Here is a 135,115-nt window from a genome sequence, read left to right as displayed (position 1 = left end):
AGCTAATTTGTAACTACATAGTGTAAACATTGATTTCCGAAGTTTTTTTAATAGATCCCCATGCTACTTAATTATCACTAACTGACCCTTGTTTTCTAATGGTGATTAGTTTAGTTTCCTCAAACTTTGTAAGAGATGAGTCTCAAATGGCAGTAGGATGGACAACTTATTTTATATCTAACAAGATAGGAAGGTCTCCGAGGTGTTACTATGCCTTCCCAGGGGTAGGATCTCCTGTTCACAGCAATGCCCCTCATAGTTGGACATCTAGAATGTTCTGTCTGGTTCATACAAAGCTGGGTTAAAGTCAGGGAGAAGCAAATTGGAGTCCGAATTTCTTTGGGGTTTTAAAAAAAAATCTGTCATCTCACTGAGCCCTTTGGTTGTGGTAGGCATCTTTTTGGGTCTGGCACACCTTTTTGTCTGTGAACCAGCTGGATTCTTCAGTACCCATGTCTACATGAGTAGAGGGGAAAGCAACCTGCTTTCTGAAAACAACTTGCTGTGAGGAAACTCTAGGCTGACTTAATCCAGTTAATGCAGTTCCATTGCATTAAACAGTTATCAGAGAGGAATTCCTCTTCTAGAGATCAAGTCTTCCACTGCAGCTTTGCATCCCGTTACGCTATTCAAATGGTTGTAAGACCAGAGCATCGCATCTTATGACGTTCTTTTAAAACAGATGATTAGAGAGCAGTTCAGGGACTTGACCAGCTTGGATGAGCTGCCACCAAGAGAAAGGGAGGTGGGTTTAGAAAAAGTTGTATCTGCATGTGGAAAAATAAAATGTGAGATGTGGAGGGGAGACTGGGAAAGGATATGAATTTTTAGAAGGTCATCAAACACCAGAGATCCCAGAAGCTTTTAAGGCTGTTTGCAGACCATAAGCTATATTTGTTATTGTTTTTGTTCTGCTGTAGATTAATCACCAGTTTGTAGTGGGCAATAAGTTATACTTTGAACGCACGTCATCAGAGTACCCCTACACTGCCTGTGCTACAAAAATAATAGTTGTACTTCACCTGTCAGGAAAACCCTACAATTTATAAAGGGTAAAAAATGGCCAGCTCTGGAAAATCTGAGGAACAAGAGAGATACGCATCCAGAAGAGATGTGAAGCAGTTGGCACAGAGTTTGCCAGATGGCCTGGGCTCCTCTGCAGAAGCTGGGACGGCATCTTGTAACAGGACCAGGAGGGATCTCCTTGGGCTGGGAATCCAGGCCCTTGAACGATGTGCTGTGAGCAGCTGTGTTGTGCAGGGCAGCCACAAGACTATAAAAGCACTCGTCTCATTCTGTTCTCCCGCAAGATGAATCCCGAGGCTGACAGCATTGTTGGTTGCTGAAGTATTTTGAGACTGGGGAAGTTGGAAGCATGAGGGGAAAGTGCTAATTAAAGTAAAAGGCTTAAAACAGAAAAGTTAAAAACTGAGCTTGAGTATATTTAGGGGGAAAATTTGAGAGAGGCTTTTAATGATCAGAGATTCTGGAAGAGACTTCCAAAAGCTTTTGGTTATCTTCTTACCTCCTGTCATCACAGAGCTTCAAGGGATGTGGAGATGGTCTATCAGTGATGGTAGGACATGGTTTGCATGCCCACCATTCCAAACAAGCAGTGAAACTTCTCGTCAAATACAGTGTCACTGAAAGCTCAGAAAATAGGGCTGAAGGATCCACTGGGATGCCTTCTTGTCCATCCTGCTCTCCAATAGCATGGTTAGCTGTATTTGTCATTCCTGACCAACACTTGCCCTGTTCTTGAAGACATGCGGTGGTAGTAGAGGCTACACAGTAAGCACGTCCTGTATACCAGTGCTGGCATTATAGCTCGTGTGTAGCTAGTCCTACCCCAACTACATTTGAATAGCTGACTTTTCCTAAGCAACTGTAGAATTTTGCTTGTCTTTTTTTTTTTTTTAATAACATTTTTTTTCCAGACTTTCTCAGATAATCAAAGCTGTTTTGAATACTAATTCTGTTTTCCAGCATATTTGCAGCCCCTCCCAGCAAGGTGCCACCTAAAAGTTTAATAAGCTCAGTCTCTGTTCCTTCATTCTAGTCGTTAATGAAAATATTCAATAATATAAATTCTGGGAGAGCTCTCTACAAAAATCTAGCTTGATGCACCTCTGTAGCGTGATAGAGAGCTAGCAGTAACTACCAGTTGGTTATGAAATTTTCCCCTTCCCCAACTAACTTGATCAAGAACAATTTGCTTTCAGAGTTTGAAATGTCCCAAGTTTAAAGTTTGTTATGAAGAAAAGTATCCAAAGACTGGGGGAAGCGTAGAGTAGTCCTAACAGCAAAACGTACTCCTAGATTGTAGAAGATCAGTGTTCTAGCTGCAAAATCCATAACCACTAGGAGGAAGATGACTTGCTCAAGAAAATTCTTTATTTTTGTCACCCTGCTGGAAAACGACCAGGCAAAGACACCTTCTGGCCTTGAAGCTGGAATTTTACAAAAATAGTCTTGGTAGGTTGTTGAAAAAACCCTGTTAATTCCTGCCTTTTGGAACTCTACAGAAAGCTTGGCAATTCTGTAAAGGCTTTGTTTCAAAAAAAACAACAAAAAACAACAACAACAACAACAAAAAAAAACCTCTCATGATTATTCCTTTTTCCTCTGGAGTCATACAGTGATCTCATACTGATGGTATGGTGATCTTGTAGCTAAGAGCTTCTCAGACATACTTCTAAAGCTGCTTAGACCTTCAAATGGCCAAGAGGAGTACTTGAAGTTTTCAAGGTAATGATGCCTTGTACCTTCAAGATTTAAGCCAACCTCTGACTTCTTGGTATCAGGAAGAGCTGTCTGCAGAAGGCAGATTATTCAAATGGTTGTGCTGCTGTTCAAAGGGACCACAGCTGGCTGGAAAATGGGCCAACAGGAGTTAACAGGAGTGAAGTTCAACAAAGCTTGAAACACCAAGCTCTGTCCCTGGGCAGAAATAACCCCAAGCCACTAGTATGGGTAGGGTGCCAGGAGGCTGGAAAACAGCTTAGCAGAGAAGGATCTGAAGGTCTTTTTGGACACCATGTTAAACATGAGCTGGCATCACACACCCATAGAATGATTTGGGTTGGAATGGACCTAGAAGATCACCTAGTGTCCTATTTTTCTGGCAGCAAAGAAGGCCAACTAGGAAGAGCATCACCAGCAGGTCAAGGGAGGTGACCCTATCTAGTCAGTGCTGGTGAGACATCTGGAGTGGTGTGTCTAGCTCTGAGCTCCCCAGTACAAGACAGACATAGGTGTGCTGGGAAGAGTTCAGCAAAGGGCCACAAAGTTGGTTAAGTGCTTATATGAGGAAAGGCTAAGAGAGCTGGGACTGTGTGGCCTGGAGAAAAGGAGACTTGGGGATCTCATGAATGTGTGTAAATACCTCATGAAGGGAGTAAAGACAGGCAGACACTTCCATGTGGCATGCAGTGAAAGGGTGAAAGGCAAGAGGAGACTCCATCTGAACATAAGGAAATGCTTTTTATACTGTATGTGTTGAACACTGGAACAGGGATGGAGCCTCCATCCACAAAAATTCAAAATCTGGCTGGGTACAGCCCTGTGAGACCTGCTTTAAGTTGACCCTTCTTTGGGCAGGGTTGGACTACACAATTTGGAGTGGTCACTTCCCACCTCACTGGTTTGGTGATTCTTGGGAAAATTCTTACACATTCTTCTGATGCATCCACGTGTGGCATTATTAGAAGCAGGGCACTGACTTGATTCCCAATTTATATGAGGTACAGAGGAAGAATTTGTTTCGATGTAAGTGAATGAGAGGAAGGTGTCTGTTCCCTGTGTCCCTGTCACTTAGCAGAGGCACCTCTACGTGTGCCAGCTGACAACAAATTAGCATTTTACGCACAACTGACTCTGGAAAGCCAAAGGCAAGTGTTAAAGAAAGCCCTGTGTGCTGTAAGTGTAGACCTATGTGTACAGGTCTAGATACATTATTAAGAATGCTCTCGCTCAGATATGGACTTTATCCTGTCTATGCTATTATTGTTAATGTTTTCCTATTATCATCATTATCTCTTTTTAATTACAGGCATAGATGGAAATGTAAATCATCTCTACTCTGACCTAATGAAGGAGCAATTGCATTTTCTTTCCTGTTCTGGGAGAGGATACAGATGAAGCAGACTCCCCAAGCCACAGGCCTGAGCACAAGGTAAGCCATTTGTTTCAAATGATCTGTTTGAAGAACAGTGGACAGGGAGCTGGTGAGCTGCGGCCAGCAAGGGCAGTGGGAAAAGGTTGGGAGCGTGGCCTTGGCAGAGAAAAGAGGGCTTGCTCCAAAGGCAGACTCAGATGTCTGTACTGGGAAACCGCCTGTCTGTGTTCCCACAGTGTGTAGTGAAACAGGACTTAAACTAAAGACTGTGTCAAGAAACACTTTGCTGATACTGATTTTCTTTTCCACATGGAAATAAGCTGGCGGAGTCTCAACAGCTAGACAATGAGCAAACAGCATATTAGATTTTTCTGTAGAGTTATATTAATAGCATCTATTTTTCTCAGCTTCTCAGGTAGACCTTTTCCTATTCAACATCCTTTTTTCTTAGTTGTAGAATCTTTGTATGTACTGCAGAGATGTTTGGGAATATAGCATGTCCTATAGGCCCCTGTTACATAGTTAAATGCTGCTTTCTGAAGGCTTCTATAGGGTCTTGAGGAAAAAAAAATAACTCTGTAGCATATGAGTAGGTCAGAGAACATTACCTATTGCTCAAGCATATAGGATTCCTCTTCCAGTACATGATCTGAAGCTCTGGTCATGCTCAGACTTCAGATTGTTTTGTGACAGAGCTGCTTGAGTTGCGATAGAACAAATAGCATGTACAAGGCTAGCAAAGGTAAGGCAAACAATGTAAGTGATGCTTTTTTTTTTTTTTTGCGTACATGAAGTGTAATCAGTGTTTCTGTAATGCTCCTCTATATCCCGAAGCATTGGTGGTTCAGTCTTTCTACACCAATGACCAATAATTTTTGGACTGATTTTGAGGGCTGGGCAGTTATTTGGTTGTAATAGATGCTGTGTGAGGGAGAGAGGCAGAAGATGGCACTATGTTACTGCATCTGGATCCCATATAAAGTCACCGAGTGACCTGTGGTCAGCAGCGGGCATGTGTAACCAGGTGGTTTGAACTGCAAGGTTCTGTCACAGTGCTGGTATCAGCAAGTTCTGACCGGGGTGGTGTCAGTCTCAAGTGCCACGGCTTGTGGAGATTAACTGATTGGTCACAAGGGCTTTTTCAACAGAATCCGAGATGCTGTGGCAGGTTGTCTGGCCCCGTGGCACCCAGACAACGTAGCATACTCTCTGGTGGAGTTAGCTCCTGAGCTCTCTGCAACCCAGCACTGCCATCCTCGCAGGACCTCTGTAGTAAAACAAAATGGCCTGCAGGTCTGGGGTGAGGCTTCTGGAGCTGCTTCTGTCATCCCGGATCTGAGACTCCAGGAAGAAGGAAGAAAGTCTCCCGAGAACAGTGTTTCTCATTAGCACTAGTTTCAGGCAAACAGTTTTCAGATGAGCTGGTGTCCTTCAGCAAGGCGCTATTGTAAATGTGCTCCTTCGGGGACTGTGGGCCTCGTCCTTTAGTCCCTTCTGCCTTGACAGGCGAGGTGTGTGTATTTACAGGTTTATCTAGAGAGTGGTATCATATCCATGTGGAGTAGCATACACTGAAACTTTAAAATGTGCCAGACTCCCTGCCTTTTTTCTTCAAGCCTTAGGGTGTTTCTAATTTGCTCTTCACTGCACCCTCCTTGAACGGAGGAGTATTGTGTTGCTTAAGAGGCAGCCTTGGGCGAGATGTGGTATATGATTTCTCACCAGCTCTGGGGTTAAGTGCCAGCATCAGGGTACTTTGCCTTCCTCTCCTCTCCTGTCTTGCTTTTGCTCTTCAGAAGCAGGAAGAAAACGCTGCCCCTCTTGTTAACCCACATCCATTCAGGACAATTGGGGCTTTTGCCTCTGTCTCCAGGAGAAGTGGAAGCAATCTCTGCTGCTGGAGTGTCTTCATCTGCAGCCCCGCTGAGGTGCCCCTCCTGCTGCTGAAGTGTAAATCCCCAGTAGCTCTTTTAACCAGCCTTCTCATACTACTTGAAAAATAACTTTCTGTTGTCATTAACGCTGATCTATAGCCGCATTAATGTGTGAAATCACTGGGTGTGAAAATAGTGTACTAACCGCTACTTAATGTAATATTACCACAGTAATGTCTCTAAAAATATCTTGTCCACTTGATTGCTTTCATTGTGAACTAGAGATAATGTACCACTTACAGCTGATGATTAAAATTCATAAAGCTTTGGTTCTTAATTACAGCAACTTGCAATCAAAGTGAAATGTCAGATCCTGAATGTTGTTTATCTGTATACAAATTCACAAAAACAAGAAAATATAGGGACCGTCTACACAACAAAGCTGAGCTGCCTTGGTTTAAGGTTAAGTAAAATAAATACTCATGTGGGTATTTATTGAGACAGGTTGGTGAGCGTGAGATCTTTGACATGGCAGAGCTCGTCTCTTGTGAAGCGTACATCTTTGGAATATTCAAATGGTGAAATAAGGGAAGAAATTTGGAAAACATTGATACAGATGGAAATGTAGACTTGATAGAAAAATGTTGTGGATGGATGGAAGTGACTAATTTATGTGCTAGGAATGGAAATTTTGCAATTCAGGCTCAAGGTTAAACCGAAGAGGCATCCAAAGATGGAGGTATCTGAAATTGCAGAGGTGGATTCCCACTGCCTTGGGGAACTACCATGGGCACTGGCAGGAGAGGGTAGAATCCTTGCCTTAAACATAAACTGTAATCACATGCTTGGTCACGAGTTACATGGTAGAACAAAATTACATTCTTCTAGGTGCCCTTAGCTGTACATTTCCAGAGCTGTTGTATTTCAGATTTTTTTTTCAACTTAATGCTAAGCTCTGAGGGTTTACAGTGCTCTGGGATGTGTCTTACCCTAGATTTACTAACATACTCTCAGCCCTAACTCCTTGTTAACACAGCATTCTCCCCCCCTTTCCTTTTTTTTTTTTTGTTCTGGTATGTAAGAATGTAAGATACATGCATAACTAAGTGTGGAAACTACAGTTCTATTCCATTTATAGTCCTACTGGCTTTCTTTATTTGTCATATCTACCCTGTGCCAGTCTTTAAATATCCAAACCCGAGGGAGCCAATTTCTCATAACATCAGTGAAACAAAATAACATCAGAACAATAGGATCCCTTCCTTACTAAATCTGAGTAGTTCCATTTATTTCTTCTGATTAAATGTCACTTTGAACGAGATCTGGCCCATAGTTTGGAAACTTCTTTTGAGAAGTGCTTTTTTTTTTTTTTTTTTTTTTCCACAGGGTGTTCCCAGTGTCTGCAAACTGATTATTTTTTTGTCCTTTTTGCTAGTAGATTAAACAAATAATTATTGCGTAAATGGGAATTCAGATCTTGACAATGGTATTCACTTTCCTAGGCTTTTCACGCCACCTGCCCTTCCATGTTACTCCTCTTGGTGTTTTCCTCATCAGTGTCACTGAAAGATGACTGAAGGTGCTTGGTTTTAGAGCTGATCCACTACACCCAGCGTTACTCCCCTGGCAGTTTGTCTCATAGATGTTTGCTATTTGTCTACCTCTGTTCCATCTACACTGGTGAACTTTTTCGAAACAGGAAAACTATTTCCTCTGCTGGATGCATCATGCAACTCTGTCTCACCGAGTTATCCTGGCATGGAGTCTGCCCTGCTGGCTGTCAAGGCTTATGCTGATTTTGTAGCTCTCTGCTGGTGTTTATGCTACTTATGCATCACGAACAACAGGATGGCTAGTTTGCAGTGGAAACAATTCCTATGGCTGGTTGGTGTGGTGAATTCCTTGGTACGTACTCTCCTCATGTGCTCAGACCTTACCTATGCTTAGTACCTGATCCCTGTTTCAGCATACAGGGTGTATGTGGCGCAGTCCAGGCCATAGAGGAAGATTCTTGCACTAAAAAATTCCATCACGTTCTTCCCCCAACATCCCAACCAGAAAACTAGTAGGAAATTTGGTGCAAATGTCCTGTTCATCTCTGTGTTGCAGGTAAGTTGGTCCCTTGCACCTTAAGCAATGTTTCTGCAATATATTGCTTCCTGCAAAATCTGTAAGAACCATTCTTCTCAGAGTCAAATGAATTAAGTTTTATGCGAAGTAGCTTGCAGCTGTCTTGCGGCGTTTGTGTGTGCCTGCTAGCCTGCTTCCAGAATGTGAACATCTTTGTTTACAGGTAACTCAAGGTATCCGTCCCCTCCACGCAGTGTGTGCTGTGGACATATCCCTCTCTGCTTACTTCCCAGTCCCTCTCTAGGGGCTGTTTGCAATCTTTGAGAGGTTTAAGTGCTTCTCTTGGGAGTGTGCGGCTGTGGTGAGGGTGTGAAGAGATGCATTTAGCTAAGCTGTGTCTACGTTGAGCGCGGAGCTACAGATAAATGCCCACATTTTCCTGGTGCAGTTGCAGCAGGCAACTGTGGTGCAGAGAGAAGCAACTGGGAGCTGCCTGGCTTGGGAGACATCCGGGATTTTCTGAGCAGCGTGAGCTCACTGAGGAACGTGTCCTCAGAGGCAATGTCTGACAGCTATCCCACTCGCATGAGGCGCCACATGTCGAGGAATCTAGTGTGAGTACAGCGGGCCAGGTTTGCATTTCGCCTGTTGCCTCTTCACACTTCCAGAATGCTGCAAAAAGGCCCAAGTGTAAAAGGGAAGGCAGCCCCTTGCAGTCGTGCTTTATGCCACTGGAAATCCTGCAGGCTCTTGCTGCCATATGCTGCAGGTTGTTTGGGGAGGGAAGGCGCCCTCGTGCCTCTCCCGTTAGCCTTTTATTCTGCGTAACGGGTTCGGGGTTGGCGATGACAGCTCTGCACCTAGGGGTAAGATGGTTCGTTCAGATTGGGCACCTGTTGTTCCCTCGTCCTCTCGGGCTGAGGATACAGCTCCTTTGAATGCTGTATTTATTACCTACTCCCTGAGCAAGAAATCAGACTGCAAAGGAGGCGAGGAGGTACAACATGTAAAAAACATGTCCTCCCACTCTCCCTCTTCCGCAGGATAGGCTATGTTTGACTTCACACTTGAGGAAGCAGCTGAGAAATCCTTCAGATGTTTAAACATTTCAAACAGTTTGGATGTGTAAATGTCCTAGATTTTTAAAAAATTCTGCAGAAGTGCTTGAGTTACAAAGTGGACCACAAAATGTTTGTGGAAGTGTTCCTACCCTTCTGTTACCCTGTTATTCATTCCGGTGTTACTGGGGGAGGTGCAATTTTAGGGCAACAGGGAGGGAGATGGGTGTTTCAAAGCGAATTTCTTATCCTTAGAAAGGACATAGTACACTTGCTGTTTTCAGTTTCCCTTGTTTCGGAGAGAATACTTCATTTCTGTGAAAATTTGCCATCTCTGTTTAATCGCATTTATGTTTCGAGTGATGCTTTCTGTCCGAGGGCTGTGTTTCTGGTGACCCTGCGCTGAGGCTTGGGCTAATCGAAGGTCACTGGCAAATCCGAAAAGGAGAGTTTCCGATGCTGGTAAAATCATGATTTAGTAATCCAGAATGCATAACGCTGCTTCTCAGTGATTCTCAGCTTCAGTTTCACATTCAGCAGCGTGGATGCGAGTGATTTTTCCTTCACTGCGTAGTAAATATGGTGTTTGTGAGAGGTCCTGCTCTGACAGCCCTGGAAAATGAGCCCTGTGTAAGCCCTCGGCGGAGAGGCAAAAGATGCAAGCTACAGGCTGTTCTTCTCATCCGGTTTCAATGATGGAAGAGGAAATAGAGTTTATACAAAACCTAGCCCAACCCCCAGAAACATCTTGCTTTGTTTATGTTCCGAGCTGTTTGGAAGAGCTATTCAGGCATTTCTCCATCTGACTGACTTTACATCTATTCCTTGATCTCATCGAGAAATCTGGCTTTTAGCTCCTGCTCGCAACGCTCCGATTTTCTCTCTCTCTCTCTCTCTCTCTCCTCTCTCTTTGCTCTCCTGTGTTTGAAAGATCCATGTATAACATGATTATGCAACCATGCAAATGGACACAGCTCTCTCCATTTGCTGCGAACCGCCCTTCAGGTCTCCCTTTATGAAAATAAAATTGCCAGTGAGACAGACGCCGTAGAGTGTAGCAGGAAGGGAGTTTCGTGTGGCTGGGCTCGAGCGTCTGAAGGCGACATTAGGGATGGGAGCAGACGATTTGCAGCAAACCAGCGCGCCAGTCTCTATCCACAGGAACCAGCATCAGTTAATAGGCTCAGACAGTTCAACTCCGAATCCTTTCCCCCTAGGAAATTGCAGATACTCGCCTTCCTGGCTGCTTCCCCAGCTGGAGGTCTTTCCCCCCACCCCAGAGCTGCAGGGAAATCAGCAGAGCAGCTCTCCCAGAAGGGCAATTTGCACCCTCCCGCTGCGAACACGCCGTCCTTTCTCTGCTTTGCACCCAGGTGGGAAGGGCCTGGGATGCAGTGAGCTTCTGCGCCTGGGTTTGGCACGAGTACTCCCAGCCCTGGGCCCAGGGTGATTTTTTGCCCTGTGGGGATGGACCTGCCTCTCAAATTGCTCGCGTTGCCTGGAGGAGGAGTGAGGAAGTCCCTCGTGGACAGGAGATCATTTTGGGGGCTGGCTTTGCCCAAACTAATCTTCCTGCTTTATCACAGGGATAATATGTCTTATGCTAATGTGCTATAAACCCGCTGAGTTGGGGGGTGATGGTGGAATATAACTGTTAGCCATGGTTTTGCTTCTCTTCTATTTGATCTAGTTTCTCCTACCTCCAGGTTTCAGGAAAAAAAATTGGTGTGAAGCTCGCACTGCTTGCCTGATGGTTCAGGGTGCCGTGGCCACCTCTCCTTGTCCCTGTGAGAGAAGATGCCCCTCTCCCCTGCAGTAAGAGCCAGACCTGTTCGGTTCTTGTGGCCTTTCCCATCGCAGTGCCCTGGTCCCTTATCCCAGGGGATGCTTCCATGAGTTGTCCTCGTCTTACCCCCGCCGAGAGCGGAGGCGCGGTGCGGGTGATGTCCGCAACCCCATATCTGCCTTGCACGGGCACCCCTTCTTCGCTCTCCGGTGGCGGTGCCGCATTGCTGCCTGCCCGGGGCCAGGGCTGTGGCACCTCTTCTCCTCCAGCAGAGCTCCCTTTCCATGTCCCTCGCCTCCAGGTCCCGTCCTCCCGGCGGGGCGCCCCACAGCAGGGCCGGGGCCGCCAGGGGGCAGGCGCGGCTCGGCCCCGCTCTCAGCCCGGGGGTGCCCGGCCCGGGGCTTGTGCCCACCGCGGGGGCGGCCAGGGGCTGGAGGAGGGCGCCTGCCGTTCGCCTGTCTTTTTCCCTTCCTAATTTCTTCATTTTTCTTTTAGGAGGGGGGACGCTGTTGCATCCCCTCCTCCCCGCGTGCCCCCGAGGCTCGCCTTTTGCCTGCGCCCCCCGCTCGCTGCCCTCCGCGCTGCCCCTGTCAGACCTGTGTAGCCCGGCGTGTTTCTCTGTTTCTCTCCCCGCCACGCAGCCCTCCCTCTGTGCAGCTCTCTCCATGAAATGGAGCTGAACAATTGCACCGGAGCAGCTCTTTCTGTTCCTGCCATATGTCCGTGCGCCGAGGCACCATTTCTCTTGTGGTGTTTTTGAACGCGGTCGTGCTGGAGACGCCAGGGCGATAACAAAACTGGGGATTTCTGCCTCTGCCTTTCTGGATTGTGATGAGATTTAAAGGAGAACGTGAATGAGACGTGATGGATGGTTGTACTGATATTCTGAGCTGATTTAATTCAGAGTTATCTCAGATGCCCGGCCCTGCTACTGACGGGAGGACCTCTCAGGAGGAGAGGAGAGCACGCCCCGAATGTTACCCATCATCTGAGCACCACGGCGACATACCAAGTCACTGAAGTGGTATCATCCTCCTTTCCCCCTTCCTCCTCACCCCCCTTTCCTTTTCTTTTGGAAACAAATATGGTTCTTCAATAAAAGCACCTCTAATAACGCTCAGTTCCTCAAACATGAACAGTTGCTGCCTGCCAGGGCAGCTGAAAAGACAGTGGCCGTGATCAGTGTAAGCTGCCCTGTTCAGCTAAATATGGTGTTAACCGAGGCTGCCTCTGCAGCACGGGACTCGGCTCTGCCCCCCTGAAATCCCTGTTGGAGTGCCCGGTAGGTCCGTCCCCCCTCCTGCACGGGGATGCGCAGCCCTGCGCCTTCCTCATAAAAAGCAGCTTTGAGGCTGGGAGCTGTGCTGCCCTGTAATTAATGTGCGCTTAGCCTCAAACGCTCAGTGACAACAACTTAAATGTCAACATTCCTAGTTAATCCCTTGCTAACAAAATATGCCTGGAAAGAGAAGCCTCTGCATAATCTCCAGCGAACAAGATCTTATTTTAGCAGTGCGAGTACTTGGGAGATTTCCCCTGCCTGACCAATGAAACCGAAAGATTGGCTTTGTTAATCAGGGCTGTAAATGATGCGTTTGATCCCCTTAGCGAAGCAACCCGCTGCCTGTGGCGGAGCATGCAAACTCTCCTCTCCGTCCAAGCCCTCCTCCGGAGCAGCAGTAGGCTGGTCTTCCTGGGTGTTGGCTGCGTGACAAGGGAAGTGATTTCTATCCTCTGATGTTTTGCTGCTCTCCTCTCTGTTCAGCAAGATGTCCCCAGATTCTTCCCAAGTTACGTTTTCCAGCCAAAACAGCTAGCAGCGTTAAAAGGAGAATCGTGTGGGGAAATTGTTTTCAGCATCTTCTCAGGCGTATGGGAGCAGGGACCTTGGACATGTTTGGATTTCTTTCTTTATCTGGCTGTGCCAGCCTGGTGTTTATCCTGAGGACTCCAGGCAGCCCGTGGGTGGTGTTTGTGTCGTCTCCCTGCAGCTGTTTCGAGCACTCAGGTGGAAGGCCGAGCAGCTGAGGTGAGGAGATGAAGGCCCTCACTGCCCGAAGCAGTCCCATGTTTTCAGTGCCCTGGCTCTTGGCTGGCAGGACACCTGCATGTCTAAGGCCCAAGGTCCACAAGCTCAGGGCAGCAGCAGCAGCCCCCCAGCAGGTGCAAACACGGGACTGCTCCACTGGGCCTCTGAGCCCTGCTGGGATGGAAGCAACGAGGGCCTTCTTCAGCTCAAGTAACACGGGACAATGTGACTTGTGGGGTAGGACAGGCTCCTAATTGCCGGGGAATGACTCTAAGGTGCTTGAATCCAAATAACTGCTGGAGCTGTCTTTGTGTAGCCCTGAGCCACCCTCTTATCGTCTTGCTGTGCCAAAACAAGTGCGGTATATGCATGCTCTGGAGATAATTGGGCATTTTTTAAGCATCCATTCTTCCGCAGAGCCATCTTTCCCTGCCCTCGCTCTGTTCCTGACTCTCTTCCCATTTACTGTGACTGTTTTCTATTTTTGCTCTCGACAAAGGGCTGTGGGCTTAGAGGCTGCTCTTGTAGCTGTGGATGTAAAATGCCTGCTGCGTGGTGCTTGTAATGGAAGAACCGTTCCTGGAAATTAACTAATTCTCAGACCTAACTAATTAACTTTGCAGCCGCACGGAGCGATGGAGGAGTGTCAGGCTGGTTTTATTGCTGGGAGAGGGAGAAGGGAGGTGGGCAGACCTGTGCTGGCATCCCAGCTCTTCCTCTGGCCCCTGTGACCATAAGTCAAGTTGTGTCACATCCCTGCTCCTCTTCCCCGTGTCCTCACTCTTTTCTTTAGTCGAGTTCTCAGGGCAGGACCTGCTGCTTGTTATGCCTATTTAGCGTCTTGTATGGGGAGGCCTTGACCTTGGCGGGGGCACTGATGGTTACTGTTACACAAACAGACACTAGAAGGACAAAATTATGGAGCCAGGTAGTTACAGATGTCAGTTTGTTCCATTCTGGTTTTTCTTTCCTTTATCTCTGTTTCCAGAAGAACGGATTTGTTGCAGGGAACTTGCTTCCTCTGTAGCAGCGCCACATCTCTGCTTTTCTCCTCATCCCAGTCCTCCCTGAAGCCAGTGAAAAGATTCCTGCTGAAATACCCTGGAAATGGACCGGGCTCTTCCAAGGCAAGAAGCACAGCTTTGACATCAGGACCGTCAGTGTTTAGAGAACAGAGGGAGCCAGGCAAGGCCGCCCATGCCGTTTCAAGGCTAGATGCTTGATAGGAAAGGCTTCCTGCGGCGCGTGTTCCCATGGAGGCCCGGTGTGTCCACGCTGACCGCTCTGCTTTGTGTGGGCTTGTTTTCCTCCTCCCTTGCTTGCAGCTGGGGCTCCCCAGGGAGCTCTGCTGGGCACCTGTGCCACGGCTGCCGGCAGAGCATGGAAGAGTTGAGCCTGCTCCCCAGAGGACTGCGGTGAGGCTGCCAGGAGCTCCCCCGGCCCTCGGGAGGGCTGCTGCTTCCTTGCTGCTGCCGAGCAGTGCCTGCAGCTTGTCCTCACTGGGTTGCCAATTAGCACTGGGGCTTGCTGAGCAAACATGACCCGGCTGGCTGTGAGCGCTCCAGTGGGGAAGGGGCAGCCAGAAAACGCACAGCAGGAAAACTCTGTTTCGCTGCGTCCCAGTGGATGGAGGTGGTGACAGCTGGTGCTGTTTGGGATCAGGGATCATGCCTCCTGGTGTCACGGCTGCACGTGCTCCCAGTGTTGCTGGGCCCATATCCAGTGCGTGCAGAGGCAGTCAGGCTGGGGACCTAGAAGGAGAAGGGGAAGCAGAATAGTTGCTGGGTGAGGAGGAAATATATTCAGCTCCTTTACTGAGGCTTGCCTTCCTGCAGGACTGCTAGGCTGTGAGCGCTGAATGCGAGTTCTGGCCACCAGGGACAACGGCGTGGGAGCTTTTCTGACAGTTGATGGAAACTTGAGGAGAAGGCTCGGAGTCAGTCAGCGCTCAGGGAAGGGACACACCACGGCAACTGCCAGGCTGGGAGCATGTCAGTGTGTGTGCTGAGGCATGCCCCGCTCTGGGACAGGTGGCAAAGTGTACCTGAGACCATTTCAGGGTGAGCCCTCCGGATTCCCCCCTCAGAAACAAAACTCCCGATGGCACTCATTCCTCCTCCTGCTCCCTCTGCGTATTGGAAGCATCTTGGCACCGTGACACAAAGGGTGAATGGATGTGCCAGTGAAGATCTCAGCTTCTATACCCATGCAACACCATGAAGCCCTGCAGAACCCCTAGCTCAGGTCTTGATCCCGTGGGATTCATACTTACTTTTTGAAGCTGTGCACGAAGTAGTAAGGATAAGGCTCGCTACATAAATCATGCTGCCTGATTGAGGAAGCAGGACTAGGACCTAAAATGACTCACGTCCCACCAGCCCTGCTATGCCTGTGTGCTCTGGTGCAGAGTTGGCAGCAGCGGAGCTAACTGTCACATAGGTGTCAGCGTCACTGGGGTAGCAAACCCTGCAGGGCCATGCAGACAGGTTCCTCAGGGCACCAGCTGACCTGCCATCTGGGCGACGTGCAGTTTTGATAAGGACTGTCTTAGTTCGTGAACCCTGCTGTGCTTCCTGAGGATCGCTCCAGTATTGCTGTGGTCGGTGAGTGAGGGGAACCTGCAGAGAATCTGAAGACAAGCGGAGGTAACTGCAGCGTTGAGAATCCTGTCTTTGTAGCTCCATCCTGCAAGACAAAGCAGAGCAAGTGGTCAGAGGTAAACTGTGAGGGCAGAGCCAAAGCGGAAGCAATGTAGGAATTAGCCTGGCAAACCACTGCTTGTGGTTCAAGACCGAGGAGCTGCCCTTGTACCTTCAAGTTCTGCCAGGCTACCAAGGCAGGTGGTGATGGCAGCCTCACCTGCACGGCTCGTACAGGACCAGCTCATGATGAGTTTGGAACACGTAAACTAGAGCAGAGAGCCAGAACTGTGGCACAGCTTTTTCTGCCACAAAAATAATGATTTCTTTTTTTTTATTATTGTTAAAAAGAGGGTAGATTTAGGTCAGGTACAGGGAAGAAATTCTTTGCTCTGAGGGTGGTGAGGCCCTGTCCCAGGCTGCCCAGAGCAGCTGTGGATGCCCCATCCCTGGAGGTGCTCAAGGCCAGGCTGGATGGGGCTTTGGGCAGCCTGGGCTGGTGGGAGGTGTCCCTGCCCATGGCAGGGGGGTGGAACTGGGGGGGCTTTAAGGCCCCTTCCAGCCCAACCCGTTCTGTGATTACTGGAGCTGCTTTTGCAAGGAGTGGTGCGGGCAGTGGTGCTGGTGCCCCGCTGCGAGTGCTGGCTGCTCCCTGGGAAAGGCGGCTGCTGTCCCGGCCGAGGACTGCCAGCTCCAGCCCCTGCCCCGGGGAGGAGAGCTGTGTGTGCAGCTGCAGCCTTGGGCAAGGGATGTTAATAGGAAACAGAAACAGTTCAAGCCCAATGTGGTGGGGGAAACGCTAACAATGTTACGAGCTGGGAGCTTGTAACAGTCTTGCTAGTGAAATAACTGCTAGTGAAATCGCTTTGAGGTTTTTTTTCTCTTCTTGGTTTGGACACAGAAGTTCTCCAGCTTGTTCTACTGGGGCCAACAATATTCTTCAATGTCAACAGGGTCTGGGGCGAGCCAACATTTTTTCTGCTAAGCGCTACCAGGGAAAGGGAAGCAGCAGCACGCTGCATCCCCTTCCCACGCGGCACGGCAGCAGTGGCACTCACCAGGAGCAGCTCCTGCCTGCCTCCCCAGTCAGCGGGTAGGCAGAGGGTGCGAGGGTGTCCCGGGCAGGGCAGCAGTGGCACTTGGGGGTGTGCTGTCCCCCTTTCCCAGCAGAAGTCCTCAGGACAAGCGCACTGTTAAATGGCATCATTTGGGGAGGGAGGCGGGGAGGGCTGGAACAAGTCTCTTTTCCCCTGGGAGGTGGCAGAGCACATTCTGGATAATTATTTCACGCTGCTTGGGAGCCGTACATAGTTTGGTTTCTCTTTGGTAGCCTTAATTGTGTCTTAAGGTGCCTAGAGCCTTATATTGGCATCTTTATTTATTTAAATACAAATGAAGGCATTAAATCAATTGTTCCTTTTTCTTTGCTCCCTCTTATCGTTGTTTCTATCAAGTGCTCTTAACTGTACCAGGCTTCTGCTTTTTCAGCTGAATCAGGTACACCAAGCAAGAGTCCCACGCTGAATTTCCTGCAGACTAAGGAAGGCTGCACTGAGGGAGCACACCTAGAAAACCTTGCTGTTCTTCTCCTCTTGCTGTTTCACTTGTATTTTGGGGCATTTCCTAATGTTTGCTGAGTGAGGCTTCCTTCTGTGGCCCCCTGCACACCTAACCCTCCTGCAGTGCAAACAGAAAGAAAAGGCTGTGCTCTATCACATCATTTGAGACCAGGAAAGGCAGCGTAGCTGAAGGGATAAGGAAACTTTTGTCTGGGTGTGCCCAATCTGTGACTTGGTTGGCCCCTCTCTTATTTTAATCTCTAGGTCCTGAAGTTAAAAGTGGAGCTTGGGATCCCTGAGTTTTATCATTTTCCTGTAGCGCAGATACTTTGCCATTTGGTTACAAACTATGAGTCGAGGCCCTCTCTCCTCGCCAAGCTCCATAAAAGATAATTACTCCTGGAGTTCAAGTGGTGGCATGTCTTGCAAGAGATCTGGAAGCCTAGTATGCAACCTCTCAGATAGACATTGTAATTGTGCCTCTGATTACCCTCCTCCTTTTTTGTTCCCAGCAATTTAAGACGTTCACACATTGAAAACTTGCTGGAAAAAATAAAATCTCTTTCAAAAATGTGCTCATTGAGACCACACTACCTGTATTCTGATTGCGGGTCTGGTGGAATCAGGGGCGTGGGGTCCTGAACACGGAGAAGTCTGCTTACATTGTGATGGTAGCTTGACAAAGGCAGGCTTGCTGGTTTCCAGAGGTGTGGCTGTATGTCTGCACCGCACAGAGGTCGGAACAAGGGACACTTCTTGTTGGGGAATTATGTTTCCCTTGTTTAGAGCCCATACGTTTTCTTTTAAACATTGATTCTGCTTTGTCTCTGGTAATATCTCCCGCAGATAGATGTTGGCCTCTGTGCTTGGCCTAAATTCTCTTGTACTTACCTCATTACTCCCCTAATGACGAGCTGACAAATGCTCTTGCTTGATTTACTGGCGATGTTACAGGTGTTTGGAACACTTGTCAGTGCTGTGCTACTACATGCCTAATTTTTCAAACGGCGAGGTGTGCTAGCTTCTTTTGTGGAGTGAGTGTCCACATGAATTTAGCTGCCGTAGGCTTTATCGCATGCTCGCACCCCAAAATTCTGGAGCTCTGCCCTTGGATACCCCTTCCAAAAAAAAATCTTACTGTATGTGCAAGTGTTGATGTAACTGGCCTTTGGAGGCAGCAGAGCAGTGGGTGGCCCCGATCTTCCTCTCCCTTGCATCTCGTTCCCGGCTGCTACGGCCCCGTGGCACAGGTTTGCCCTCTGCCTTCTGCCTCTCATAGAACTGTTTTTCTAAAGCTGACAAGGATGTTGGCTAATCAACCCCCAGAAAACAGTTTTGGCCAAAACCTGCGTGAGCACGTGGCTGAGATCAAACAGCTTTTTGACAGGGTGAGTGGGGCAGGCGAGGTCTCCAGGCGCCTCACAGCAATGGGAGAGGAGCTGCTCGGAAGGGGAGGAATATCAACATTTTGTGCACATTTCTTCACCAGTTGGGCAGAGCTCTTCCCTTCTTCTGGTTGTGTTGCTAGGAGAGGAGTGCTCTGCCCTCCTTATGGCTATGAATAGCTCGCTCTTGTTTATTCAGCTCAGCTCCGCCTGCTGGTTACAACCACAACCGGCACCATCTCGTTGCATGACACCACCAGAAAACAATGCAACTGCAACAGGAACAATCCCCCCTCCGGCTGTGAAGACTTCGGGTACCTTTGTAACGCACCGCTTCAGAGCTCTGCTCCTCCTCTCACCGCCCTTCACAGCGCAGGCCCTCTGCTTCCAGCCAAAGGTCTCTAAGCCCAGCCGAACGGAGCACTGTCACCCCCAGAGCGCAAAGGCGAGAGGCAGGACCTGCAAATCGAGGCATTATCTCAGAAATCTGGCTCGAGGATAAGTGCACGATCACTTCAGAGCCCTCCTCTGGTATTCCAGTGTTGGAGTCTTTCAGGAGCAAGAAAAGTTACTTTTCCTTTTTTAGTGAAAGCTGAGATTCTTGCGTAAGCCCATGAATCCAACATCAGGGACTTTAAGAAAAGGAACAGATGGCTTGAAAATTGGCAATAATGGGATTTCTGAGATTTTCTTAAGAATATTTTATCTGAGGTCTGACCGGGAACGAAGCAGCCATGGCAATGGAATTAAGTTGCGCTGACAGTGGGTAAAGCTAACGGGGGTGAGCAAAAGAGACCAAAAGTGGTGCAAAATGGGACGGGGCACAGCATTGCAAAACATCCACCATGAGGGATGGAGGGACGGACAGTGATCACAACCAGCGTTAGGAGGAGAGATGTGCATGTACGGGCAGACAGAGCCACGCCAGTTTGGAGGAGCATATTTTACTCAAACCTCCCGGCTTTCTGGACTGGGAAGAACAGCATGAAGCAAAGAAAAGCAGCATAGATCGGAAGAGATGTGAACAGTTGCTGCACAGGTACGGAGGAACCACCCATTGTGAGCTGCCATGTGTGCCTATTCCCCGGGACATCTCATCTTTCTCCACCTGGAAGTCTTCTGGGGACGAAATCTGACCACCACATGCATTTATCCAGAGTTTCCACATGCCCACCAGGCCTTTCAGATAGCCGGGCTGCTGAACATCCAGAAATTCAGGATAGGTCGACAGCACGCTGGGGAGGTGACCTGTACAGCATGCATGCGCTGTATCTAATGAGTCCAGAAATTGTCAGACCTGCTGTGCAGATGATCTGCTTGTGCACAGCGTGCCCAGTGTGTTTTAGAGGTGTCTGGTCTGCCTGGCACGCACAGAAGGTCTAAACAGTGCAGGTTGTGTATTCCTGACTGGAAACGGGACAAGGACAAGGTTGTGGGTTTTTACACATTCTTGTTACATTTGTAGAGGAGGTGACAGCTGAATGCTTCAGTGGACAAAAGAAACTTAGGAATATTCAGTCATACGTATGGAAGCGAGCCTCCCCTACTTGTTTTACAGGAGCCACCTGATCTCTTGAACTGGAGTTGGGGTCCTGTCACAAAGGACAGTGTACAGGCACACAGCGAAAAGGTGTGGTTTCTCCCTGCCCCCTCCCAAATCCCAAACATCACATAATTTGAATTAATGGGAGTGCAGGAAAGGAGCAATTCCTACTTGGCAGACATGGAAATGAGCCCCAGAGATGAGTCAAATAAAGCTCTTAGTCTCCTAAAGCAGGACTCGGGCAAGTTTTAGACACCTGAGTGCAACCTGTGACGCTGTGAGCCCTTGCTCAGCTGATGCCTAGTCCTGGGGACGCCCATCAGCCTTGACAGCGAGGCCCCTGGCTTCAGCAGCTCTGCTCTGCACCTGTCTGGGAAAGCCTCCTGCTTGACAGGGCTCAGCATGACAGCAGCAGGAGGAGGAGGATCCAGAAACAAAATGCTGCTTTGCCTGCAGGAGCGTGCCTGCAGGATGGGCGCTGTGCAGAACCCCAGGGAGGCTGATGCTGCCTTTTAAGCTGCAGCATCCAGAGGGGTTAAAGCACTTGTGGAGGATACAGAAGACCCAGCCTGCGCTGCCTCCTCTGCCCCAGGGATTTCCTGTCTGCATCTCCCATGGAAGCGCTCCAGCTCCCGAGCTGCGGCTGTTTCAGGAGAGAGGGCATGCTCACCTCTTCTGCCAGGGGCGTTGTGCTTTTCTTAAAAGAGTTGTGGCTTCCCTGGGCACACATATGCACCGGAGAGGAAGCATCTGCAGGAATCACCAGCCTGGCTGTTCTGGATTTCACCCGAGGAGAGGGGGAAGCCCATGTTGCAGTCCACTCTCAAGTGACCACTTCTGAATTTTACCTGATGCCTCTTTAATGTAAAATTTGGAGAGAGGTGCTGGGCAGAGGGACCCGTGTTTTCCTTCGTACCATGAGATCAATGAGATTAAACGTGTGCTTACATGCTGTCCTGAATTGGGGCCATGAGGAGAGCAATGGGAAAGTAAACAGAAGAGAAACGTTATGGAAATGAAGGAAGAGGGAAAATCCGCCCTGCCGAGTGCAGCAGCTCTCATCAGTTGGAAGAAGACATGGCCTCACCCAGAGCTGGTTAGGCACTAGGAAGTCCAGGGACAGGGAGAGGAGACTGTCATCTTCATCGGGGTACAAAGGCAACCTGGAAAGCTGAGGCTTGGAGCAGTGGAGAGAGGCTGTTTGTTAGGCACAGCCTTTCCCAGACAAGGTGAGTTTAGCCGTGGGTTGTTTTTCACCTTTAGCAGAATGTGGGTACTGGAAACGATCAGGCTTCAACCTGTGTCAGCCCGGAGAGGTTTTGTTCTTCCTTGAAAGACTATCAAAAGACTCCGAAATCCTGAGCTTTTCAGGGGGAGCTTGGACTGATCCTGGCCTTTAGGGCACCCTGACGAGTGCCAAAATGAGCTTACTGAGGTCTCTTCTTAAGAGACAAATTCTAGGCTTCGGCTTCTGTCAGACATAAATCCAGGACTCCAGAGCGGCTTTGGTGTACGGAGGCTCGGTGCCCCTGTGCACAGTGTTAGGCACGTCTGCTGCTGTGCATCCCCTTGCAGAGGCTGTGGGAGGTGGTGCTGGGTGTGATGACCACTCTGCATGTAATCTGGCTTTGCTTTCGGCAGGGCAAGCGGGGTGCTCATCCTCTTCCGAGGACCTGCAGTGCCATGCTCCCAGCGTTCGCCAGCGTTGAAGAGAGTGCTTGGGCAGCGGGTACCTCTGGGCCTGCCCTCGCTGCTTCCTGCAGCCACTCAGAGGGTCTGACCAGTGCCTGTGCCCAAGGCTTTGGTGAAACCATGCTCCGCCACCTCCCAGACCGCAAACGCTGTGATTTTGTTTTCCTGCCATTCAAATTCTAGGGCTTATGTTCTTCCACCTCTTTGTGTTTTCCATGTCACCTCGAGTCCTTTCACCCAGACTCCTTGGCACTGCCCTGCGCTTCCAGCTGGGTCCTTTGTAGGATTGGCTTGGATTTTCCAGCCTGGTTGTGCTTCTCCTTCTGTGTCTCCAGGCCTTCTGGGTTGCGGTCCTTCTCCCCAGCTTGGCCTCTGTGTCTCTTTCCTGGGAGGCACCTCAGTGGTGTCTGTCCCAGTCTCCAAACTGCAAATTAGACCTGCTTAAAATTCTCCTCGCAGTGACACGTGGGCTCCTATGAACTTTCTGAGTTTTGGGGGACTGTGGGAGCTCCGTTTTTGGGAGGTGGCTTCTCTGTTGAGCCCTTGGGCTCAGGAATCTGCGTTCTCCCTTCTGCTGCAGCTTCGGGAGACGACCTTGGGCAGGTCACCTCATCTGCCTCAATCTGTTCTGGTGCTCATGAAATTTAGATAAAACCACCCGCCTGGGTTAGCGGGGTGTCTGGGCGATCACTGGCCAGAACCGCTACCCGAGTGGCAAGGACTGTGATGATTTCCACGAACCGAGACCAGCTGCAGCTCGCACAGCGCTCCTCAGGGCTCCGCGGGGGCTCGCGGACACCCTCCTGGCACCGCCGGGACGGGCCCTGGGGCCCCTCACGGACCGCGTGGCGGCCGGGCGGGGGATCCCTCGTGGCGGGGACGAAGCCCCCCAGGGTCGCAGCCGCAGCCTGGGCTGCGCGGGGCCATTTTGGCTGCGCGGGGCGGCGGCGGAGCGAGGGGCTCGAGCGCGGGGCGCTCAACGCCTCCCCGCGGGGCCGGGGCCCGGGGAGCCCCCTCGGCCTCGTGCCGGGGGCCGCGGGGCCGGGGCGGGGCCGGGGCGGGGCGGGGGAGGGCAGGGGAGGGGGCCGGGGCCGCCCGCCCGCCTTGCGGCTCGCCAGCAGTGGCGGGAGGCGAGGCGCCGTGCGCCACAGCCGCTTGGCATGAATGCCTGGGCCGTACCAAGCGCCGCGGCGCCCGCGGGGGGAGGCCGCCCCGCCGCCCCGCCGCCCCGCGCAGACAATAGGCCCCGCCGGCCGGCCCCGTAAGTTGCCTCCGCGCCGACACAGCGCCCGCGGCCAGCGCCGCCCGGGCCGCCTCCCGCTGCCGCTGCCGCCCGCCCGCCATGCCGCGCCGCGCGCCCGCCGCCTGAGGCAGGTAAGCAACGGCCGCAACGGCCGCGCCAACGGCCCCCGCTGTGGGGACGGCCCGGCTCGGCTCTCCTCGGCTCTCCTCGGCTCTCCTCCTCTGCTCGGCTCTGCTCGGCTCGGCGCGGCGCGGCGGGGGGCGCAAAGTTTTCCGGCGGGCGCCCTGCCTCAGTTTCCCCCGCGTCCCACCTGTTGGCCGCCCCCCTGCCCGCCGCTGACGGGGCGGCGGCACCCCCGGGGCTGCTCGCCGGGAGGGGGGCTCCCGCGGCTGGGTTGCGCTTCCCCTTTTTGTTTGTATTGTTATTTTTTATTTTTATTTGTTGCTTTTTTTTTTTTTTTTTTTTTTTTGACGCCGTGTGCTCGGGAAGGCGGAGGCTGCTCGCTGCTGGCGTGGAGCAGCCGGTGGATACCTGGCTGGGCGGGAGAGTAACAATGTGCAGCCGCCGCTCCGCTCGCCGGAGGGCTTGTGGCTGAGGTGGCGGCGTGAGGGAGCTCAAAAAATACAGGCAGAGGGGGATAAAAGCAGAGAAACCCCCCTCCTCGTGCCCAGCCCTGCACCAGATTTCGTTAAAAAATCTGTGGAGGCTTAAATATATATATACACATTGTTTTTTCCCTGGAAAGCCATTCAGTACGTTAGGTGCCTCCTCATGAGGTCTTTTAAGTTCGTCATCTGCCGCCGTTCGGGTTTCATTGATTCGAGTTGTTTTGCGAAAAAACAGAGCCTACGAGCATCCGAGCCGCACCAGCCTTCATCATCCCAGCGTCCTGACACAGCCCGAGCGAGGCAGGGGCTGGAGGGGGGGAGAGCAGGGTTTGTTCTCTCCCAGGCAGGGCTGGGAGGAGAGCATCGTGTGCTGAGGAACATGAGCAGGAACGGGAGATGGGGGAGGGAGTCTAAATTGTCCTGAGACCCTATTCAATCCGGCAAGGAAGATGGAGGATCTTGCTGCTGTGAAAAAAAAAAATGTATACGGCAGAAATCTCAGCCGGCTTCTCTCAGACTTGTTACCTCCCTCCCCAAAATAAATAAATAAGCAGCAGGAGAATCAAAGCAGCGAACCATTGCTGGGTGGAACGTTTGCCGTAATGCCTTCATCCCGCGCGCTTTGCAGGCGGAGAGTCCAGTGATGGAGGCGTGCGAGAAGCAGGGAGGAAGGCTCGGAGGTTTTCAGTCACAGGAGGGGGAGAAGTCTCAGCTCGTGGTTGAAACGAGACTTGTCAGGCACTGAGGTGGGGATAAAAAATGCCTGTGCCAGGCAGCCGGACCTGTGGAGGAGGCAGCTCCGGCTCCTGCAGTTTCGATGCCAGGTGGAAAACCAATGGAGGGAGGACGTAGACAGGTGGGGGAGCAGGGAGGAAGGAGGTCTGAAGAAGATCTTGGACAGGCTTCTCACAGGGCTCTGAAAAGAGGGGGAATTTTGAACGCAGTCAGGACACGAGCAAAAATTGAGTATAGACGAGTTGGATGTGGTGTAGAGGGACTTTGGGCATGGAAGAAAGCGGAGGTCTGGTGTCCTGACAATGGAGTTTGGGGCAGGGGAAAGGAGAGGTTTGTATAGCCAGCATGAGGGCTGATAGCACGTAGGGCCAGTATCGCAGCTGAGGGGTGAGGAGAGCGTGTGGCTTGCCTTTTTGGTAGGTGGTTTGTCTGGTGGGGCATCTTCTGTTGAAATGACTTTGTGAATTGCTGTCAATTTTGTTGGAATGCAGCAACAGCAAGGACAAAACATGCGACTTTTCCCCAGCCTTTGTGAATATAGGTGTAGGGCTGAAATCAAGCCTCTTGATGACTGCTGCCATGCACCTCTGCGTGCATGGAAGCAGCAAATCTGTGCAAACGCACCTGTGCGTGTGGCACGTTCTTCCTCCCGAGGGGCAAGGTGCACACGTTGTAAGCATGGTTCCTGTGTGGACGCAGCCCAGTTCTCTTGTTTTCCTCAGTTTACATAAGAGCTTATTCTGTCAGCATGGCACCGGTAGTACTTTGCAGCCAACTTTGCATGAATTGTGATGCGAGGTGCAGGGCAGGCGAGACTTGAAACCAGTACGTGCAACGCTTCAGCCTTTCTGTTCATGACGGCATTCCTGTGACAGAGCGGAAGACATCATGCACGCAAACAATGCCATAAAAATTTTATGCACATTTACATGCGGAGAGCTGATCTCGGGTCAAACGTGCTCCAAGGTGCAACTCCTGAAGAAGAGGAGAGAAGAAAGGCAGTGCCTGCGCGTTGCAGACGGGGCTGGCACGCTGCTCCCGTGCATGTGGATGGATCGCACACTTGCACACTCCACCTTCCCTCGCCAGGATCGCCTGCCTGAAGTCCAGCTGGGCTGGTGGTGCGGAGAAGTTTTGCCCCTCGGATACTGATTTGATGCCCTTTCTGCTCCTGCTTTGTGCTGGACAAGCTGGAGCCACAAAAGCTTAACAAGGGAAACCACTAATGAGCCCCTGCTTGGCATGCTGAGAGGAGAGGCCAAGGGCTGAGCGGGCACGAAAACAGCGGTGAGGAGCCCCCGGGCAGAGGCTGAGCCTCGGCAGGGATGCCGGAGTGGGAGCAGAGCCCCTGGAGCCAGCAGCGAGCAGCAGCACTGCAGCGAAGGCACGCGAGGAGACCATGTTGGGGGGAGGAGAGCAGGCTGCTGTTTCCACATCATCTGAAAACTCAACCTGCTGTCAGGACAGAAGGAAGGCTTGTGCATATTTTATGTCACTTTTCTCCTTCTAGGACAAGCTGCTGATCCGATCAGCGATGCACTTTAAAATCCTAGCCGCGCCGAGCAGCGAGGATGACTCGAGGCCAGTAACGAGCCTTGGCCTCCTGCCTCGGCTCCTTTGTGGACAGTCGGCTCCATCCCATGCCGCCCTTCCCCGGAGAGCGCCCACACAATTAAACCACGCACGCCGCTCCTCAACTACAGCATGGGATGTGCCTGGCTGCATGGAGACGGGGCCAGAAAATGGCAACGTGTCAGGGCCGGGGGGGCGGGGAGGGGAGCTGGCCATTTCTTGTGCTGCCTGCTGATGGCTAAAAGGAGGCTAAAAGGGTAAATTTGTTTTCCTACAAACTGGTCGCGCGTTGCTCCAGTCAGCTGCACTCACCTCTGAGATCTTCAGTGGTAGCTCAGGACTCGGTGGGGTTGGCAGTAAACAAAACATATTTCACTCCTTCAGCCTGGCTTTTGCGCTCTGCCTGGCTGTCAGGCGTGAGGATTTTTCCTCATTGGTTCTTCGGTGCCGCTCCAGCATGGTGGAGCCGCTCAAGCCTCGGATGCTGCTCCTACCCACTGAAGGTATGAGCAGCACAAACACTCCCTGCCTGGCACCTAAGGGTGTAGGCATCTTGGGCATGGTATTTTTGGTGACAGCCTCACACATGTAACCACACACATTATTCCCATGTCCTGGAAGCAAGCCCATTGTCCTCAACACCATTTGGGGACCCTTGGGAGAACGAATGCTTTTGCACCGTGGTGTAGACTTGTGTATGGTGGTATTGGAGTCACTGTTGTCCCTGCTTTATCCTTTGCTTGTCCTGTTGGAGAAGGAACGATCTCATACGTGGAGGTCTTGCAGGACTTGAGGTCTTGACATTGACTTGATGGGCAGCCGTAGAACCTGGGCAATGGGATCACGGCTGCAGGCTGTAAAATGGGAGCCGCCCTCACCTGCCTCCCGTGGTGCGGCGTGCCCGGCTGCTGGCCTGCGCTGGTGCGGGGCCGTGCGCTCCTTTGCGGACAGCGTGGCGGGGTCGCAGAGCATCGCAGGAACAAAGCACGCATTTTTGCACCGACCGTGACTCATGCTACGATAAATTCTGCTCGAGCTCTGCCTAGGCTCGGTGCTCTGTTGGACAATGAATTCCGCTCTGTCCTTCCAGCACAAAACAGCACAACTTGCCAGTGACATGGACTGTACATGTATTCCCATAACAACAATATTATAAACATATGGGGGACCTGGTGGAACAACTGCTGTCCATGTCTCCGCACAAAACAAGGAGCCGAGTAACAAAAACTGGAGTGTCTGAGGCTCTATCTCCCCAGACTGTGATCTCATCAGATTTCCCAAGCTAACCACAACCTGGTCACTGCTTGGATTGCAAACTTGGGGGCGGGGGGGAGAGCAGTTTGCAGGAATTGCTGTTTGTGATTCAGTCCGCTTCCCTCTGACTCAGTCCTGAACCATTCCTCGGTAGGGTATTTGGGGATAGTATGCTTAGGACATTGCGCATCAGTTTAGTTCTTGGAATAAATTCTGCAGTGCCCAGGCTCGCTTACAACCGAGTTTGCCCCGGCATCTTTCAGGCGAAACGTAAAAAACAAACCTCTGAAAGCAGCTTTTGCCTGCTGAGGGCCGCATGGTAATTTTTGCAAACGAAGCGGATGGGGGTGGTCGTAGCCCTGGGCGCTTTGCCAGGTTCGAGCTCAGGAAATTGCAGTCTATCTAGGTAAAACTTCCCCTATAGTTTCAATGAAAAAAAGTATTCTTCTCTTACTGTCTTGAACTGTGAGCGCTGTGTTTCTCTGGAGCCTCGAACAGATAGTACATTCTAACTGGAGAGCTGGTTACAGTTGCTTGCCGGGAGATTAATTTTTTTATGCAAAACCCGGGGCTTTTTTGCATTTTTGGGACGCTTCTCATTGCAAAAGGCTGTGTATATTTTAGGTTATTAAAAGGCTTGACTGGCAATGTGGTGCAAGTGCAAGGAAACACAGCGGTGTGCTGCTTGCACAAGGGGCAGGCAGTTAGCGAAGGCACATCTTCTCCTACAGCAGAAAAATAAGGACCAGTTTTTTAGCCTGCATCTGCGAGCTGGATTTTGTATGTTTAGCAGCAATTGCTTTTGTAAGCTGCTGCTAAGGCACGTAACTGGCCGTGTGCAATTGCAGTAATGGAATGTGAAAATGCAACTACAGACAGACCTGTAATCTTGCATGCAAAATACGGCTGCTCTCGTTCTCCAGGTACAAAAAATGGCCCAAGATTGTGCTCGCCTTTCCGTTTAGCTGCCTTCACCTGCGTGTTTTAGGCGGCAGCTGCGTGTACGGAGTGTTGAGTGATTATCCTTGCTATTTTTGCTCCAAGAAGGAGGAGGAAATTAAATCATTACTAGTGGTCTGGGTAGTACGCATGGTAAGGAGAGGGCGAAGCTCTGGGGGGTGACAATGATAATTTCATAACTCTGAAATCCTGCGGAAATGCTTGGAAGCGGGTGAAGAAGAAGAGCCAAGCGGTGACCTCCCCTTCCCGCTGCAGCCCCGGTGTATTTAACCACCCAGTCGGTTAACGACGCCAGGAGCTGGCCTCGCCTTCTGCCAAGCCCAGGGCTCTCAGGGCTGGCTAAGAGAGACGTGTGCTCCAGCACGGATGGCTGCGGGGCCAAATATTGACAGCAACAAGGTGCTGGTGGCCAGTGGGGACGTGCGGCAGTAGCTCACTTGCTCTGCCCCTTGGCTCTGGGGCTTCTCTGGTGACACTGGTAACAAAGGGCTGCTCGGCAGAGGTGATACAGATCCCTGGCAGCCGAATGGAGCCTGCTAAACCCGAGTCACCCGCACTTCTTGCCAGCCCTGGAGCTTGGGTGTCACTGTCTGTTTGCTGTTTTGGCCTCCCAAAACAGGAGGCTGCACCTTTTCTACGGGGCTGGGAAGCGGGGATTCCTTCCTGCCAAAAAACGTGCTTATATTTCGGGGTTATTTCTTGCCACCCTGGGTCCTTGACTGCAGTCATTTCCATTGTGCATGATGCTCGTTGTAATTGAATCTACCGATGTATATTTAATAGAGTTGGCACCGCAGCCCGTAACTAGGCGCTGCTTCCCAGCCTTCTGCCGCTTGTTGTCACCAGGACCTCTTCGGAGTTGCAGTGGGTGCCTGCCGCCGTGCAGCTCTTTGTCCCGTGGCCACACGTCCCGCAGGACCCGCACAGCCCCAGTCCCCGGGCCTGGATGTCAGCCAGGTGCTTGGGGCTCGGGCCAGAGGAGCGACGCCTACCGGGTTGTCTTCTTCCTCTCTGCCACGGATTTGCTATGTGTGATCACGGGCGAGTCCTTTAACCTCAGCTGGCCTCGGCTGACTTATCTACTCCAGAAAGGTGTTGTAAGGCTTAATTATTGCCAGCTCTTCGGAGACCCTGGGGGGAAAAAAGTGCGTTTTATTCAGAAATCTCTCTGACCTTGCTGGCCTCTCTAAGCCGGTTCGGTGGTGCTAGGAGATATTCTCTGTGCTCCCTTAATAATGTTTCTTCAATTTTTCATCTGTACATTCACCCACTCTCTCAGCTGCATGTAAAATGCCAAGCTGTCTGAAGTCATGGAAATATTTTTATACTCTTGACAGCCACGACAAACATTCCTCCTCGGCAATAAACAAACAAGGTACACAACCTGCCATTAACATCAGTTTATAGCTGAGAGACCTTCGTCACTCATCGAGGAGGGAATCCAGACAGCTCCCGTGCTGGCAAGCCAGGCAGGAGCGCCCGCTGAGGTTAGGAGAGTACCGGATCCTGCGGGCTCGTGTGCGTGTGCAGCGAGCGACTGGGAAGCTCTGTTTGCCCGTGTGCGTACGGGAGTGCAAACAGGCACCAGGTATCTGGTTTATTCAGGGTTCTTGCAAACTATATTTGGCTCAGGCGTGCGTGGCTGTAGGGGTTTGATGTTTATTTGCGTGCACAAAAAGCCTGTTTTCTGCAGCAGCAGCTGAAACATAAAGGCGGTGCAAATTAAGCTGGATAAATATTAGACATCTAAAAAAAAAAAAAGGCTCTGCAAATGGAAGGTGTCAGCGAGCACTGCGGGAGCAGAACCCCTGCCACACACCGCTCCTCTCCGCTTCCCTCGGGGCAGCGGGCTGTAAGCTGCTGGGGTAGGCAGGTACCTGGACCCACACCATGGTGTCTTCTCCCCACAGGTGATTCTCCATGTAGGCAGTCAGCTGTTGCTTGTTTTGCTGCATCCTAGGTTAATTCCCTCTGAATGCTTCTAAATCAGGGTCTCCAGAGATGGGGTGTTGGTGAAAAGGAGCAGCAGGTGCGAGTCTTTGAGCTATGTTACTTTGGTTTCTCTCTCATTCTCCCTGCAGGTCCTCCTCCTGCTGTCTTTGGGCAGTGCTCTCTGGTGTGCTCAGGGGGAGAAAGTCAGGACTATTCTTCACCTGTGTCTTTGACGGGAGGCTCTAAGTAGGGAGCTAAGCTCTTTCCTGCCATCTCATTCATTCACTGCATCCCTCAGTATCAGTACCTTAGCCCCTCCACTCTTAAAATGAGGGTGGCAAGTCTCCTTCACAAGGCCTTCTGAGAGCTAGGGAGAAAAAAGTGCAGGGTTTTCTCCTTCCTTCTCAGGGAGACCATTAAGTCTTCCTCTTCCCCTTCATGTCCCTCTTTTCTCTCTCCCATTTTCCTCTCATTTTAAGAGTTCTTATTATATTCCGTCCCTTTAGGTCTCCTCTACTTCCACCGCTCTGGCAATCTGTTTCTCTCTGCTGTTTCCACATCCCCTTCTATTTGCAGCTCCCTTCCTTCTGTTCATGTCATTTTCTTCTCTCACCCTGTATCTCCTTACCATCCCCCATTATTCATGTGCTGCACACTCTTCATCTCTTCTCTCCCTGGTTTATTCCCCTGGATCCTTCCCTCCCGTCTCTCTCCACCTTGGACCCCTTTTTTGTCTTCCTCTGATGCCTGTTCCTGCAGCCTGGCCGCATGGGAGCCGCTGGCTGTGCCTGTGGGCCAAGGGAGAAGGGCAGCGTGTGGGGTCAGCCCAGCAGCCCTGTGCTGTGGGTGCAGGCACACAGGTGGTGCCTGCCCTCTGACCAAGCGAGGTGAGGCTCCCTCTGCCTGTCCCTCACCGGTGTTGGGTTGGGCTGTGTCGGCTCTCGGTCTGAGCGATGGTGTGGGGTTGGCGCCTTGGTGCCAGCACGCTTGATTTCTTTCTCTCCAGAGGTCTGGGGAGGTCTCTGCTTCTTGTTGGAGAGCTGCGTTGAGCCAGCAAGGTGGGTCAGGACATCTGTGCCCTGTTCCTGGGAGACCTGTGCGTAGCAGGGAGGAGAGCCGCTCTTTGGGTGTCCCTTCTGAGTCCTCTTTCCCTCCCCAGGACGTGTTTCCTCCCACAGTGGGGCTGCACAGCCTGGGGGAGCCCTTTCCCAGGGCAGGCTGAGGTGGTGCGGGTGGCCGGTGGGAGCGCTGGCCAGATGCGGGCTCATCGGGCGCTCCTGGCGGCGAAGCACGAAGAGGTCACGCAGATGGCCAAGTAGATCCAAGTCCAGCCTGCGTCCTGCAGGACGGGGCACGGTGACTTTCTGGCCTCCTGTGGAGCTGAGCTCCGTTTCTGGGTAACACCACGCTTGCCCCTGCCAGGCATGACTCAGTCCTAGGCTCGTAAAAGTCACGAGCTTGAGCTCTCCTATCCAAACAGTTCCTGATTTCCCCCTTCTGTCTCCGCAGCGGGCTGACCTCGTATCCCTCATGCTCCGTGCAAGGTGCCGCACGCCTTTTTCCACTTTTCCCACAGCCGTTTCTCCCCTTCTCTGTACCTGCTTCACCAGTTTTACCTGCTCCTTCCCTCCTGCTCTGGCGCTGGGCTGGGTCTCTCCCCAGACTCTCTCCATCAGTGTTCCTCTGCCTCGTTTGTCGTCCCGTCTGGCTTCCTTGTCTCCCTGGTCGTGCCACAACGCGGAGCTGGGGGAGAAGTGGCACTGAGATGGCAGGGCTGGAGGGCAGAGTGTTACCGGGTGAGGGTCCATGGCTTGCTGGTGGCTTTGGTCTTGCCCCAGGACGTGCCATTAGCAACATGGCAGAAGTCCCCTTCCCCCAGAACTGTGATTTTCCCCATTGCTTCTACCTACTTGCACTACTGGCAAGCTCCTGAAAGGTTAATGAAGTCGTTTGCTGCAAAGAGAAAAAGCGTGTCTTCCCATGTCTGGCATGAATTAATCCTGGAGGTGATGGAGCAGCCCCTGTTCAGGGCAGGGAACGTGCAGCCGTGTCCTTGAGTCTTGTCGCCCCAAATGCAGCCCCCGGAGTGCCGTGTAGGTGACCTGCCCACCCCAGTCCTTGCCATCAGCTTTGGTTAAACTTTGGGGAGAAAGCCGTGGCCTCCACACCCATCCTGGTGCCTGTTCCCTTGTGTCCTGCAGGACTGGGGAGGGGAACCCAGGAATGCCCCCAGGCCTCTCCTTGTCCCATTGCGGTGGATCCTCGCTGCCCGCTGCTCCTCGTTAGAAAATGCCCCATATCAAACTTCGTTCCCACGGGAGTTTTTCTGTCTGAGAAACGGGAAAAAAATCATTCAGTTGGGTTTGAATCACATGAGTGGGAGCGGGAACCAACCCCAGAAGATAAGTGTTCTGGCCTTTACCGCACTCAGATAGCTGAGAACAATAACACGTACGTCTTGTTTCGAAACCCTGGGCTCAGGGATGTGTTCCTGCCCGGTGCTGCGAGAGCCTGAGCCAGGGCTCCTGCGAGGGCTGAGGACACAAAGCAGCAACTGTGTGCTTCGGTAAGCAGCAGCCCCTTTGCTTTCCTTTTGGAGATGCTGCCAGTACCAACCAGATATTTGGGATGGCAGGGGACAGGGCCAGTGTCCCCTCTCTCCTGCCATCCTGCTGCTGGACCCTGGATGTTTTTTCCTCGGGGAAAGCAAGAGTTTACTTCTTCTGACCTGTCTCAGTTTCCTTGTACTTTCTGCCTGCTCTTTGCAGGCACAGGGTGAGCCATATAGAGCCACGTGGGGCTGGCCACCAACAGGACCTCTGCACGTGGTAGGACGCTAAATGAGAGTACGGATTTTCTCTGAAAACAATGCCTTACAACGTTCCCCGTGGGGTGTTCCTTCCCTTCCTTCCTCTGGTACGTGGGGAGCTTGCTTGCTTGGTTTCTGCCATCCAAGCCGCCGGTGGCTGAGAAGAGTCCTGTGTGTGTGGAGTCTGGGGAGGGTGTTAGGAGGTTTCTGGCGCTCTGTCAGTGTAAAGTGCCGTATTTATTCGAGTCTCGTGCCCAGTTGGGATGCACTTCTGATCTCAAGCTCCCAAGTTCCTCGCCTTAATGCCAAAGATGTCATTCAGGGCGGTCCTCCTGGCCCAACTTGTGCTTCTGCTGAGCACTGCTGTGCTCAGGCTTCGGGGTCAATGCCTGTGCTTCCACTGGAAGGCCTCCAACCCACCCCTTCCTGCAAAGGGTCCAGCAGGCACCCAAACAAGCGTGGTTCAGCGCGTGGAAGCGCTTGCCTTTGCAGCGTGCACTCCCATACATATATGAGTGCTTGCGGTGTGCCTGCCGGCCTGTTTGGGCCTGAGGAGGGAGCAGCGAGGGCCGGGGCAGCTGGGAAGCAAGGAATGACAGGCTTGGCAGGGGAGGGAGGAGAGAGTTTGGAAGCTGAGCTGGGGATTGGGTAACAACTGGAGGGGGAGATCAGATTTAGGAGTCGCGTTGCTCGCTAAAGAAAATGGCAGAAGTAGCAGCGCGTTGTCACCAGGGGTTGTGTTAGTCCCGGGTGTTACTTATTAATCTTCTGCTAATGGTGCTGCACAGAGAAGTGGCACTTCTGCGGGAATGCCTGGGACAGCGGGAGGATCAGCTGCGGGAGGTGCTGTCACCAGGTGGGGCCGGGGTAAGGAATCCTGCTGGGCTCCCTTCTGACAGACTTTGGAAAAGAGAAGATTGCTCAGGAGGCCTTTGGAGGGGAAGGAGGGGGAGTCTGTGACTCACCGGGGAACAATGATCTGCGAGGACAAAGGGGCAGGCTGGAAGAAGACCTGACAACAGTGGTGGATTCCTGGTCCCAGCCAGAAACAGGAGAAAGCCTGAAAGGATGAAGTGTTCAGGAGGAAGCTTTAGGAGTTATAAAGAGAGCTGGGAAGGGAAAGCCAAAAGTAAAGAGAAAGCAGGGTTTACTACAGGCAGGGTTGTTCTGTGCCTTGAATCACTTCAAGAGGTGGGACTGGTGTTTCGGTACATGGTGTTTTGGTAAGCGGTATTATTAAGACTGCCTCTTTGAGTCAGTCTGATAGTGAAATCAGCGAATACTTAAGAGAAAATCATGCTGCTGGTGCAAACTGCCTTTTGGGTGAGAAGCAACAGTTGAAGTCCCAGCCAACTTACAGTCCCCTGAACTACCCAGACAAAAAACAAAGGTTTTGTTTTACTCACAACCTTGTCAGCACTAGGCAGGGAACACCCCGCTGCCTGTCTGCTGCTGTTTCCATCAGCCAAAGGCAGGTCTAAATGCCAGCTTGATAGCATCTGCTTTGACTTGGTGTCTCTTCTACCTGTGAGTCTCGGTGCTGAGCCAGTGCAGAAATTTAGAGGCACGGGGAGAGGAGGAGAAGCTGCAACATAAGCACAGCCTCGTGGTTGTCCTTTCTTTTCCTGACTGCAGTGGAAAGCCGTCTCTGTTGAATGCTGGCAGGCTGTGAGCATGGTGAGTCTGGGAGCAGCAGTGCTGCGAGGAGCTCAGTTAGCCAGAGCTGGCCTCCGCCCTCAGCTGTGGTGTGGCCGAGCTGCCGTTACTGAACGCTGTTGGGATGTTGTTCCTAACTGTACACAGCACTCATGCAAATCATGCAACAGTGCATATAGAGTGTGTTTAAGAAGCGTTTGTTGTGTCTTGTTTAGTTACTCTGAGGTTAGTGCTGCACTAGGCCCTGCAGCACGCCTCCGTACCCTACTCAGTAGAGGTGTGCTGCGCAGGCGGCCAGGACCCGGGGCGAGCAGTCTGTAGGTTTTCAACGAACTGGACCACGATGGCACACGGCTCTGTTCATACTCAGTGTCTGTGAGAGCAGAACATGACTTGGGCCTGCACACTGAAACACCTTCAGAGAGCGTTTCTCTGCCTTGGGAAGGGTCTGAGGTCACCGGAGCGCTGGGACCTGTGTTTCGGCAGGGCTTTCCACTGGGGAGGGACAGTCCGTCTCAAAAGCAAGGTGCTGGGGAGTCCAGGAATGATAAAATCACCCTTGGATGTTGTGTGTGTGTGCGAACTCCTCGAAGTCATCTATGTTGGTATAAATGAGATCATTTGGCCTAATTAGTTCCAAGCTTAATTAGCAGTAATTATCCCAACATGGGAGTAATACCCGAGTAGGAAATACTGAGTCCTCGATTAGATAGATCTCTAATTGGTGTTACAATATTGTAATTAAAGCATGCTCATACGCCTCTGCCTCTACAAGTGATTTGTTTTATGTCTGATTAAACAGGGAGTCCAGCAGCCTCAAGGAGGCCAGGACATCACCGCTGATTGAAGCAGCGTATTATTCTTTGTTATAGGGAAGAAATGATGAATCACATATACTAGAAAACACTGTGGGCCAAATTAATCCTTTGAGTAATTGCTGCTGGAGTTGGGGATATTACAACAGGGGTGAATTTGGCCTCCAGTGCATACGCTCTATCTGTATATCACCCAGTAAAACAAATACTCATTTGAATGTGCAGCCTGGCAATTACACAATCAGACAAATGCAAGGAACTTAATCTGCAGTTGGGATCGCTGGCTCGCGCGGGTGAGTTTATTCGGCTGCTGCGCCGTGCCGACGAGGCCGCGCACTCTGCTCGGGTGCTCGGCCCGGAGCAGAAAGGCACTAGCAGGGAGCACCTCGCTGGGGAGGGGGCCAGAGGCAAGGCGCCCCCTTTTCTCCAGCAGGAGCACTTTTAGTCCAGCCAGCCTGGCCCTCCCTCGCGGGAAGAGCTTCAGAGGAGCAGATCTGCGCACTTCTTGCAGAAGTTGAAGAACAAGAGAGCGAAACGGGAACTTTCTGAAATTAGTCAGCTTCGAGGCATGAAAGCTTCCCGTGTCTTTTTAAGAAACCACCTCCTTAGAACTTGGCAAGTGCACTGCTTTATTACTTATCTCCTCGCTGCCTGAGTGGGCGACTGTACTTCCTGAGTCGGCTCTTCACTAGCGAGAGATCAGCGGCACAGGTCTGCAGAGGACAGTGGCTCCTCGCCTACGGAAAGTAACAAGCAAGAACGGTGATGCGTGCATCTTCTGGCTGTCACAAAGGAGCTCGAAGCATATTAGAGTCGGAGCCAAACGCAGACCTGCGAGCAGCTCTTTGCCAGCGACTTCCATCTCCCGGCTGCAGAAACTGAGGCACAAATCGGTTCCTTGGCCGGCTGGAGCTTGCCGAGCTGGGAGCGCGATGCGGGCATCATCCCCTTCTGCTTCACCCGCAGAGACGTCTCCCTTCCCGAAGGGGAGAGGTGACTTGGGCGAGGAAATCGAGTACACCAAATGCCATGAAATTGATATTAGGGATACGAACCGAGACACCCCATATACGAGAATTCAAAAGGCAGGGTTTCCATAGCAGCGTTGCTTGGCCGCGTTGTATATGTGCTGTTTTGCATTGCTCTCATGATGTCAAAGGCATAGCCTAATATCTGCGTGTGCAATATGTCTGAATCAGAGTTGCTATGAAACTTCAGGCTGAATTACACCGTGGAGGCATATTCTTGCGCAGTGCTGGGAGGAAATAACAGGACTAGGTTTTGTTAAGATTTTTCTCTAGTGATACATTTTTTCTTAGAAAATTGCTGATTTGCCAAAAGTGTTGCTATTTTCGGGAAAAGTTGATTCCAGTCTAGTGTCCCATCTTGGGGGGGGGGGGAGAGAGAGAAAAAAAGAGGGGGGAAAAAGTTGTGAAATGGTCAAAATTCCCGGATGTTTGAAAGGTCAAAATCCTACCCTTCTGTCCTTCTGAGTGGTCATTTGCTTCTATATAAGTAAATTACTACAAACAGTATCAAAATGTGAATTACAGTGTTTCAAGATGATGAAGTAAAATCTTGCCTTCATTCATTTGATCATAGTTTCTGGGTATAGGCTGGGAAGCTATTTTTCCCCTCCCTGCTTAGGTCTGGGACAATGATTTGAAGTTTCCTTGCTGCCAGCTATGCCAAATGTCGGTGTAGCCTGCGTGCCAGTGTCTCCTCTCCCCCCTCTCCCTGGTGTTGGAATTGGTGAGCTTTGCGCTCGTGCCTGAAGAGCTGAAGGTCTAGACTTGCTTTGCCGAGCGTCGAAGCCATTCTTGTTTCGGAAGGAGACTGCAGAAGGGGTGTGGGACAGAGGAAAGAAGATGAGAGCTTCTTTTTCCTATGTGGCAGCGACAGATGCTGGGCGTTAGGCAGAGGCAAGCTGACAAACATCTGAATGAGTGGAGGAGACTCCTAACCCAAAGGGAGGAGTTGTGGTTTAGGTTAAAGCCACAAAGGAAGTGAAGGAGGTTACCACTTTCCTGTCTGTGGGCAGGAGGTTCTCCTAGTGCTCATTTGAAGGCTTCGCTCTAGCTCGTCCTTCCCTAGGAACACGCGCGTCTGTGTACTTCTTGAAAAGCATTCGATCCGGCCTCTGATCTTGGGAGTGCCGAACATCTCCTTCATCCACAGAAATCAGCGGGAGCCGAGGGTTAAAGAGCTGGGAATTGCAGGCTAATTTATGGAGCCAGATATTTTCAAGTGCGTTGTGAAGCCACATGTTTCGCTCGGCGCTGGAGTGTTTGGTACGTTTCTCCTCGCCTCTTCCCCTGGCCGATTCCACTCGGGCTTTGTTGTTGCTCGTATCAGTACCTCTGGGGCTGCCGGCTCGCTGCCGGCTTCAGCTCTCTCTCGTCCCCGAGTGACTGGCAAATTGTGCAGCACGGATCTAGCAGTCCCGCCTGCTGGTACAGGGCAGGCTCTGAACGCCATCGGGTACCTACCAGCGTGGCCTGTGATCAGTATTTTCCTTGATTCTCACGGCATGCTTTTCTTTTAATGGCTCGGAGGCTCTGGCTATACGTGGCCGAGAAGTTTGTTGTCTCAGTTCAATGGCTTCGCTCCTCGCCTGTGAGGCGAGAGCGGCTGGTTAACCCTGGCATGCTGCAGGAGGCATGCCAGGAGGGAGATGAAAGAATCCGGGACTGCTCTTACAAGAGAGCAGACTTACCCCGAGCCCGAGCGCTGGCGTGTAAGCCGGCTGTCTTAACCCAAGCTATCAGCTGGCTACTGCACAGCGAGACCCACTGTCAGTGACAATGACTTCAGTGTGTGCCGCCAGTGCCTTCTGATCGCCGCGCGCTGCCGTACATGAAAAGAGCATCTGAAAGGTGCTCCCTGAAGAGCCATTATGTGTTATGTGGGCTCTAACCTTCCATTAACAGCTCACCTTAGCCCCTAACCCTGGCCTTGGGACGCAGCCGAGTCATTTCATTTACCAGGTGTGAAAATCATATTTTGCCATGTGAGGATGATTGCTCTATCAGGTGCATTACAGTCCCTCTTTTTTTTTTTTTTATTTGCCTTTTTTTAAGGCTTTTTTAAAACTACAAGATAGCATTAAAGATTTATATGTGGCAAATGCATGCTTTTTTTTTTTTTTTCCACAGTGTTTCCTTTTAGAGACCGTCACAGTATTGATTTCAAGTAGATTTTCCTCCTCTGTTTTAAAACATTTCCTTTGCCGATGGGTTTTCAACATTACCCACTGGATCTGTGTGCAGTGCTTTCCCCAGACTATACTATTGAGCCGAGGCTCCTAGCTGCCAGCCTCGAGGGACCACTTCTGAAGCTGAAGGACCATTTGCTGCGCTCCTCTCCTCAGTCCCGAGCTACCAAGCAGCACTGCAGCCTTCTCAGTCCAGGAGGTACTCCAAGCTGTGGGCTGCTTTTGGGGTGTGCCAATGGATCCCCAAACGGGTCCAGCAGTCGCCTCGAGCTCAGAGCGAGGTGCATGTCGGGGCGTTTCAGATAGACAGGGAGAACAAGCCGTGCGCCGGGATAGTGAAGAAACCGGAGTGGCAAGCAGCTGGAGCTGTAAGGTCATTAGGCTCTGGTGCCTGCATTTTATTGCTGCAGCTCGTCCTTATGGCCCTCAGAGCGGGGTGCGGGGCTGGAGAGGGCAGGGGGCTCTGCGGGAAGGAGATCTGTTGTAGGCAGCCTGCGACGCGGGTTCAGCCATCTTCTGGTGGATCGGCCGTCTTACCACAACACTGTTTGGCTTTGTTACTGTGGTGCTAGAGCCTTAGGGCCCCAGAAAGAGCAGCCTTATTGCAGTCATCGGAGTTATGCTTGTTTATGGCAGTAGGCAACTGGGAATGTTTTTTTTTTTTTTTTTTTTTTGGACATGTTGCCACGAACATAAACGCTTTTCTTTGGGAGATGCTTTGCAAGGGTGGCTCAGGCGAGTGTCTGGGAAGCATTGTCCCGATGGAAACAAGATGCAGAAATGATCAGGTCTCAGAACAGCTCTTACTTCTTCCCACATCTGTGACATGCAGAGCCCACCTTCCAAAGGCTCTGTCCTTTTCTCCTTCCTCATCACCAGCAATTCTTAGTTTTGAGCTTTGAATACATCACCAAGAGCTCGGCTGCCGTGGGGGGAAATAGTGACCTGGGCAAGGAAGCCAGTTGACTTGCATGGGACCTGGGCAGGCTGTGTTTGTGCTCACTGCACACAGCAGCAGCAGGAGCAGTCTTTGTTGTGTCTTTCTTAAGCTGAAGGTACCCGTGCTTCAGCATTTAAATGTTCACAGGAGACTCATGCTGGATGCTCAGGAACAGCAATTGCCAAAAATGCAAGGGGTTCTTTACGACAGCATAGCCAGAGTATCACGATACCGCCTTCATTGCCTGTTGCTGGCTGGACTTCTGGCATTCGTTTTGCTGTTGCCTGACAGAAAGGACAGGTGGGAGGTATGGGCTGTGTGTAGGTACAGCCCGTGCTGCAATCACGCCGAGGCACAGCAGGTCCCGTAAGAGCTGCGTTACCTAGGCAGGTCCCCGTGCAGCACCAGCTCACACGCTAAATGGACGCTCAGAGACGTCAGGATATAGATGGAAAAGAAACACGCTGTGCTAGGTGTCTCTCAGGATCTGCAAGGCAGGTATCGTAAGCAGATGCATTCTTACCAGCGAATAAACAGATAAAATTTAAAATAAGCTGGCAGATTTTGTGCTCAGATGGACTAGGAACATTCACACAGTCTGTTCTTGCAGTTCAGCTGTGAGAGGCCAACACCTTCCGCAGAGAGGGACTAGCAAAATGCTTGGACAGAATTATGTCCAGCCATGACATCTGTTGCTAAAGTTTGCACCATAAAAGTCCACAAGTAGAAATGCAGAGCGAGAATGAGGCGTGTATGTAGCTGAGCCAAAAGTCTTGAGTGCCCTCTCGTAAAGAAGGCACCTGTGTGTGTCGGTGTAGTCCTCTGCCATCGAGGGTCTTGCAGGTCCGAAAAGCCTCCGGTGATTGCTGCAGAGGAAAGCCAGCACCACGCTCTGATAATAAACCAATGTCTAAAGAGCAAGGGGGAAATCTGATTGTTTTCTTTGGAGGCATCTCACTGTTTTATGTAATCTTTGTACAGCACCTGTAAATCAGTGACTAGCGCTTTTGAAATGTATTTCCTTCATCACAAGCTGTTTGAAACAACAGGTAGCACCTATCCATTCAGTCAGAGCTCCCTTGACATTTTTAAGTGACAGATAATGAAAACTGTCTTCATTATAACTCGAGCTATTTCATCAGACTGTCACCAGCAAACAATGGCAAATTAGAGACTGAACAACCCTCAGCTCCGCTCTCCCAGGTACCTGTACAAATTTACGCGTCTCCAGGGTGCTAGGATGGGATGCAAAAGGGTGGTCAAACGCCCGGGGAGGTGATTCTTTAAACTCGAGGCAGAATAGCCAGTGCCTTTGCTGCTGCTTCTGAGAAATGTAAGAGGTGATTTCTCAGGTGGGAAGGCTCCTGGTACGCAAGGCACTAGAGGTCGTCAGGAACATGTTAAAATCCCTCTGGAAAGCAGCGGTCAGCTGGCGTAAAAATGGAGCACAAATGTGAGAAGGACCGTGGGTGAGAGACACGGCTTATCTCGCAGCGCTGAATTCGGCACTGCCTTCAGTTTATGAATGGGTTTAAAGCATGGTGCCAAGTAGAGCATATTGCAGTTGTCTAATCCTTAGGTGACAGAGGCAGGCATGATAGTAGACAGAGCTGCATCCAAGAGGACTCGTCGGGACAGCCTAGGCAGCCTGGCAGTATCGCTACCTGGTCTGCGGGAACCAGTCCCGGCCCCAGAATCTGAAGTGCCGAAGGGAAACCTGCTGGAGGAGCAGCTGCTCCTGTGCGGCGCCACTTATCTCACCTGGCGATGCTTCGGGCATGCTTGGGCTGAAGCTGGCTCGCTCAGGGCCTTCTCACCTCGCTCCCCCCTTTACCAAGCTGCCCCCGCGGTTGGCCCAGAGGGGGGCAGGGAGCAGAAGGAGCTTTTCACTGTTAAACAAGGTTTGTGTGAGAGGCCCGTGGCGTGGAAGAAGCTAGCACCAGGGGGTGAATTATAGGGGCCCAGGGAAGAAAGAGGCTGTGGCAGAGAGAGGGTTGTTATTGGAGCACGCAGGGAGCAAAATGACTGAGATAGAGGGTGTAGATAAACAGTTAGAAATAGCCGCGACAGTGTGATTTGGAAGGAAAATCAGGCACTACCTCAGGCCCCGGTGGCGTTCAGTTTAGGGAGCTGAGTGGTAAATTACAGGTAGGTTAGGACGCCGACAACATCGATGACCCCGTGAAGTGCTGGGGAGAGAAAAGTTGCAGTAACGGGGAGTAAGATTCAGATCTCATCTACCCGACTGTGAGTATCTCAAGGTGAAATAACAGAAGGAGAGGAGGCGGGAATATTGATTTCTGCCTCACAAAACAGACAACAACGCCTACTTTTTCAGAGCAAGAATTTAACCGTTCGCTCTAATGGGCCAGTCTGCAGTACAGTGGGGGCTTGGTTTCTTCTTCATGTGCAATCGAGAGGGGAAATCATGCTGAAGTTATTTTTATCTTCGTGTAGCCTTGCAGGGAGAGTCGTGAGCCGAATGTTACCCCCAAACATCTGTGCTGCCACCCCATGGTACAGCAGGCGGGCACCCTGAGCAGCCCCAGATGCACGGGGAGGCACGAGGAGCCTCTCATGCCAAAAGCGCCGGCGTTGTGCCTGCTGGTCACCCGTGGCTTCTGTCTGCCTGAGGGCAGACTCAGCCTTCTTCCATTCCTCCTGTGAGAAGGATGCTTCTGAGAGGTGCTTTCTTCAGCTGCTCGTGGCTTTCTCAAAAATACTCCTCTGGGGATAACGGTTTGTTTGGTGGGGTTTACACCACAGAAGCGCAGTGTGTGTCCCCGTGCAGCAGAGCTGTGGCTGAGCAAGGGTGTGCTCTCTTGGACTAGGCTCGCCAGGTGGCTGAATGGGAGCAGGAGGTGATTTGGGCAATTTCCTGGGCTGCTGCCGTGCCTTTTCTCATTGCAGTCAAAGACAGTTGTGCACATACAAAGGGAGCGTAATGTTTCTGCTGAGAGTCTTGAAATGCTCAAGGGTCAGGCAGGTCCACAGCCAAATTCTCCTGGCTGGGCCACAACAACTTGGTATGTGTTAGCAGCTCCCTGTAAAACACTGGAACAGTGTAATAGGACCAGTGTTCCTGTGCAAACATTGGTTTTGGGATCTCCTGTGTGCCAAAATTTGCCACCTCTGTTTTGTATGATTTTGTATTTTTCATGTGTTGCATGAGCATATGTTTCCCCAGATTCTGTTTACCTGATTCCCCTTCTGATTCAATCTCCTCTCTCCTTTTTTTTTTTTTATTTTTTTTTTAATCACAGGAGGTAAAACTGAGCATTTATCCGTATTGCTGCCTAGCATTTGCCTCACACCTGCTTATTGACTTTGGAGATGACTCTAAACAGGGCGAGAGCTTCCTGCAATTGGACTGTTATAATGCGTGGGATTTGTGCACTGCATTACGGTTCTGATGTGGGATAATGTCTCGAAGGGGGGCAGATCCTCCAGAAGTCTGTCTGGAAATCCTGAGGTTCTTCTGGCACATATTTTAACCGCAGTCCCAGTTCCACGCTCCAGCCCAAACCTGATTAAGGCTCAGGTCATTTGGAGATTGATGAGTGAATAGGAAAACCTGAGATTAAACGTTTCTCCCTTCGCAGTGTGGCTAGGACAAGCGCCCTGATTGCCACGCTGCACGTGCCTGTTGCTGGAGGGTGATGCTGTGCAGCCAGCCTCCCTCCTAGCAGCGCTCTGTGCCCTCTGTGGCCATCAAGGCCATCATGAGCCACGACGGGGAGCTACAGGTGTGGCCTTATGCCAGCACTGGGGGGTGTGTGTGTGTGCATATATATATATATATGGAGATCGTTACGGGTATGTACGCTTTTCCCTTCTGTCTGAGCTTGTGCAGTCCCATGCAGGAGCAGAGGGATCGCTCGCCCCAACCCAGCGAAGCTGCTGCTTTGGCGTTTGCAAGTCTGAGGTTCAGCAAAACTGGCTAGGCTCGGGGCTAGCCAGACTAGGCTCTAGTCTGATGGCAAAAGAAACGGAACTAGAAACAAAGCTGCAACAATCTCTCCCCCTCCTCCTAATCCTGATTTCCTCATCTTTTAGGAATGATTTATAATAGATAAATGCTTTCAGAAAGGAGAGGCTTTTCCAAGTTAACAGCGGATGTTAAGCTGCCCTTCCCTGTGGTCTGTTGCCATCTCTTTCACACCGTCCAGCATCAGGCTTTGTCCTGCAGCGGGATTCATGAAGGCAGCTCCCCTGAGCCCATGCAGAGAGATCGTGGCAGTAGGAGAACTGCCATCACCTGGGCTCCTCGCAGAGCGGGTTGTTTCCTTTCGAGAAGGCTCATTAGAGCACGCAGCCATGTAAAACTCAAAGCTCGTAAGAAAAAGATTTCACAGAGCCTGATCTTTCTGTGGTCCTGCGGCTCCTCTGATCATTTACACCAGAGCAAAAGGAAGGAAAAAAAAATAAACCTAAAGCAAACAAACAAAGCAACACATCCTCCTAATGATGTGTGTTCTTCACTTCCAGCCGTGCGAGCGTTTTACACCCACTTTGCACAGGTGTACGTGAACACAGAAGTCGAGGGCAGAATAGAGAGCAAAGCTCTGAAGGAGTTGGTGGAGCTTCCCTGCTGGAAGGTTATGATCACGCTGAAAGAGGGAAATCTTGCCTCAGCAGACAGGAAATATGTGATGCAATTTCAACCCGGAGTTGCTGGAGATAAAATAGCCCATAAACTGAAAAAAATGTAGGGAATACTTCGCTTGGCCCAAATGTGCAGTGTCAAAGCTAATAGCGAGGGATCCTCTGACTGCAGAAGCAGCGGCGTGCTGGCTACGGATGCACATGGAAACCGCGTCCCTTATTTGTAAGGAGGAGTGAGTGTACGTTCCTGATCCTGGAAACAATAACTGTCGGCAGATCCTTCGTAATGGTGGCAGACTTTCTTGAGGGAATGTTTTTAAGCACCAGTGACTGAAAAGGTGCGATCTGCTGTTTCACTGGAGGTGAAACTTCTGTCACGTGGAACAACTGTGCGGTTAGAGAACAGGCTCGGCTGCAGAGCGCGGGTGGTCAGGGGCAGGGTCTAACTTCAGAAGAGTCATGCCTGCAGCCTTCGCACGCTAGGGCTCCGTGTCGCCATTTCGCCTGCCTTCAGTCCCGTCTTCAAAAGCTCCTCTTCCTCAGATGTTTCCACCTCCTCCAGTTGCGCCTGTTCAGCCACTCGCGGGGATGAGATCTGCATCAGAGCTGGTCTGGTGTTCAGGGGTTGTTCTCGTTAGTATGCATGGCTTTTAAAGGAAAGTTGGGTCGTTTAAACAGCTCACCTGTGGCTGTGGCTCCATAAATAGTTTATCCGGCACAAGCGAGTGGCGGTAACTGTGAGAGAGAGCAGCAGGATCCTCCAAGTCTGCCGCAGATGGAGTGGTGAAATGGAGCCACAGCCCTACACTCGTAATGTTATTTGCATGAGTAGCTCCATTGTGTTTCAGTGGGACTCTACTTACACATGTAAAAATCGGTGTTTGCAGGGCCGGGCCCTTACAGAGCATAAAAGCAGCGACTGGGGTGTGCCATGCTCTGAACCCTCTACAGCAAGTGTAATGCAAATGCGTTTTGCTGGCTGGCCTATCTCGTCTGATGGGTTCTGTGCAAGTGGAGCTCCTGTAGCCGCTTTCTTTAGGCTCGCTTCGCCCTGGCGCAAGAGGACCCCGCTTCTGAGTCACAAGGCTGGCCTTCTGTCCCCGCTGCCGCCAGGGAGCTGCGAGGGGCGCGCAGGCAGCGCGGTGAGAGCCGTAATGGGTCCAAGATGTTGTTGGAGCACTGCGGAGAGCCGGGCCAGCTGCCTGGCCGGGGCTGCTCTTACAAGTGTGCCCGAGGGAGGGCAAGGCCCCGCGGCAGGGGATGCTCTCCCAGTAGGCCGGGGCTCCACGTACCTGCCTCACCGCCTGTCACCGCAGCTGGGGTCACTCGGGAGCCTCGTGTTGGCAGTTCCCATGGTGAGGCCCCGGGAGGGCAGCGCCAGGGCTCTCAGGGCTGCGCCCGATCCCCCCGGGCAGCCCGGCTCCTGCGGGGGCAGCACCGCACCTCGCCGCGCTACCCGCAGCCCTGAGGGGAGGGAGGGAGGAAGGAAGAGCCGTGAAGCCGTTTGGGGGGGAGCGGCTGGCCGCGGTTATTTGAGCCCGCTGCCTGCCGAGTTGCACAGTCATTTATAACTGCTGCGAGCGCAGGGGGATGGGGATGGGGCTGGGGCTGGGGGAGGGGAGGGGAGGGGAGGGGAGCGGCAGCAACCGCAGCGCGGGGGAGCCGGGGGCCGCGCGGGCTCCCTGCGCCTCGCCGGGGCGAGAGGCGGCCGGGGGGGGAGGGAGGGAGGGAGGGGGGCGAGGGCGGCAGCCGCTGACGCCTCACGGCTCACGGCGCCTCGCTGCGGGTGCTCCGCGGCTCCTCGGGGCTGGGGCGCGGGCCGGGGCTTCCAGAGGCGCCTCGAGGAGCGGGGGGGCGGGTGCCCGGCTCCTGCGGGCCCCGGGAGGGTTCCCGGGCGGGCAGCGGGGGCTGGCGGCTGAGGGGAGCCGCTGAGGGGAGCCCCGAACAGCAGCGCCCTGTCAGGGGGCTCGCGCCCCGGCCGTTGGGGCCGTTACGGGGCGGGCCCGCGCGCCGCCGGCAGGGGGCGTGGCCTCCTCACAGAAGGCGTGGCCTACACCGTGGGGCGTGGCCTCGAGGAGGGGGCGTGGCCTCGGCGGAGGGGCGTGGCTTGCCCAGCACCTCCCCTGCGGCTGCGGGGGGCGCCGGCGGAGGCGGGCCTGTCTCTTTAAGAGCCCGGCCGCTACCACTGCGTAGGCGGCGGGGGGGGAAGGAGGGAGCTGAGGGGAGGGGGGGGGGGTCGGGTACGGCAGCGCCCGCCCCCTGTGTGGGGAGGGGCGGGGCGCGGGGCCGGGCGAGCCCACTGCCCGGCGCGGGGAGCGAGAGGCGGTCCCGCCGGCGGAGCGAGCCGGGGCCGGTACCACTGCCGGGGCGGGGCGCGGCGGGAGCGGGCCGGGAGCCGGGGGGGGGGGGGGAGGGAGCGAGCGAGGCGGGGGGGGGGGAACGGGCAGGGAGAGAGGGAGGGAGAGGGGGGGCGGGGGGGGGGGCTGCGGGGGGCGGTACCACGCGCGCGGCGGGCAGGGGGGGAGGCGCCGGCGGACAATGGAGCCTGTGTGCGTCTGCGGGCGGGGGAAGGACCCGGCGGCGGGGGCACCCGGCGCGCCGCCCCCGCCCGCCCGCCGCTGAGCCCGCCCGCGGCCCCCGGTGAGTGAGGGGAGGTGGCGCGCGGCCGCCCCCCCCGCCCCCCCCCCCCCCCCCCAACCAACCGACCGCCCAACGGTCGCCCCCCCCCCCCCCCCCCCAACCGTCCCCTCCTCAACCGCCGCCCGCCGAAAGTTTGAGCTGAGGGGGGCTGAGGGGGGCTGAGGGGGGCCGGGGGGCGCGGGGAGCGCCTGGCCTCGGCTGCCCCGAGGGGCTGCGCCGGGACAGGTGGGCGCCGGGCGCCGCCGGGCTCTCCCCGAAGCCCCCGTGTGGACGCCAGGGCGAGGCCGCCGCCGGCCGGGATTCGGGGTGCAGGGGGGCGGCGGGGGCAGACAAAGCCCGGCGCGGGACGCGGCGCGCTCGGGGGGCGTCGGGGCGTGAGGCGCCGCGGGGGGATGGCGGCGTGCGCGGTGGCTTCGTAGTAAACACACCGGGGAGAGGGATCGGGCAGGGAGCTGGCACGCAGCGAGGGAACAAAGTGTGGGATAAGCAGCAGCGCTGGGGAGCTGGCTGGGGGGCACGGTGAGAGGTGCTAGAGCTCGCCTCGGTCCCAAACTGGCCGAGGAGGAACCCAGAGCCTCGTCTTGGAGAGGAGCGTCAGCACTGGCCATGGAGAGCAGCGGCTTCCCCCGGGCTGGGGCAGCTCCTCACCTCAGCGGCTCGGGGCAGAGGAGAACAGGAGGCTGTGCCGAGCCAGGCTCGTCTCGCTCAGCCCTGCTGCGGGTGACTGTCGCTCTCCTGTCAAAACAGAGTTGGAGGAAGCGGGGGAGACAGCTCTTCCAGTTCTGAGGGGTTCCAGGAACGGTTTTGTTTTCCTCGTAAGTATTTCGTCCTGGATTTCTCCATGAAAAGCCCACACAGGCAGCATAGGAGCCGTGCGTGAAGCATCCTTAAATGTATCGAGCTTAAAAAGGGGAAAAAAAAAAAAAAAAAAAAAAAAGCGAAGCATAGTTTTTTCCCTGTTTTGTTGGAGGTTAATATTCAGTCAGTGATTGCTCAATGCATTACAAAAACAAGTATCGGGAAGCTAGGCAATGCACTACATGGAATCAAATAAAAAAATCCCAGGGAACGGAGGGAGAGAATTAACATACCTAAAGAGCTTTAGCCCTGTCTTTTGGTTTACCTCTCTCCCGCTTCCCGCTAGGGCCATAAGGCCTGGTTGCTGCCCGTGGGGGTGCCACGGTGTGGGACTGGTGGAGCTGAGCAGGGCTGAGGGGCAGCAAGGGCTGGCAGGCAGTCGTGCCTTCACCCTGCGTGTTCCCATGTCCCACTGCAGGCCCATCGGCCAGCTGCTGGAAAGCACGGGGGTAGCTTTGGTGTGATTCTGTAGCCATTTCGGACCGGTTGGGTGCTGGCTCTGGGGTTGGGTTGGGTTTGGTTTTTAACAGTGATCTCCAAACAGATTATTTTCAATGAATGTGGCCTTTTTTTCTTACTCGGAGCATAAAAATGGCTCAGGGGCTCATATTCTTTCCTTGTCTCCCTTGCTGGCTCCTCCTCAAACAACAAAAGAAAGGCAGCTTTCTTTTTTAAGTTGGAGTTAGCAGCGATGACAGTTTTGGGATTTGGGAATTTTCCCAGTAAGGTGGGGTTTTTGGTGTTTGTTTTTTTTTCCTTGGGGGGGGGGGGGGGGGCGGATTTTGTGGAGAAGGGGGTCTTGGGGTCTGCGGTCTCACTGCACTGTTGTGAACTCTTAACACCTTAATTGAAGGGGTGGAGATGCTGAAGCACTAACAAAGACCTCCTTTATCCAAAATGTTAATCAATCATTGACGTTAAATAAGTGTGAACAAAACCAACTAAAAAAAAAAAAAAAACGAAACAAGTTTTTGTCTAAGTCCCCCTCCCATTCAGTTGCTCGTCTTTGGTCAGGTTAACGTTGGGAATTCCTCTGGGGATGTATTTTGTGTGTACGTAGACGGACTTGGTTTTGGCAGCGTTTGGTAAAAGTTCTGTCGCTGACTTCCCAGGATACATTTTTTTTTTTTTCCCCAGGGCAGATTGTTCAGTTCATAGACGCAATAAAGATGTTTTGAGAGAAACCGTGATCTGCTGCGGAGCGAGGGAAGTAGGGAGAATATGACAATACTGTTGCAACCATCTTCGTGTGGGGCAGGGGTGTGTGTAGAGGGGTTTTGTGGCTTTTATTTTATTTTATTTTTTTGTGTTTTCTGGGGAGGCGTCTTGCTTTCGGCTCTTGTGATCAGTTAATTTGTTTATCGGTCAACACAGTCTTCTAAGCTAGGCAAGACCTGAATTTCAATGTAGAAGAAAATAAATAGGTGTCTGTGCGTACAACCAGAAACTTTGTGGATGTCTTCTGTATATTATGGATACAAAGAGCGCGAGCTCTTTCTTCCCCATCCTTCCCTCGCTCTCTCCCTCCTTCCCCATCTTGCGTTTTCATCTTTGCAGTTTGTGCACTTGGATTGTTTTCAGTTAGGGTTAGGCCACAGCCAAAGAAACTGCATTTGTCACTGAACACCCAAATATAGAAAGTAAGGCGACTATAAGCCACACGGCTAAAATCTTCATATGCAGCAGCTTTTGTGAACAGTTGATGTGTTCGAGGGGGATAAGAATGGACTAACCTTTGATCCGCATTTCCTGGCGATTCAAAGACTCGCTGCTCTGTCATATGTTGAATTTCCATTCCTATTTCTATAGGATTTTTTCTAGAGTTTTTTTTTTTTTTTTGCCTCTCGAGTTCCTGACACACCGTGTTGCCTTGCTAACTGTGCGTGCGTCTTAGGAGTTTTGTTGGTCTTTAAAAATTCAGTGGAAGAAAAGAAAAACAAAACCTGACCCCCTTATCTCAGGGAGCAATTGACACTCAAGTGAGTATCGAAACTAATCCACATCCTAAATGTCAGCTGTGTTACCTAGCAGGGTTTGATCTCTCCCACTTTCTAGAAGTTTACCAGCATTTCTTCAGAGCAAGGCAGGCAGCCTTCGTAAAATCCTACTATCTGGTTTGCACGGCCTTGGACTTCACAGAAATCTCCGTGTCTCAGTGAGGTCTGTGGTCTGTTTGCATAGATATCAAGTCCTTTAACCCAGCGAGATTTGCTGTGGGCTAGGATTTCCTGCTTACAAGCTCTGCTGGAGTCCCTCTGGTCTTCCTGCTGGCAAAACGAAGGTGTTAACTTGGGTTTTGAGAGCATTTTGTGAATGGAAGGAGATCTTACTGCTGATCTGTTGTCTGAGCACTGCTGTGCCTACCCCATGTGAAATGGCTTTCCCCATACCTTTACTCCTCTGTCAGGTTTTTATGTCCCTGCTTTAATTCTCTTGGGGCTGGATCTCAGCTGTGGTAGGGGCTGTGCAAGCACCGAACAGGCAGGGACTGTGCCTGTGATCAGGGCTTGCAGGTGATCTTGACAAATTTGGGCAAAAAAGCCATTCTGTAAGGAAATTTTGGAAGAGTTGCCTCTAAGACCGCACCATCTTACAAGCCCTGGTTAACTGTCACAACAGCAAAACAGAAGGTGATGTTTTACTGCCTGCTCAACCCCAATCTGCTGCTCCGATGTTGACTTCAAAATGAGCGTTGCTGGTGTTTTTGAAGAAACAGGGTTGCATCTGGTGGCTGTATCCTTAGCTGTAGGAGCTGCGATGCCCGCGAGCCTTTCTCTGATAGAGCTGGTTTTCGGGCGGTCCTCAGTGCGTCGTCCCCTCTTGGGCTCTGCAGCAGCCCTCCCTTTGTGCCGGTGCTGCTGCTCGAGCAGCTGTGTGCTGCAATGGATGTAGGGGCTGAGCTGGGTTATAAGTAGCCTGGCAAAAGAAAAGGTTATATTTAGCCTGGGTGGGTTTGCCAAACTCGTTCGCTGTTTGGCCACGCATGCGGTTGTACCGGCACATCAGACAGCGTGGTGCAGGGGTGGAAGTAAATATTGGTAGCAGCAGTCTCTTCAGCTGGCGTTGCTGCCAAGGGGAGTGCTCATCGAGCTGTACCTCTAAGAGTCTGCTAAACTTGCTAAATGTTTTTTACACCTATTTGTTACAGCTTCCCTTGCCTGAGAGCAGCTCCTTCGGTTTACCTTCTCCTTTTTGCCAACAGCGTTTCTCATCCCCGAACATGCGCGCGATGCACGAAAAGAGGAGCCCTCTTTAAGCAGCTTTATAGCGACTGCAAAAAGAGGAGCGTGCTTGTTGAGCTGTGGAAAAGTTTCTGCTTCTTCAGGACTGTCTGGTGATGCAGAACATGCAGTGTAAACTGATGGCAGAATATTTAGCGTGGTTGCAATTAAGCAGTGAAACTCATGCTGTGAGAATCATCAGGAGCAAGGATTCAACAAGAGTTAAAAAGGATCAGATGTCTGCAGGGATATGAAGAATATCCAATTATCCTAATCAGCGATAGTAGAAATTTTTTTGGAAGGAGTATTAAGCCCGAGGTCTAAACCTTGATTTTATTGTGCTCTAACAGATGTGCTTCTGTGTTTGGGAAGGAGAGGGAGGGCGTAGCTTGTTTTGCCTGCGTCTTCTGCAAGGGTCTTGCATGAACTTGACTGGGACTGGAGTTTGAGATGTCCCCTTAAACTGCCCGGGCTTCTGCCTCGATCCTAGTGGCCCGTCCTGAAATCCAGTCTGAGATCCTGAGCCGTGGCTGTGGTGCAAAGCGAGCTGCTGCTGCCCGAGTCCGTTTGTGGGTTTTGCTCCTGCTTCTGTGCGTTGTTACCTGCGCCTCGGTGGTTGGATCTCAGCGATTCGGTTTTGATCTACCTTGACAACACTCGCTGAATTTATTTTAAAGGCTGTTACGAAATTGCAGTTTACTCTATCTGCAGAATGAGCGTTATCTCTTTGGGGTGGCTGAACACGCTCCAAGATCCCCCTTTTTTCAGGGAGACTTAAAAGCAGAGACGAGCTTTTCCTTGTTTGCCCTCTGAGGAGGAGCTGGTGGAACGGGGAAGGGAGATGAAAAGTGGCACAGTACGGTGGGCTGTTTGTTTGTTTGCTTGTTTCTAAAGGCTTGGCAGAATCAATGAAATGCTTTTGAAGCAGGAGAATGGCAAGTATGCTTCACATGTGACATAATTTCTTCCAACAAAGCAGGGCTGAGAGGTGCCGGAGTGATGTCCTCTGAGAGTTCACTGAAATTGGGTGCTGTAGCCTTGAAAACAATGCTGATTTTAAGTGCTCCTCAGTGGTGCAATCTGTGGCAAAAAGAGCGCGTGACGTATGCAGTGGTTTAACCGCATCCAGGATCGGGGGAGAGCTCGTCTCTCTCGGTATTCAGGTCAGCGTGCTTGTGATTCGGGCACCGAGAGCACTTGAGCAGTTCCTCTGGGCTGGGCATCTCCGTGCGCACCTTCTGAGCGGAGGGGGAGTGTGGGAACCTGCTCAACCCAGGCAGCTGGAGCCCACGGGGTTTTCTCCAACCAGGTCAGTTGGATCTGGCGGCGAATTTGGGAAGAGAACCCGGGTCTACAAGCAGCAGGCCCTTTTCCAGCTCGCTCAGCTGGGCTCTGCGTGTTGCTAAACCGCCTTCCTCAGGTGCCGTGGTAGCGCTGCTCCTGCGCCTATGAAATGGCAGTGCTTTATCTCCGCACCGATCTGCTGCGCTGTTTGAGGATTGATTAGAAGCGTATTTGCAGTGTAATATAAGCTGTGGCTGTCAAAGCGGAGCGGCCACAGCTTCTGCAACTGGAGCTGTTGCAGCAGGGAGTTGAGGCCATCGTAGGTGCGTGCAGAGGAGCTCTTCTCGCGCTGCTGGGATTGAATTTTTCTGCAGCGTTTTATGCGTATGGATGAGAAGGGAGCAAAGAACTTCAGGCCGAAACGGCTTGACAGCTTGTTAGTGAGGAAACACTCGCTGCTGTCTCAAAAAAAACACCCTTAACCTTCTTGTGGTTGGGGATGGCAAGTTGAAACTGTCAGGCAAATAGCCACCATCCAGAAGAAACGCTTCTGAATGTTCCCGCGAAAGGTAGCTTTGATTTGACAGTTACGAGGCTTTGAAAACAGCGCTCTGTTTATACAGCACGGTAAATAATCTGAGGTACTTTAGGCTTTGCTGTACATGCCCCGCTAACGAGAGAAGTATTAAACGTGTACGTCTTGTGTTGAGTGAGGGAGGATCCTGCAGCAGTTGGGATTGCAGGCGCCCAGTGCTTTTATGAGATCATGTTGAAGTGGCAGAGGAGATAATAGGCCTGATCATGGAATTGCTTAATTTTGTGTCAAAATAAGAATTTTCCATGCGGTGTTTTGAGATCTTTTAGGTGACCTCGCGTTAGTTATCAAATGTCAGTTTTTCATCCCAGTGGCTTTGATACGATCATGTAGCATCCTGGAGTGCCGTGTACGCGCAGTCTTTGCTTGCTAGAGGTCTTTGAAGTGATTTCCTCCTCAGAAGAGTCAGTGCTCTGCTGACGATCCGACGTTTAGCAGCTAGGAAACCAGCTCACAGACACACAGCGCCAGGTCACCAAAGGCTGTGCCACCTGTGAGGCGCCTATCGTGGGCACAGCGGCACAGAAACGAGAGGCTGAGCGCAGCCAGCAGTAAGCTGCACACGAGGGCTGGAGCATTTCTTCACTGCTGCCACAGGCACTCATGTTTTGCCTTGCCGACCTCCCAGAGTAGAGAGCCTGGCGTCAGAGAGCTGCAGCAGGGAGCAGGGCAGGGGGCAGCTGGTGGCGACGGTCCTGGGTGAGAAGTGGCACTGGCAGGCAGTGCCACGGGGTGCTGACGCTTAGGGGAGCTGCAACAAGCTGCTCGTTTGGCTGAGCGAGAGGCTGGGTGCCTGTTCGGCGAGGGGTAGGTGGAGGAAGCTGTGGGGTTGCCCCCAGCAGTTCTGGACCTGGCATGTGGTGCCCCTCACAGCGTGCTGTGGGGTTAGGGCTCGCCGTAGCACTGGGCTTTCCGTGGGTCTGTCCGGTGCGGTCCCGTCCTGGCCCTGTTGAGCTTATGAAATCTGACAAGATTGCAGCCTGGGGTGTTTTGCCTGAGGACTGTTTGATACCTTTCATTCTGGAAGCCTCGTGAGGGGATGCCGAAAGGAAAAGAGAAGAAAAAAGAGAAGAAAAAGAAGGAAAAGAGAAGAAAAGTGCTTCTCCTTTTTCTCAGTTTTCCTCATGCTGAACTTTCTCCCAAGTCTTCTACTTAAGCAACATGGCGTTACTATATATTGAAGAGCAAACTGGGGTCTCTTCAGCCCTGTCTTCCTATCCACTGTGTCCTGTTTGTTCCCCCCACTGCTTCCACAGGTTAGTTTGTGAAGAACGAGCTCCTGACAAGCTTTATACGGGCTTCTTTTACCTGTGGTTGTTGTTCATGCTGATGTCACTATTGAAATTTTTGAAAAAGTAAACCCAGAGGAGCAAGAGAAAGGAGATTGCCTCTGGCCCTGAACATGTTACCTGCTTCCCTAAAAAACAGAAGAAATTTTGACAGGAGGCAAAGCTATGAAGTGGGCCGGTCGGAAGCTCTAGCGTTATCCGCTGGACTCCTGCACGTAATGTTGACTGGTGCTGGGTCTGTTAACTGCTAACACGATGTAGAAAGCCGCAGAAGCCTGTCATATATTAGGGAAATAATGTTAAAACATTTCTTGAGAAATCCCTGATTGCTAAAAGCTTTTGATCTTTGCTGGCGCTCACAGTAGTGGGAACTCCAGAGCAGCCAGGCTGCTGCTAAGGTAAGTTACGCTCCACATAAAGTGCTAAAAGCCCTGGCCATGAAGTACACCCGCTGCTCCTGGTGTCCCTAACGTAGGGGGAGCTGAGCTGGAAGACACTGAGGCCAAGCTGATGCTAGCGGGATGTCACGACACAACACGGCGACGTGACAGCAGCCTGGCCGACCTGCAGCTGCAAATACCCCTCATGTTGGTGTAGCTGAATTGGTGTTAGCAGCAGCAGGAATCGGTCAGCCTCTACAGAAGCAGGTAGCTGTAGCTTAGGCTTCGGTGCGTGCTTTTTTGGTTTGGTTTGTTCCCCCAAAAACTGGCTTCTGGAACTGTGTCAGAATATGCCAAGAGACTGTTCTGGTCCTATGTGTATCAAGTAGTTCAGTTTTATACATAGCAGAGGAGAAGTTGAAAGGGTCTCCAGGTGTCTGTGGACAACTCGAATCTGCTCACGAGTGTCCACAAGTGTCTGTCTCCTCTGCTAATTTGTGCAAGGAGTTGTGGAAAGAGTTGTATGAAACCAGTAACTGCCTAGGAAAGGCCATCATCCTCTTTGTACTAATGACACACTGAAGTACTGTTAGGGCACCAAAAATAAAGTTCAGTGGACTCACAGTAGTCTTCCAGACACAAAGTGTTTGCAGTGTTACAACTTGTAAAATTATGGTTACAAGTGTAGTGGGCCACATGTCTGTTGCAACAGAGTATTTTAGAATGATATTGTAATACCCCGTGAGTAACTACTTAAACAGCCTTTACATCCCTGCTGCTGTTGGTTATCCTTCTGCTTGTCAGACGGAGGAGGGAAGTGAACAGTCAGAGGAGATCACACTGTATGAGGGCACGGGGTGGTTGTGTTGGGAGTGTCATGAAACACTTGATTCTCTGAGCCTTTGTGTCTCTCATCCTTTGTCACTGATTGTTTTGACTGCACTTTTTTAAGAGTGGAGAAGGGAAGGTAGGACTTGCCCAGAGAAGCTGTGGCTGCCCCATCCCTGGAGGTGCTCAAGGCCAGGCTGGATGGGGCTTTGGGCAGCCTGGTCTGGCGGGAGGTGTCCCTGCCCATGGCAGGGGAGTGGAACTGGGGGGGCTTTAAGGGCCCTTCCAACCCAAACTATCCTATGGTTCTGTGACTTTCTGTGGCTGTCCCTGTTCTGAGTGGAGTTCAGGAGAGTCTGGTTATTTGAAAAATGTTCATGAGTGTGGTGGTCAGAGTTAGGGGGGAAAGTGTGGGAGGAAGAGTGTGAGTGCTGTTTTACCCAAAGTATGCGGGCACAGACACAGGCCCAGAAGAGTTGGATTTGTGTGACCACAGACACCACGTTCACATGGAGGTGGTTAGGTGTGTTCTTGTAATTTCAGGGATGTTCATCCCATGGTCCTAAATTCTTACATTAATCTGAGCTACTCAAAGGAACCTCTTTTCCTTGTAATGGCATAGTCTCGTGCCTGCATTTTCTGTGTCAGTGCTGTAAATTTTCCATGTACATTAAGTGTGTTTATCTTTGCTGAGCCCCTTTCTGTATGCATGGAGTTAGTTCTGGGCAATAACCTGCCTGTGTTTTAGCAGGTAGTGGCGTGGTGGACGCACACTATGTGTATGAGGAAAGATTTCATCAGGCACTTAGTTGCAGTGAGCCTGGTGAAGATTGTTTGGGTCCCACATTCATGTAGTGAAATGAATTTAGGTGGCAAGTTTGGGATTCTTCTTTTGATTGAGAGTTGCTGCCAGCAGATTATCAGCAAAGCAGTAAGGCTAGGGAAACTTCTCTGACTTGTGCCTAAGGAGTTTCTTAAGGCTTTGGGAAGGCATGAGAACCTAGTGTATGGCATCTTTTTTATAGCCAGACATAAACACGGCAAAGTCTCTGCTGTTTCAGGGTAAGTGCTGGCCATCTAGAAACTGGTGGCTGGCTGTGTGTTGCTGTCCAGTCAGCCTTGTATTAGCAAGGTGGCTCAGTGATTCTGAACATCTTGAGTTGGAAGGGAGCCACAAGCACCATCGAGTCCAACTCCTGGCTCCACACAGGACCACCCCAAAATCAGACCCTATGCCTGAGAGCGTTGTCCAAACCCTTGTACTCCAGCAGGCTCAGTGCTGTGACCACTGCCCTGGGGAGCCTGTCCCAGTGCCCAACCATGCTCAGGGTGCAGAACCTTTCCCTAACCCCCAGCCTGACCCTCCCCTTTCCCAGCCCCGTGCCATGCTGAGAAATTGATTTTTGCCTTTCTGGCAGGAGGAGCACATCAGCACGGCAGCTGGAAGGCTTTGGAGCGATGATGGTGTAGTTTGATTAGAGGAAGAGGCTCGCAAGCTCTGCTATTGAAAAAGCCAGGGCAGTAACTGGTCAGGCCAGCTGCTGATTGCTTGCTTGGATGGGTGGTGTTATGCTGGGTCCACATGATGTGTATTGATCCTGTGTCTTCAGCCCCAGGGGTTCTTTAGGTATCCAGTGTGTTTTCTGCCTATGTTTAAGAAAAAGTGCAGAGGGAGCAGGCAGGGGAACAACAGCAGTGTATTTGAACAACCAGCTTGAGCCTGTCCACGCCTGTACCACCAATCGCTGCTGCCTCCTTTATTGCAGCACCGGTGAGCGTGTGGCCACTGGGTGGCTGAAAAGTAATCCTCTCTTTTCCAGAGGCAGTTTTCAGCCTGGTCACAAGTGCTCATGGTGGCTGGAAGGGAAAGGCTTGGATGGCCTTAGGTTGGTGGCAGTTGGGTTCCTGGGTCAGGCACGCGCTGGGCCTGCGGAAGGTAAGGCAGCATTTTGACAAACCCCTCTGAATGCTGGTGGGTTCACCACGAGTTGTGTTACAGGCACGTGCTTTACACTTTCCTGGGAGAGGATGAGGAGAACAGCCTTTGCTAGGAGGTAGGGGGCAGATGTAAGGGTGTAGTTACAAGCCCTGCGTGTGGGCCATAGCTGGGAACTGGGGCTGGTTCAAGGGAATGAAGATTGCCCCATGTCCCCATCTCCCCCAGCGTCACGGGGAGATGTGCGTGGTGTCGGAATACTCACGTCAACGTACACAGTCGCTTACACATGATCTTAAAGGCCTCTGACTGCTCAATAAAAGCGTTGAATAACACTTCCCGCGTCCTCCTTGTTTCCTGGTTGCACTCTTATCGATGAGGTGTGTGACCAAGCACCTTGTTAAGCAGCCGCTTATTAAAAAGTAACGCGTGCTGCTCGGCTGCAGCTGTGCAGCAAGGCAAAACTGGTCCAAGCTGCACGGGGCGAGCCCCTGCGGTAGCTCTGCGGCTGTCCCGGCTGCAGCGGGGTCACCCCCTGCCAGTGCTGCTGTTCTCCCTCACAAGCGGTCGAAGGAGGGTCGGGGAGATGGGACAGGCCCTTCCCAGCACAGTTGTGCTGAGGGAGCACGCCGGTTGATTCACCGCCTCAGCCCACAACCCACTCACACGGGGAGCCCGCTGCTCCTGTTTGTGCCCTGCTGCCGGCACCACCGCTCTCCGTCCCTCCTGCAGCCGCTGCTCGGGGTCTCTCTCCACCCGCTCCCTCCTCTACTCCTCACCCCACTGCCGCAGCGCCGATTCAGGGTGCTGGCTCTCCTCGCCTTCAGAGTCACCGCCTGCTGTCTGTAGCAGCACATCTCGAGGCTTTTTTCTTTCTCCCTGCTGATGTTGGGCTCTTGCCACCCTCGGTCCGGCACAGACCGACAGTCTTGGAAAGGCTGTGGGGGGAAAAAAGAAGTATGCTCTTTCTTGTACCCCAAGAAAGAGGTTTCTTGCCTTTAGTGCTTTGTGTCGCAGTAAGGCCAGAAGTTGGATACTTTTATCTACTTGGTCTGCCTTTATTTCATCTCTCCACATTCTCCTCCTCAAAGAGGGAGAAAAGACTGAAGCGAGTCAGTGCTAACTATGGCTGCTCCTGCTGAAGCAGCCCTAATGCTGTGCGCCTCCGTGTACCCGGCCACTTGTCACTGCCAAGCAGTGCGAGCTCCGCTTCTGTGGTGCAAGGGCATGGAGAGGGAATAAGCTAGTTTGGGTGGGCTTTTTTTATTTTTTTTGACTTGTTTGCATCACAGCAATAGGGTGGCTAGTTATAGGAGATGGCTCATGAGCAAGTTGCCAGTGGGTAAGCTCAGCTGAGCGTGTATCGGTAGCTGCCTGTGTGCTGTGGGCCAAGACTGTGCGGGAGCAGCAAAGATGGAATAACATCGTGATAGCCGGGTCTGGGCCGCCACAGCAGTGCCTTGTGTCTGGTTGTGTCCCTCCTGTGGTCCATGTTTTTTTTTTAAGGCCATCTTTCCCCAGTGCTTTGCCAACTGGACCTGACCATTCCCTCCGATGGGTTCTCCCCACCGCGCTGTGTGCTGGTGGTGGTGTTCGCCCTCCCAAGGGAGCAGGCGAGTCTGTCGCTGCCCGGCACAGGCACGCCAGTCTTGGCAGTGACATGGCACAGCCGATGTCATTTCGGTGGGTGGGGTGGGGGAAAGGGGAGAGGAGCTTGGCTGGGGAATCGGGCGCGGGGCTGATGGGGCCGCTGCGGGAGGTTGTGCCAGCTGAAGCAGCTTGTTGCGATGGGCGTTTGTTCCAGCTCGGGCTGCAGGTGTGACCTGGCTAGATAAGGACGGTCTATCACGATGAGTTCATTGTTTGATTTGGCTGGACTGGGTGGGGAACGGAGCTCCATTGTTTGGGCCTGGCTTTGTAGTTTGGTTTTGTTGAGGCGGATTACGCGGCGAGGTATTGCCCCACTGGTAAGGTGAAGCTGCAGGAGATAACAGTTGGAGAACATCGGAGGGAAGAGAATACGCAGAGGGTTTCACAACGCGTAGCTAATTGAGCCTCACAGCAGCTCCTGCCTCCCTGCTGGAGGGATCTGGTCAGCAGCAGGCACGGAGGCTGCACGGAAAGCCCCTGGCAGCGCTTGGGGAGCCATCCTCACAGTGTAAACAGCTGAGCGCTCGGGGACCGCGCTGGCCCCGACAGCCTGGATGCTGCCTGGGCTCTGGCTGCTCTCACAGCCTCACCAGTTTTCAGTGGATGAGGTAGAAGAAGCTGGCAGGTAGCTGCTCTCTCTTTCTCTCCTGACCTCAGATTTACCGCTGAGCCGTGCCTCAGTCTGCCTTTCCTGCTATTGCTAAGTTTTCAGGTGCTTGTGTCTTTCTTTTAAGATGTGACCGAAAGTTTTTGATGCAGGGCTGTCTCCAGTACTGAAAGTGTGGCTGATCCACTCATGGGCTACAAACTATTTTGGCCTTACAGGGAATAACTGTAGGATAAGGGGTCCTACTCACATCTGCAGCTCTCTCGTGAGCAAGCTTGCAGGCTGTCTCACACAAGGTTTGCAGTTGGATTCCTTTCTCCCCGTAGCGTAGCACAGTGACATGCAGTAGGGGCCGACAGAACAGCAAGGAGCCCGTCTTCCTTCCAAAAGCTGCCTGGTTTTCCCCTAGATGCCACTGAGCAATTGCCTGGCTTTACCTGACGCTTGATGTTTTTATTTATAGCTTGTCTGGCTGTGGAGGAGGTTGTGTGTGGAGCACAGGGGTTTGGCAGATGTTGCTGGGCTCACAGCGAGGGGAAGGCGAGCCTTTGAAGAGGCATGGGCGCAGGGAAGGGGAGGTTGCTCGGGTGAGCTTCGTGCCAGCTTCTCAGAGCACAGATGAGCTCATGGGAATCCAGCAAGCTCAAATGTGGGAGTGCTAAAGCAGGTCTGAGCTACTTCCCCTCCGCACCTCCTCGCGCTGCCGACATCTTCAGACTGTTCTGGCCTGATGCTGGCGTTTTTGCTGCTGGTGAACCTGGCCAGCCTAGGCAGAGGCTCCCTCCTGCCAGTGCTTCAGAACGAATTTTGTCTCCTCTGCTCGCTCCTGGGGCTAGGAAGGAGGGGCGGCAGCTGGCTGGGCTGTGGTTCCTGCTGCTGAAGCTCTGCTTCTCTCCTTTTTTTCAGGTGATCATTGCTTGTGAGAGGAGTGGTTCGCACCTCATGGCCTCCACAATGAGTACTGCTGTGTCGTGACGCCAGGGGTCTCGGTAAGCTACTTGACGGGAAGGGGAGGGCCTGTCATGTCTCCATGAATGTGGGTCCCTCTCTCTTGTCTCTGAAACTGATGTTTAAAGCCATTCTGTGCCATCCAAACTGGGAGCAGCCACCGAGTTGGGTGAGGCTACTTTTCACCTGTTCTCACCTCCTCCTTTGAGCTTGCAGTGGCACTGATGTGGTTGCATCATCAACCAGATCAAGGGGACTGATCCAGCTGAACAGAGATTTCTCCTGTTTTCCTTGGGTTGGTTCCCGCTTGGATCTTCCCCTGATCTGGTCAGGAGAGGGATGGTGAGAATGAGCAGATTGCTGAACCACCCCTCTTTCTTTTCTCCTGTGTACCTTCAAGCAACCCTGCAAACACGGCCCCAGAGTCAGCTTGCCGAAATGCTTTGGGAAGTGGCTTGACCATTCACCGTCAACGAACCTCCCTCTAATTTCAACCCAATGATAAGGGCTTTGCTTTGGCAGGCAGGCTTCAGCTGCAAAAATACATTTCTCTGGAGATTTTCCATTATTGAACCCCAGATTTCCAGACAGACATACGTTAGAAGTGCATTTAGAAAAATCATGAGGCATCCCATTTCACATTATAAAAGACGGTGTGTTCCCAGTGTGCAGAAATGAGAAGCAGAGGAAGGTGAGTTGCTGTTCTTCCGATATATCCAATGAATATATTGATGTATCCTTTATAGCTCTCTCTGTTAAGAAGAAATTTAAACTGAGATTGGAAAACAGAGTTCCCTTGCAGAACGTATCAATTCCAGCAGCTGGAAGATACGTGTATATATAGCATAAAATGCATGGCTAAAAAATGGGAGGTTTTTTAATTTGCTCTGTGAAGTACTTGGAAGTTTGGTGCTGTCGGAAGTCCCGTGCAGAGGGCGTGATCTCGGTTCTGTTCTTCATGTTTTCCCACGGCACTGTGCAGGACTGGGTGTCTGAGACAATTCTCATCTAGTAATTTGTGAAAGGTAGCATGATAAGGCATAAATAGCAAAAGTGGAAAAGCAGAGGAAGGAACAAGTAGAATACTGGAGTCCGTCACACAGGCGCCCACGCAGTGCTTTTAGCATTGAGCTCCACTCTTTAATGCTATTGTTCCTGTTCTCTGTTACCTGAAATTCACTCTGTTTTCAGTCACGCCTTCACCTGAAGTGAGGATTCTCTAGTCTCCCTGAGTTACACTGATTTTTACTGATGCCTGAGTCTGTTTTGAAAAGTGTTGTAATTCAGTGCAGTCGATAATGTTACAGTTTTGTTGTCGAACAGACAGAGGAGTTGAATTTGCATGGAACGTTGGGACAATTTAGATGTTTAGGAAAATGTTCTTTTTTGTCCTCAATGTGTCTGTGCAGCACACAGCCTGATAGTGGTAACAATAGGAACCCAACATTGTTCTCGGAATCAATGGGATAACCAGCTCACAGCTCCAGCGAGATGTAGGGATCCTGTGGAGCGTGTGGCTGGGACTGGGGTTCACCTGATTGTGCCGAGTAAGAGGCAGGACAAATGAGGCTGGTACTGCAGAAACATTCCCCTCGTTAATGGGGTTGTGCAGCGCAGTGGAGGTGAGCATATGGAGCAGGATATTCCTCTGGCTTGCTGAGGAGGTACATGGTAGAGAGGAGGTGATGTTTGGGAGGTGGTACGCTTCATAGAAGGGCTACAGAGGAAGGACTGTGGGGTGCTATCCTGTTAAAGTGCAGTGATACAAAGTCACTAAAATATGTAATGGCACCACAGCCTCACAATGAGATCCTTTTGGGGAACCAGAGAACCAGCTGCTCGATAATGCAGGTTACTGAGAACTCTCCTTGGCCAGAGGTGGTCATAAAGTACACGAGTTTCTTAGTCCTCCGGTGTCAACACATAAGCAAAGCGCTTTTTCCTTTTTACAAACAATCCAAACAGTTGTCTATCCATAATATTCAAGGCGCTCCCAGTCCGATGAGATTTATTTTGTTTCATTTGATACAGACAGGAAGAAACTGCTTCTTCGGTGCTGAGGAGGAATACCAGGAATATTTACATTTGAATAATATTTAACTAGCATTGCTTAATACATTAACAATAAATCTTGGTTAGATTCTAAATTAAGTGGATTTGCATCTGAGTAGATGAGATGAGCAGAAGAGATTCTGTTGAAACATAAACAAGACAGAAATTTGTTCCAAAATAATTTAGCCCAAAGGACATAAACAGTAATGTTCAATAGTTTCTTCCCCCAGAAACACTTGTAAGTGTCGTGTTGCCTGCATCACGCATATTTGTTTATTAGCAAGAAGCTGAAAAAAATGCTTATTTTGTTGTGTGTGTTTTTTTATTATTCTTATTTTTTTTAAGGTCTTGATAGTTTGTACAGTGTTGCTGAGCAAATTTAGAGGGGCAGCTCTCTAGCGATCTCTTGGCCTTTCTAATAGAAATAATGACTGACTAACCTCTCTGGTATTTACAGAGTAATCACAGCATAGCTGGTTGCTTACAGGTGGTCAGGAAGGCATTTTATTTTATTTTCCTCCCTCTGTGCAACTCTTAGCACACATCAATGAACTTATGTCTGGTTATATTGGACCAAGGAGACAGAAAAGATTTGAGCAGAGTTTATGTTCTTAGGAAATATCAGATTATGGCCGTTCACGGGGGAATTCTGGATAGCTAAGTCATGTGGGGGATTTGTCATTTTGGCTTCCTGCTGACTTGCTGGGAGGTGTCTTCAAGCTGAGCACAGACACGGAATCAAAGCTTCCAGGTATGAGAAGCTTCCCCGCGTGATTTGAGTGGCTGAAGGGAAGCTTGGCCTCGCCGCCTGTAAACCGAGCGGCCAGCCGGGGCTGCCTCTGCTTTGAAATACGCAGCTGTGCGGAGCCATCTGAGAGCTCTTCTCCTGCGTCTTCGCAGTGACGGGCAAGGACTGCCATGTGCTGCTTCGCAGACGCGTCTGCTCGCAGAGTTCCTCACCAGATTTCTCTTCTCTTCTTGTGGGCTGGTTTTAACAGTGTGCCCTGGAGATGCGAGACTTCCCCTGGGCAGCAGGAGGCACGCGTCTAGAGAATGCTGGAGCTGCAGGAGGGAAGCGCCCCGTGCAAATCCAGAGAGGAGCAAAGAGAAAAAAGGCAAGCAGACAGACAGCGCTGAGAGAAGCGGGTGGCAGGAACTGCTTCAGAGCTGCCTCTGGTGGCACAGTCCCCAGAGGAACTTGACGAGAGCCCATCTGCCTGCGTGTGAGACTGTGAGCTCAGGATTTCTGTCAATGCATTCCAGTAACCCCAAAGTGAGGAACTCCCCGTCAGGCAACACACAGAGGTAAGGAAAAGAGCCAGCAGCGCGTGGTGCTGCCCCTGCTCTGCTGCGGTGCGAGCCGAGGACAGGTGCATGCGACTTACCGAGCTTCCTCTGCGCTCCTGTCGGGTGTGCTGGGTACCTGGGCGCTGGCTGCACGGTGTGGATGAGCCCCCACGTTCGTTAGGTTCGGGGTGAGCTGAAAGAGCTCTTAACCTGTGGGGTTTGGCCTCTCCGTTCCTCCTGCCCTCCTCCCTTCCACCAGGTGTCTAAGTAGGTTGGAGGAGAGCGAACGTGCCGTTTCTATCCGTTTGTGCTCTTCCCCTCAACCCCTTCTAATTATCTGTTTCCCCGAGGGGTAGTTGGGCAGCAGAAGGTCTCTGTCTGTACTTCCACACAAAATGCTTCCCTCCCGCTGTGTGCCGAAGCAGCCTGGATCAGCCGTGCCCCGAGATCCTCCGGATCGTTCACCTGCCAGTGCAGCGGGTCAGCATCTCTCCTCCGCTAAGCTGGAAGGGGAAAAATCTGGAAGTAAAAAGCATCCGGGGACTCGCAGTGGTCTGACTGACAGCATTCTCCGGTTCGATTATTTACTCCTAGAGGTCACCGGGAGCTGGGAGTGACTCAGAGGGAATGCCTCTGAGGCAGATGCCTGTCCAAAGGAGGAGCTGGCACGCGCCAGTCCCACAGCGAGGATGCTAGCGAGCACTGCCTGCTGGAAGCAGTGGTGATGGGAAAACAAAATGCAGGAGATCCGGTAGCAATGGAGTAACTGGATGCTGAGGAGGACAGGATGCCTGATGTGTGTGCAAAACCCAGGGGAGCGAAGTATTTTTAGGATGCAATCGGCTGAATGAAGGAGGGGAGGAAAGGATTTTGCATTTCCTTTGGCAAATGCAAGAAGCTTCATCTGCCCCATTTTGCAGGAGCGTGCAGGGAGATGGTATCCTTCCCTTTCCTTCTTCAGAGGCAGGTTGAAGCTGGTTTAATTGTTTTCACGGTCAGAGGTTTGTGTTTTCCTGGCAGCTCGCCCCAACGTATGATGAATGCCGCAGTAATGCTGGGTTTTCCTTGTGCTCCCTGTAGAACTGGATAGGGAGGAGCAGGGGGGGTCTGCTCAGATGGGAGCTGCGCTGTGTGATTTGGGTCCGGGAGAGTGGTGAGGTGAACTTTATTGTGCCGCCTCTGTTTACTCTGAGCTGCGCTTGGTGTGAGGCGCTTCTCTGTGCACATAGAAACCGTTGTCTTTATTGACAGAAGCCCCAGAGGTAGGTCCTCATGTGACAGCAGTTCCTGGGATCTGGCAGGTCCGCAGCCTGCCCTGGTGCCTTCTTGAGCAATGAGATCCCATCTTGGATAATAACCCTTTCAGGGCACGTTCAGAAAAGCACCTGGATGACTCCAAGCTTGCAGGCATTTCTTATTTGTCAGCAATTGTCTTCGCTTGCAGAGGTGGCACTGGTTGTTTCTGCTTTCTCTTCCCACAGGGTTGAATGAATCCATGGAATGATTTGTCACTTTCTTTTCTTTCCTTTTGTTTTTTTTCCTCCCTCTGTCCCCAGTAGCCCCAAATCAAAGCAGGAGGTGATGGTCCGTCCCCCTACAGTGATGTCCCCGTCTGGCAACCCCCAGCTGGATTCCAAATTTTCCAACCAGGGCAAACAAGGGGGCTCCACCAGCCAATCCCAGCCCTCTCCCTGTGACCCCAAAAGTGGAGGTCACCCCCCCAAAGTGCTCCCCGGCCCAGGTGGGAGCATGGGGCTAAAGAATGGGGCTGGAAATGGTGCCAAGGGGAAGGGGAAGAGAGAGAGAAGCATTTCGGCAGACTCCTTTGAACAGAGGGAAGCCGGGACTCCTAATGACGACCCTGAAATCAAAGGTACGTTTGCTAGGGTACGGGCACAAATGCAGGCAATTAGTAGGTGTCCTCTGTGGGATGGAGAAGTGCTAGGCAAGCGTTAGCAAAACGTTTCTTTGCCTCTGGTTCTCTAAGTTCCAGCCAGCGATGTCCAAGGGTCTTGAGGGCAAGCAAAGAGGGGAGGTTGTCGTAGCCGGCATCGGTAAACGCGTCTGTTCTCATCATGTTCAGTGGACGTGCAGGCCTGGCTCTGGTGGGAAAGTTCCTTTGTAACTCTGAAACTCCCCCGGAGGATTTGAAAGTACAAATGCAACCTGTTGGTTTCCTTCTGGCCTTTGGCCTTTCAGGAACTGCTCTGTTGTAACTGGGGTTTTGAACAATACGCAAGCCTGTTTTGTCAACACAGATACATAACCCGGAGCACCCTGGCTGGTAGCACAAGGCAGAGAGTTGGGATTTCTGGGTTCTGTTCCTGGCTCCAATATTGCCCTTGTGAGGCGGTGGGAAAACAGATGAGGTGGGCAGTCGTCCATCTCTCGTTTATTGCCCATTTGCGAGGTCTCCTGGCTAAGGTGGCTGAAGAGGAGGGGGAAAAAGCTGGGTTTGGCCCAGTGTGTTCTCCTTAGATGCAGACACTTGTATATTCGGACGTCTCCGTGTCTAGTTCTCCTGCTATTCTGTGTGACCGTTAGAGAATGCAACGGGATCGGCTCTGGGAGCTGCCCCTTGTCTCCAAATGGGGCAGGCTGAGCTTTCTGCCAGCAGGGCCTGTAGCAGCATGGAGGCACTGGGGGGAGGGTGCGTGGCGTCACGGAAGAATCGCCTTTAGCAGTGTGTGAGGGGGAAGCAGAGGAGAATCTTTGTTTCCAGATATGAACCAGGAATGGTTCCCAAAGAGCTCCCAGGATAGTGATTCCCCTCTTTCCCTCTTTCGCCCTTCCAGACTGCAATTCTGCCGATCACGTGAAGTCCCAGGATTCTCAGCACACCCCACACTCCATGACTCCTTCAAATGCTTCAGCCCCGAGGTCTTCCACACCTTCCCATGGCCTGACTGCTACTTTGGAGCCAGCAAGTGGCCAGAAGACTCCATCCAAAGTGGTTTACGTCTTTTCTACTGAGATGGCCAACAAGTAGGTAGATGCTTGAATGCCTTCAGAAAGCAAGGCTTAGACCTGTGCTCCCTTCTTATGAAATTCTCGTATGCCCTTCCTCCGTCCGGTGTGTTTTTGTAGCAAAAAGGCATTTTTAATTGTTTTGGAGATGCCGAAAGGGCTGGAGTGGGGAACATTGCTGCCTCTTGCCCTCCAAAAAGTGATTATTTAGTCCTCGGAGGTGCAGTTTTGGCAAATGCTGATAAGATACTCGTTTGCAGTCCATGCAGCGAGTACAGCTGGGGTGACTTAAACCAAGACATGACCCCTAAATGGCGATGAGTTTGTAGATGTGAGCATTTTTCTCTTGCTGCTCATCTGGAGTCAAAATACATGTGGTTGAGTCTTTCTCCCTTCTGCCAGCTGAAGGACAAAAGGGAGGATGGTTAGGAAAATTTGGTTCTTAGCTTCACCTGGATATGTGCGTCTGTCTGTCTGTCTTTGCAGGGCTGCAGAAGCCGTGCTGAAGGGACAGGTGGAAACCATCGTGTCCTTTCATATCCAGAACATCTCAAACAGCAAGGCGGAACGAAACACTGTACCCTTGGTAGGGAGTTACCTGCATGTGGGTGGGAAGGGAAATGGTAAATGTGCTTGTGCGTGTGTGATTCAGAGAGAGGGATGGTTGTTTATGCTCTGGGATAAATTGTAGGATGGAAAAGAGAGGGAGAGTTGGCCTAGCCTTCCTCAAATAAATGTCTTGGATTATCCAAAGAGGAGTTTGAGTCTCGCAGTATTTGGGTGGTGTATTTCCAACCCACTGCTCACGCAGAGCCTGCACAGATGCAAGGGGTACCTGCTGTAATGCGTGTGCAAAATCTCTCTTGTATTGCCAAGATGCCGCTCCGTAAAGACTGCGTGGAAGCTACCCTTCCTTGCGGAGCGTGGGCTGGGGGGGTCGGGACAGGGCATTTCATTGGCACCTCTGCTTGTGTGGCACAGCCGTGAGAAGAGGAGTGATGGCGTGTGCCTTTCTCTTTCAGAACCCCCAGATCTCTGCACTTCGGACTGAACCCAAGCCCCTGCCGCAGCCGCAGCCCCCCGCCGCCCAGGACCAGAACCCTCCCCAGAACGCCAAAATGCAGCCGACTCCACCCGTGTCAGCACCGGTGTCCAAACCCACTGGTCCCCCGTGTCCCATAGATCAGGACAGCCCCAGCGTGGAAAGCAAAGTGATGTCGGTGGGCAGCCCCGCCAACTCCACCCCGTTGCAGACGGAAGGATTCGGGCAGAGTTCGACCCCCAACAACCGCGCAGTGAGCCCGGTGTCCCAAGGTAGCAATAGCTCCGCTGCAGACCCCAAAGGTCCTCCCCAGCCGGTGTCTGGTGGGGACCCGTCCAGTCTGGGCGAGAATCCGGACGGGCTGTCGCAGGAGCAGCTGGAGCACCGGGAGCGCTCCTTGCAGACCCTGAGAGACATTCAGCGCATGCTCTTCCCCGACGAGAAGGAGTTTGCGGGAGGGCAGAGCGGGGGGCCGCCCCCCAACTCTGGGGTGCTGGATGGTCCCCAAAAGAAACCCGAAGGGCCGATACAGGCCATGATGGCTCAATCCCAAAGTTTAGGCAAAGGGTCAGGGTCTCGGACAGATGGAGGGGCTCCGTTTGGCCCTCAAGGACACAGGGACATGCCCTTTTCCCCAGACGAAATGGGGCCGCCACCAATGAACTCCCAGTCGGGACCCATCGGCCCCGACCACCTGGACCACATGACTCCCGAGCAGGTGGCCTGGCTCAAGCTGCAGCAGGAGTTTTACGAGGAGAAGAGAAGGAAGCAAGAGCAGGTGGTCGTGCAGCAGTGTTCCCTGCAGGACATGATGGTCCACCAGCACGGGCCTCGCGGCGTCGTGCGAGGCCCTCCCCCCCCCTACCAGATGACCCCAGGGGAAGGCTGGGGGCCCGGGGGTCCCGAGCCCTTCCCCGAGGGCATGAACATGTCCCACTCGCTGCCCCCCAGGGGCATGGCCCCTCATCCCAACATGCCTGGGAGCCAGATGCGCCTGCCCGGTTTCGCGGGAATGATGAACCCTGACATGGAGGGCCCCAACGTCCCAAATCCCGCCTCCCGGCCGGGGCTTTCAGGGGTCAGTTGGCCAGACGACGTGCCAAAAATCCCAGACGGCCGCAACTTCCCTCCCGGCCAGGGCGTCTTCAGCGGCCCCGGCCGAGGGGAGCGGTTCCCCAACCCGCAGGGCCTGCCCGAAGAGATCTATCAGCAGCAGCTGGCCGAGAAGCAGATGGGCCTCCCCCCGGGCCTCAACATGGAGGGCATCCGGCCCGGCATGGAGATCAACAGGATGATTCCCTCCCAGAGACACATGGAGCCCGGGAATAACCCCATCTTCCCGCGCATGCCGGTGGAAGGGCCGATGAGCCCCTCCCGGGGGGACTTCCCCAAAGGAATCCCCCCCCAGATGGGCTCCAGCAGGGAGCTGGAGTTCGGGATGGGCCCCGGCGGCATGAAGGGGGACATGGGCATGAACGTCAGCATGGGCTCCAACCCACCCCTGGTACCTCAGAAGCTGAGGGAGGCGGGAGTCGGGCCGGAAGAGATGATGAAGCTGCGGCCCGGCGTCTCGGAGATGCTCTCCTCCCAGCAGAAGATGGTGCCGTTGCCGTTCGGGGAGCACCCGCAGCAGGAGTATGGCATGGGTCCCAGGCCTTTCCTTCCCATGTCTCAGGGCCCAGGAGTTGGCCTCCGAAATCTCAGAGAACAGATGGGGCCTGACCAAAGGACTAACAACCGGCTCAGCCACATGCCGCCACTACCTCTCAACCCCACCAGTAACCCCAACAGCCTCAACACTGCTCCCCCCGCACAGCGCAGCCTGGGCCGCAAGCCCCTGGATATCTCCGCAGCCGGTCAGGTGCATTCTCCGGGGATCAACCCCCTGAAGTCTCCCACCATGCGCCAGGTGCAGTCTCCCATGATGGGGTCTCCCTCGGGGAACCTCAAGTCCCCCCAGACGCCCTCCCAGCTGGCAGGAATGCTCGCGGGCCCCACTGCCGCAGCTGCCGCTGCCTCCATTAAGTCCCCCCCGGTCTTGGGGTCTGCTGCTGCTTCTCCTGTCCACCTCAAGTCTCCGTCTCTCCCCGCACCTTCTCCGGGATGGACTTCGTCTCCAAAGCCTCCTTTGCAGAGCCCCGGGATTCCCCCGAACCACAAGGCGTCTCTCACCATGTCGTCTCCGGCCATGCTGGGGAACGTGGAGTCGGGTGAGTGCCCCCTCCTCGTCCCAACTCCGTCTTGTGCCCTAGCTGCTGGGGGTGAGGGCTGGTGGCTGGGAGGACAGCGAAGTAACGGGTTGGGTGTAGAGGTACGAAATGCTTTGGAATAAAAAGTTCCGACAAAGACATGCAGAGCGTAGGGGCCAGTCGTGTGTCCAGGTGTGGTTACAGCTTTCCAGGTGTCCCAGCCCAGACGAGGAGATGTGCTAACGTTTGTTTGGGCTTTGAGCGCTTTGGAGAGAGCTGAGCAGCCAGCGGGCGCTGTATGATCCCCCTTTGCTAGCAAACCAGAGCCCTGCTGTGACCTGGGACCTTGGCACGGAGGTCTGAGAGCCCAGCCTGCTCCTGAACAGCTTGGGGCTGTTCACCGTGGGTCTCTCCCCACAGCCAGGCTCCAAGCTCCGGAGCTTTCCGGCCTGGGGAAACCTCTGAGCTGGGAGAGGTTTGCCCACGTTGCCCTCTAGTGCTGCTGCGGGTAACAGGCAGCGCTGGGGGGACGGCGCCTGCCTGCTGAGAGCAGGGGAATCCCAGCAGTGGTGCCGCAGGGAGGCTGACCCCTTGCAGCGCTGAGCAGGGTTGCTGGCCGGGCTGTGCCAGCACTTCAGCATTTTTTCTTCAAATGTGACGTGGAGATCGTGGCTGAAGGACAAAGGAGGCTGGAGGTGCAGTTACCTCTAGTTTGGGGAGAGAAGGATTATGGTAAGCTAGTAAGGGCAGAGAATTCTTCTTTAACTGGATGAAGCAGTAAATACATATATGTAAAAGCAGAAATGAAATTAAAACAAGGAGTTTTGCTTGTAGCTGCTCTGATACAGCTTGTCAGAAATCTGCCCACATGTCTCAGTGTAATATCTGCTCCAGCTTTTCATCGCACCGCACGCATCTTTTGTGTTCGCTTGGTGCTGCTTCAAGAAAAAGGGAAGGGAGTTGCAGTTGACATCTGGTGGGCGCAGGATCAGATATCTGACTGTGTATTTATTTGGATTTTTATGGCTAGACGTAGCACGTATGTGTGTCTTCAGTGCGTGGAAAGTGAACTGTAGGGTTTTCAGACATACCTGGTGGTGTTTTCTGTAGATTTGTACAGGCTCCTGAGAGTTCCAGAAGTGCAGAATCCAGGATAACAAATGTTTACCAAATCTTGACCAACAGGCTTATTTTTCTGGTTACTTTTCACAGGCGTTGGCTGTATGAGTCAGATGGTCCCTTGTAATAAAAGGGTTTTAAAGTTTTTGAGATCTCCTAGGAGAAGAGGGTGTGATTTAAGGAAAAAAACGGTGAAAAAAATAAATAATTTCTCCTTCTTTTTCCCCCTCCAAGGTGGTCCACCTCCTTCCACAGTCAGCCAGTCTGCTCCTGCGACTCTCCCTGGAAATCTTCCCTCTAGCAGCCCTTACACAATGCCTCCGGAGCCAACCCTCTCCCAGAACCCTCTGTCCATCATGATGTCCAGGATGTCCAAATTTGCCATGCCCAGCTCAACACCGCTCTATCATGATGCCATCAAAACTGTGGCCAGCTCAGATGATGACTCCCCTCCAGCACGCTCCCCAAATTTGCCACCTATGAACAGTGTACCAGGTAAGAAACTCAAGGCAATGTAAGCCCAAGCTTTCGGGCAGTACAGTGAGAGTGATTGGTGTGGAAGCTTCATCAGATGAAGGTGGTGAGAGGGGAAACATTAAAGGATATATAGTCATGGGGTGTTTTATGTATGGGAGAGATTCCCACTCTTATTGCACAAGCGGGATAACTGGTGTGAGTGAAGGCTGTTCATGGGGATAATCATCAAACCTACAATGTGTTACCTAGAAGAAACCATTCTTCCCTTGTTTTCAGACAGTGTCATAGAAGCACCACGAGGTTTCCTTTTTTTATTGACACTGAATCATCTGGTCTTTTCTTCTCCACTATTTTTGTGTGTTGCCTTTCTTACAGAAGAATGTTAGCAGACTTTCTCAAAATGTACATTTTCTGGTAAAGGGAGTAGTGTGTAAAGACAGGTGACCTCAACTGGGATTGAGGCAAACTGTCGTGGTTTCTACTTCAGAAAGTGGGAGGAAAGGCAAAATAAAATGCTGTTCTTTAGGGCTCTCTCACAGAAAAGCGTGCTCATACGATAAATCCAGTTTCTGCTGACAGTTTAACGTTGATGGGTAGACCTGTATTTAATATAAAAGTAGGCTGTAGGCCCTCCGCCCGGTTGAATTAATAGTGGCAAGAGGGGATGACTGGATGTTTGAAGAGAGCAGCAACTGGTAATGAATTCTTGATGAGTTTACCTGTAGCTTCGCTATCTGTTTCGCACACTAATGATAAGAGTTGCTGAATATACCTGGGAAAGCTGACTAATTGAGTAAGTTGGATGCTAGCTCGTTAACCTCGCCAATCGCCACCGCCTAGGCTTATCAGCGTTACCTGATTCATCGCTTCTTAGGTTTTGAAAGGAGATTCAGTCACCTCCCGGTGGACAAGTGTCCATGTGCTGATAATCTGCCACAGACTTGTTTGTCACTGACTGCCACGTCTAGACTGCCAGGAAAGTAGCAAAGGTATGAGCTGGGCTGAGATCCTGAGAGCAGGCTTTAGGCCCTTTTTGCTAGAGCAGTGACGAGCTTAGGGAGGCTGCTGTGCAGGTGGCATCAGCTTTCTGGTTCAAATGGCGCTCTCCAGAGCCACTACTGTTGCTGTCTTTTACTAGCAGTAATTGAATTAATTTTTTTGTGGATGTGGTAACCTTGCAGAAAGCTCTCTGCTGTTTTCCTTGTTTGCTTATGCTTAGCCGTTACCTAAATCCGATTCCTTGTCTCTTCCCTAGGAATGGGCATTAATTCTCAGAATCCTCGAATTTCAGGTCCAAACCCAGTGGGTCCAATGCCAACCCTTAGCCCAATGGGAATGACCCAGCCTCTTTCCCACAACAACCAGATGCCCTCTCCAAATGCTATGGGACCCAATATACCTCCTCACGGGGTCCCCGTGGGACCCGGCCTGATGTCACACAACCCGATGATGGGGCACGGTTCCCAAGAGTCTCCAATGGTACCTCAAGGACGCCTGGGCTTCCCACAGGGGTTCCCTCCCGTACAGTCCCCTCCACAGCAGGTGCCATTTCCCCACAACGGGCCGAGCGGCGGGCAAGGCAACTTCCCGGCGGGAATGGGCTTCCACGGAGAAGGACCTCTGGGGCGTCCTACCAACCTGCCCCAAAGCTCGACAGATCCAGCACTTTGCAAGACTGGAGGCCCTGGCGGTCCGGACTCCTTCACTGTTCTTGGAAACAACATGCCTTCGGTTTTCACCGATCCGGAGCTGCAGGAGGTGATCCGTCCCGGAGCCACGGGAATACCCGAGTTCGACCTCTCCCGGATTATCCCGTCAGAGAAGCCGAGCCAGACACTACAGTATTTCCCTCGCGGGGAGGTGCCGGGCCGCAAGCAACCGCAGGGGCCCGGGCCCGGCTTCTCCCACATGCAGGGGATGATCGGAGAGCAGACCCCGCGGATGGGACTAACGTTGCCTGGCATGGGGGGCCCCGGGCCGGTGGGGACTCCGGATATCCCTCTCGGGACGGCCCCGTCCATGCCGGGCCACAACCCGATGAGACCGCCGGCCTTCCTGCAGCAGGGCATGATGGGGCCGCACCACCGCATGATGGCACCAGCACAGACGGCGATGCCCGGGCAGCCCGCGCTCATGAGCAACCCCGTGGCCGCCGTGGGCATGATCCCGGGCAAGGACCGAGCCCCCGCGGGGCTGTACAGCCACCCGGGCCCCGTCGGGTCGCCCGGCATGATGATGTCAATGCAGGGCATGATGGGACCCCAACAGAACATCATGATTCCCCCCCAGATGAGGCCCCGAGGCATGGCTGCTGACGTGGGCATGGGAGGATTTAGCCAAGGCCCTGGGAACCCAGGGAACATGATGTTTTAAGCTGCTACCGTAAGACTGGATGTTCTGATCCTTGTGAAGATGAGATTCCGAGTCCTGAGGGCTTTTTTGGGAGCTTCAGGAGTACAGTTTGGCCATGCAATAGGTGAAAAGAGACCAGAGGACGCTTTGGGAAATCTCGAATGTATGGAATTACCTGAAAAAAAAAAATTATTCATTTTAACAGGTTGTTTTTTTTTAAGATTTATTTTTTAAAAATTATTTTTGTGGACTTGGGTATCCCGTGATGGCACCTGCTTTGAGAATCTGTAGCTGTATTTTGAGAATTGCCATTTGTCACAAGTTGCACCATTCTCTGTATGTTTACGTCCTTCGGACTGGCTTCTCCCAGGACTCTCGGTTATTTTTGGGGTTTTTTGTGTACTGTACTATATTGTAAAAGGGATTTTAGCAGAGACTTTAGTCTTTGGGGTGAGAGGAGAATGGGATTCTAGGCTGTTTACTTTAGGTGGAGAATCCATCTTCAGAACTTCGGACTATTTTCCTTCAACTCCAATGTATAGAAAAACCAAACTACGACCTCAGAGCAGAGTATTAATGAAAAGCACAAAAAGGAACTTAAGTTCAGTGAGGGGAATCTTTTAAAAGAAATAAATAATAAGTTAAGGACATATTTTTCAAATTATGGCGTGCTGTCCAGCACCTTCTGTCTCTCCCTCCCACTCTTTATTAAATAGGCTTCTCTCTCTCTCCGTCCCCCTTCTGTCTCCTCCTATGGCAGCTGCAATACATTGTGTTATTTTGGGGGGTAAACCTAGGAGCGCCTCTCCTCCTGTGGGGACTCTTCCCACTTTTAGGAAGGGGCTGGACTTGGACACTGTTACATTCTACAGTAGTCTCTCTCACTGTTTCCTATTCTCCTTTTCTTAGAAACCCCAAGTGATTTTATTAATGTGGGAGTGGAACAGACACTAAAAGTTATCCAGGATTTTTTTTGTGGTTATTTTTTTTTTCCTCCCCAGCGTAAAACGTTCTGTGTAACCTCCATTAAATTTGGTACAAAACCACTCGCCAGGGCTGTGGTGTCAGAAAAATAAAATATATTGTTTCTTACAAAGATGAACTGTCTTCTTTATCCAATGCAGCTGTTTTCCTAAGTGCATCAGATGGCTGGCCAGATGACTCTTTGCTCCCGGAGATGATCACAGGCAGTCTAGAGGCCAGGTGGGGCAAGCTCCAGCAGCTCATAAAAATTGGCTCTGGAGGCAACCTTGCGAGGCGCTTCTCTTTGCTTACTGCTGGACAGAGCTTGGTTTTCCTCGGAGTGAGGTCTTGCTTCTGAACACCCCCGGGGATGATGGTTATGATCTTTCTTCCTCAGTTTATCGAGGGTCAAGGAATAGCTGAAGCCCGTCGTCTCTGCCGCTTCCTCTTGGCGAGCATTCACAGCACTCCAGGTACGTGGTTTGGAGCTTCCCCGCAGCAGCGACGTCTGCCTGCCGAGCGCTGGAATCTTGACACTGTGCAGGCTGCTGGGGCTGTGTGTCCCCCGGGGGCTGCGGGCTGGTGGGCAGGGTCTCTGACTTCTGTCGCTCGGAGGCTGAGGCAGCGGGGAGCGGATGAACTTAAATCACAAAGGTGAGGGAGAAGTCGTCGGTGAGATTTTTATCAAGACAGCCCTGCTGAGTAAATTGTTGCTTTGCTGCGGTTCTCATCGATTGCTTTCTAATCCCCTGTCTCTTCAAACTTGCCTTCTGAGAGAATTTCAGCAAGCAGGTTTTACGGTTTTGTCTATGAGGAGTGAAAGACTGGATGCTAGAACATCGATCGCGAGTTGAGCCCCGCTCCTGGAGAAGACCAGGAGGTGTCAGGTCTGCGGGGAAGGGAGTGGATGCCTGTGCATGAGAGCGTTTGGGAGTTAACTGATGTTTAACAGGTGGAAAAAAATTGCTGTCCATGGCCAGCTTACCGAAGTTTTTGTTGCTAGTGTTACAAAATGAGGGAAGCCGTGCCCCTTTGGAGGCACTCAGTCCTCGAAGCATTCCCTTGGCTGCTTCTGAATTCACCTTTGTGCTGTCATGCAAATTTAAAATGATTTTGGGTGAGAATTACTCTTTTGACAAAGTGTAGGATGTGTGTTGTGGTGCTTCCCTCTAATAAGACAAGCAGCGTGCCTGAAGCACCGGCTTGTCAAGATATCAGAAAGAGCTGACAATGACACAGTAAGTGTTATTTCTGTACAGAGGAGTTACCTTTTCTTTAAATGGTTGCACAGCTCCCTTTTTAGCACCTTGCACGGGAACTGTCACAGTGCAACCTTTTTAAACGTTGCCGCTTCTGCCACCACATCTGACTATTTTTACCATGCTGAACAAAGCAAACTTGATTGACGTAGTAATAAGCTGGAGTTTTTTTAAATAATCTTCCTGGCTGCTTCCTGTGCGTGTTGAGGTGTTCTGAATAGCAAAGGATTTGAGGTGTCTGCAGCTTAGTGGAGAAGAATTAGCATAGGAGGGTCACTGTCTCAAAGCCAGTTGATAGCGAAAGGATGCATTTTTAAGATGCTGGGTAATTGAAGTTCCTTTTCTTCCCATCTAACTTAAAATGCTGGCATTTAGTATCTTAGCTTTTTCCTGCAGAAAATGCAGAAGATTTGGGTTCTCCTGAGTCCGTGTGGATGCCCTTAACCTCAGGGGTGTTGCCTGATTCACACCAGGTAACTGACAGGAGGTTCAAAGGCTTTAGCTGGATTCAGTTGGAAAAACAACTTGGTAGATGGAGGCTGAGCTGCTTGGCTTTACTCCAATCCCACTTTTCCCCTTTTTGCTTCCCAAATGCAAAGGCTTTCTAGCTGCCCGCCTTGCAAATTCACCTTGGGATCTGTAAGTCAGGCTCTGCTCTCTCCTGCTCATTTATCTCCCATAGTAGCTGTGACTCAGCTCTGGTAGCCATGGTGCGCTTGTAGATGGAAAGTGGGGTTGCCATTTTTAGTTTTCTTCCTCTCCCCCTCCTCTCTCTTTCTTTTCTTTTTTTTTTTTTTTTTTTAAACTTTCAAATCCTCCTCCTCCACCTTTGTTTGAAAGAATGAAATAGACTTTATTCATACATGCTTGGCTGCTCTTCCTCTCTAGTAGCATGGGAGGAAACAGTCTGCTGTTCAAATTATCTCATCCCAGATGGCTGCGCAGCCGGAGCGCGGAGAGACTTAAAAGGTAAAGCCAGCAGATGGTGAACTTCTGAAACGCAAAGTAATGTGCCTGCTAAATCAAAAGTTTAAAATATTTGAAATCTGCTTGTTTTAAAGTAGTAGACTGTTGCGAACCGGTCATCTGTGAAGTATGCTGACAGTCTTAAGCACTGCCCAAATGAATTTGAGCTTTGTACCTGTGGTAGCTGGCTAGCTAATCTACCAAGGAACGTTACAAGCAAGTCGCTGGAATTACCAGTTAGTGCTGACCTCGTGGCGGTACCTAACAGGTAATGTTTCAGAAAACAGACCGATGCATGGAGATCTGATCTGCATCAGTCTTGACTGGGATTTGAACGCTGGTGGTGCTTCTGGTACAGCCTACATATCCTGGCTTGGAGTAGATGTGAGTAACGGGCTCCTCCCGAGGAGGATAAACGTGCACCTGGAACGCTCCTCAGGCTATCAGATCTTAGCATTTGTTGTGCCAAAGTGTTTGGGCTCTTACAAATACAGTGTAGACACAACTTAATTTTGTAGTGGGTGCTATGTTGACTGTCTACTATGCTGGCTTTACTCTGATGGCAGAAAAGGCTACACTTGGTGGCTTTCTTCTGCACTCAAGGTGGTATATACATTCCTCACACAGCATTGGCAGGGTATTGGCTGAAACCTGTTCCCTATTTTGCTATTTTTTGAGGAGAAATGAACAATATTTGATGTAGGCCAGTGTTTAGTAGAGTGTGCTTCACTGTACTGATCGCATAGTAATCCTTAAGCTAAAGTCTTGCTTATGTGGGCTGGGTCATCTTCATGGTGGGGTGACCTCTTGGTGAAAGATTCTTCAGTCTTTAGGCAGTCCGTGTAGTTTTTGTTAATGCTGTTCGTTGTGATAGATGTGAAACACCTAGCTTTATCGTGCTGTTTCTGTTTAAGATTAAAGCACTTTAACTGGAGTGGTTTTTCAGGCCTTCACTCCAAACCCAAAGTGCTAGCTTTGCTACATTGGCCTTATTGACAAATGTACTGAGCTCGATATCCCCTTGATCTTGACTTTGAAGTAGCAAACCTTCAGTGCTCATGGTCCTTCACTGAGAGAATTTAGGTCCTCATGACTTGTTATACACTTAGGCTTTAACCTCATGGTTGATTTCGTTCGAGTTGGAGCACGAGGCAGGAAAGAAAAGCAGCGCTGTTTCGTCTGGAATACTGGAAACGTTAAGATAGGCTCTTTTACACGAAGTGAAAATAAAACCCTACCTTTAAGTTGCCAGCTTTGCTGCCAATTTCCCGCTATACTAACCTGGCCTGAAGTGTAACATAGTACATGAGGATAAATTTGCATTACAAAAGGAAGAAAGGCCTTTGGTTTGACTTGACTGACCTGAGGTAACTGCATTGTATTAAAGTAGCCAGGGAGGCCAACTAACTTGGGTTACTTCAGGTTTATAAGGGAACCCAAGGCTGAACATGTTAGCTCAGTTCAGCACTACTCTGAGGGAAGTAGGCCTGTTCCATAGAGATGCATTGGTTCCTTAGGAAATTATGGATTTCTCGATCGTAATATATATATTATCATTATAACTCTAACTCTTGATAATTGTATATATATATATATGTTTAATTCCATGTTTTCAGAAATGCCTTAGCTCTTCTGTACTTGCAGTTTGGCACTTGACCTTTAACTGTGTCCTGCGGTCTTTGAACTCTTCCATTGTCCCACCAATCCCACTTCCAAAATCATTACTTGGGCCTGCTTGGTCAGAAACGCGGCTCCTTCATACTGGGGGCTGCTCAGCAGGCTTAGACCAATGCATGGTCTGAGCAGTTTCACACCAAGGCCGAGGTGGGTGCAGAAACAGCTATGAGGCAACTATGAAGGAACCTGTTCACAGAGAAGGCTTCTTCTAGCCACTGCCAAGAAGCTGGCCTGTTTTTCTGAGATCTTCTGTTGGTACCAAAATGTACGTTACTCTGCCTAGAGCGATTAGATTATTTTAATGGGGTGAATGCAGTGCCCTCTCATAATCCTGTTTGGGCTTGTGCTGCTCAGTTCAAGATCCTGAGTTTCTAGCCTGTTTGCTGTTCGGTGTTGCTGGGGTGTGCTTGTGGCTCTCGTTTCAGAAGGGATGTGAATTCCTGCTTCCTACTGATACAGCTGAAGCCTCTGGTGATGTTCCCCCATATCCCCGTTCCCAAGCCATCCACACCTTGCAAATAACTTCCAATTGTCTACCTCATGTCTGCATCACGGCTCTCCAAATACTTTATACCATGCAAAAGAGAGAGCTTGACTAGAGCAGAACACGCTGTTCTTAAGCAAGGCCACTGATTTTTCTATAATGGCATTATGTTTTTAGGCTGCATAAAGAACTTGGTGGAAAATAACAATGTTTTGTTTGCTTTTTTGACAGTTTCTAATAGCAGTTCAGTGAGACCTCCAGTGATGTATTTAGTATTCAAATTATTCTGTTCATTGTGCACAGTGTCAACATGTAATTGTGGTGGGGGCAGTCTAATGAAAGAGTAGAGGTAAATCCAGCCCACGCTTCGCAGGGAGAAGGTAGTCTAGTGCCTGCAGTCACATATCCATCAACGACTTGCGCTTAACATCGCTGCAGTCTGTTTTCTCTAAGCGAGAAGGGGTAGTGCAGAACAAAAACCGCAGCACCATTTTAATGAGTGGTGCCCCCATATTTTTAGCCTTTATAAATCCCACAAGTAGGATCCAAGTTTTATTTACTGTGAGGATTTTGGCAGCATCGTGGTCCTTAGTATTGTTTTATAGTATAAAGTGTTGGCATCTCAGCTAGAAGTACTTCTGTTGGCTCTGCTGGTAATATTCCTGTTTCACCAAGTGCAAAACAGACGCAGCACTGCCCAAAGCTGCAGACAGCAGCTCCCTGGATTTTCTCTTTTAAAGCACTTTAAGCAGAGTTCACTCCAAGTGCATGTTCCTGCACTGAGCCCACTGTGGTTGTTTTGCATGTTCACAGCAGAATTTCCATAATTACAGGAGTGCAGGGAAGAGCTTTGGAGGCTTCCTGTCCCTTTGGAGAGGTTTTGTGTGCACAAAAATGCCTTTGAAAAGATGGGGTGGCTAAACGCTATGCAATTTGGGAGGTTCATCTGTATGCGGAGTAAATCTCTGATGTGACAAAGGGAAGGGAAAGGCAGAGCAGCTTCTGCAAACTGCAGAACCTTCTGTGAACTGTCACGTCAAAGCTCTTAAGTCTGGTAGCACAGAGTGAGCTGGGCTTCATCCCACAGTCCCTGCATATGAGGAGCAGTCGCTTTCTGGTACTCCTGAAGCAGCAGGGCAGTTTAAACAGGGCTGTTTTCAGACTCTGTGCCTTTGGATGGCTATTTCAGAAGTGAACTCGAGCCATTCTGTTATGCAGCTTCCTTCCTCTAGCTGCTAACGGTGAAAAGTGACACTGTGCCACCCTGTGTCTGGTCAGAAAAAGTTCCCTCATCTGAAATAGCTTTAGAATAGGGAAGGCTAGCAAGAATATAAGGAAAAACAGTCAAAGATTGTGACAATAAACCGTTTAATTTAAGAACTATTTACGAGTCACTTTGCTGATTCTCTTCCACTTGAGAGCACAGGTTATTGTATTCCTCTGGACTGACTGAATACTGTGAAAGTACTTCTAGAAATTCTTCCAGTGGGCAGAGACCTGCTCTACATCCTTTCACCACTTGCTCCTGCAAAGGCAAAGAGACAAAAATCACAGATCTTTTTTGTTGTTGATCCTGATGCATTCTTCAGCAGGGAAATATGCTAGCCAAGGCACGTCCGTGCATAAATTCGTATTGGATCTAGAGCCAGCTCACCAGAAGAGATGCCTTGGCTACTATGGATGAGCTCTAGGTGTCTTACTTTATCTGGCTCCATAGCATGACCAAAACAAGTCTCGTTTGACAGCTTTACACAGATGTGTGTGAAAACAAAAGCTAAGGACATGTACAATGGGCTTCCTGTGGGACCTTACCTCCCCGTGGTAAGACACGCGAACAAACCACTCTTTGGACTGCCGGTGCTGATACAGTTCCAGGGTCACATCCGCAGCGTAAGAGGGCCACTTGTGATCAAAGGTGCCCAGGGCCACCAGGAGAGGAATAAGGGTAACGTCATGAGAAGCATAGAGAATAAGCTTTCTGATAAAAAAAAAAAAAAAAAAAAAGAGGAGAAAAAAAGAAAAAAATCCTAAAAGGTTTGCTGTGTTTCTGTGGATAGCCAGTATTGCTCATGCTTTCCCTAGTCGATGAACACTCATTCTCTTTACTCACGCACTCAATATCTTTCTGAACCAGCTTTTCACACTGGCAGCAAGTTGGAATTTACAACGATTAGAGGGAGAGATCTGCCCTGTACCTGGCCTTTTCAGCTGGAGATGAGGAATCTGCTGCTTCTGTAATGTTCTTCTGTAAGGTATAGAAAAGGACACCAACACACATCTGAAGAACTTCTCTATAAAAGAAGCAGAAATAAATCTACTAGTTTTTTAACCTTTGAATTACTTAATTTCAAATGAACGCCTGGAAACCTGCTTTTCCCTCGCAAATTGTTAATGTGTATTGAATGTGGCTAAGAACTATTAAATGTGATTCCTACGGTTACTTTTTATTTCAGCAGTTGCTTAGTCACCACTGAGATTCCAGCGCGACTGCAGATTGGGAGGGGAGAAGTGCTAACAAGCCAGTCTCACAAGATGTGGTCCACATAAAGGAAAGGCCAGAAACTCCTTGATGTTCTCTATCCCATTTTGCTTCACCTAGTTGTGATCCTGGAAGCATGGATTTCAGCCAAGGAAGATGACTGTAGCTGACTGTGAGTGGCCAACCGAAGTGTCTGGAATCCTTGGGGTGGGAATAAGAAGAAAGCACCTACATTTACAAAATACGTATTTTTATCTCTGTATCAAACAAAGAGGAGATCTTTTTGACAACTTCTGGTGTGAAGAAACTTAATAATGAATAACTTCCTAACTGGAAATGGAGTATGGTTGTGACTGTGGCTCTCTGGGCTGCTGTGGGACCAGGGGAAAATCAGTCATTCAGTACCTGAGGTCTCCAACACAAGTTAAAGAAAAGGCTAAGGCCAAGTGTCCTAACAGAAAGGGCAGTCCTGTGCCACCATCTGAGAAGCACATGTGACTATGGCAGCTGTGAATAAATCTGGAAAGCAAGCTGCTGCTAGGTTAGCAACTCAGCCACCTTTACAAATTACTGTGAAGTAATTAACTGCATGTAGCAGCAGATTCTTTTGCAAGTCATTACACGTGTGCAGGGCCTGGCATCACCTTTTCCACTAGCATCAACACTTCTCAGCCCAGCTGTGCAGGTGCCAGGCCTGGGATAAACGTACCTGGGTGGCATTCAGACTGTAGTTGTGTGCCTGCAAGGACAGCCTTGCTTGTGCAGCCTCAGCACTCAGGCTTGAAGCATCTCCCATGCTCTTCTGCTTTTGCCTGACACAGGTTCACTTGAACAGCTTTGGCAACTGAGGCACTCACTGCTTACCAGTGACTTCGTACTGTTCCTCGGGCATTACTTCTTCCACAGCTACCAGCAAAACGGGACATGAGCCCACATCTTGGCCTCCTCGCTGTGGACTTCCTGACTCAAGGCCTTGCACTGAGATGGCCGAGGCACAGACCTCACGAGGGAGCAATTACCTCTGGTGGGGAAATGGGGCAGACTGGGAAGGACTTCTGAGCTCTGCCACGGTAAGCTAGCGTAGCTCATCCACCCCGAGTATGCTAGGACAACCCCGCAGGCTGGAGGCACGGGTACAGGCAGTCACCTTGAACCGTCTTCCAGAAAGAAAAGCAGCGAGTCAACGGAGCGGCGCTCAACTGTCTGCTGGAAGCTCTTCAGCACAGGGCTGCTCGGCAAACCATGCGCCTGCAAGGAGAGGAGGTCACGTAACAACGGGCTCGCCCCTGTCTGAGCCAAGCCCGAAGCCACACAAATGACAGCCCGCAGACACTGGCTGTGCATGTCATAGCAGCTGTACCACTGCAGGCACTGCAGTATGCGTATCAGGAGTTCTTTTATGGTTTTTAAACACACGGACTCGCTCCACATACCAAAAGGACCCACATCTTTTCTTGAGGCTGTGTGAGGTGAGTAAAACAGGCCTTGAGCTATTCAGCTGACAGCTACACCAGCAAGCCCAATGACACGTTTTTGCTGGAGCTAATGGTATTAAGGGGAGGTACAAATATGCCCAGCTCCCTTCCAGTAGCAGAGGCAATCTGGCTCAGGGCCGGCATGCCAGAACCAGGATTAAGATGATCCTGTTAGGTGCCGACTGCCAAAAAAAGGGAAAGCACTTTGCCATTACAAGCGCTGTAATGGTGGTAACCAAGGCCCAGCCACCCTCTGAGCTCTACTGTGTTACACCTGTAAGAGATACTGGATTTCAAGGTAAGAACATAAACGCAGGAGGTAAGTCTTCAACCATCCTAGAAGAAGGCTGGCTCTGTATCTTGCCTTTTTAAAAAGGCTGTGCCAATTCTATAAACTTTCTGAATTAAATACCCAATGGTATCAGTCGGCATTGACTCCTCCATTGTTCTCTCCATATGCACGGGGACAGGGCAAAAAAGGGTATTTCTTTCCATAACAGCATGACAATGCATCTCAGCTCACCTGCTCGGCATAAAGGTTATCAAGGAGAAGAAAAAAGTCCACAGACTTATCACCATCAATACCCATCTTCTCCTTAATTGTTTTCAAGTCATCGGAGATACCTGGCTGTAGCAGAGCATTCTTCAACTTCTGCCTGTCAGGGGATCAGGAAAAAACACAAACGAAACAAAAACTTTTCACACATCAGACTTCCTATACCTCATTTTTTTTTTATAACCCCCAGTCCAGTGGAGATGTCTCACAGGGCAGAGTGGGAGCACCGCTGGATGCTGAGGGATTCCTGATGTTGGGAGTCTCCCTGGCAGAGAGGACAAACACTGGGTCTGAGTGTCAACAGTTGGCCTCTGCTCTCATGGAGGCGGGGGAACAAAAATTAAGATGAGATAGTAACATCTCCAGAGAGGAGGTTCCTGCAAGCAAAGGCTCTGTATTGGTTAACAACCTCTCCAAGGCATAGCCTTTAACTGCCTCATGGAAGGAAAGAGCTGTGAAGCTTCGAGATGATTTCTGTATGGTGTGTGAAAAGGGAAACACCTAGGTACTCACTGGTAGCTTAAATTCATCCCTGACTTGGTTAGAAGCCACCTGCCCTCCTACACTGATTTGAATTTTATTTTTAAGTGTTTAGCTGAGACTAGCAATGCTAGCCAGATACTTCAAGTTAAGCATTTTGCATGTTTGTTTTTTTTGTCTGACTCTGGTCTGTTGGGGAAGAGGTGAGAGAAAGCGTTTGTTTAGGAACAGCTTTAGTTTCTGTTTTGAAATCAAATTTGAAAAGATTCTGGCACAGGCAGACCTTTAGGCTGGGTCTGTGCTGCTTAATGCAGCTCAAGAAATCCACCTCGACTTGGTTGCAAAATGTGCAGTCAGGGGGATGGAGGGAGGGAGCAGAAGAGCTGGCAGTTTACTCTCCTTTGGGCAAATCTGAATATCCTTTGGCTTCCCCAAGCTGCTTCTGTGGGCCGTCACCTCACTGCTGTCAAGAGCAACCTGTTGCCTGCAGTGTCGAGCACTATGTCATGAGCTTTTACAAAGGAATTCCGATAACCCTTAAATAACTTTGGACAAAAAGACACTAATGTATCATCCAACCAAACTGCAACACGTCTGCCTTGTTGTCTGGTTTCCACCTGGTGCCCAACCTGGCATAAGCATTTATGGAGTGGCTGATTCCACAAACACGAGCGTCCTTTTTGTGGAGGATGTTTTTAATTTTATTTCAATAGTCTTTGTTAAAGGTGTCAAGGCTAAGTATATTCCTGTTTCTTGAAGGTATAAGCGTGGCAGGAATGTTATAATAATCCCCAGACGAGAAGATGAATTTAAAAAGGAGGCCCAGTGTGTTCACACATGAAAGGCATGGTAAAGGATGCAGATGACATTAATGCTGGCCTGCAGCAATGCCACAGAATAGCTGTACATTACCTAGTAATGAGTGTTTGCTAGTCGTACGCTAAATTAAATTACTCTTTCAAGAAAAAAATGTTTTTTTTTCTTTCTTTCTGGTGCTACTGCTTGATATGTGACTCTGCTCACCTTGTGTTTTACACAACTGGCTAACCATTCCCAACAAACAGTAAGTGGCAGGGGAAGAAATTGAGAAATGAAAAGAAAATGTGCTGTTTTAAATTACTACTGCTCAAATGAAACAGCAGTGAAATCATACGGGGAGGCACGGCTGGCAATTACCTGCTCAAGCATTTCAGGCGCTGGCAGTTGTGGTAATTGGGGTAGAGGATTTCTGAGCTTGCATCATCAGTGACAATGACAACAGATTCTGTGGAACGAGAAGGAAGCTTCTGTGATCACTAGTGCATCTGCATGTCTTTAGACCGCTTTAATCACTCCCCCAGTCTTTCTGCTCAAGCCTACTGTTGTCAGCTAGCAATTCCCACTGAGCTATCACCTGCAGCACAATCCACTCTGCTGTTTCTGTTCACTTCGCGTTTATTTCCATAGGGCTGTCTGCTGTGTACCTTATAACACTTCCTAGTTGTGCGTTCATTTCTTTCCTAGTGTTTGCATGTGCCAAACATCAGTTCCTGTGTCACGAGGTGTAAGGATCTCTAGCAACATCACTTTTGGTATCTGTTCCTGAGGGAGCAGAGGTAAGTTCTTCAAAACCCAGAGCGTATTTCTAGGACATACAAGTAGTTGTCAACTGTTGCATACAGCTGAAAGTTACTCCACACACTAAACTCGTGAGGGATCCTGGTACTCCTATTGCCGAGATACTCTGATTTCTCTAAGAAACTTTTCTCATATGTGGCAGTGCATCTTGTGAACACTGGGCCTGGACACTCTGCCCTCTTGATTCTGAAGTGCGGTTAACGCAAACCTCCTCAGCAGGTCTGAACTTGCAGCACTGATGGCAACAGATCCAAGCTGAGCATCGGCAGTAAGCTACGCAAAGAGAGGGAGCAAGTGACAAGTTGATAAAGAACACACAGGACAGCACGAGGAAGAGGGCCAGAAGCAAAGAGCTGATGAAGAAGCAACAACCGGGAGCCAGAGAGAGTCGGGATGTGAGAGGTGTGTGCATCTAGGGAAGACTGATTAAGGAAAGGTACTGGTCAGAAGTCTCCCCAACCTTCTTTCTGCTGTTGGTACAGCCCAGCCAGCAGGCACCGTGTGGACTCCAGGTTCCGGAAAATATTAGTGGAACGGACGCTGAAAGAGAGAAAGCAGCCTGTGAGGTAGCACTTTCTCCTTCACGTGGACAGGGCTGCAGCTGGGGAGGACTCGCTGGAACCGAGGGTTCAGATTTCACTCTGGCTTTGGAAACCTGCGGTGGGATTCATCTCGCCCTGCTATGGATACCTTAAATACAGACACCTCTCTCTGAACTACCATTTAACTTCCCTTCAGAGACAGTGAAAATGATGAACGGGCACTTATCTGTGATTTTATCTCATCCTAATCCAGACACTCCCAGCATTACTGATGTGAGCAGCGGGGGTGCACTTGATCTCACTGAACTTTAGTTATTTCATCTACAGTGAGTTCAACTGCGCTCCAGAGATGTCTGTTCCTCTTCAGTCACCACAAAAGCACATAATGTCAGTGGCTAAACCTCGGTGCAATGAATCCATCCCTAGCTTCCCTCCCAGGACTGCCGGGAAATCAGATGCTTCGTGTCATGAGTGGGATCTCACGCTGGGCTCTGCAGACTGACCGGAGATGAAGGCCCAGTCTGCTATGTGAGGGAGAGATGTCCGCGGTCAGGAAGCTTCCCTAGCGGAGGGGTACTTGCCAGGAGGGAGGAAGCAAGGCAAGGTCCAGAAAGGTACCGAGAGACTCACAGGACTTCAGCGGGCTTAAAGGTCGGCGAGAGAAAGTTGGCTTCTTCCACGTAGCTCCTCCTCAGCCTCTCCCCCAGGGCAAACATCTGCTGCATCCCCACCGTCGTCAGCTGCCCCGCGATCGCGCCGCCCTAGGTACAAAAAAGAGGAAGGGTCGGCGTCGGAATGGGGAAATAAACGAGCCTGGGGGGGGGGTGGAAATACACAGGGGGAGCACTCAGAAACCCTCACCTTGAACGTCGTCTTCTTGTAGTTCTCCTCGTAGGGCGAGGGCGGCCGCGGGCCCCCGCTCAGGTCGGTCACGGTGTAGTCCAGCCGGGTGCGGGCGGGCACCTCCAGCAGCCGGGGGTGCCACTCCACCTGCCCGGGCACACAGCGCCTCAGCGGGGCCACCACGAGCCCCGGGGCCACCACAGCCCCCGTGGGGGCCACCCCAAGCCCCCCTTGCTCACCGGCGCCGCCCCCGGGAGGGGCCGCAGCGGGGTGCGGGCGCCGTGCCGGAACAGCACCTGCACCAGCCGCAGCTCCAGGGCCCCGCTCTCGGCCCCCTGCCCCTCGGGTGCCGCCCCTGCCCCCCGGCGCTGCTGCCGCGCCCAGAGCCCCATCCCGCCCGCCAGCCCCAGCCCGCCCAGCAGCCCCAGCCGCCGGCACCAGCCCATGGCGCCGCTCTCCCGCCGCCGCCGCCGGCCGCCGCGGGGGGTGCCGGGAAGCCGAGTGCCCCGCCCAAGGCGGCGGGCGGCGGGGGAGCGGCGCGGGACTACAACTCCCAGCGGGCACCGCGCCACCCCGCTCCTCCCTCAGGGAACAGCCCCCCTCCCCGCCTTATTTTTCCTTTATTTAAAATAAATAAATAAATAAATAAATCCTGTGAGCGTGTTGAAGTTCTCGTGTCCCCGTGGGCTGCCTCACCAACTGTAGGGAGCTGTGGGGACCAGATCTGGGGACCACATCTGGGGACCGCCCGTGCATCCCCCTCGGCTCCGTCACTGGCCGCCCCCTAACAGCACTGAGGGGAAGGGGGTTTGGGGCAGATGGTGCCTTGTGCTCAGGTCTCTGGTGGCAACGCTGGGGTCCTTCAGTCAGCTCATAGCGTGAATGTAAGGGGAAAAGCCCCGCTGGTAGCGCTCCTCAAAAGGAGGCACCTCACTGACAGAAGGGCTCGGTACCAATACTCCCTTGACCCCACAGCCTTGCCAGCTGAGGTCTGCGGGCAGTGCTAAAGATGATGCTCCCAGCTTGTTGGTGGTGCTGGTTAAAAGAAGGGATTTTTCCACAGTGAGGGTGGTAAACAAGTTCTCTTTAAGCATAGGTGCCCAGCTGGCACCAATCGAGGTACTCCTGGAAGAGAGCAGTGGTTGCTGAGGCAATCAGCTGTGCTACTTAGCATCTTTTTAGCACAGTAGCTAATAACTGGTAGCTGTGGGAGCTAGACAGCTGTGTATCCACAATGCCTTTCTTGGGCTTTATAAAGCAGCAGCCAACAGGTTTCTGTCTCCTCCATTCCTATGAATCTCCAAGTTCAAGTGTTTGTGGTGACATCACTCTGACATAAGTAATATTTCTACCAAGGAATAAGCTGTTTACCTGTTTCTTAGACCAGATCTACTTGGCTTTGACTCATTAAGGTATACTGTGTTCCTCCTCATGCACCCATCCTGCCTCTACATGTATGCTATGGGCCCTGATATTCCTTTTCCCCTAGGCTTACTCTACTTTATCCCTACTTTACCCAGCTCCTCTTTCTTTCCCAACTTCTTTCACGCCTACGCTGATAGCTCTTGATGCCCTCCTTTTCCTGGTTGCCCTTCTGCTCTGTGTCTCTCCTCCCTGCTTCTCTTCCCTCTTTCAGGGTGCCAGCACTTTAAAACACCGTAGAGTTTTAAACTCCTTTTGGACTCTAAAGAGTTTTAAAATCAGGGATATTTAGGATCAGGAAAAGTTTTACAGAAATTTGTGATGTTCGTGAAAGCTATGAATCAGTTACTTTATTGTCTGTAAAGATCAGTTCTTTAACTTGTCCATAGGGAATTGCAGCCCTGATTACAGTGCGTTCACTATCTCCGTCTTTTAGATTTTCCCATTTGGAAACAGGCTTTGTCTGTGGGAATTGGTGGAATGTGGTCTTTGGAAGATCACACATGAAAAAAATGCTGTGAAGACTGGGCCAAAAAAGGTGTTTTCAGTAAACAAGGCCCTAGGGAAAGTTCCTGACTGGAGATTGATACCAGGAGATACTGGTGTCTCTGGGACCTCCTAAAGTGTCCATGGTTTTTGACAAGGGTAAAGGTGTTCCTTCTGTGCTCCACTGTTCTGCCCTCCCTTTCTTTGGGAAGAGTCTCGCCTCCTCTGTTTCCAACGCTTTCTATTTCTGCTTGGTCTGAAGTGATCTGTTGGCTTTCTGCTGTTTGCATGCTTTCTGCTGCTTTTCCTTTGTACTATTGCCAAGAGCATGCCCCAAAAGACACGGGGCAAACAGCATCAGAAAGCTATGCCTAACACTTAACATCAGGGCCATCATCATGGCTGCTGACCAGGTCCATCTGACCAGGTTTGCTTGGCCACGTTGAGTTCAGAAGCTCAGCAGCTAGTGCAGGTGCTGCTTGTGTTGTCTGGGGCCAGCTAGGACTGTGAGGATGAGAGGACCCAGTGGACCTTCCTGCCCCATCTACCTCTCCCTGGCTCCCAGCTGTCCCGCTCTCTGTTTTTCCCACTGAATGCAATTAAAGAAATCCTGGAAAGAGACACAAGATTGTTTCCCTTGGGGCTGACCCTGAAAGAAAGAGGAGCCGTGTGTGGATACACGTGGTATAGGCGCCAGGCTGGGAAAGAAGCACAGTGCGGGCCAAAGGAGGGTGTCTGTCAATGTCTGCTTGGCAGGCCCGGCATTTCCTGCTCCCAGGGGGACCTGCTGGGAAATCGCATGTGGCCCCAGTCACCACCGCAGCTCAGCGCTTGCCAGATTTTAAAAGCAAGTATCCTCAAACCAAATGGCATGATTCAGATGGAAACCGAAGGCAAAGGCAAATAAATAATTTGGAAGAGCTGGGCATAGGCAATCCCCTGGGTGTGAATTCTGTGGATGCCTTTGTCAGTTCCTGGGGGTGATCCAGGCACAGCTCGCTGGCCTTCTCCTGGGCAGGAGACTGGCACGTGCAGGGACTCACGCAGCTGGCACGTGCAGGGAGCAGGGCTAAGGAGCAGCAAGAGCGAGCGTGGAAACCTGCACAAAGGGCAGAGGGAGGAGACGCTGCAGGCAGTGAGGGTGGCACAGCCACCAGCTCTGCCATCCCTCTGCAGGTGGGGGAATTGGGTGATCTTGGTGGTGTCTCGAAGCAGTGCTGTTCCTAAAGGGTTACCTGAGTTTCCAGAGTATGCAGCTTGTGAAGCAGAGGAGCATGGCCATAGCAGAGATGAAAAGATTACTGCAGAAGCCAATAAAACAACAAATGGAGAAATCAAGCCTGAATTGCGTGATGTGGGGGGTGAGGGAGGAAAAGATGCTGTGTGGAGAGGGAATAGAAAAGGTAGTTAAGAGGGGGGAAAGAGAGGGGAGAGAGAGAGATGACGTGATGTAAATGAGCAGAGGTGGAACAAGGGAAGAGGCTGGCAGTGCCTTTATTTGCATTCCCATTCTAACCTTACGCTGGAAGAAAACCCCAGTTCCTGTGAAGCTGTGAAGACTGGGACTGCGGTGTCCCTCCTGGGGGGATTTGACTGCTGCCAAGCAGCATTTCTGTAGAGATGTATTTTAGAATACACCATGCCACAGCAGGCGTGTGCAATTAGAGGAGAGCTCTCCAAAATAGCAGGCGGCTGTCGATTTTTTAGCAAATGGTGTTGCCCCCCCCCCCTTTTTTTTTCTTTGTCCAACTGTGTAGAAATTTATTCTAAGATGCATCATCTTTACAGAAACATTTTCAAAGGACCTGTTATTTTTACCCTTCTGTTGCTTTTTGTGACCAGATGAGGAGCAGAAGGCTATTCCAATGACCACTGTGGGTGAGCTTCGTTTCTCTGGGGGAAGTTAATGAACTCTAACAAATAAGCAAGTTTCAGGAACTTGTGCTCTCTGAAAGCAGAGTGCAAATTTCCTCCTGGCTGGAATTTAACCAAATTATGATGATTGCTACCTTTGCAAAGTATTACTATTCCTTTCATTTGCCTTTTTATAGTGCTCCACAAATGGATCGCATCTCAGAACACTCCTGTGTGGTAAACTTGCATTCACATCCACATTGTCTTGAAAATAAAAGTGATTCGTAGCGAGTTTCAGTTTGACCAAACCACACAGTCATTATGTGGCTGATACATGGATAAGTTATTTACTCTGTTGTTTGCTTAAAGTTCAAGACCAACAATCATGATTAGATTTTTTTTTTTCTCCCACATTGTGCATTGAAATTAAGAAGTGTTTAAAAGATACCCACCAAAGAAACAATTTAGCCTGACAGGTTCCAGTGTTTCATTGTTTCTTGGTTTACTGAAAACCTGAACAAATGGCTAGAGCTGTTTGTGGTGTAAATCAGAGATACCACAAACAATCCTCATGGTAGAAACACAAAGAGAATTTGGACACCCCTCAGGTAGATGTTATTTCTTTCTTTTATTTGCTGAATGGTAAGGGTCGGAAAATAGTCTTGCATTGCCTCTGGCTTCTCTGCTTCCTTTCCAAGAGCTTTTTGCTCAGCAAGGGGAGCAAGCTGGAAAGGTTCCCCAGCAGCTGTGAGCAAGCACGGGCTGCAGCTGCACTGGGAGCGTGGCAGTGAAGCTGGCTGCCACAGGAGGGTGATGTACCCAGGCTCGTGTGAGTGTCCAAAGCCAACCACAAACAGCTAATGCCATGTGTGGTGTCCCCTGCTCCAGTTTTGTGGGGCACCAGGAGGGTCTGTGTGCAGCAGAAAGGGTCAAATCTTACTGTGGGTGTTTTACTATCCTGCCCAATACACCGTTCCAGCAAATGTTTGCATGGCTGGCTCTCCAATTGTGTACAGAAGCACTAATTTTCACTCTGGAGTCTTGAAGTAACAGCAGCTAATCAGATCTCAGGTGCTGTGACCAGCAGGTCTCCTCTGTTGTAGACAATGATATGTGCAGTATTCATGTTCAAAATTACAAACCTCTCTTTACAATGCAGCCACAAGAGCCTTCACCATATGCAACGGTGGTGCTAATGGTGATATCTCTGTCCTGCGAGGATCAATGACCACAGCATCTATAATAAGCTAGTCAGTCTGGGCATGTAAGTCTGTTGCATTCAAAAAGAGGGGAAAAATATTTATAAATTGTTCGAGTATGCTATATTGCTTCCCGTGGAGCTATATCACTCTTGTCTCTGCTCCAGTCTGTCTGTTGTTGTAAACCTTGCAGCCAGCTGCTTGGTGAGCAAGGCAGCTCGGGAAATGTAAAGAATGTCTCCACTCCTCATTTCTGTGATCCTTTGGGGTGGAATTGGCAAAAATAAACTCCTAGATGCCGCCACAGACCGAGCCCTCCCCACAAGGCATGGTTCATAGTATAGCCAGACCCAGTACAAGCGTATGGATCTATGAATCTCATCACTTTTCCTGCATGCTTTCACATCACCAGTTTACCTTCCTTGTTTTGGTCAGCAGTGAAATGGTGTGTGCTGATGTTTGCAGTCATTGCTTTAGTTCTGTATTTGGGTAGGTTGTCTGAGACAGTTCTGAAAGCTGGAGTCACAGTATTTAGAGTCAGCATCATAAGGGCATTTTCAGAGTCATTTTTTCTCTGGGTTCAACAAATAGCATGTCAGACAGTCAGTTTTTTCCATGTGCCTCTTGCACGGGACCATGTGATTTTCCCTCTCTTTTCCTTATAAGTTGCAGGCTTAGGCATTTGGTCATTACGAGCAGCAGAAGCCGACTATGCTGGGTGGCATGCTGGTTGTGGAGGGGTTTGTCCTTGGTTTCTGAAACCTAGTGCAAAAGATGCGCTCCCTGCCTTCTGCTTTTCTTTTGTTCGAACTTTGTCATCCTAAACTGGATGGCCTGCAGCCATCTGCTGCATTTGGTAGTCTGCGGGATCACGCAGACTCAATTATGCGCCTCTCTGGCATAACAGCAGGACAGTTTTCTCGTCAGCTTTAAAAGGGTGATTTCTCCATGGAAAATGAAGGCTTAGATAAGGAGGAATCTCCAGCAGCAGGCTCAATAAGCTGTTCCCAGCTGCATCAGATGAAGTCTCTGTGCTTGCATGGCAGAGCTGCCCTGGGTGTGGTGGGAGAGCTGCCAGGCACTCGCTGCTGCTGAGCTGCTGCATCCCGAGGCTCAGTGCTCTGGCACTGCAGCAGATGTGCTCTCCTGTGGCAGCACTGAACTGTTTGGCATTTTTAATCTTTGCCAGCTCCTTTGCTTTTTGTGAGTATATATTACATCAAAAGGTTGGGGATGATATGAAGTTAAAGGAGATGGTGTAAGTATAGATGGTTCTAGTTACTTTTTTCTAAGCAACCAGAGGAGAGGGGCTACAAAGAGAACATTTTGAACCTTACAGTGGGTTCCTAGCAAGTTAAGCTGTTTTGTTACACTTTCATACTCATACAGAAGTGACCAAACAGTAGGATTTGTATGTGTGATACAACCTGTGATGTGTCTTCCACCTCTTGCAGAGTGGAGAGACCTAACTGGAGCTGGGGTGAGTTGTTACCCATTTGTATTGCTGCAAGCTTAGGTTAAGTTTTGAGATTCAAGGGCAGCTTCCCGTTTTCTTCTTTACCTTCACTGCAGGTGGCAGACCTGCTGGGTTTCAACATGTGGTCATCCAGATTGGATGTCTGACTCCTTTTAGGTTGCCCGTAGGACCCCAGTCTCTTTTCTCTTTTAGGATATGCTCCTCTTTGCTATCTGAGGATGGGGACCAGCTCAAGTGGTGGGTTTGTCAGCTACAAGAGGGGAAAAACCTCGTCTCAGGGACCCATGCTATTTACATTCAAGGCATTTCTGGTCCCACCAGCTGTTCTGTGTGTGTTATTTTCAGAAGGGCAACAATCTGTGGGAGGTCAGGAGGGTGGAATTGTGTGAATTCAGCGGGTGAAGGAGATCAAAACGCTTGGAAGTCCTCAGGCCTCATCGTGACAGAGAGTCAGGATCCCAGATGATGATGGCTTACAGACTGGGAGAATTTAAGGAGAGCTCTGAATGTGCTGCTTGTATGGCTAGCAAGGGCTGCCACGCTGGGTGTTTTTTAGCTGTTTTCAAGAGTCATCTGTGTTTACACTGCTGGCAGGACCACCTGTTATTTATTGAACAATAATATATATGTGTGTGTGTATAAATTGCTGCATTTCTGCATTTATTTTTAGCCCTTTCTAAAAACCCCCAACAGGTTTCAAAGATGCTGTGGATTGTAAGTGGTGCCTGACGGCATTGCTCACATTGACGGTTGTCAGAATTTTCCGTGATAAATCTCTGCTTTGAAAGGCTTATAACTCATCCTTCTATTCTTGGTCTTGCAGCTCTCATATCCTGGGAAAACAAACCTTTTTTTTAAACTGTGTTTTTCCACACAGGTTTGTGAAAATCTTTTTTTTTTTTTTTTTAATTTGGCCTAAATGAGACCTTTTCCAAAGCAGGTATCGTGTCTTGTCACTTTATTTCTCAGTGCCTAATTGCAACTGTGTGGCAGGTCTCTTTAATACATTTCATACGGTCAAATGGAAAACTATTTTGCGTATCAGACTGACATAGACACTTGATAGTGTCTATCAGTAAAGAGGCAGCAGCAGTAGGCTCCCCGCACCATCCCTAATCAAGCACAAAACCAGCTGCATTATGGCAGAGGCTGGGCAGCCTCTGAATGTGGTTTTGCAGAACTGTAGGGTGAATGCTCCTGGAGTACTAGCAGAGGGATGAGTTGTACCATGTTCTTTATATCCTTTAACAAAGGAGGTGCATACTACTTATTACTGGAAGAGAAATCCAGTAGGAATCAGCAGCTGATGACTTTAATGAAGAAATACTGTTATTCCTTATTAACTTTATGGTTCATATGTTCATAGTGTCTTCCACCCATGCAATGCAAAGCAGTTCTCAATTGTAAATCTGTACCATTCCCCAGTGAAGTCCGGTAATTATGAAGTGAAGTCTTATAATATGAAGTCATTAAGATTTCTAGTGCACACATAGGAAAGACAGTGTTGTGAGGAGATCTAATGATTTGTCCTGGTGATGCAGCAAATCCATGGCAGACAGAGAACAGCACACAGGAACCTGAGTCATGCAACAGTGCTGGAAGGAGTGAATTGTATCTCTTGTGAGGGTTTTCACAGCTTTTTGAAAGCTGTTAAAATGTTAACTGCAAGTAATATATTTGCTTGAAGATTGTAGGTGATAATTCAAACCATGAAGGTAATGAACTTGAAACTGGGTCCTGACACATTAGGAGAATTGTGGAGGGAGCACTGGGAGCTTGAGCTGAATCAAAGTTGATATAATTTCACATGGAGTGTTCAGTAGGCCATTCAAACACAGATTATTTTTTGGCACACAGCAAGGAAGGCTGTGAGGTAGTGAAGTACATGCAGAAGGGCTTGTATGTGCAAAGTCTCAGCTGTTTCTTCAAATATGTTATTAGGTATTTGAATTAGGGATACAATCTTTCTTCAGGTCTTGCCTGAAGATGGCCCATCATGGTTGCAAAAATGTTGCTATTACAAAATGGAAGTAGTGCTACACTGCTTTTGTGCAAAGTACACAAGTACCTGCACGGTGCCATATCTGTTTTTTATTGCAGCTCCAGACATGGGGTTTAACCTTGGACATTGTCCTATTTGTCCTGCTTCCCTTGTCCATCTTTCACCTATCTCAGGCCATTGCATTTCAGTAGGATCTCAGCACCTTCTTAGGGGTAGGCAAGGGCTGCATTTTCCAGATGGATTTCAGGCAAAGAAAGGTTTATTGTCTTGCTGGTTGTCACACACACACATCTTGATGGAGTAGGGACCGGAGGGTGCTCTCCAAAGTTTTAGCTGGGTGTCTGAGCCTCTTGTTTTGGCTCTGTGTTATCTCTTGTTGCCATTCTGATCCCATGTGGCTGTCAGCTGTACCAGTCACTGCTTCATGGGTATTTGCACTGCTACCAGTTCTCATGTCTCAATTGGGAGTCATTTGATGCGAGTGACTGAGATTCCTTGAAAGAAAGAATTTGAAGTATCCCAGACAATGGTATGGCTATGTCTTAAGACTTTTTCAGTACTTATTTTAAGGATTGTTGATATATATGAGTGTTTCTAGGGCTTTGGTATCTGTGGTTTCAGTCATTAAAGGGTCAGAAGCAAAGCAGCTTTTGTGCTGGAGTTTAATATCCTCCCCTTGTAAGATAGTAGGGTAAATGTGAAGAGAAGCTTTTGATTTAATAACTTCACTGACAGTGAGATCATAAGGAAGGGCCAGCAGAACATTTTTCAAGAATTGTTCAGCGTTTCTGAAGAAAGATTCCTGGTAAAACATGACTGCAAGTTGACAGAGTCAACAAATGAGTCAGTGAGGGGAATGTGACAGGTCTCCCTTACTAAAAGACTTTATTACGCGATCTCTTCCTCTCAATTACCCTAATTTGAAGTGGGGAGCTAATGAATATTGCTAAATGGATTGAAACAAACAGCAGCGCTGTGGACAGAAAATAATCATTATGAACTGCAGTGCATTGACGGCAGTGAATTTGTCACAGACGTGTGGGCTGTGAGACTGGTGTGACTACTCCGGCTCTCTGACTAGTGTGGGGAGCGGACCAGGCCCTGAGGGGCTGCGAGCTCATGGCGCCATGAGGCGGCGCTGGCCTGCGCGCCGAGGCCTACAGGCACGGGGTGGTGGCAGCCCCCATCCCGCTTGTGGGGAGGGCGCTCGGGGAAGCGGTGGGGTGTCTGTGCTGTAGGAACTGGGCTGGTCACCCCGCAGTGGGTGTGCATGGGGAGAAGAAAAGGGTTGTTGAGGTGTTGCTGTGTGGGCTTTTGAGGACCTTATCGGTCTGTCGGGTGGCTCCCTGTGTGGGGAGCCTGTGGTGTGCTTGCTCAGACAGAGATGCCCGACAGGAATTAGTGAGGGTTATTCTGAGTCCTTTTTAACATAAATAACTTCTTTATTGAGGACTTTGAAGTGGGTACTTCAATGAGCTTTTCAGAGAGTCCTCAAATTTGACACATTGGAAATGCCAGAGACGAAAGGAAGCATGGAGAAACTAGAAATGTGGAAAGGAACATATAGCTGTACCCTAAGAAAAGACAAGACCGCAGAGGGGTAAAAATAATCCCAAGTCTCATTTCAGAGGGGAAGAAAAGCTGAGAAAAGAGGTCTAGTGATCTGGGAGGGGAAAGCTGATTGGAAAAATAGTCCGGTTTTCAGTGGAGTATCAGTTACAAACCACATGTGCCCTTGGGTTGTTAGTTCATGTTAGGCAGTGAAGGTGACAGCAATTTCTGCTGTACCTAAGGCTTTCTTGAATGTGGGATGAATTAGAAGAAAAGCCAGGTGGAAACTGAGCATTATTTAGCAGTGGCTAAGTTGAGACGTTTGTTTCTGAGACTTGTTGCCCGTAACCTGGCACCCATCAAACCGGTTCTGTTAAGAGCACTTTTCAACCTCAAACCCTGTTCCCAGGCTGAACAGCTGGCATGGCATTTACTTAAAAAACAAACCCAAACAAATAGCAGCAAGTTTCTGACCTCAAGCTTGCCTCTCCCTGCTAATCTGATTCCTTTTAAGGGTAGGTGCTGGTGGGTAATGTAATTTTTAGTGAAAGCCTGTGTGTAGCTGAGTATGAGAGTGTCGGGTTTTACTGGGGGGGCTGTTAAAAATGGCATGTCCTAGCAGCACATATCCAGTTTCTGGAAAAATCGCTAGATGTGACTTTTGCTCTCTTTATATTGTCATATAGCTGACCACCATGGACATGCCTTTTTAAGGTTAGGCTCATGTCCAACGTGAACAAGAAAATTTAACTCTCTCATGGGTCCCCAGCCGTGCATACTGATGTCTGGCTTGGCTGCATCTGCCCCTGCTGTCTATATTAACCTTATGGTGAAGAGGAGCTACTGTGTGTGAACAGTGAGGCACAAGACCCCACTTGGAATAATCCCTGAGCGCTTCCCCACTTTGGTCCAGCCCTGTCAGATGGAGATATCCTCATGAAAAGTAACAGCGGTCCATGGAGAGCTCTTCTTGCCTAAGGATGCATGAGAAGAGCAGGACAGCAGAGTACGTGGCCTGAGAGAGTGGGAAGAGGCAGGGTGTCTGCCAAATTCCCTGCCACCCACTGCCCTGTTCCTGCAGACAGAGCCTCAGGGGAGCTCATTACGTTCCAACCGAGCAGGGGTTGAGGCCAGAGTAATACGGAAAAGAAAAAAGAAAAGGATTGCCTAATCCACTAGTAAGATGTAGCCACTTTGAGGGAGGAACACGGCTTAATGTAGCAGTCCTACAGGCCTCGGTCCAGAAATAGGTTTAAAGGAGTAAGTAAATATATTGCAGCTGCTCAGAGTTTTGCTTCCCAGCTTGCTCTGGGGGAATACTTTTTGCTAGCAAACACAGCGTGATTACTTTTATTCATCCAGAGACCACTGCCTTTGTGTGAATAGGTAGGCTATGAAGCCCTGCGTTAGCTTGGCAAATTGTGTTAGAGGCTGGGGAGTGTTTTTATGCCTGAGTGGCAGTGCTTTCGCAATGCTTCTGCTATATTTTGCGCTTGACAAGTGTAGGGGCTTGCAAGGATGCTGTGAAACCCTCTGTGCAGGAGCACAAAATGGAGAGAGTTGCTTGCATTAAGAAGCTGATGGAATATTCTAACCTTCTGGTAGGGACTTTGTGAGCAGACAAAAAAGTGGGGTCTTCTGCACCCCTTGTGCACACCCCTCCTTCACATGTGGGTCCCACACAACTCCCAGCCACGCCTCAGGGTGTGCCTAGGGCCCAGCGAAAGGCAGACAAATATGCGTTTGAGCTAACTTCTACTTCCACCAACAGAGTATTAGAGGATTACAGGTCTCTCAGATGTTTGCTCTGACTGGTATAACTGTCCTTAAAATGTGTTCCGGTGTGAATTCATGGCATGTACTCTACTGTGGAGGTGTGTTGTTTGGTTGGTTACACAATATTGTTTGTGCTTCCCAATGGCTCGAGGAACACACAGCTGCCTCTGGGGTGAATATTTGTACATACGAATTTAAAACTTAGTTTCCATGGCTGACATGTACTTTCTGAGAGCTCTATTGCCCGTCAAACTCAATCACTCAAATATCTGTGGGAAAACAGTGGTGGTATGTGAATGTGGCCTCAGCAAATCCATTTAAAAAAATGTAAAACAATGTTCACTGCAGGAAAAATGAACAATTTCTGCATTATTTGGCTGAAGTGGGTGTTATAAACTCATTTGATTTTCTTTCTTTTTCTGTCATCACATTTTCATGGTGATGTAGTATCTATCTATATGAGTGTGTGTGTGCTGCTACAATTCCTGTGGTCCCCAGAAAGATCTTTATTCATCTAGCCCATACAAGCACCAAACACCAAGGGCAAAAGCAAAGCTATTAATTTCACATTTTGAAGTCACAGTTTTTCCCCCTAAAATGTGTGTCTTAAGAAGCTGCCTCCTTCCATCCTCGTTCTCAGGCCATCTGCACATCTGCTGCGGCTGGCAACCTAATCACCAAAACATTGTGCTTTATTCACATGTGTGCACGTGCGCAAAAACTGGCATAAGCTGTGGGTACCCTCCTGTAATCCCTACTGGGAGGAGGTTCCAGAAATCCTTGGGGGAGTTAGTGGTCCTACTGGGAGAGAGGGAGGAGGCTTTTCTTCCTGCAGCACAGCCTTCATCACAGCTGGAGGCTCCTCATAGCGCTGCCAGCTCTTTCAGCATTGAAAGCTGGATATGACACGAACTTGCTGCCCATGTATTGTGTTTTTGTGTGGTTGTTATTTGTTTGTTTTAAACATCTTGCAGGTTAGTAGTGTAGCCTTGCATAGGGCTGCCTGCTTTTTTGTTTGGTTTATTTGCTTATTTATTTTAAATGCCATTTGTAAAGACAGTGTTGCCCTTTTCTATCATTTTTTTTGCCACGGGGAGATTTCTGATTTCTGTGCACGTGATGGTAGTTCACCAGGTCAGAAGAACAGCACCAGATTTGCCTGTTAACTTTAGTGAGTGGAGGAAAACAGGAGTGGGATATGATTGAAACAGTGGCATTACGTCCCTTCAGCTGCCTCTCAGCTTCATGCCAGTTTTTGAAGTCATTCTTCCTTGCTCGGATAAGTAGAAAATTGGGTGCCAGCTGCTCATGGGGCCCAGAAGAAGAGAGACCACTAGCTGTCCATACCTTCATTCTGCTGAGCCCATGCTTATAAAGACTGGGCACCCTTTTGGCGAGACTGCGTTGTTGCTGAGAGGGAAGGGAGCAGTGGCAGCAGGGGCTCCTGGGGACAGTGGTTCCCTCTGGGGACAGCAGTTGCCTTCGTAGGCCCAGGCCAATGGCTGGGCAGCCTCCACCACTCCTGCTGGGGCTCTTTGCCATGCTACGCTGACTTCTGGGACAGCGCATTTCTATGGTCTTTGTGCTTGAGGCATCTGTGGTCCAGTCAAACATGTTCTCTTTCCTATGAGCATGCAGTGTGTTTATTTATTTATTTATTTGATCTTCCTAATGCCTTGGCCTCCACTATTTTGTGGAAAAGTGTTTGAAGGAGAATAGTGTAGTCTGGCATCTTTTCACCTGTTCTTTTTTAACAGTCTTAAACATTAGCTTTGTGTTTGCACGAGGATTGCCTTGTGCACATATTCTGAAAGAAGAAAAAACTTGCTCAACCTGCATGCTGTGCATCAACCATTATTTTTAGGTATCTCCCTCCTTTGTCTCTTCCTTGACTCAACTGTCTCTCTGTGCTTTTTGGAGAGATGAGAAGGACTACAGGAGTGACCTTGTCTTGATTCATTACTTTGTTAGTTTTGGCATTCTATATATTTTTAAATATAGCTTTTCCATTAATAGGTTTAAGTCTTTCTGTTTTAAGAGCTTGGTGAAATGCACATTTTCTGTTTTCACATCTTAGACTCGACAGCTGATTAGCAAACAGCTGTAGGATAGAACTGGCTTCTGACTCTGAAAGACACCAGTTGGAGAAGGCAATGCTGGAATGGTTTAAGGTGTGCTCATGGAGGAAGATGGGGAACAGTATTTCTGTTAAATAGCAATTCCAGTGCTCATGGGGAAAAAGCAGTTTTCAGAGGCTGAGCTAACCCCAGCAGGTAAGGCTCTTGAGAAAAGAGGGACAAATGCCGAATAAAAGTTCTTAGGTGTTTCCCTTTTTTCTCCCCAGAGCACTGTCTTTGTAATGATGCCATTTAAAGACTGACTGCCTATCCCAGTGCTGAATTTAATATATGATGTTGATTTAGGTCACAGCTAAAAGATTGTCCATCCATCCATCCACTGGGGACAAAGCAATAACCACAAACTCTGTCTGAAATGACAGGCCAGCCTCTCCGCTTACTGGCTGAAGTAAATATGCTCCTACTGTGGTGTGACAGCCTGGCTGGCCTTGGCAACGGATTCCACCAGTCATAAGTTTATGGTCTGTCAGCCAGTGCAAACATCCATCCATCAACTATTGGCCACTTGTTATACCCAGAAGACAGGTCCGGGGAAGCATTAAGGCAGGAGTGACAGAGGGAGACTACCTGCTTTGATGTGTGTGTAGAGCTGGGCTGGTGTGGTTGTCCTCCTCTGGTCTCAATGATCACCAAAACCCGATGTTTGGATCATGGAGGCCTGGAATAGTGTAGACTTTTTTAACCATCCCTTGCTCTCCAGCAAGGAGTTGCTACCCCTCTGAGTGCTTGTAGTGCAGGGCTTTTAAAGTTTGTGCCACTGCGTGGCATAAACTGAGAATAATTTATTAAACAAGGCCTGTGTTAGTGCCTAAATGGCCCCACAAAGCAGCAATATCACTTAATAGCCAGGTTTTCCAAAGGGAAATCCATGAATATGCTTAAATAAGTTCCTGGCTTATTAAATACATCTCTCTCAGCAAGGTAGCACCCTAAGGGACAGGCACAACCGGAGGCTATACACATGCCAGTTAATGCTAGGACTGAGGACTAATCCTGTCTCCTTGCTGCATTGCGTGCCAATGGGGGCCTATGTGGTATCCTCCTTTCTGGGCTGAACACCCCCTGCTGCCACCAAACAAGGTTCCTCTGATCCTAAAGGGTCCCTGGTGTTTCCACCAGTTAAAGGTCTTTGTGCTGGTGTCCTCGTGAAATTTCGGTTTGGTTCTTTATGCCCCTGCTGGGGCCCAGTACATTACTGGTCTCCAGCTTCCCAGTGTGTGGAGTCCCACGGGATGGGAGATCGTGAGGCGAGAGGAAGGAAGGGCACTTCCTCTGGGTGGACAGAGGGACCCGAGGTCAGAAGAAGGGAGCCTGTGAAAGCCAGAAAGTGGGAGCAAGAGATGAAGTTCAGGCTGGGCATGGGAAGGAGAGGCACAGGCTCTGGGTGTAAAGGTGTGCCGGGGGTCTTCCTGTCACAACAAAGCCAGACAGCTGCTCCCTGGCCAGCTCTTCCTGTTCTTCCTTGGTAGTGCAGAGGGAGCTGGAGGGGTTTTCTGCTAGCCAGTCAATCAATCATTTCCCAGTGTTTATTATTTATGCCCCTGGCTGAGCTCTCCCCTCATCCCTGCCACTCTGGGCAGTGGGAATCTTTGTGATCTCTGAGCAGCAGAGGCTGGCGGGCAGCCGGGTCAATGCTAGCGGCTCCTTCTCAGCCACATGAGAGGCAAAACACCAACACGAAGAGATGGAGTTAGAACTTTATTAGGAGAAACCTAGGCACAACGGACTAAAATCTCATGTTAGGGAGAGCGAGCACACAGGTCTTTTCAGGATTATAAAATACATGTTTATAAAATACCTTACAAACAAAACAAAAACAAGTTCTCACCCCCCTCTCCCCCCAGTGTGTGGGTGTGTTTGTATACGTACAGAGAACTGTACCAAAGCTATCTGTGTAATGGGAGCAAGGATTCACAAACTTTTTCAGCAGCTGCTAAGAGAGGGAATGGCTCGGTCCCCTCACAAGCTGGTCCCAGGCCATTCATTCACACAGTCCAACAGCAGGGTAAATAACAAGGAGCAGTTTAGCTCTGTTTGGCATCCCTCTTTAAAAGGGGAAAGTCAGCTCTGCAGTGAGAAAATGTATCTAGGGTGGGAGCTGCCTGCAGACCTCACCCACCAGGCTCACTGTGCAGTGCTGGGAGCCAGTGGCTGCTTTGGGAGGCTGTGGTGGAGGAAAGAAGTGGTCCATCAGTGGTTCCTTACACCACGTGAACCAGAGGTGAAGAAGATGACCTCATGGCAGAACAGAGGTTTGCCAGGAGGACAGATATAATGGCTTGCAGTGGCTGGCAGGTTTGAGAGAGCAGCCAGGAGCTCACTGATGTGCGGGACCTGGAGGGGCCTCTTGCTCCTTGCAAAAGATGCTGAAGTGTCTTCTTTTTTTTTTTTTTTTTTTTTTTTTTTTTTAGGGTAGTAGGGAGAAGACACAGGCCGTACCTCTTCTGCAGGTAAACAGAGGATGTTTTTCTGCCGAGTTGGCAGCTGTCAGCACCCTTTCAGCAGCATTCAGGTTGCTTGAAAGATGAGCATAAGAAGGGGAAAAATCACTTTGTTTCCACATGATGATTCCTCCTTTTTTACTAGGTGGACGTCTGTTCTCAGAGGAAAATCTCTATTTCTGTTAGTGGATGCCTTGCTTAAAATTGCTGACATAAGTGTGTTGAGAAAATTCCCTAGTCTTCGTCCACTGATTGTCTGAGCGATATCCCAGGGGCCAGCCTGCTGTGCTGCTGTAGGAATGAGGAAGGGAATCCAAAGTTAGACACCAAGCAGCTGTGCATGGGGGGACCGTGGCTGTCCTTACCTATCTATGGGAACAGTTCTATGCACAGTGTCAAAAAAAAAATTCAAGTAGAGTTTATCGTATAGGTAAACTGGTATAAAATATCCGGGCTCAGGTAGAGAAAGGGAAGGTTAAAAAGAGAGAGAACAAAGAAGAGAGAGTCTTTCTTTCAGAAGGCCCGCTGGTGTGTTTCTGCTCCCTGCCAGTGAGAGAAGCTTCAGCTCGGTATAATTGCCCAGCGCTGTAGCAAGTGTTGGGCAGACATCAAAGGAGATGCGAGGGGGCTGAGGGGATCGAGGTCCAGTCAGCCTGCTGGATGCAGTGTTGCAGTGGATGGCTGGCCTCATGTTTGGGGCAGCCAGGCAGCCTCAGGAGCGTGCTAGCCTGTGCTCTACCAGTCTGTGGCTAGGGATGGCGAGTCCCCAGTCCCTGCGGGTCCCGTGGTGAGAATATGGCCGAAAGCTTCACACCTCGAGATTGGTGCTTCTTCTCAGCCTCCAGGTGTGTGGCATCCAGTGGCTGCCCCTGCCGAAAGCTGTGAGAAGTGTCTGCAGTGTGACAATGACGTTCACCGAGAAGGAGCAAGAGGGCGTTAAAAGAGAGAGAGGTTAGTGGCGAGAGTCTGCGGCCCACTTTGCAGAAGTTTTACGAAGTGCTGAGACCACTCCTTCTCCTCATCCCTCCCGGCGACGGGTCACACAGACAAATCATCCGACCTCGCCTTGCTGCTGGCGCGGCTGGTCTTGCTGAAGCGGCGTTTCTCGTTGAAGTAGCTCTCGGGGAAGGCAGGCGCCGCGCACTCATTGGCCACCTCCGGGCTCTCCGTGTAGCTGGACTTCACGAAGGGCCCTTCACCAGCAGCATCCTCCTGGCCGTGGACCCTCTCGGTGGCGAAGTTGGCAGTGTTCTGCTGGGAGGCCATCTTGTTGCTGAAGGGGCTGATGAACTTCCCGTTGGGACTCGCCAAGCACTGATTAAAATCTGGCGGGGGAGTGTACATCTGGGCCCTTTCCACTTGCGGGGCGGACTCCAGTCTGCCAGGAGCTGTGCTGGGGCTGGGTTTGTAGGCCCGGGAGCACCTCTCTTTGGCTTTCTTCCAGCCCAAGTGGTACAGCTCAGCCAGGCTGAGGAACAGGGACAGCACGGCCACGGCCAGCATGAAGACGATGAAGACGTTCTTCTCTGTGGGACGGGAAACGTAGCAGTTGACAGGGTGGGGGCAAGGCGCCCGCTGGCAGATGTACAGGGTCTCCAGGAAGATCCCGTACAAGATGTACTGTCCCACAATGAAGGCCACTTCCATGGCAGTGCGAATCAAAATGCTGTAGACGTAGGTGTTCAGCAGACTGCCCCTGAGGATAATTTTGCCTCCCGATTCATCCCAGCAAGATAGCTCGGCCTTCTCTGCCGCGGGACACTTCTGCTGGTAGTAATTGTCACCGCTGTTCTTCATCTCCTGGGCCTCTCTTTCTGCCTCCTTCATCTTCCTCTTCTCCTCCATACGCACCGTGTGCATCGCATGGCCCATGTACACCAGGGACGGGGTGGAGACAAAGATGATCTGGAGGACCCAAAAACGGACGTGGGAGATGGGGAAGGCCTTGTCGTAGCAGACGTTCTCGCAGCCGGGCTGCTGGGTGTCGCACATGAAGTCAGACTGCTCATCCCCCCAGGAGGACTCGGCTGCGGTACCGAGCACCAGCATCCGGAAGATGAAGAGCACAGTCAGCCAGACCTTCCCCACCACTGTGGAGTGCTTGTGGACCTCCTCAAGGAACTCGCCCAAGAAACTCCAATCTCCCATTTCTGCTCACCAGGAGGCTTGAAGGCAGAACTGGAGACAGCCTCTGTGGGTGAAAATAGACAGAAGAGAGGGGTTCTAAGGAAGGTCAGGAAATGCCCAGCTGGGGATGCATGGAGTGGAATAATTTGGCTTGTGTCAAAGGAAACTTTTTGATTTGACTTGAAATGAATGAGTTCTGGCTTGCTGAAAACTTTGTTTCACATTTACCAAACCCATTATTATTATTATTATTATTAATAATAATAATTTAGCACAATCAAACTACAACCTGTTAAATGGGCTGCTAAAATTTTGAGGGTGAACCATGTTTTTCCTTGGTTCAGGAAGTCCTTTCACTGTGGTCTGCATACTGCATCCTCTGAGGACTGTGTAGTTAAAGCAGTAGGCATCCATTTGCAAACTGCACTCTGGAGAACCCTTAAATGGATTGATCCTCTGGGATCTGGGGTGTACTGCTTGGTCTGGGCAGCGCCTTGGCCTGTTCACGTGCTGCCTTTGCGTAATATCTGCGCTGACACTTGGAAGGTGAAGTGCTTGCAGCTCTGAGCTTTGTGTCTGAGCTCAGTGTCACCACTGAAAGAAAGGCATGGAAAGCGTCCCTGTTGCCCACCTGCACCTTGCACATAGGTTTTGCTTTGGTTTTGCAGTATCACCACTTACAAGCATTTTATTTACATGTTTAAAATGTTTCAGGTGTGTAAAGACTTTGGTGAGCTGTGCCAGTCCTGTAAACCTAATCTGCTGCCACTCTGCCATACCTCTTAAAATGGGAACTGCTGCAAAATCTACATTTTTTGCAAGGATCTTGCTCTCACCTCTTTTCTTAAGCCCTGAGACAATATTCACTGCTCAAATGGCATGGGCAAAGGAAACAAGCCTCCCTTGAAATACCTCCCAAGGACCAGCAGCTCCTGGTAGGTGGTCTGCTGAGAGGAAAGGTTAGATGGGCTGGTAGTAAGACTGCAAGCTCAGGAGGTAGGAGAACCTGCTTCAGTTTTGTTTCCAACTCTGGCAGACTGTTTCTGGCCAAGTCACTTAACCCTCTGGATAAAGGGAGAATGATGGGCTTAATTTGTGGGGCTCTGTGGGAGTACTTGGGCGATCATTTGATGTAGTTATGCTCACCATACTGACCTTCCCAGGGCACTATCTTGTGCGTGGGTTAAGGGCTGGGCACTATGAAGTATGCGTTATTACCTTGGGGATAATGTTCTCCCACAGTCATTCCTTTTGAAAATGCCTTTTCAATAAATGTATGCAAAACTTAATAATCATCATAATGAAATACTAAAAGCACTAGACAAGGTAAATCCCAAAGCTGCAGGCACCAAAAGTGATAACTCTCCTCCCTTGTTTTCCCTCGTCTCCTCTTTAAAAGCCAATTGTTTTTACTGTGCAAAAATGCCTGTGGAGAGTAGATGCTGTTAAATGCTGAAAATTTACTGCATCGACGATGTGTACATTTCCTGTGAGCAAAGGCTGGAGACCATACGGTTGTTGAGGGAACAATACTCCCTCCTCCGGTTATGTAACTGATGTAATTTATTGTAGCAATGCACATGATGATTTTTTTTTTTTTTTTTTACCATTACTTGTCTGTGTGCAGTGTCACTCTGTGTGGCTTAATGGGACAAGAATGAAAGTGGGATTCATTCTTAAGCTCCCAGTGCTGCTGAGGTCTGCCCCAAGGACGGGTGAGGATTTCCCAGGTGAAGAGATGGGGAGGTGATCTCTTGCTGCCCCACCGCCTGTTGGAAGCTGTGTGAGGAGGGAGAAGGGGCACGCCAGCGAGCCGAGGGTGGGCTTTGGCTCTTTCCTGGCAGGCATGCTGCAGTCGTGCTAATGTAGATCCTGGTGGCTGCTGGAGTGTGCAGAAGCTGTTTCATCTGCTGCCAGCTGAGAATCAGAGAAGCAGCAACACAAAAAATTGTCTTTCTGATTCTCTCCATCCTTACGCTGGTAAAACTGAAAAATCAGAGGGTTTGTCTGCTGAAATGGCTTTGGTGCAGTTACTGCATTCGGGAGGAATTAACATATGGCTTTGTTTTGCGAGCACCAAGAATTAAATACAGGCAGTTAAATCAGTGATGGTTTTACAGTAAGCTGCACTGAAAACAGGATTTTTAATTTTCTTTTTTTTTTTTTCCAGAGTGGTGACAAAGCTGCCACCAACCTACAGTTCAGTGTACAGGTGTGTCCAAGGTCGCTAGGGTGTAGCACAACTGTACCACGTGAAATATCACTTCCCTGACAGCATGAAGGGCTGTGGGTGTCCTCATTTGTCCAGGTGAGTGTGCGTTGCTTGCAGGTGCCCCTATGGCTCCTGCTGTTGCTAGCTGACAGCCGCCTTTTCTTAATTCACCTTGTGTGTTAGAGTAAAAATTAAAACAGTTCTCCCTGGCTGTGCCAAGGCTGAGTTTTCTTTCCTGCTATGTGTATGTGCACTCACAATCTGAGCACCTCTTTGCATCAGTTCTACCATGTGCAGGTAGATTGAGGTTTTATTATGGTCCTCTATCCCCTGGTGAAGGCTACTACACCTAGATATTTGCAAACTTAAGATCAATGTGTACAGAAATGAAGTAGGCAAGTGTAAGTGCAAGAGGAGTCCAGGAAAAAAAAAAAAAAAGGAACCAGATGTGAGAGTAACAGTCCCACAGCACTTTCCCAAAGGAGGTAGATCTGAATGATCCAAGGTTGGCAGCCACGAGGCTTGGACTAGACAGTAGGGCCACTCCTTCTGTCCCTCCCTGCTGGCTGCTCCCTGTGCAGGCTGTCTGATGGAGGGGCTGCCCAAGGAGCCCTACACCTCCTGCTGTGCCTGCTGCAGCCCCAGAGAGCCTGTGGCTGCTGCGAGGGGGTAGGAGGACATGGGTGCTGGATACCAAGAGAATCCAAGGTCCTTCCTAGTGCAGCATTTTTGGCTTAGCTGGTTTTAGTTATCAGAGAGCTATTCTTGCCATGCCAGCCCAAGGACCTCCGAGAACAACAGAAGAAAGCATCTAGTTCTGTGCTGCCAGCGAGCAAAGAAGAATTTTTGTCACCTCCTGACAGCTTTTCCTGGCTATGCAGGACTGTCTCTGACACAGCCTGTCTCCCCGGGGCTTTACTATTCTTGGGAATTTTCCATATAGTTCCCCTTCCTCATTCCCAGACTGTTATCCCCACACACTTTGGCCTCTCAGCATGTGAGCATCTGTGGCCTTTTATACTCCTGCTTTGCACTTAATTGGACAAATCTCATCTCTCTCCAGTGTGACTCAGCGAAAAATACCTCTGGGTATCTTCCCGAGGTCTCGGCACCTGATAGCAGGCTGTCTTGACAGCCTTTGTGCATATTCATGCAGAGTCTCGGTCCGTGCCACCACGCTGCCCTGCTCTTGGCTGGCAGCTTTCTGCTGGAGCGGCAGAGGGGCTGTGCGCAGTCACGAGGTCTTGGCAAGAGGGAACGTGTATGTGACAAAGCCCAGCGCAGCCCAGCACGAACCCAGCGCCGTGGCTGCCCTGGCTTCATCGTCACCTGGAACGCAGTTAAAGCTGGGAAAAAACAAGTAGCAAAACCGCAGCCCAAGCGTGGCTCCCACCCAGCTTGGGGCCTTGTGACTGCCAAATGCCGAGATAAAAATACCCCAGCAGGGATGGCACCTGCTAGTGCACCAGGCTGCCCCGCCAACAGAGTGCTGCTTTCCACCATCCCGTTCTTGTGCTACCTTTTTCTGTGGGAGGGGACGTGTTGGGAGCTCTCGGAGCAGCTTTGCCCTTCCTGTTCATGATGCCACGTGCTCTGAATGACAGGCAGGCACGCTGCATCCCTGCTTCTTGCTCTGCTGTGTGGTGTTGGCCTGGGCAGACTCGCTACAGCTGCGGGGAACTGCTAAGAAACTCACACCAAAGAGGCAGGAAGGTTGTTCCTGCAGGGTTTTCTTCTCGATGAGAGTCTGTTTCCCCAGGAGTTGCTAGGAATTCACTGGTTTTCCCCTCTTTAGCAGACAGGCAAGACTATCAGCAGTGATATAAATAGCCCAGCTCCACACTTCACACTAACTTTTCCCACAAGGAAGGTGACAGGAGGTCGACATCTCTGCAGGATGTTTCTAAAATAAAGTGGAGAGCCTGATTATAATACTGTTTCTGCTCTCTCTCTCTCAGCTCACCTCTTTCCCTTGGCAGGTCCCAGGCAGGCTCAGAGAGACTCTCGCAGCAGGGTGCGTTTGTGCAAGGGAAGTGAGGTTCCCAGGGAAGGGAGAGAGTAATGAATGCAAAGTCACTCTATTTTTGCCCAAGGCCATGTAGCAAGTCCCCCATTTCAAGCCACAGCCATCTCCTCTATGCTCTGGGAAGTGTCAGCCCTGTTCAGGGGAGCATCCAGGTCAGCTGTGGCAAGGTCAATACCTAGGAGTTGCTTGTGGCCTGCCTTCCTCCGGCTGTGTCACCTCCTTCCAGGCCCAGGCAACACAACAGATAGCTACTGCTGAGGCATTCAAGCGAAGATCTTTTCCCCTGCAGTAACAACTGGCAGGCTGCAGCCTGAAATGAGTGGTCCCAGCCTTGCAAAACTGGCCGTTCACACCTGCAGACACTTCCAGCTCTGCACTGGAGGGTAGGGAACGCTCTCACCTGGGGGTCTCCAGCCCCCCAGCAGCAGTAATCCACTCTCTCAGCATCCCACTTAATAGAGCTGCTGACATTTTCAGGCTGGCTTTTCAGAGCTTTGGGACATAAATCAATGCTAAAGCCCACCTCAGGATGTATCTTTTTGTTCGTTATTAGCTGGCATTGGCTCTTTCATGTGTATGTACAATGGATGAGCAGTGACATGTCAGGCATTGCCATCCAAACACCATTCTCCCAGCTTCATATGCACACACACGTGCTTATGATAAGTTTCTGCCTGAAAGAGGCCAGTTCTTTAGCCAAGTTTGTAGCTCTGATTTGTGCATTGATCTGCACTAAATAGGTTCATATTCCTTTCTGCTGGTTCCTTGAGTTCAAAGTCCTGTAAGCTGCAAGGAGATTGACTTTGACTCCTGTGCTCAAATCTCATGGCAAAGCTCTGTGTTAACAGCTCCTGTCCCAGAGGACAGCCGTCCAATGTTTCTCATCTCCCTGCTCCTCCTGAGTTCACTGCAATTTCTGGAAGGGTCATGCTGGTATCCAGACCACTGGCCCTGCTTGTAGTTGCAGACAGCTTGTTATTTCTTGATGAGGTGTGCTTTCCCCCTCTCCAACTGTGGAAAATCTCAGAGTTCACAAAAAAATGAGAGTGGGTGAGAAGATAAGGGAGCTGAATGACCTGTCACCTCCTGAACACACACACACACACCCTGACGCACACAGACACAGACAGAGGGAGCTCACTCAACACCTCCAAGTGTGTACATCAGGGATGTGTTACACACACAGATGACAGCATTATGGAGAATATTTTCATCTGAAGTGATGCTGGAAGCTGCAGACTTCCATCGTGCTGAACTGTTATTGCTTGTCTATACAGGACATCTATTTTTTTTTTAATTTTATTATTTTTTCCCTTGGCTAGGGTCAAATTGTGTTCTTATGTTCTTATATATCCAGACATTAGGGCCAAGCTCTGTCTGATGTGGATACAGGAGACCAAGAAGAGAGAAGACCTCGAACACATCTGAGTCAAGCTGAGGAATGATTTTGTCCCTCTGTGTTTGAAAAGCGTGCTTCAAATAGTTACGTGGTATTGGTATCCAGGCTTATACTTAGCATGCAGGGAGCACCCTCTAATTCTCTTGGGATTCTCTCTGTGCATTGCAAACATCAGCCCTTAGCCAAACAAATGCAATAAAACCCTAGTCTTAGGATAAGCTAAACAAAGGCTCACATATGCTTTTTGCTAGAAAAATAAATCAATTCTCTCTCTGATGTAAATGCTACAAACAGGCTAATGGATATTATCCAGCCTATTCCTCAACTAACAGGTTGAAGAGCATCCAGTTCAGGATGACTGAGCTTGGTGCTCTTGACAGTATACTTACCTCTGTGGCGAGAAGCTAACCTAGGTGCATCTGCAGCTGGTGCTAAACTGGGCAGTGCTGTGTACAGGAGAGAGGACAGCCAAGCAGGGCAGAGGGAGCTCCAGAAGATAGAAACATGTCGATAAATTGACTGCCATAGTGAAGCAGTTCCTGAACTCTGCTGACAGAAATTGTTTTTAAGCACTGCTTAGACAGTGGGGGAGGCTGGTATAGGGAGACACAGAGGTGATAGTGGGCATCGCATTGGGCCTGATACAGCAGTAAAATACCTACTTGTGATTTTAGGCTGTTTCACAGGCTGCATGAGATGCAACTCAGAACAGCATCAAGATAAAACAGACTGGAGAAGTAACAGGAGAAGAAAAGGGCTCTAATTCAGATTTACCCTATCCTCTATCCCCCCTTCTCCCTCAATGTCTCTCTGCCTATCCCTTCTTTGTTGCTCTCCCACAGTCAAGCTCCACGCTGACCCTTCTCTGGAGGGTCAGCTTTTGGGCTGTTTTGACCACTTAACTGTCTACAGCACCCAGGTTGCTAATGCTTTCAGCTTTAGAAAGGGGAAATTTTAAGCAACTATCTACTTCCCACCTACTTATACCTCATCAAATCTCATTTCTTCTTTCTGTCCGAAGATCCTTAGGATTCTCTGCACACCCCAGCCTCAGTGCTGTAACCTTGCTTCTAAGTATTTAATTTCTCATCCAGGGCAAAGTTTGGCTATAGCTTGTGAGTGGATGATTTTTTATACTCAGCATATATTCATACATATACATATATACGCCCTCCTCCCCTTTAAAAACAACTAATATTAAATTTTCAAAACCGAGCAGTAGGGAGTTAGCAAATGCTAGAGTTACTTTCCTAAGCAATCTTAATTCAATCTCTTTGTGCCTGTGCCTCCTAGCTATGAGTCTTTAACCACATCCTCACATTGTCACCTCATTCTTTGCACAGGATGCCTGCCTTATTCCGTGCCAGCCTGGCTGGGGCTTTCTTGAGCAGCAGCTATTCAATGTTTTGTTTTCTCCTTATTGTTCAGTGGGTGGCCTGTGCCTCATTTACTGTACATTATTCAAGTCCTGTTCTAAAGACAGAATTATTAGTTTCCTCATGGGTTTTCCTATGGCTTTCATCACAACGGTATCTGATCGCTTCACAATTATTAATTTACTTATTTTCATTACCATGTGGAGGTGAGGAGATGGTATTACATGAATTTTGCAGCTGGGGAACTAAGGCAGAGGGAGATTAAGATTAAAAATGTTCATTACTTTTGGAAGCTGTGTGGAGATGTTGCTAATCTGTTTTCTTCGGTGTGCTTAGCACTATGTAACATATGTTCGAAGCAGGGCTCTCCTCGGTTAGCGCTGGAGCAGGAGCATTTATCACTTCCACCAGTTAGACCACATCTAAGAGGCAGGCATCCAGAAGACAAGAGGCACCACCGAGGGGCCATTTGTGAACAAACATGGTTTAAGTGATTTGCCCCATCTCTGCATAGGAAATTGGAGTAAGTAGCAAGAACAAAAACCTGTCCTTTTGGACAGCTTTGTGTGATTTTAAATTGGAGACAGCTTTTCTCCCATGCTGCTATTCTCTCCCTTTCCCACCAGGCATCCAAATGCAGTGTAAGACCCTGGAGCTCTGGAACAGTTACCCTGGCTGGACTGCTCAGCTTCGTGAGCCACCATGCCCTTACAGAGGCATCTGCCAGCTTTCCCACATCTAAGGGAGAAGAGCTTCATATGGAAATTCTGAGCCATTCTCAAGGCATGTCCATTATGACAAAGATAACGAAGAAAGACAGAAATGTAAGTGTAACACCCTTAGTTCTTACATTAAAAACCACTGACCCCACTTTAATGATACACTAGAGATACTTACAGGCATGAATCTCGGCTCATTACTTACTGTATGACATGAATATTTCTTTATTTCATGAAAAAGCTGGCATATTAGAGCATTGCTTATAGAAATCTATGCGTTGTTTATCAATAAGCATAAAATTGATTTCTTTTCCTCTTTAAGAATTCCTAGCACAAAGATTGAAGTTTCTCTTGTGCCTCCTGGGAACTATTTCTAATTTTAAGCCTCTGTTCACGTGCTTCATACAACAGCACCCGAGGTGTGGAGCAGTCTCTGAAATATGCTCCCTAATGACATGGTATAGTGCTGAGTTACTCATTCCTTCTTGTCTATTTTCAATGCTTTGAGATAAGTCAGAAAACAAGGACAAACGTGCAGAATGTGTGAAATCTCTCTGAAGGTCAAAAAGAGAAGAGAGGCTAGGGTAGGAAGATCTATATTTCCTGACAAGGTTTAAATTTTTCATGTGAAAGTCCAAAATACTGAAATAGTGTGATAATATAGAGTGTTGAGTGGAAAAAAAAAAAAAAAAAAAAAAAAAAAAAAAGCAAAACAAAAGCCAAATACTTATAGTAGCAGGAATACTTAACATAGTTCCCAAGCAACCAGAGTCTGATGAGTATTTTAAATCCCGAACCCTCAGGAATTCTCCTAAACTAGTGTTCTGCTCTCAAGGAAAGGGGGAAGAAAGTCAGAAACATTCTGCTTTCTCAACAGAGTACATTTTGAAAAGACCAACTGACGCAGAGCTGTTTGGCGTCTGGTACAAATACAGCACCGGTGTGAGAATTTTGAGTAACATTTTAACCCACTCCTATCTGCACACACACATGCAAACATATATTACATGCATTAAGTTTTTTAGCCTTAAGGAGAGGTTCACATAGACAGCAGTAGGGGAAAACTTTCACATGTGCCTCCTCATCAAGGTTTTAGCATGAAGGAAGACTTCAGCAATTATGGCTCATTTAGCCTGTTACTTTTCGTGCCTGAGGTTTATCCAGAAATGCTACTTACATAATCCTCTGGTGGTTTTTACAGTACTTCAGGGACAGAGGGACAGAGATACTGCCTCAGTTTATCTTAGCTGTTAAAATCAGAATGCCACAAAGCTCATTAGACACTGCAAATGACCACTAAAATGACCCTTTGGGAAATCAAAGGGGTTATCAAATAAACTACGCTGGATCAGAGGTAGCAATTACCAGACAACTGGACACTGTATTTTCAAGCTGGGCTACTCTTTAAAACATGCGGTTGCAATGCTGGAGATATTAAATTATGGAAATGTAATCGAGTAATTATTCCAAATGCAAATAGGGGAAAAAATAGGAAGGCAAACAAAAAGAAGAAGAAGCTGCAAGCGGGAGTGGGTTTTTGTCCCTCTAGATCCGTGTGCCTCTTTGCTGAGGCTGCTCTGAGCAGTGCCGGGATGGAGAAGAAAGGCATTCCACCCGCGGTGCGTGCTGCACATATGATTGGGGCACACGAGCAAGGCACTTCTCCACATTTGAGTTACGTTCCCAGGGTCCACATCACAAACTGGCCAGGATACAATACTCCCAAGGAAAAGAAATGGAGATACTTTGAAACTATTCTGCGTGCTTTGGAATATAGGCAGTTTACACAGACGCTTGATAAAGCACTTATACCTTGGCAGCTTCTCACAGGTAAGAGTTCCCTTCGCCACCCTCCCTAGGGCAGCCTGACAGCATGCAGAAATGGGATCCAGCAGAAACTACAATTTGCACATTATAATGTCTGAGGATACGTGTGGCTTCTATTCTGCCATCCAGTACATTGCAATCTATTGGTATCCATGTTTATTGCAGGGAGGTTCCCCTGTCAGTTCTGTGTAGCCACCCATGGTGAAAATGGTGTAATTTTTAAAATGCCCCAAACCCACCTTGTTACTAGTGGGAATGCTTTGGATAAAAATTGAAAGAAAAAGTAGAATTCTTAAGTTGTTTTTGGCTGTCCTTCTTTTCCTGCCTCACCAAGTCCATCTCTCCCCTCATGCTGTTTTACCCTTGAGTCTAACAGCTTGATCTCCCTGTTGATGCTCCTGCAGTTCTGTTATTTCCCTCTCATGGTTACTTACCTGATTTCCAGAGTCTTTTCTTCTATCTCTCCTTTCTGTAATTGAGTTGGACTCTTCGTTCTTCTCAGTTGCTTGGTTTTATTCCTTTAGTATGGTTCTCTCTCTCTTCCCCTCTTTTTTTCTCCACCCCCTTTCTGTGTCACTTTCTGTCTTCCCCACTGCCACTCTGCCTTTCCCCCTCTTCTTTCTTCACCTACTTTTCTTGTCTCTCCCACCCCCTCCAATTTAATCTTTCTATTTTCAAGCCTAGTTTCCTGTTGTTTTTCCTTTAAGGATCACGGGTCTTATTCCTCCCTCTCCATGCTCAGTCTCTCTCTGTGCCACCCTCCCCATACTGACAGGATGCACTCACTGCTGCCTTCTCCCTGTCCCTTCCAGTTGCTGCTGCCGCTGCTGCTGTTCCTTGCACCTCCTCCCCCAGATAACACGCCACGGTAAAAGTAACTCTTCCTTAATTGAAAAAAGACGGGGTCGCACCACAGCTACCCCAGCCAGACTCTGGGAAGGTTATTCCACACAAGACATCGATGAAGGATATTTTTCTGACTCATTCAGGCTTAGGCAAAGCAGAATCCATGTGGAGCAGGGTCCTGCACCTCTCCAAGTAAGGCAGGACTTGCTCTGCTGGCTTGGACCAGGGCCCCAACATAGCTGTAGCCTAGTCCCAGGGGGCACTTGATGCTTCCCAGGACGGTGTCCCAGGCGCCCTTATGGATAAACAGAGAATAACCTGCCTGCCAGGCAAGGTGCGTTTTGACAACCTGTCCCCCTCCCATGCATGCACACACACTCACACAGTCTGATGCATGAACATTTGGGCCCTTCTTAAAAATGTTGCGTGAAGGTCTTATATTTTATGTATGTGTCACATTGAGACTCTCATTCTTGCACATTGGGCCAAGAGATGAGGGTGAATCAGAAAGGCCTTCCGGCTTTGATAAAGGCTGGTCTGAAAGAACCAGTGCCAGTAGAGTGAGATTTGCTTAAAAAGCTGTGGTTCCCTGAGAACTGGCTTGCTGCATACAAGCTTTGGCTGGTGTCCCTCCAGCAATCCTTCCTGGGCTAGTTATCTCTCATCCAGAACATAACTGTACAGTCTCCGTGCAGCAGCTAGTGTAGATCATGAAGCAAAAGTAGTCCAGAGACTAAAACACAGGGCTGGCAACTCTTCTAATCTAATCATTGTTCTACTAATTTAGTATCCTCTTTATTTAGAAGATACACAGTGCTGTGCAGAGGTTGCTCTGGAGTCATGTCCCATGTGGACACTTTCACGCTGAAGTTAAGAGTGCAGCTCCTTTTCAGGAGGGCTAATCTCCCGCCCGCTGAATCCTCACTGGTGATTAGTACAGGACATGCAGTACATTCCCATAGCAGCTCAGAAAACTCCTAGGATGGGGAAACCCATAATCATTTGCCACTTCATTTCTAACTTTATTGAAAGGCTTCCTTTGTCTTCAAAGAAAATGGGAATGTTTCTGGAGTTGTTTTTCTCTCCCCTGCCTTGCAGTTTTATGCCTGTGATGAAATTCCACAGGAAGGAGAATATCAATGTTTTCATTAGTCTTTCTGAAGAATTTTCCGCTAAACATTATTATTTAAAGTTCTGTTGATTTTATGCCAGTGAAATTGTCAAGAACTTCATCATAGAAGTGTCCAAGAAAAGGTGTTAGTAATACAGATCTAACTCACAGATGGCTTTGGGATAGGCTAGCTAAGGCTTGTCAAGTGTTTTTCATGTGCTACAGAGAGGCAATTCCTGCAAGTAAGCTGTCTGAAATGTAATATCCCCACCCTGCCTTATTGAAACTTTGCCATACACTCACAGTGATCAGATCTGACTTTCCATGATCAATCCTTTGTGTTTCTTACCCCAGCATTGTCCCAGAGTGGTATACTCTTTCTCCTACAGAGTTTATCTCTGTATCCTGCAAATATGCTGGAGTTCTATTGAATGAATATGAGGAGAAGCTTTCTGCATTATGTACATGAGGTAACTGTTCTCAGCTCTCTCTTTTTTTTTGGCATTGAAGGAACTACTTGAATTTTGATGCACAGGAGGGAAATGGGTGAAGGCAGACTGGGAGGCAAAAGACGGGTGAACAGATGTGTTGCATGGATGCCTCAGCCATCCACTCAGTGTCTCCTTCCTCCTTTTCTCTATCATACTGCAGCCTCTTCTAGGGAAAACAAAGGTGTCATGGCAGCTTCTCCAGCTCCACAGCTAGAGAAATAGCTGCTTTGCCCACTAGTAAGCTGGGAAGAAGGATGTTTCCTCCCCTCCCCAAGAGACTGCTATGCAAAACTTTTATGACTTGAGTGAGGAGAGCAAGTGGAAGAGAATGCTCCCCCAGACAGTGGGAATGAGGAGAACAGCTGACAGCTTGCCATGTGCAGCTTGCAGATCTCAGCAGTTTGTGGTGCTGTAGAACAGATTTTGAAGGAAAGGAGAAATACAGGAGGTAAGGGGAAAATAGGACAGTGTGTTGATGAAAGGTAAGATTCACGACCTTCTAGGTAAATGAAACATAGCAAACCATATCTCCCTAGACCTCAGTGAGGCATAAGATCCGAAACATAGCAGACCATATCTACCTAGACTTCAGTGAGACATAAGATCCCAGAAGAAGCTAATTATTTTAAAAGACTTGGCTGAATAAGACAGGGATTATTAGAAAAATCCTCAAGTGGGTGAGAGACTGATGGAATTGAGACACAAGTTCCCTAATAGGTTGAAATAAAATTATCCGTGAGGCTGCTCAAAGATTGCACTTAGGACTGATCTTTCTTAATATTTGCATTAATTACCTTGACACTGAAAGTAGAAATGCTAATGAAATCTGCTGATGGAACAGAGCCTATCATCAGGACAGGGGTGATTCCAGCACCAGGAGAACTGAAGGCTCTCCACAACCGGGGTGATCAAGGTGAGGTTAAATGGGAAAGTGCGAAGTCAGGCAGTAGGAATCTCTCCAAGCACTTGAAAGTTCCTAGCTGGCATGACAGAGAAGGGGAAAGTCCTGCGCGAAGGCTTCCAATGATGTGATGAGGTGAAAATGGCAGGTGAGCTTCCAGGCCAGAGCAGTATTTCCAGTTGTAGCGAGTAAGATTAATGTCTTCCAAGAGGATGCGAGGCCCCCCCAGGAATACTGTGTGCAGCGCTGCTCACCCATGTTCAAGACATTCAGCCTGGAACAGGTGCAAAGAAAGTCAACAGGGTGATTAGAGGAATGGAAAGTGTCTCCCGGCCAAGAGTGTGTTTACTTATCAGTCACAGAAGTGACTGCAAACAGATATCTGAACTGATTTGAAAATAGATGAGGTACCAGTACGACCTTTTCTGCACTAATTATTTCGCACTGAACTTCGTGCTACTGCAGCTACTCGGAGTAATTAAAACATCGTGTGATGTGCCCGCAGGGTGAATACTATAAGGGAGCTTAGTTACTTTGTCTGGCAGAGCAAAGGTTAAGAGAAGAGAGATTTGCTGCCTATAAATACTTTTTGGAATTGGGGGTTGGGCAAGTAAGTGCTAGGGAGAGAGAAGAGCTACATAAGCTAAAGGACAATGTGGCATAAGAATAAATAGATATAAATTGGCCATGAATGAATTTAGGTTGGAAACCAGAAGGTTTCTAAGCAACAGAGCAGGGAAGGAGGTGCTGGAACAGCATTCTAGTAACAGAAGTGAGGGTGGAAACCTAATGAGATTTAGGGTAGAGCTTAGTAAGTTTAGAAAAGGCCATTTGTTTTGTACTCGCCTGTTATTCAAAAGGATTGAACCTGATAAGCCAAGAGGTCCCTTTTTCATTCTATTTCCTGTACTTCCCTTATTGCCGTATCAGAGCTGCTCCCTTTCACACAGAAGCCAGGTAAATCCTGAAGAGAGTTTCGGTGTGATGAGTTTTTCAGCATTGATCCTGTGGTTATTTAATGGAGTATTTCTTCTGTGTCAGGGAGTTAAACAAATAAAAAAGGGCAAGCCAACACAATGCATGGAGAAGGTCTGCAAACATGCAGTAGTATAGATGAGAGCTCACATATGAATGAGCTTCTTCACATAAAGCAGATGTTCTTGCAGCATCTGGCTTTGCTGTAAGGGTGTTTCAAATGTCGGTAAATGTTCTCCTGAGATCTGAGAACTTCAAGGGATTGTCTGAAGGGTAAATAGCTTGTGCTTTTCTGCTGATACAGTGGACTTTCCTCAAGAAACGTTTTATCCAAAATCCCCTGGCATGGATATGATTGAAAGAGAAGGAGGGAGACAGAGGTTCTCTGCTGTAGACTAAACCTCTGGAGACAGCTTGAAGGCATCCTCCAGCAGGAAGCAGATTCCCAAGGACAGACTGGGCCCAAGGGAACAGGAGTAGCATGTGATGATAGGTCCCTGAATGAGGGGGAATAGTTTTATAGTCACAATTCCTTCTTCAGTTAAAAAATAAATATATATAACCCCAATTGATTCCATTATTTATGTTATTTATTGGACATTTTGGCCTCAGTTTCTTTCCAGCCTGTATTTGGTTTACATGGCAAGGCTTTAGTAGTGTGGGGCTGCAGGGGTGGCCTCTGTGAGCAGAGCCCAGCAGCTGCCCCATGTCAGATCAGAGCCAGCTCCAGCCAGCTCCAAAAGGGACCCACTGCTGGCCAGCGCTGAGCCAGTGAGCGACGCTGGTTGGGCCTCAAGGAGAGTGGATTTAAGGAAGGGAAACACTGCTGAGATGCAGCAGCTGGGAGAGAGGAGCGATGAAATGAGAGAAGCAGCCCTGCAGCCCCCAAGGTCGGTGCAGCAGGAGGGCAGGAGGTGCTCCAGGCAGGCAGCAGCAGTTCCCCTGCAGCCTGTGGAGAGGCCCCTGGTGGAGCAGGCTGTCTCCCTGCAGCCCATGGGTCCCACATGGAGCACATCTCCACGCTGCAGCCCCCCCAGGGGTGTAGGAGCCCCCGGTGGAGCAGGTGGATGTGGCCTGGAGGAGGCTGCAGCCCATGGAGAGCCCCTGGTGGAGCAGGCCCCGGGCCGGAGCTGCAGCCCGTGGAGAGGAGCCCACGCAGGAGCAAGGGGTCTGTGGGGAGCTGCCGCCCACCCATGGGGGACCCGTGCTGGAGCAGTTTGCTCCTGGGGGATGGACTCCATGGTATGGAGCCGTGTGGGAGCAGTTCCTGAAGAGCTGCTGCCTGTGGGCAGCCCCCGCAGGCTCAGTTCAGGAAGGATGGCATCCTATGGGAGGGACCCCACAGGGAGCAGGGGCAGAGAGGGACCATGAAAGAGTGGTGGAGATGAAGCGTCAGGGACTGACCACAGCCCACATTCCCTGTTCCCCTGCGCCACTCGGGTGTGAGGAGGTGAAAGAGGGTGAATGGGGGGAAGGTGTTTTTAGTTAGCTTTCAGTTTCTCATTCCTTGGGTCTGTTAGTGATAGGCAATAAATTGTATTTATCTTCCTATGCTGAAAAGATTTTGCCCATAACAGTAATTGGAAAGCAATATCCCTGTCCTTATCTCAACCCTTAAGCACTTTTTCACTGTGTTTTCTTCCCCTCTTCAAGGATAGAGAGAGAGAGAGAGCAGTGTGGTGGAGTTCAGCTGCCCATCAGTGTGAAAACACCACACAGACCAGAGTACCAAACCAGCAAAGAATGAGAAAAGAAGAAAAAAGAAACAACAAGGTGTGAAATATCACTGTGTCAATCTCATACGCCAATAAAGTTTTCAGCAAGAAAATCTGTAAGAGACTTTCATCTTACTGAGGAGAAATGACCATCTAAAATGACCACTAAAGCTTACTTGTCAACTTTATGTTACTGGAAATACTGTACTCTCACAGCTACTGCTTCCACCTCCCAACTCTAAAACATCTCTGAGTAGCTGAGAAGTGCTTTGCAAATAATAATGTAATTACACCTCTCATAAACACTCTCCTTGATTTACAGGTGGAGGAACCAAACCATGGAGAGCCGAAGGATTTCTCCAAATGATTAGTAAGTCATTTTTAAGCAAGGAATCCTCATCTACTTAGCCACCAGACATTCACTTTGTCCTGTAGATTTCCAGCTAGATGAATTACTGCTTCACACAAATACGTGTGTATGCATATATACATACAGATATTTCACAAATTGAAAAGAGAAGAAAGAATAGACCTTTACCTCTTTTTGCAGAGCCAGTACAGGTAGAGGTAGGAGCAGGTGAAGCTGACCAAAGGGTTAGCTTTAGCACAGCCCCTTGGTCTTGTTGGAGCCCACCTCTCTCTCACTGTTCGGCTCCCAGAAGAGATCCGTGTCTGAGAGAGGACACTTTGGACAGGGGAAACAAACCCCGGTCAGCTCCCTGGGACTCAGCCTCCTGCTGTGGTCTGACACTGGCTCACTGGCTGGAGATTCCCTCAAGCCTGAAGGACCGATGCTGGGGGAGACTGGCTTCTGAGCTGTTCCTGACATGCACTGGCAGCTGTCTGCCTGCTATTCTTTTAAAGAGTCTTCGTGGATCAGGATAAAAATGTGATCTTACGCAGGCTGCATTGTAAGCACAACTTGGCTCACGTTCAGCTCTTCCTCTGGCTCCCAGCTACTCTATTTTTAATGAAGGAATTTGAGGCTATCAGAAAGGAAGTCAAATTGTTTTAGGAAAACAATAGAAAAGCAACTTAAAGTTTATTAGCTTCCTGTCCAGGGCCTGGGACCAACTTGTCAAACTTATTAGAGCGATGGCAGAGCTATTTATTTAAAAGGGCTAGCGACAAGACTCACAATTTCATTCCTGTTTAGGCCTCGGTGAAAAACAAAGGAAAGCCATAAAATAATATCTGACGGGAGCAGATGGCTAACTGGTAAATGGTGCAAGTGAGGTTGGCCTGTGAACCATTCATGGTGTTCACCAGTGGAATGGCTTTGGTGGGATTTTGTTATCAGGTGAATGCCCTGCATTCACGGTTCTACCCCAACATCCCAAACCCCTCATTGTGGTCCAGATTTTCAAATCGAAATCTCACGCCTGAGCTTACAGATATGGCAGGAAAAGGTCTTCATTTAGAGCTTCTGAAAGGAGTGAAACAATACAGCAGGTCTGTAGAAGAGCCAGGAAAAGAACCCAGGTGTCCTTGATCCTGTGGGGCTGCTTGAGCCCCCCAACTGTAAAAATATTTATATCTTCAGAAGCAGCTGCAGTCTGCTGCTCTGTTTAGCTGCCCCAAAGTAGCAGCGCCATTAAGTCACTGAACACATGCTGGCATGCAGCTATGGAGAAGAATGGACAACCACACTATTAGACTCTCAAGCCAAAAATGTCCACGCCATCTGACCCTTTCTAAGGCGTTCCATCATTTGCAAAGAAAGGAGAAGAGAACAGAACAAGTAACTGAGAAGCATTTACAAACTCTGCTTAATGCAAAATCATTCACTTTTTTTTGGAGGGCTCTCTGCTAATTGCGTTTTTAGCCTGCTTCCAGGGAAGCACGCTAGAACTCACCTTTTCTTTCAATAGTGTAGTAGGAGTCTCTAGAAAGTCACACGCTGCGAGGTACAGAGCGCACAGAGCTATGCACAAAAGCTTTGAACAACTCAGTAACCACTTTCCAGATGAAAGGAAGAGGAGCCCACCTCAAAAATTCTCTTCCTTCTTCTTCTCATTAGCTTAACTAAAAGCAGGAATGCATAACTACAGTGATCTCTGAGGCCTAGGGCAATAGCACATCTTGCATTGGCAAGTGGTAGAAGATCTTGGCTTATGTTTTCCTTTTAATTTAGACAGGTTAGATGCTTATATGAGGGTCAAAGGGAGTGCATGATCTCTGGAAAGACCTAGGAAATTGGGTCTTAAACTTTGTAGTTTTACTGTAAATGCAACCACCTCTCATTTACACTACATTTGCATTTACCTTGCTTGTAGGGTATTCTTACACTTTTTAGAATATTTTGCTAGTTTCTGTCCCTCTGAGATACTTCCTCGGTAAACAAATCAGCCAAAAAAACTCAGAGAACCATGCAGTATCTGAGTTCACTACAGTCTGTAAATGTCTATTTTAAGTACGTTCTTGAATTGCATTGATTTCAGCGAGACTTGATAGCCTGGAAGCTGACCACCCTGCACTGCTAACCAGGCCAGCTTTGCTAGGGGAATTCCGAGGCAGACAGCAGCTAGTCAATATACTTCTTGATTGCCTCTGCTGTAAGGGATACTACACGTGAATCACGAGATGGTGTTCTGGCAATGGGAAGTGTTTTATTTGCACTTATTGGAATCTGTGTCACCTACAACAGTATCGTTTAATTCACACTTTGTTCTAATAAGTAGGGACCCCAAGTGTATTCTGTGAGAGCCTTTTTGTTACTCACTCACCACTGTTGAACTCCCAGCAATCCCTGAGGCTGGGATCCTGCAAAGACTTGGTCATGTAAGTAACTTGATATAGTCACAGCTTGGGGCCATTCATGTGGGGAAAGGTCCCTCTCCGTACAAACATCATAGACTGGAAAATGTAGATTGTTGAAGCTCCTGTTTTTACTACCAGGACTCATACGGTTTCCCAGAAGCTTCTGGGATGGCAAAGGTTGCCAACCAGTTGGATGCATGGATGCTGAGGAACACCTTACCCTGGTAGGCTGCCACACACTGCCATGTGGTGCCAGTGCCAGCACACGGTTCCTGAGGCATGCTCTCCCATGCTGAGGTTAGATAGCTGTGGTGCTGTGAAGATGTCCTAGGTGTAAAGCTTGAGCTTAGAAAAAGGCTGCCTATATAAGATTGCCAGCATAGAAAGAATCACAGGCACATGTCTCATCATAAAGAAAACTAGGTTTGTTGTGGGGTAGAAGGACCTTGGTCTGCTCTATACGTTCTCTGTGGGGGTATAGAGAGATCAGGACTTGAATCTGCCCTGAAGGCCAAGATGTCCTTAGAACTTTCCCTGGAAGTGAGTTTCAAAGAAGAAACAGTAAAAGAATATGAGGAAAAAAAGACTTGCTTGGAAGTAGTGAGTGAAGATGAAAAGTAAACAGTCTGAGTTATGGAAGAAGTCTCATATGGTGTTTACTGCTCCCAAGCAGCTTGTTCTCTTTTTGATGGTCTGAAAGCATTTCAAGACATGACCTCCTGGGTACAATTAAGAACTTTATCAATTGCACAAATTTATGAGTAATGGTTCTTCTCACCAATTTTGTGATAAGTGTTGGCTGGATTCTGAAGCCTTCTGTGAACAACGAGAATAACAGCAAATGGAGGGGGCAGGAGGACACTGCTGGCCCAAGCAGAACAGAAAAGTACATTTATATTAGAAGACCAAATATCCACGTGCTACATGCGTGCACATACACACACACACATATACAAACACGGAATAAATTGTATTTCTTCTATTGGCAAGAGCTCACAAACTAGCCTAACTCCCAGCAATGCAGTGGTGCACAGCATGCAGGAAAATTCCATTACAAGGGGTTTCTCTTTCCAAAGTGTTGACATGAAGTCAACTCGAGCTGTGCAAGGGAAGCAGGCAGCCCTGCTAATCACACTGCACCTTCAGTGTGCATGCATGATAGCAAACAGACACACAGGGATCCATTAAGTATCTATACTTGTCAGCCTGGTGTCCTGAATATTTTTTAGAGGAAAGCTTGGAAGAGGTGTGTATTCAGTTTTGTTTTCTGGAAGGGCAAAGGATTTGATCAATTCAAATCTCCTTAATTGTGTTGCTGGACACCTGGGTTTCCTGGTAAAATGCTGTCTGCTTGACATACTGTAACAGCCCCCACTGCCCAGGAGAGGTGACAGCCTGCAAAGGAAGCAGGTGTGCGTGTTAGTCACCTACAGGCCACAAAGACAAGGAAGTGACGGCCACTGCTTCTCCACCATGGCCGCTCAGAGCCATGCCAAAACACTGCAGGGCTCTGCAGATTGCCATGGGCAGCACCCACGTTTAAAGCTATGAGGAGTGGCTTGGGGTTGGGGAATTCTCTGGGCACTGAAGTACTGCTGATGGACCCTCTCCACTTAGATTCCCATGTAATTTCATTTAAATTCTCTCTCCTTACTCCTCATACACAACGGGGTGCAGTCTGCTCTAATCCTAACTAGGGATCACTCCAAATAAAGACAGGCACTGCATTCTCACCAGTCCTTTGCATGCTGTATATTTGTGTTTTTTAATGCCAGCAGAGACGAAAATGAAGGGTGATCATGGGACACCTAGCTGAAAATCATATGCAAAATTGCTAGCCTATACTGAGATATATCCTTTGTGCCTTGCTGGTATTTCATCTCTCTGATTTTGTGATTGGCAGATGATACCAAAGTGTGCTTGCACCGTGCTAAAACTCCTGTATGAGCTCGTGCAGAAACCTGGTGATAAAACCTGACAAGTAAGTGGTATCAGACATGAATGTGTTAGTTTGCTGGTGTTTATTATTTTTCTTAAAATGGTGGAAAAGTAAGAGATATTTAAATCTGACTGAAGCAAGCTGAGGTAGCTATAAACTATTTTTTTTTTTTTGAGCTAAATCTGGCAGTTCTCTATCCAAAATATAGAATATGGTTGCTTTATGATGAAAGTGATTTATTTTTCTTAAAGAACAAAAACAAAAGGATGATAAAAATTATGACAAAAATATTAAAATCATGAATGAAGTTTTTCCTGGTCAGGGATGATGTTTTGTGGCTTTCAGTGTGCATGAGAAATGGAGATGCCTAAGTAATGCAGGCTAGTAAGATAGGTGGTTTTTGCATGTGACAGCCACATGAATGATACGGGTGCTTCTTGTAATTATCCTATGTCTATCTGAAGAAGAAAATAAATTGATTCTTTCAGACCAAAGGGAATTGGAGATGGATTTTTAAACAATGTACTCAGTATTTAGGAGTGTTGTCTCCAAACCAGGAATGCCACGGAATGTGCCCTCTGAAAGAACCCTTCAGAGTTGCAGCAGTTAAAAACCAAGCAATATTGCTCACAAGAACCAGCGAACAGAAAAATGGGAAGCCTTGATGTTGTCTGCTGTTCCCACACTCTTCCCACACTTCCCTCTCAGGCCAGCTTTGTGAAGAAACAAGTTTCTCTCGCAGGGAAAGTAACAATTGAACACAGCAGGGAAGAAAGAGGTTTTGCAATGTGCTGCATGAAATGATGCAGTATCACTCAACTAACATCTGCTAAAACGTTCTTAAATAGCCTCATCTTCTTGAGTCAGCATTTCTAACATCAATAATTTTATTGGTAATAATCAGTAAGGTCTGAGATTTGCTGGAAGAGGATGGATGGCTGCACTGGGGGAGGAAATCTAAAGAGCTTTGAAGTATGCTGATAGAAAAAATGCTGAGGCAACATCTCAATTACTGAGTTGAGAAATCTGCACTTCTTTGCAGTTCCCAAATTGTTGGGAAAACATGAGGAATGCTGCCTTGAGAGGAATTACTGGTGTTTTAATGCCATCAGGCTCTTAAAGCTGGAGCTCTCCACAAATGCTACAATCCAGTGTAAATCTAACAACAGACTTCAATGTTTCTCTTGAAGATACTGGGGCTGGCCCATACTGCTAACATGAGTTGCTCTCTCTTGCACTCCCTACACTCTCATTCCAAAAAACCTTTGAGAAGAGGTCTCCAATTCCTGTATAACAGGTCTGGGCAAATCCAAGCCAATCTTCCAGTCAAATCCCTTCTAATCCAGGCCACACAACTTTCCTTCCACCCAGGCAATCCTTCCCATTTCTCCTCCTCTTCTCAGATGATTGCACTAAAAAAAAACCTTGAGAAATTGTGTCATATGATTAAAATAAATTATTTTCCACTTTGAAAAGTGGAACCACACAGAAATTCCAGCACAGGACTGACACAAGATTATCTTTCAGCTACTGAAGTGATGTGAAATAGTAGCCTGCAGCTGTGTAAGCAAATTGACCAGCATTACAGGAATCCACAAAGAGGTCGATTGTGATCTGTGGCTTGCTTTGTGCAGGTATTGAACTGGATGGGAACTCACATTTTGTTTCCAAGTGCAACAAAGCTGTGAGGTGGTTCACCTGAAAGACTGTGATTGGAAGACTAAATATTGATGAGAGACTGCTCTGCTCACAAACAGCACAGCGTATGTCTGCTTGCCTCTCCACTCCCTCTCTCAGACCCCAAGCAGGGTGCTTTTGTCCATGCTGCACTGTGGGAGCCGTTATTAGTCAGGCCGGCATCTGGTCCATTTTAGGAGAGCATCAGTGGCCTGGAGAGAAATTGCCAGAGAACATGCTGACAGTTAAACAGTACTGATGATAGCAGGATCATATTGGAGCCTGTGCCTTGGTCCCGTTAGCTTGTGAATTATAGATGTATATCCACTGTCTGAGAGCAAGTTAGGTTTGGAAGAGGAAGAAGGTCAGAAAGTAAGCAATGAAAATATGACTGCACCACTGAGCTCAAGGAGAGATGAGCTGTCCTTTAAATTGCAACCTGCTACATTTATTGGATTGCCTTTTGGACTGTGGAATAATGGGTAAGGTGATGGATTCTTCAACTCGTCACTGCCAAAATATGTGGATAAGGCCATTATCAACGTCTTCACTAAGCTTATGAGCTGATGCAGAAGATGTTTTGTTTATGCCTGGACTGATGTGTGGGTCAGTGCTAGAGCTGGGGTTATTTTCACAGAGATGAGTGTCTACAGCCTGTAGTGTCTATGGTGTTTGTATGGGCAGAGCAAGCCAGCCTCTGGGCTTCAAGTTACCAGTCTGGGGCACAGCTTGCTCTCTACTAGGCACTGAGTCCAAGCTGGCATGGAGGCAGGAGGCAACCAAGGCAATAAATAACAGTATAAATAGTCCTGAGATAGCATCAGAGAAAGTCCATATTTGAAAAACAGTATTTTTGTGCTAACATGGTTCTTGCAGAAGGAGGGCTATCACCTAAAAATTAAAAAAATAAAAAATTAAAAAAAGCATTGTCCATTGGTTGTCCGTTTGTTACAGACTGAAGTAGGAGAATCTTGTCTGAATCCTGACTGGTTTTAAACCTTGGGAAAGTTAAAAATACTTGGAAAGAATGATACTGAATCATGAAAGCCTACAGAGAAAGTTGGTATGCTCACACTTTGACCAAATTGTGCATGCTTACACAAACACATAGAGCAATGTTGTAGAGTGTTTCTAGATGCTGGAATACAGGTTTAGTGTCTACAAAGAACATGTCCTATGTCTGACAGTCCACTTTGCAGTGCCCCGTCTTTGAAGTGAATTCACATGTTGATATTTGTCTAGTCAGTGCCTGAAGGAGTTTCATTTTTATCTTAAGGGTGGATGAAAACAAAGACCCTCATATATATATATGAGGTCACTTCTGAGCTTCTAATGCAAGTGAAGAACAAACCCACAGAGAATATAAAATCAGTAGCCAGCTGTACATCTCTAATGGGAGGCAGAAATACTTTGGCTGGCTGAAAACCTGCTTGGTGGTCACTGTTTGCCCTCTACTCAACCAAATTGGATGTTTTCAAGTACTGAAGTGTGTTGCTTTTTAGTGCATGCAGAATTACCAGGGAACCAAAGACTGGAGCTACCAGGAAATTGTATAATTGTCCATTAGTTCATTTGGTAGAAACTCGTGCTTTTCTGAATGGCAGGTTGCCAGCACGTGGACAGTTTAAACGGAAATGATGCAAGTGACCACATATTTGTCTGGTTCTGTTGAATTTTTGTGGTAGCCATTGCAGGCTGGAGCCCAACCTGGCTTGCAAAAACCTGCTCACACACGTTAAAGAAGCTTGGTCGATGATGAGCCTGTTCTCTGTGCTGTGCTACACCGTTTACTGAACCTAATGGCTTATTTATAACTTGGGTAAGTAAGTATGTAGGAGCTGCCATCCTAGCAGCTACTGGGGCTCAAAGAAAAATCCAAGAATTTTTAGTGGCAGAGGTGTTTTCTTTCTGCACCTCTCTGAACTCACTGGAACCTGAACACAACTCAAAAGAAATGCAGGATTGGCCCTAGAGATCTCAGAATAAGGCTCTTGGTTTGAATGCCTTTCCTTCACTATCAGACACACCATCTCTGGTTCCCAGAGACCCCTCTACTCAGCTCAGTGATAAAAGCACTTTTTAACACCAAAGCTGCTGTGTTCCCACGCCTGTTGCTGTCATGAGGGAGCCCATGCTTAAACAATAGCAGAGGAATAAAGAATAGCCTCGCTAATCAATATCCTGCCTAGACGCTGAGTCAGGTGGCAGCCTGGGCCTCTTTAAAATTCCTGCATTGTTCCTGATTTTTCATTTGACTCGTGTAAATTTTTATCTTTAAGGAAAGAAAACACATGGGACCAACTGTCTCTGCCTGCTGTGCTATTCCCTTCCCATCCACCCCCACTCAGTTTCAGTGTCTTTGTCCTGTGGTAGCCTCTACCAGAGGGGGATGGAAATAGGATTTGCTGGTCTGGACTTTTTACTGAGCATGATATCCTGTGGTTAGAAGAAGGTGGCAGTGGTCTAAGCGGGATTCCCATAGTCACATACCTCTACAGGCCTTTGGAGAACTAAATCTTTGACACCTGTATTTCCATGTGGGCTCCTGTTTATGTGGTTGGTCTTAAAATGGTCACAAGGACAGGCAAGAATGCAAGCAGCTTCCTAGTAAGTTTTTTCACAGATGAATGTTTGGAGCCCTGGCAAGGTACTAGGACAGTCTGTGTGTGAACAGACATTTGGAAAATTGACAACAACAGTATTTGCTAAAACAAACTGTGCAAGATCCTGTAGCTCAAGCTCTTGAATCCACCTCAGCTGTACTACAAGCACTTTCCAGAAGGAGAAGGAGGCTGGAGTGGCTTTATGTAATCTCTCAATCTCGCGGGGCCTGCAGGCCAGTGAAGGCTTTACTCAGCTCCTGTCATAGCTCTGAGTCACCCTTGGGCTACACTGGCCAGCCTGAAACAGGGAGCCGGTGGCCCTGTGCTTTCTCCTTGCCCCGAGCCCTGCATCAAAGGCTGCCAAGGAGGAAGGCCATAGACGCCCCCAGGATTTTCCTTAAAGCTGGAGAGTCTCTAAGAAATCTTTGTGGCTCTTTGGCACTGCTTGACTCCTGATGAAAGGCCCCAGCACAGAGGGAAAGTGTGGTCCTCACTGCGACGCCAGGCAGGAACTCTTGGAGCTGTAAAGGGAACTGGTAAGGGTTACACTTGCACATGTAGATACCAGATAAGAGCTGACCTACCCTTCACCCCAAACTGAACTCCCTGAAGCTCAAACGAAGTTGGGCGACTGCTTGGGAAAACACTGGGGGAAACCTGCCAGACCAGCAAACTTGCAGGTCTTGTCCAGGGCTGGGAGCAGACATGCTGTGAGCAACCCAACCTGAGGTGCTTCTGCTCCAGACAAAACCAGGAAGGAGCAGGATTTTTACAAAGCCATGTGCTCTCAAGGGCTTGCTAGGTCACAGACTAAATCACTTGAAGACCACTGACAAGGACAAAAGGGAGTTGAGAGAGCTCACCAGGAGCCCTAAGCCAGGACAAGGGCAGCAAATCCCAGCTCCCTGTGGCCAGCACCATAAGACCACTGCCAGGGTCTGAACAGCCAGTGTGGGGGCACCCAGACCAGACTTTCCCTTAGCAGTGAGCAGGGCTAGCTGGCAAGCTAACACCATATTTGTGTCAACCAGCAACCTCTCTGCTTTTCCAGCAGCCAAGAGCCTCCCAGAGCTCACCGCTTGCCTGTGCAAGCCATACCCTGCCCGCAGAGAGGCCATAGAAAATGGCTGCCAGACACAAGATGGCGGGGAGGGTCAAGTAGGGAGGAGGCAGACTGCCATGGCAAGGCACAAGCCACCGCCAGCTTGCCTTGGCAGCGGGGAGAGAAACTGTTCTCAATAAATTCTTCTTCCCTTATATATATATATTTGCTTTTGAAATTGTTAAATTCTGGAGCAATTCTGGGACATTGATAACATTGAAGGGAGGGAGAAAGTCCAGACAGCGAAGGCTCATTGCACAGGATGCACAGCACTGTCAGGTGTCAGGGGAAGCCTGGCTGGTGGCTCGCTCCTGCAGGCAGGCTTGCATTCAGAGACAGGGAGGATGGAGGGCATGGCATTTACATCCCTCACAGAGAATGCACCAGGGGACCTCGCAGCCACCTGCCCTACCCTTGCTGTAGGCTGGAACATCTACAGCCATGGCTGGTGGCCTTAGACGGAGTTCCCAGTGAATCCTGACTTTCTGTATTGGAAATCTGTTTCTCCTGGGAAAGAAAGATTCCCAGTTAGCAATATGCTTTGATCTGTAACTCTTTTAGGAGTATCCAGGGAGCGGTGCCTACCACTGTCTTCCCTCCAGCTTCTGGGAGGACCAGGGCTCCCAGTTGGTAGCATTGTATAGTGTGGTGAGAGCTGTCCCTGACATTGAGCACTCACCACTAATCTGTGTGCCTGCTCTCCTGGCAGTGAGCAGGGAAAGATCAGGAAAAGGGGGCTCTGCTGTGCTGCTGTGCTTCCTACTGCTTGCAAGGTGAAATACACATTTGTATCGATTCTTGAGGAATAGTGAAAGACTCTTCTTGCCCCTAGCATCTAAGAAACAGAAAGCATGGATGTCTCAGAAGGCATTTTCCAGCAAAGACACACCAAGAAGAAACATCTCTCTTCTACCTGTGAATGTAAATTCAGAATGTCAAAGAACTGGCAAGATACAGCATTCCTTGTATCTACTCAGTTTTCTTCAGCCTCACAAAGGCAGGGCCTCCTCAGGGAGGTCAGCTGAGGATTTCTTTGAGACCTTGGCCTCTACACTGAGGCTGCTGGTAAGGATTTCATTGGTACCAGCTGGGAAGGGGGCTGTTTGTGGCAACCACACCTGTCCCACAGGAATATAATGGAGTCCTTTAGCTCACTGTAATGGCTGTTGGTGCTTGCTGTGTGCTAGTGTGTTTGTATTATTTCTCCAAATTGGTTGTTTCCCCAGAGCACTATTGCTTGAGCTTCTGGATATCAGCTGCGGCAGTTCTGGTGGAGGTGCCCTTGGTATTTGAGTGGCTTCTTGTTACGTGGCTTTGTGGGAGAGATTGCTGAGTTTCAAGTTGTTCTGAAATACTTTGACCCAACCATGGCTACTTAGGCCAACTCTGTTGTCATGCTGCAGAGACTATGGTCACCATGGCAAGAATGGGGCTGTTTTTTTTTTTTTTTTTGGCTCTAACATTGTGTGTTGCTGCATGGTGTGATTAAGCCTATGGCTTGCTGGCTGTTTGCACAGTTTGCAGCTTGGGGATTGTGCCAATAGTTGCACAATAGAAATGAATTTCTTATGAGCTTCTTCAACTGCTCCTGAAAATCTGGAGGAAAAAGTCTTAGGTCCCAATCAAGCCATTAGTCACAGCAGGTTTCCTAAGCCTTGGGGCTCGCTTGTGCGTGGGGTTAATCTCTGTGGGTTGAATGCCAGGCATGCTGCTGGAGGTTCTGCTCAGCTCCAGGCAGAGCATGTGAATGCTTGCCTGGGAAAGCAGATCTCTCAAAGGGAAGCTTCCATTCTGGGAGGGTGTGGTGGAGAGGGGCTAAAGCAACTGGCTTATCCTTTTATCTGCATATTTAAATAATGAAAATTCTCTTTATTGCTCACCAGTGAACCTGTATGGGTTTCTTAAGAAAGGATTTGTTCCCTACAGGCCTGATGCAGTGACCACTTCCAGTGGAGATGAGCTGGCTGACTCGGCAGGAGGTTGCGTACCAAAAAGAGAAGGTGAAATGTGCTGCCTGCCAAAGCAGCAGCTGGTGAGAAGGCGACTAGACTGCACAACATCAGCACACACGTGATTGGTGGGGAAGCGCGAGCCCAGCTTCAATCCTTGTCAATGGCACCTCGTTGACTTTTAACACTTCCTTATCATGTCTGCACTCACCTCGTAGCAGTACTGATAAAATGCCATCGCTGGTGTAATCTCCTGAGCAGCTCTGCAGAAAACGCTGCAGAGCATGAGAGCCTGAATTGCCTGCAGCCGACAACTGGTGTGGGACTCCGATCCAGACCACGGTAATAAAGCAAAGGCTCTAACCTGAAGCAAGACTCGGGCAGAATAACTTCCAAGATGTATTGAACACCAGATGTGTTGACCTGCTGATATGATTGGCATGGCAGCACAGGAATTTTGTGTTAGAATAGGGGTTTGATGAAGTTGGAATAGCTATTGCTTTTCAGTACCTCGTGGAGTTGGAAGTGTAAGCTGTTTGAAGTGATTGCAGTATGGTAGTGCTTAGAGTTATAAACACCATGACAGTGGGAAGGAATGCATGGGTTTTTCTGCTTTTCTTTTCCAGAAATTCTGTATTTCTCTCTTGGGGCATCAAGTAGTTTTTATACTACTATGAATTATTGCTAAAAGTGTGTATTAGTTTTGAATATCTAATTTCTACCTGCAGACCTTCAGCAATCTTATATATATATATTATTTTCTACAGGCAAGCAATGAACAGGGATTCTTCTGCGACACTTCTCCTTATGGGTTTTACTAAGGACCCCTGAATATAAAACCACAAGCAACTACTGAGCAGGTATGTCACTTTAGAGTTTTTAACAAGTGCCAGGCTGCTGTACAGTTCCTCACCACAAGAGGAGAACAATGAAAACTGTAATGCAATTGTCTGCAAAGAAGAATTCCCCTTCTGAGTGGGAAACTTGAATGTTTTTAAAACAATAATAATTGTAGACTTATTGCCCTTCTCTCTGAATTGGAGAGAAATCACAGTGCTAAAATTCCTGAAGAAAAAAATATGAAAATAAAATGAAATTGTGCTGAGAACATTATCAAAGATCTTGGGGCCAAAGTCCTTCATGTCTTTCATGGCTGAAGATGCTATTTTGGCTTCACTGGACCAACTTTTTAAAATGAGGAAGATTAGACTTCCTTCTTTAGAGGAAGGGATCAACACTGACAACAGAGGTTTCATTTCCAGTAGAAGTCAATGAAAAACTTGAATTTGACTTGCCCTCTTACTCTTCCATCTTATTAAGAAAATCTTTTTGGTGCTCAGCATATTCTTCTTGGACTACAGTTCTACTCTGTACTGTTATCCAGTGGTTTATAATTATGTATCTTTTACATATCACTAGTCCTACAATCATCCCTGTAATCATTTCCACATGCTGCAGTCTCTGCAGGATGGAACAACTCCTTCCGCATTTTCTGCATTCACATTATCTTTGGCAAGTTCTTCTGCTCCAATACTTGCTTGAATACCTTGAAGTTTACTTTCAATATCTTAATCCCAAAGCCATTCTCACAAGAATATCTAGTGTTGTCCCATCCACCTCTAGGAGTCTCTTATTTTTTTTTTCCCATCAGCTTTGATCTTTCCTAATCCATCCACATAAGACCAAGAGTCTTCCCTACCACACAATTTTGCAAAATATACAAATTGATGGTCTGTTGGGTCATGTTACCACCAGTGTACTTATTGTGTTGCGTGTGTTTGGTTTTTTTGCAATCACACACTTATGCTAGGAAAGAAAACAAGATAGTGAGTCCTACTTTGAGATGGATATCTCTCC

At 49.5% G+C, this 135,115-nt stretch overlaps 3 protein-coding genes across 6 annotated transcripts; 1 reads left to right on the top strand and 2 right to left on the bottom strand.

Moving 5' to 3' along the window:
- The first annotated feature begins 22,963 nt into the window (after window positions 1-22,963).
- On the top strand, window positions 22,964-74,866 carry BCL9 (BCL9 transcription coactivator). 4 transcript variants are annotated; one of them, XM_084292641.1, is made up of 9 exons: window positions 22,964-23,126; window positions 60,290-60,372; window positions 63,382-63,688; window positions 65,230-65,543; window positions 66,466-66,655; window positions 67,124-67,223; window positions 67,660-69,889; window positions 71,222-71,482; window positions 72,720-74,866. In XM_084292641.1, the coding sequence occupies exons 3-9, from the start codon at window positions 63,636-63,638 to the stop codon at window positions 73,835-73,837; spliced, it is 4,266 nt and encodes a 1,421-aa protein (XP_084148767.1). In that variant the 5' UTR covers window positions 22,964-23,126; window positions 60,290-60,372; window positions 63,382-63,635; the 3' UTR covers window positions 73,838-74,866. The 4 variants fall into 4 exon arrangements, with proteins under 4 accessions (XP_084148767.1, XP_084148768.1, XP_084148765.1 ...); XM_084292642.1 differs by having other exon boundaries at window positions 65,227-65,543; window positions 72,756-74,866; XM_084292639.1 differs by having other exon boundaries at window positions 65,227-65,543.
- A 5,683-nt stretch (window positions 74,867-80,549) lies between these two features.
- Window positions 80,550-87,603, bottom strand: ACP6 (acid phosphatase 6, lysophosphatidic; the record flags this gene model as incomplete). The annotated part of the gene is made up of 10 exons (XM_084292447.1): window positions 80,550-80,690; window positions 80,978-81,143; window positions 81,361-81,456; window positions 82,792-82,892; window positions 83,643-83,775; window positions 85,332-85,419; window positions 86,233-86,312; window positions 86,945-87,075; window positions 87,176-87,304; window positions 87,397-87,603. The coding sequence occupies 10 exons, from the start codon at window positions 87,601-87,603 to the stop codon at window positions 80,550-80,552; spliced, it is 1,272 nt and encodes a 423-aa protein (XP_084148573.1).
- Window positions 87,604-102,897: 15,294 nt separating this feature from the next.
- Window positions 102,898-121,951, bottom strand: GJA5 (gap junction protein alpha 5). The gene is made up of 2 exons (XM_084301892.1): window positions 121,767-121,951; window positions 102,898-105,694 (listed from the first exon to the last, which is right to left on the bottom strand). Exon 2 carries the CDS (start codon window positions 105,649-105,651, stop codon window positions 104,542-104,544), a length of 1,110 nt encoding a protein of 369 aa, XP_084158018.1. The 5' UTR covers window positions 105,652-105,694; window positions 121,767-121,951; the 3' UTR covers window positions 102,898-104,541.
- Between the last annotated feature and the right edge of the window lie 13,164 nt (window positions 121,952-135,115).

The sequence above is a fragment of the Netta rufina genome (genome assembly GCF_964035555.1).
Source record: "Netta rufina genome assembly, chromosome: 1".
NCBI lineage: Eukaryota > Metazoa > Chordata > Aves > Anseriformes > Anatidae > Netta > Netta rufina.
This window is presented reverse-complemented; position numbering and strand designations above follow the sequence as displayed.

Bases quoted from the DNA above. Each gene is read 5' to 3' on its own strand.
- GJA5 (XM_084301892.1), bottom strand. From the start codon at position 105,651: ATGGGAGATTGGAGTTTCTTGGGCGAGTTCCTTGAGGAGGTCCACAAG.
- BCL9 (XM_084292639.1), top strand. From the start codon at position 63,636: ATGCATTCCAGTAACCCCAAAGTGAGGAACTCCCCGTCAGGCAACACA. The intron at 65,544-66,465 runs GTACGTTTGCTA...TCGCCCTTCCAG, and splicing joins TGACGACCCTGAAATCAAAG to ACTGCAATTCTGCCGATCAC. The intron at 66,656-67,123 runs GTAGGTAGATGC...CTGTCTTTGCAG, and splicing joins TCTACTGAGATGGCCAACAA to GGCTGCAGAAGCCGTGCTGA.